Source organism: Pinus tabuliformis, chromosome 3_1 (assembly GCF_031772625.1).
Source record: "Pinus tabuliformis cultivar Carrire ecotype Pingquan chromosome 3_1, CPIR1, whole genome shotgun sequence".
Taxonomy (NCBI): domain Eukaryota; kingdom Viridiplantae; phylum Streptophyta; class Pinopsida; order Pinales; family Pinaceae; genus Pinus; species Pinus tabuliformis.
The window spans coordinates 750731921-750876099 of NC_142301.1; the positions used below are offsets into that span (position 1 = coordinate 750731921).

The following is a 144179-nucleotide window of genomic DNA, read 5'->3' on the forward strand; positions in this document are numbered from 1 at the left end:
ATTAACTAAGAAAGATCTCATGAGCAAGAAGGTAAGCGAAAATTCGATTTCTTTCAATAAATGCAGCGGATGTTTTGATGAGGAAATCTCGGCATTTTTAATGAAACACAAGTTTGACTCCAAGATATAAGCACTTTTACCACTATTTACAATGTGTCATTGTTGTCATTCATTAAGACTTTGTCATCAGTAAAGACATAAGGTTTTCAAATAAAGTTTAACGGTAGAAAACATTATGAAACGCAGGTTGATTGGGCCACGATACAGAGGAAATCACGGCATTCCATCTCAAGCAGGTAAATCGATTCAGATCCTCCATGTTTAAGCATGAATCGACGAGTTGGTTGATAAAACAGAGTGTTAGTTGTAGTTTGATTGCATAAACACATGTTTAGTCAAGAATCGTCGAGTTAGTTGCTAAAATAGAGTGTTGAATACACATTGAATTAATTATAGTTTGATTGCACAAACAATGGGATTGATTGAAGAGACAGTGAACTCGAAAACAACTTCAGTTTGACATATAAATGAATTTGTTAACCATAGGAAAGAGTTATAGAAACGAAAATTGAAAGGAGAGGCTATGGCATGATTTATATATATATATAATATCAAAATCAAAACAGAGTTTCGATTATCAATTTCTTTTCCTATAAACAGTGAATATAATGAATGATATGCATAAGAAGAACATTTCATTTATATGGACAGAGCAGAGTTTCGAGTGAAAGAGAACATAACATAGAGTGTTTGTTTGTTTGTTTGTTTGTTTGTTTTTTTTTTTTTTTTTTTTTTTTTTTTTTTTTTTGCATCAGAGAATAAGCAGGATGTTTGTTTTTGTTTTTCATCAACAAAGAGTAATGTTTGAAAATAACAGTGACTTATTGTTGCAACGAGATAGAGATTAAACAAGCTTGAATTTATTATTTCTAAAGAGTATCAGGAAAAAGGTAAGTCCTACTACTACAATGTATAACTGAATCAAAAAGATCTCTATCCATGAATTATTGTTATTTTAATTTTAAAAAATGAGGTTAATGACAGTAGAGGGATATATCAATTGGTTTTCAGAACACATGACCACAGGAATAGAACCAAAATTTCAAATTGAGCAGTGGAAGAAGGAAACAATAGAGAAATTATATCAAGTTGGGCTTATAGGTTTTCTTCAGAGGTTTAATGGGCACAGTGAGAGTATAACAAAGGAGTTTGTAAACAACTATGCTCAAGATCAAACTATGGTAGGGAACTTAATCATTCCATTGACTCCAGAATACATCTCCCAAGCATTAGATCTTCCATTGACAGGAGAAAATTACCATAAAAGTCTACACTTTAAAGAGAAAGCATGGACTTTCTTCTCATAGAAGAACAAGAAGGGAGCCTTTGATAGAACTAAAGGCACACCTAGGGAATGATTCAACGAGCCATGGGGACAGTTAGTTTTGATCATTCAAAAAAATTTCATATGTGATAGAGGCCATAGTGTGGCACACCTTTACCATGTCAGGTTGCTCCAACAGATTAAAGGAGAAGTAAAAATAAACTTGCCTTATTTCTTCTCCCAAAATATGATCAAGATGATAGAGTCAGTAAAATATGAAACTAAACCAAAATAAGCTCAAGTTTTGTAGAAATTTTGAATAATTTAACACATATTCACAGAGATTATCCTGATCATACAATTATAAGCAGAACATGTATAATACATAATCTCCTCTACGTTGATCATCAATTTACAGAAGCAGAAACATTCACAGTCACACATAGAAGCATCAATCAAACTCATAAACACGGTATGTATCCCGGGGAAAGCATCTCGCTAAAAACCCCAACTATCTGTATATTATATTGATTGAATCATGTAACATTACACAGCATAATACTTCTCACAAGTATCTCCACCTGTTACACACAATACAGCTCAGATCTGATCTCCAAATCTATTCCATTGCTTGCCTGCCTCCACTGCTCAATACCTGCTCAAGAACTGATGAGAATAGCTTCCCAAACTCGTATTTAACCTCAAAATAATCACTCACACTTTGTTGGACGTGAGCAAAGGCTACAATACTGGGCAAATATGTGAGCAAACTCATTGGCATACTCAATCCCTTGATTGTGCAAGATCTGGTGCACAACTATAGTCACAACTGATAGCAATCTGATTCTCTACCACCTGTCCCTGTTGAACTGAACATGCACTGACATGCAACTAAGTTAACTGATGTATTCTATAGTTGCATTATGAGTTAATAACTTGTGAATTAATTAATAACTAATTCACCCAACTCATCTCTAGTCTATTGATCAGTTAGACTAAATACAACTAGTTTAACAAAGCTAAACTAAACACAACTCCATCAACTGCACCTCCAGTCCACTAAACTCAACTCACTTGAGTTCTAACTGAAGTCATGCATGCAACAACTCAACTGACTCATAAGAAAAGCGTATTTCCTTCTGACAGCTGCATGTGCTACCTCTGTAGCTCAAACTGAAGTGCTCCAAGAGAATAAGATCAAGTTTATAGTCCAAATATTATTATGAGATAATAATATTTGACTTTTCTATTTTTGACAGCTAGTCTAAAAATAGACTTTGATCACTCACACTGTGATCACTCACACTTTCATCAAAAATAGAAGTCCATCTATTTTTCCCAACTTGGCCAATCATCCATAAACAGCAACCTGCAATCCATAGACATGATCCATATGTCTAAAAATAGACATAGTCTAAAAATAGACTTGTGCCAAAAATAGCCTGCGGGCCCACTTAGTGAAGGCGACTCTTTTCACTAAGCTCCATCATCTTGTTGCAATCTCAACAAGCATTTCTTGTTGCACACTTTTCAACACTCCCTCTCAACAAGAAAGGCTTCCTCTCAAACCCGATCCTGTAACTCTAGAATGTTCTCCATGCAACACATCTGGCCGGTCCACTTGCTCTGTCATCAAAGTCTCTGACTGCTATTGCCTCTGTCGACTAAAACTCTGCATCTCTGTGCTCTTCAGTATCTGACTGCTCTAGCCTCTGTCACTTTGATCTCTGACTGCATCCGTGCTACTGCTGGTTCTATCTCCCAGCATTGCATCTGCACTGCACCTCCCAACTGACCTCCCTGTTGGGATAGAAACATCCTCTGATGCTGAAGCTCTACCTGCTACTGACAAGTGCTCCCTCTCTGACATCTGCGCTACTGCAACATCTCCATGCATCTCGCACCATTGCACACCTCTCTGTGCCACCTAGCACTGTGCAAAACACTTGTGCCTCTCGCATTACTACAGCCTGCTAGCTATGCGTTGTCCTGGGATTCCCTGCATTGTCGCTCTCTCTGCCGCTCCATCCACATCTGTCTCTACCCAATCAGTCAATTCCTGCTACTACACATCGGGGCTCCCATAGCAAGGTCTCATTCAAGAGGTTGGGTACCTCAAGGATCCTGCCCCTCCTCCTTGGGACAATCAATCCACATCACCCCACCTCCTACCTGGAGGTATGGCTGCATGCGATCCCTCAACCCACCTGGCTCGAAGTTTCCCCCTACTGGAGGTCTCTGGATGAGTAGATGTCTCTACTCTATCTCCTCTCAACTTCCCCTGTTGTGGCTCCTCCACAACCTCCTGAAGCTGCTGCACCAATCGTGGCTCCTCCACAATCATCTGAGACTTCTTCAGGCTCTGCATGTTGAGAGGTAATATACGCTCCCTCTCAACCACCAAGTCTCCATCAGTTGCCTCGCTGCTCAAGGCTTTGCATGCATCTTGAACCTCAAGAGCATACAGGTTCCTGACCCATAAACCAATCTCATGACAACGAAAGCATCTCACCTTCGACTTGTCAACCTTCTTCCCATCACTGGAAGAACAAGATTCGGAAAGAGAAACCTTCTCCTTCCCCTTCTTCACCTTACTCGCTAAGGCACAGTTCTCCTCATCCTGCATGGATGAAGAACTGTCTCTGGTGCTCCGTCTAATCTCCTCCTGCATAAAATCCGACCATAGTCGTTCCCAATTTGGCAGTTTCTTCCTTCCATTCACCAAGTCCTGGTAGCTATGCCAACTCTTAGGAAGGTCAAGGAGTGCTAGACTCACCATCCTCATCCAACAATCACCCCCACACTTCCCAGTTCATCCCGGCATTGGGTGAACTTCGTGAGATACTGGGGCATACTGTCTCCATTCTCACACTGAATGTTTCTGAGTTTCTCTCTTGCTTTGGAATTAAATTCGAATTCCACCAGCACAAAAACTCAACCGCTTCCGATCTAGAATTTGTGAGAACAAAGTATTTCTTGTACAGAGATCGACTGTATGGGCATTCACCGGATATCTCACCTTCCAAAAGAAGGATGAATCCAGAGGCTACCTGGCCCGATTACAGACTCTGCCTAAAGAAATAAAATGTAAACACTTTCTGAATAATAGATCCGATGATCAATCCTCGCTTGATATCCTGTAAAAATCTCTTCTACAAATCAAGCAGCTCCGATACCATGTAGAAACTTTTTCTACAAATCATCTAGCTCTGATACCATGTAGAAATTTTGAATAATTTAACACATATTCACAGAGATTATCCTGATCATACAATTATAAGCGGAACATGTATAATACATACTCTCCTCTACGTTGATCATCAATTTACAGAAGCAGAAACATTCACAGCCACACATAGAAGCATCAATCAAACTCATAAACACAGTATGTATCCCGGGGAAAGCATCTCGCTAAAAACCCCAACTATCTGTATATTATATTGATTGAATCATGTAACATTACACAACATAATACTTCTCACAAGTATCTCCACCTGTTACACACAATACAGCTCAGATCTGATCTCCAAATCTATTCCACTGCTTGCCTGCCTCCACTGCTCAATACCTGCTCAAGAACTGATGAGAATAGCTTCCCAAACTCGTATTTAACCTCAAAATAATCACTCACACTTTGTTGGACGTGAGCAAAGGCTACAATACTAGGCAAATACGTGAGCAAACTCATTGGCATACTCAATCCCTTGATTTTGCAAGATCTGGTGCACAACTATAGTCACAACTGATAGCAACCTGATTCTCTACCACCTGTCCCTGTTGAACTGAACATGCACTGACATGCAACTGAGTTAACTGATGTATTCTATAGTTGCATTATGAGTTAATAACTTGTGAATTAATTAATAACTAATTCACCCAACTCATCTCTAGTCTATTGATCAGTTAGACTAAATACAACTAGTTTAACAAAGCTAAACTGAACACAACTCCATCAACTGCACCTCCAGTCCACTAAACTCAACTCACTTGAGTTCTAACTAAAGTCATGCATGCAACAACTCAACTGACTCATAAGAAAAGTGTATTTCCTTCTGACAGTTGCATGTGCTACCTCTGTAGCTCAAACTGAAGTGCTCCAAGAGAATAAGATCAAGTTTATAGTCCAAATATTATTATGAGATAATAATATTTGACTTTTCTATTTTTGACAGCAAGTCTAAAAATAGACTTTGATCACTCACACTGTGATCACTCACACTTTCATCAAAAATAGAAGTCCATCTATTTTTCCCAACTTGACCAATCATCCATAAACAGCAACCTGCAATCCATAGACATGATCCATATGTCTAAAAATAGACTTGCGCCAAAAATAGCCTATGGGCCCACTTAGTGAAGGCGACTCTTTTCACTAAGCTCCATCATCTTGTTGCAATCTCAACAAGCATTTCTTGTTGCACACTTTTCAACAAGTTTATCATCAGGGACTTAAAAAAAATCTTGTAGAGCATCAAGTAAAATCTCAGGGTATAATCTAGAAAGAGTTTTTAGTCCAAAACCAGCATGAAGAACAGGTCATGGAGGAGCAGTACAAAATATATTAGGAAACCAGAGGCATCATGAATTCACCACTCTATCCAAGAACTAGATCTAAGAAGCAAAACAACATTGTCATGATTGAGAATGAGACATCCTTCATATCCACTCCTAGGAGGCATAGGAGAAAGAGCCCAACAGAAGCAAGTAGCAAGGACCATGAAGTACAGATTGTAGAAACACTTTCTACAGCGAAACAAGTAGAAGAGATAATTTAAAGATTGGATAAAGAAGCTTTAAAAAAAGACTCATACTTTGATAATGTAGATGTAACATCATTTGCAAAAGATACACAAGAATTATAAAAAGAGTTGCACTTGAATAAGATAAAAGAATTGACAGATCAGTTAAAAATAAACAAGATCTTAGAGAAGCACTTAAAGAAAGAAAATAAAGCATAAAAGAAAAATAATGCAAAGTTAGTGAGGGAGAATGAAAAACTAAATGAGGAGGTAGGCAAACTAAAAAGAAATAATAATCTACTTTGCAAACATGCTTTCAAGTGGCTTAAAGATAAAAACATGTGGAAAAAAAAATATGAGAAACAGAAGGTCAAAGCTACTATTTACAAGGAAGAACAATGCAAGGGGATAGATTATCTTTTAGAGGCAACACGATAGGAAGCATCAGGGTCAGGCACGGGGTTCACAACAGAGGTTAGAAGATCCAAGAAGAAGAAACAAGCACGAGGACATGCTTGTGAATCAGCAAGGGGGAGATGTTGACCCTTGTTTTTTGCCCAGTTTTGCTTAAAAAAACATACTTAATTTCTATATTTTTGATCCATTTGCCATCACATCCACCTCATTTTGATGTGTTCATGCATGTTCAGGTATATAAATTTAATTTTGCAATTTTTAGAAGTTTTTATGAAAATTGAATTTCAAGTGCATTTTTTGACAGAATTAGAAATTCCAGGAATGGTTATATGGATGTCATATTTGCAAGACACCTGGGCACGAGCGGGATACATTTATGGAAAGCTTGGGAACTAGGACTAAACTAACTCCTATTGGTTCGATCAAACCAAGCTTAATCATGCCAGGTCAAAGCTGGTCAAACAGGACCAGTGATTCATAAAATCCCTAGGAAATAGGGCAGTTTTATGATTTCATGGGATTTTCCATACTTTTAGTGATAGGTTGGATGAGTTCGACTTAGATAGGTGTATATGGATATATATAGTTGCTATAGATACTTTAGATCAGTTTGTTTCATAGTCTTCTTTTTAATCCAAAACTTTGAAGGCTTATGGTATGTAGAATTTGTATAATTTTATGTTGAGACATATGAATACTTTGAGTTAATTTGAGAAACTTGTTCTACCTTCATTTTGTTGTTCAATGGTTGGATGATTCACTGAATTTTCAGTAGCTGACAATCTCTTCAAGTGTGCAAAGCAAGAGTGGAGAGACCCTACTCCAAGCTAAGTACACTTCATGGTTAATCTAGCTTGATTTTCATAAACTAGTTGCTTCAAATTTATTTACTTGTTTTGCTTCAGATTTATTTACATGATTTAATGTATGATGATTTATGTTTGCTGATGAATCTTGGTTTATTTATCATATTTATATGAAGGGACAACCAAGTGTTCAAGTTGAACCCTCCTTCTATTGGATTAATGAATAAAAACTAAACTTCATCCTTCTTGCTTTCAAGTAATTTTATGAAGTTTCAGTTTTCTAACAATAGTATTATTATGAATGAATTTGTGATGGGGAAAAGCAAGGATCTCCTAACTTAGGAGCCTCTTTCATTATTGATTTGTGCATCTTAAGTTGTTTTCAATTAATGGTTTTTTATTTCTATTCATCAAGTAATATTGTAGAGGAATGACACAACTAGTTCTCCTAAGTTAGGAGTCACTTCATCTCACATATATTGCATAAGTGAATTAGAAATTACTTAATTAGATTTATATTTATAATATTTATTTCCTTAGTTCCTCATATTTTATCTTCTAACCTTGACTACATTTGATATCCATACATTTTGGGCATGCCTCCGAGTTTTACAAACCTGGTTTGATAATGAAATACTTGTGTTAATTTGTGTTAATAAATTAGCCCAACAGTCTTGGTAAGAAGATCAAGGCTCTGCAGTATGGTCCTACTGATGGTGTTGGACCCACCAACATGTCAAGGGGATCTCCTCGGTAAGAAGTCCCAATTAGACCTCAGACCGTTTGGTGTAGGAATCCCAGCAGTGGGTCGTAAGATAATGCCTTGATCGCGGTCTCGCGCAGAGGCAAGTAAAATAACTCTATCAACAGCAAGGGTGTGACTGATGCAGTGAGTCATGGAAGGTGTATGAGAGGTTCCAACACTTTGAAAGGGGAAGGAGGTGAAGCTGAGTTTCAGGTTGAAAGGGATCAATCCCAACTCAGCTAGGAACACACAACATAAAGGACATGCATAGCTTCCGGTGGAGCAGTCCACTCAGATGCGGAAGTCACATCATACAAGGTAAGATAACACATACAACACTCACGGATCAGTCCGAGACGAGTGTGACGGTTATTATAGTAAGGTTCAAGTGAAAGGTTTGTCTGATGTCCGACAGAGCAGTCGACACAGATGGTGACAACATTAACAACATATGCAACACATTAATAACAAGATTCAGATAATTTCATGTGAATCAGTTCATACACAAGTACATATGTTAAAAAACACATATTATTAAAGCAACCAGATCATTCCAACTACAATAACAACATATTCATGGAAATGTGTTGGCTCTTATTACATAAAGAAGTGTAAGTCACAATCATACAATACATCCATGTAAACCCATTAGCCCCAACAGTGGAACGTTATAGCCACATCCACCTGCTCCTCCAAAGAGATGTACTAGCTCCATGCAGTAAGAAGACAAGGTGCGTTACAATACTGTCCAAGCCTTCTTTAAAATAGTCTTAGTATAAGCTTGGATGACCAAAAGCCTATACAATGAGTTATGAGGGACTATTTATAGCAAAGGGTGGGGTGACCCTTGACATTCCCCTTTGTGACAATTCAACTACCCTCATGACTCTTCACCTACTCTATGATTGTTACATCCAATTGTTGACACTTGACTTACACTTGACATGACTCAACATTACAATGCACATGTACTCATGTGAGACAACATGGCTTGAGCAAGCCTTGCAAGACATCACTGATACTCGGTCCGTTGTGGTTAAACAAACTCTTTGACATGCTTGTGATGGTGAAGCTGGTGAGTTGATGCCAAGCTTGGTCATTCGTGATGGTGTGCATGCACCTCATGGTGACATCTTGCTTAAGCGAACTCTTACTTTCGTTGCAACTGGTACATTGGTTCAGTCCCTTCATCCAACTCGTCTGGTAACATGCGCATGGTCTTCTTGGGTGCGGCTGAATCAGCAACACACTAATGCATAGTGTCTGTGCTGGTCTTCAAGTGTGTGCTGGTGGTCATGTGCATCAACTTGCCGAAGTACCCATTTGGCTCCAGTTGGACTTGCTTCTTGTATTCGCCTTGGTGAGTGTGTTGAATGGGTTGGATTGCATGTGTGCGCACAATGACATGCATGATGCTGAATCCATTGCATGCGATCAACCACACTGCTCACCATGTCTGCTTCGTATTAGCTGCTGGGATGGATCTTTAACTTGTATGGGCGCAGTTTCATCCGTGAGAGCATATTGCGCGCACTGTTGTTCGTGATCCTACTGCAACTCATTCATCTGTCTATGCAACTTCATGTTCTTCCTTGAGTTGCTGCTTCGACACATGAAACTCCTTCTTCGTTCCATTATCCATCTTTGCGCAACCTTCATGTCGCGTCATCACCTCATATCCTGAGTCTCCAAATTTTCTTTCATTATCAATGGATCTGCTTGATCTTGCAACTTTGTTTGTCCTTTGTGTTGTCAACAACCTTCCTCTTGCATTCGTTGTATTCATTGCGTTCATTGCATTCGCTACGTTCGCTACATTTGGTATGCTGCCTTCAATCGTTGTTCATGATGTTGCTCGCTGTGATTATGTTGCTTGATGTCCTTGTCAAGGAAAAACTTGATGTCTTCATGAGTAGGCAAGCTCATAAACACTTGATTGACTACATCTCCAAGCGTGCTCTGAACAGTGTCTTCGTCTCTGCTCTCCTGGAAACCATTGTACCTATACTACTGAGAGGCAGATGAACACCTGTGATACCTGGAGATATGACAACACTCATAGCAAGCAATCTGTCAATTGAAAACCAAAATGAACATGAGAACTGACTTGTAACATACCTGGGTGAATGATCATGAAGGTTGCATAATTTCGGTCGGGAGCTCGGGAGACCGACTACCAAGACTACACAAGGCACAGTCTGGGCTATTGGGAGACTGACTAACTGCTAGAACTGCGTAATGCACAGTCCAGTCTGGCTGCTGACTGTCAGCTGGGAAGGACTGCTAGCTTAGGGACAGATCTGCGCAATTTCTTGGGTCAAGTAGTCACTGTCCTCCAGAAATGTGCAAAATAGTCCTAGAGGCCAGTGCTGGGCAGGAATGCACAAATCTGGAGAGGAAGGTGAGCCTTCTTTTCCCAGATTGTGCAATGCAGCCTTGGTGAAGGCAGAACGCAGGCCAAGGTTGGCTCGACTCACCAACAAGCGACTGAAATCAAATAATTCAGTGAATGCATGGTGACAGTAAGTGATAGCAAAAGTGATTAACAGTGCATGAAAAACATGAATGAAAGATTCATCAAACAGATCAACATGCATGTGGATGAGGTAGTTCGCTGGTTGGGCGAACATCCGTGAAAAATAGTTTCATGCATGCGACAACAGTGAGATAGCAACGAAAACTGAAAGAAAGGTAGGACAAGCTAGTATACATGTAAACGATAGCAAGCATTCAAAAAAATCAAGCAAAAAGTGCTCCCACAAGCGAAAACACAAAAAGCGACAGAAATGCAGCACAAGGCATGGGAAGCAGGATGACCCCAAAACAGCTGAGCTGAATGTGCCGACTACTCCTAGATGTAATGTGGGATGTCAGAGCTGCAAGGTTGATGTGAGGAATGAGCTCTGCACCTTCCGTTTGATGATTTTTGATAACATTGAGGTTGTGATGCGCATGTCACGAATCTAGGGGAAGTGACACTTAGTGGGAGGTTTCAGAATTGCTCATGTAACCTCCAACTGCTAAACATAGATCCCTTAAACAAGGGATTCCTTTGCATGTTGTCTTGGGAGAAGTAGCCCATGCATGCAAGTCTGTTTTTCTCAGTCCTGGAGGGAACCGGTCAACTCAACTACACATGCAAGAGACTAATCGACTGCTTGAGTAAAATTTGCATTTCTGGCTGGGAGCTAGGCTGGCTGCCTAGGAGATTTGTGCAATTTCTGGGCAGAGCAACTGACTGCTGCCCAGATTTGTGCAAATCCTAGGTTGAATAGCCCACTGCTGGGGAAATTTGCGCAAATCCTGCTAGGCGGGTTGGCTGACAGGATTGCGCAATCCTGGAGCCCAACAGGTTGTCAGAGAGGATTGTACAATTCCTAGAGGGAAGGCTGGTTTCCCTCCAAAAATGCACAATTTTCAAGGGGAAGTTGATCAGCTTGCAGCTCGACCAAGTCTAGGTAAGCAACCTGTGAGGGGAATGGATAAACGGTGATCGACATGTTGCCTTTGTGTGAGGAAAACACTTGAAGCTTGAGTACTTGAGGTCTCAAGACAAAGTGCTATGTAAGGTTGGTAGGGAGGCTCTAAAACAGGCTAAGGTAAAATTTTGGAGGGTGGTTGTAGCCGCTACAACAAGTCCTTTTGAAGTATTTAAAAAGATGGTTGATAATGCCTATAGACTTAGTCTACCTCCATATATGCATACTTAATGGTGAATGTATAGAATATAAAACTTAATGAGCCTTCCATGTTGGATCAAGAAACTAAGTAGTAGGTCCTACCTACCATAGAGTACTAAAACCAAAAGCTCGAGTAAAGTTGGTGGAAGATACAATTTTGCACGACAAATCCAAAAATACTAGACAAGGGCATCATGAACTCGGTAGGTTGGGTCGAAAAGACAACTTCTAAGCAAGGAAAAATGGTACTCAAAGGAGAAGATAGAGGATAATTTTCCTTACCTCATTTAGTAAAATATTTTAGGGAATAAAAGCCTCCCTAAATGGGGAGGTATGATATGAAATGGACCATTATCTAATATGTCATCTATCTTGGTACATTGTTGGAGGAGTTGGCTTGCAATGCCCATTTTAATGGCAAGTCCCAATTTGGAAATTTAGATTATCAAACCTTCTGAAGCCATTTTAAGGCATCAAACAACACTTTTTGTGGTCAAAACTTTATAAGCATAGCTACTAACCCATCAAAACTATTAGACACGCTAAGACCTTTTGAAAGGTGGGAAAATCACCTCAAACAAAGCTTCTATGTGTGGAAGTTATGCCTCCCACAAATTGACATACCTTCTTGACCAACATGGTACGGGTGGATGTTATGTCAAACACTATTAATCACATGCGGGGATAGCTAGTGTGGAATTTTAGTAATATTATTGAAGGTACAAAACCGTATCGTTAATTAAGGGTTGAGAACACAAAAACCCTAACATTGGATGGCTATAGAGCTACGCTAATTACTTGGTTGATAAAAGGACAAGGGGGTTTCCATTCTCTAGCATTGTACTTATTCCATATTTGAGTAATGTGTTTAGGAGTAGGATTTGAGAGCATAACGTAGGAGGAAAAATATTATGTAGTAGCCATTTAGGCCACAGTGTCAACATAAACTCCATAATGAGTTTCACTTTCTTTGTATTTATATTTATACAAGTGAAGGAAATAAAATAGAGCATAGGATTCACCTTTTAGTCTGGTTTTCTCCCATACTGGATTTCCCAAGATATATCTTGGGTTCATTTATTTGCATGGAGTGTTCTTTTGCTCATTTCTTTCATTTTCAACTTTATTTATTTCATAAAGTCAAGCAATAAGCTAGTAATAATCAATCTAGGATCTAAATAAATAAATTGTATAATCTAATATTTCAAATATTACAAGATTTGTCGTAACAAACTATTCTAGTGGAATATCCATGACAATTTTAAAATAAGGTATATTTGGTTCTTAAGACTCAATTCGTTTCGCATGGGATTGTTTTATGCGGTTTTCCATACCTTTGCAATCAATGGAGAGACAAATCTCGAGGCACCTCCTGCCAAAGCTAAATTTTCTCTAGGAGCCCTCAAAATATAATGTTTCATTCTAAATGAAACTTCGTAAAAATATTTTTCTTTAGCAATACAAATGGTCCAAGTGGCTCCAGGGACACATACATGACAAAAAGGGCTTATGGAAGCTCGAAAATCAAAAATGATCAGAATGCTTTCATACCAAGACCAGAGCGTAGATCTTGTCGTCCTGATCACGACGATATGAACAGTTCGTCAACCTGAGCTCGTATGAGGGAGAACGAGCCAGTCAAAGTTTTGGTCAAAGTTGTACTCTAGGCCAGGTTTAAGTGTCCTACAATTTGATCGACCCTGAGGCATGAAACCTAGCTCCCGAAAGTGGGTGGAATTGTTGCCTCTTTAATTTGTCTAATAACCCTTATGTTAGACAAAATTAAAAAATGGCATATTATTAATAAAATAAAATATAAATATAAATGAGGTGGCGAGCCACCACCCCTGCCACCCAAAACTACATTTAAAAAAAAAAAAAATGATTATTAAAAGGTCGATGAGCCATGACCCCCACTGGCCCAACCTCACCCAACCACATCATATAAAGAACCGATGGGCCGTGACCCCTGCCGGTCCAACCAAACCCACCGCAACATTAAACTATATTAAGGTGGTGGGCGGGCCACCTCCGGTGGACCCAGCCCACACGCCATTACCACAACCATATGCCGTGTATAAAGTGTGAGGCCGGCGGGGATCGAACTCGCCTGACCCACGTGGGTCGAACCCCACCGGACGGCCTCATATAACGCGCAGGCCATGTCACATCCAAACAACACAACGCGCCCAAAAAAAAAAATTAATGCGCCCAACGAAACGCCATTAACACATGCCCTAACAAAATATATGTGCGCCTAATTCGAGAGAGTTAGGATTTGATCCCCCAACCTCTCTCCAACCAAACACCAAATTTACCAACGTGCCACAATGACTTTGTTGATAACTTTGCCAATCATTTATTTAAAAACCCATCTTTTGTCAATGCACCCAGCATGGACGAGGTAAGAGCGCGCACGTGGATTGAGGCATTTTTAAATTAATTTTTAATGCAGGATGGAACCATGAACCTGAGAAAAACACAAGCGAACCATGATTGGGCGAAATTTCCAAGAGGGTGAAATTTTTGCAGTGTCCAAATTGGACAAAGTTTATGTCGATCTTACACCTCTCAGCGGCACAAACCTAATGGCACAGTCAGTTTCTTGATCTGAGCAACCCATTTTTAGAGGACCCAAAGGAGGGAATCTTTGAGGAATCTAGGGAGAATCTAAAATATTCCTTGAGCCCCAAATTTTCATTTTCTTAGAATTCAGAAATTTGACAGTCGATTTTGCACTATTCGACGCCACAAATATGATGGTGCATTCAGATTTTCCATGTGATCATTTCATTTTTCGACCACCTTTTCAAAGTGGAGTGTAGGTGTCAGCATTCAATGTGCGAGCAATCCTTCCGTGAGACTCGACGCCGCAAGATTGATGGTACGACCAGATTCAGCAGTTTGACATCCTCTTCTTCAGATGGCCTTAGCATGTGAGGTGTATGCAGTATGTTCATGTACTTCTTTTTGCTATGAGATGCATTGCACTGCACAGATCCCTGTTTGATGTTTGATGTGGGATCTTGTTTTCTTACTAGTGTCATGATTCCTGCTTGATGCGACGTGGAATAATTTGTGGGATGTACTTGTTGTCATGATTCATCATGTTTTGTTTGAGATCCCTTTGTCATTGTGTTGATGGGATACTCATGTGTCGCCATGTATGATTGCATTGAAATCCCTTTTATGCCATGTTGGCAGGATGCTCATTATCATCATGCATGAGTTTAGGTCATACTGATAGGAGTCCTTTTTTAATGAGATTTCCTGCAATGGAACATCTCTTGAAGCCACTCCTGCGTAAGGGTAGTTTCATTGTATGATAGCGACATCACCTCTTATGTACATCATCACTATTGACAACACTTAATGCAACGACCTACACCATCTTGACACCGGGGCCCGTAGATGTAGTCCCTCCTGGACGAACTCCATTATCAATGTCTTGTTATTTTATGTTGCTGATGATTGTCGCGTTTCTTCTTCTTTACAACATGCATTTATGGTCCTTTATGCTATTTTAATTGCAATTCTAATCACATCACGAGAGTAAAAGATCTTGGTTAAATCCAGTAGTTGAGTCAACTCGGATCAAGTTTGGTATCAGAGCCGTCTTTGCGTGGATGTGAATTGCAAGTGTAAACAATGGAACGTGCAGCAACAAAGGATGAAAAAGCTATGTATGAGACCATGCTCAAAATTTCCCAAAGAGTGGAAATAATGTATGAAGCTCTACAAAAAGAGACAGAGGAAAAGGAGCGATTGCAGCTTCAGTTGCAAACCATGGAAGAGGCCTTGGAAGAACTGAAGCACAACAACCAAAGTCTTCAAACAGATAACATTGAATTGAAGATGCTTCTACATGAAAAGAAAGAGGAGAAACATAGTTTGCTACGACAACTGCAAGCTAAGGACGAGGCCTTGAAAAAGCTGCAACGTAACCCATGTGAGGTAAAAGGTAGTTCTCCATCTTCATGTATGTTTCCTGATGATGATTTCATTATTTTTGAAAATCATACCACAAGAATTGGCTCCAAACTATTGAAGGAAATGGGGTATGAAGGAAAATACTTGGGTGGTAATAACCAAGGCATAACTCAACCTTTGGAGGTTGTGCATAAACATCGATTTGCAGGCTTGGGATACACCAAAGGAGAATGCTCGAAGGTGTCAGAATCTTCTGAGACATCGTCAAAATCGTCAAGGAAAGAGAATGATGGGAACACATCCCCATCATCCCATGGCAGTGCCCATTACAGGGAAAGAGCTGAGGCAAGATCTCATCGCCATAATTACACCAGAGATAGCAAGGAAAGGTATAACCAGTCTCGACATTCGAATTTTCATTTCGATTATAATGGTGTTGTTAATGATGAATGTAAAACATGGCATCAAAAAACATGTACCTTTTGTGGATTGCATAACCATACATTTTCTAAGTGTTGGAAAAGAATAGCAACACACCAAAGGAGGAGGCATGAATGACCCTCTCAACAACAGATGAAGAAACATGTTAAGCAGATCTGGAGGAAGAAGATGTACTACAGTCATTGCGACAGAAATGGCCATCAAAGTGCCACTCATCGGAGGCTCCATCCAGAGCAACGCCTTAAAGACAAAGTGTCGATGCATGAACCAGGTGAAACAATTGTTCAACAAGCAAAACCACCACAGGGGGATGACCCATTCACAGGGATAAGTGAAAAATGGTTTCTAGATATGTTAGCTTGTCATGGTCGTGCTTTCGTAAATCATTTTTTGCATTTTAAAATGTAGAAGTGATGATGTATTTTCCATCACTTGTTAAGCAACAATGACGTCTGGTCTTATTTTGAGTTACATGATAAACTGTGGAGGTGATGTTGTGTTTCCATCACTTGTGTTGGCCTTATTTTTGTAAATCATGTGTTGCAGTGATGATGAGTTTTCCATCACTTGTTGAAGCAACAATGATATGTTGGCCTTGTTTTCATAGCTGGGGTATTGTTTCCATTTTGATGTAAACTTGACCATCGAGTATGTGTTATAAACTCGTGGCAAGTATGGGATGCTTGGGTCATTAGTTGGTCATGAAAGTCAAGCATGTAATTTGCAAAATGGTACTACAGGTTGCATAGGTTGCAGGTGTTGGCTCATCGCTTAAGGCTCCGAAGAACAAAGGTGAAGGAGATGGAAGCGAGACCTTTTAGGACGCTTGTGATGCAAACAAGGTACAGAGAAGTTGCAGATTATTTTTCATGCTTTTGGAGGACCAAAAGCTCCTCAGTGGGAAGGATTGATCTAGGTGGCTCCAGGGACACACACACGACAAAGAGGGCTTATGGAAGCTTGAAAAACAAAATCATCAGAATGCTTTCAAACCAGGACCAGAGTGTAGATCTTGTCGTCCTGATCACGACGATACGAATGGTTCGTCAATCCGAGCTCATATGAGGGAGAAAAAGCCAGTCAATGTTTTGGTCAAAGTTGGGCTTTAGGCCAGGTTTAAGTGTCCTACAATTTGACTGACCCCGAGGCATGAAACCTAGCTCCCGAAAGCGGGGGAAATTGTTGCCTCTTTAATTTGTATAATAACCCTTATGTTAGACAAAATTAAAAAATGGCCATATATATATATATATATATATATATATATATATATATATATATATATATATATATGAGGTGGCGGGCCATCACCCTTGCCACACCAAGCTACATTAAAAAAAAAAATTGATTATTAAAAGGCCGACGGGCCATGACCCCTGCCGGCCCAACCGCACCCAACCACATCATATAAAGAATCAATGAGTCGTGACCCCCACTGATCCAACCAAACCTACCGTAACATTAAACTATATTAAGGGGGTGGATGGGCCACCTATGGTGGACCTGACCCACACCCCATTACCACAACCATATGCCATGTATAAAGTGTGAGGCTGGCAGGGATCGAACGCGCAACCCATGTCACATCCAAACAATACAACGTGCCAAAAAAAAATTAATGCGCCCAATGAACCACCATTAATGCATGCCCTATCAAAATACATGTGCGCCTAATTCGAGAGGGTCGAGATTTGATCCCCCGGCCTCTCTCCAACCAAACACCAAATTTACCAACGTGCCACAACGACTTTGTTGATAACTCCGCTAATCATTTATATAAAAATCTGTCTTTTGTCAGTGCGCCCAGCATGGAGGAGCCAAGAGCGTGCACGCAGATCAAGGCATTTTGTAATTAATTTTTAATGCAGGGTGGAACCATGAACCTGAGAAAAAAACAGGGGAAACCATGATTAGGTGAAATTTTCAGGAGGGTGAAATTTTTGCAGTGTCCAAATTGGACAAAGTTTATGTCGATCTTACACCTCTCAGCGACACGAACCTAATGGCATAGTCAGTTTCCTGATCTAAGAAGCCGATTTTCAGAGGACCCAGAGGAGGGAATCTAAAGGATTCCTTGAGCCCCAGATTTTCATTTTCTCAAAATTCAAAAATTTGACATTTGATTTTGTACTATTCCATGCCACAAATATTATGGTGCATTCAAATCTTCCATGTGATCATTTCATTTTTCGACCACTTTTTCAAAGTGGAGTGCAGGTGTCAGCATTCAACGTGCAAGCAGTCCTTTCTTGAGACTCGACGCCGCGAGATTAATGGTATGACCAGTTTCAATAGTTTGACATCCTCTTCTTCAGATGGCCTCATGATATGAGGTATATGCAATATGTTCATGTACTTCTTTTCTCTATGAGATGCATTGTGATGTACAGATCCCTATTTGATGTTTGATGTGGGGTCTTGTTTTCTTACTAGTGTCATGATTCCTGCTTGATGTAACATGGAATCATTTGTGGGATGTACTTGTTGTCATGATTCGTCATGTTTTGTTTGAGATCCCTTTGTCGTTGTGTTGATGGGATACTCATGTGTCGCCATGTATGATTGCATTGAAATCCCTTTTATGCCATGTTGGCGGGATGCACATTATCATCATGCATGAGTTTAGGTCATACTGATAGGAGTCCTTTTTTAATGAGAGTTCCTGCAGTGGAACATCTCTTGGAGCCACTCCTGCATGAGGGCATTTTCCTTGTATGATAGTGACGTCACCTCTTATGTACATCATCACTATTGACAACACTTAATGCAACGACCTACACCATCTTGACACTGGGGCCCGAAGATGTAGTCCCTCCTGGACGAACTCCATTATCAACGTCTTGTTATTTTATGTTGTTGATGATTATCATATTTCTTCTTCTTTACAACATTCATTTATGGTCCTTTATGCTATTTTAATTGCAATTCTAATCACATCATGAAAGTAAAAGATCTTGGTTAAATCCAGGAGTTGAGTCAACTCGGATCAACAAATATTAGAGCTTTCACCTCTACCCAACTCCTTTTGACCTTTCCCTTCATGATATCCCAATATTCCTTCCAACCCCGACTAGAATCACATGTCATCTCTTTTCAAGGTAATGGATTGTAGATTTCTGTGGTTAGGTTTTTTAGAATCTGAACTCGGATATTCCACAGTATTCATCTTTCCTTGTCGACGTTTCGAGTCTAGACCAAGACTCATCATCAGGACTTGCTTTACAAAGGATAGAGACAGTAGAGATAAATAAGGTTAGGTCGAGATGTCAATTCAGAGAGCCGACCAGCTTAATGATTTGAATAAACTAGATTTTTTGAATAAACTAGATTTTTTTAATTATTTTGATAACAGTCCTAATATATTAAGCTCTTTTTAATTTGTTATGACAGTCTTAATATATTAAAGCTCTTTTTAATTTTATTTTATTTTTTTAGACTTTTTTATTTTATTTATTATACAAGGATATGACTTTTAAAGTTTAAGTGAATTATTTGTGTAAATTTTTATATATGACCTAATGGTTATGATTTAATTAATTTTAACTTATAGTAATTTTGATTAGTTTTTTTGCAAGATTCCAGTTATTAGTGTATTAGGTTTATATGCTTGTTAATGAATGCCTAGAAGTTTTTATGGTTAGGATGATTTTTATATTTTAATATTCATTTAATTTATTAATTAGTTTATTATTATTATTATTATTTAGGATAAATTAAAGTTCTTTTAATATTATATATTATATATGTATATAAATTATTATATAGTAATTGTTTGCTTGATTATGTATTAAGTTTTTTATCCAATTGTAATGAAGTCCTAGACAAAGGGCTCAATTTTGCCTTAGCCCCTAAACAAATCCCTAAGGAAGAAATTATCTGTAGCCTGGAAGATGGAATCAAGACTCTCAAGGAAGAAGACAATTCAGCAGCTCTCCTTCCAAAAGTCTTGACTATCTTGCCTTTATTAACTTAGTAACTCAGCGTTAATAATTCTTCTTTTTCCTATGAAATTAAGAAACATGCTAGAATTAAATAAAATTAAACAAAAATAAACCAAAATAATCAAAATTAAATAAAAATAAACCTAAATAATCAAAATTATCATGAAATTACAATTGGATAAAAAACTTAATACATAATCAAGCAAACAATTACTATATAATATATAATATTAAAAGAACTTTAATTTATCCTAAATAATAATAATAATAAAAAACTAATTAATAAATTAAATGAATATTAAAATATAAAAATCATCCTAACCATAAAAACTTTTAGGCATTCATTAACAAGCATATAAACCTAATACACTAATAACTGGAATCTTGCAAAAAACTAATCAAAATTACTATAAGTTAAAATTAATTAAATCATAACCATTAGGTCATATATAAAAATTTACACAAATAATTCACTTAAACTTTAAAAGTCATATCCTTGTATACTAAATAAAATAAAAAAGTCTAAAAAAAATTAAAAAAATTAAAAAGAGCTTTAATATATTAAGACTGTCATAACAAATTAAAAAGAGCTTAATATATTAGGACTGTCATCAAAATAATTAAAAAAATCTAGTTTATTCAAAAAATCTAGTTTATTCAAATCATTAAGCTGGTCGGCTCTCTGAATTGACATCTCGACCTACCTTATTTATCTCTACTGTCTCTATCCTTTGTAAAGCAAGTCCTGATGATGAGTCTTGGTCTAGACTCGAAACGTCGACAAGCAAAGATGAATACTGTGGAATATCTTTTCAAGGTCTTAGATTAATGTCATCATTATAACCATCTTCACTTGACTCAAAACCAATGGAGCCACTTCCACAAAAGTAAACCCTTGCCGCACACCCCCCCAACACAGTTGAACACGGATCCCCTTTAGCTTGGCAATATTTACCCCCACCAAACCACCTAAAAACAAACACAAACTCTTACAACTACACCCCCCCCCCCCCACCACACACACAATTCATAATCCCACTTCCTCATGACATAAAAGAAGGAAGTTACAAAAATGGGGCTAGATCTTAAAAGACATCAATTTAAACTTGAAGATGATCATTTTCCTGTAGATTCTCTTTTAATGAAGAAACATTCTTAGTAACGACCCATGCATCCATTATAACACTCCAATCCAACACACCAGCCTCCTCACAACCTTTACCTTCCAAAACAATATCCTCAATATGAACCTTCATTCCTTTAGTCCTTTAGATACATTTATAATGAATTCATGCTATTGGAAAAGAGCATGCTTTTTCCCCACCCATCACTTGACCTTTTCTAACCCAAACCTTTTTCATAGAAGGAAACTCATAGTCTAGGGCTACATGATGATATTGATGACATCTAATTCACCTAAAGTGCATGTTGGAGTATCCTAGGGGTTGAGAAAATATGTGGGATCCTTTTTGCAAGGACATTTTAGCTACTAGTCCTTCTCTTAAATCTATTCCCACTAATATACGAGGCATGATCATTTTTCTACTATCCAAAAAGCTCATGTATAGTTATGTAAAGGATACCAATGAATTACCAAACACCTTAAACACCTCCAAAGAACATAAATACAAGGGAAACCCAAGGAACTTCACCCTTATTGGAGTAGTACTAGTGCTTTCAAAACACTAGTCAAATAAAGAACTCCATTGCTTGAGAATTAGCGGGATGAATTCCATTTCCAATGCATATCTATAACACCCCACCCGGCATTTACCCACTTTTACAAGCTCACCGGGGTAAACATGAGCTGAGAGTTACTATTCATGACCCGAAATCCAAGATGCACTTATGGAAATGGGGCCTAAGTTACCAACTTGTACCAAACTTATAGTAACACTCAGGAACACCTTATCACACCATTAAGAGGATGATTCCACTGGTGACCTTCTTCTTGAGCTGGAACCACTTTCAACTAGGCTTTACAACCCAACCACAAAAAAAGGCCAGTCAGTGCGACCAAAAGGCTCCAACTACACGCACATCTCAGGCTCTATGCGACCACATCTCAAATTTGCATATGCCGAGAGTACGACCAAAGACGTTATTCCGAATTTTTAGGCAAGCATACATGGCACTGTGTAGAAGTTTCCAAAACTTCCTCAATAGTCTCTATGAGTCTCTAGGCTCTGTTTCCAAGTCTTATTCTTGCTCAAACTTGCATAACGCACAACAATCATTTATAGAAACAAATGGTAAACATAGCAACTGTAGGTCATGAATGCATATTTGTTCACTATTTCCTTAGTCTCATCAGAGAATCATTAAGACGGCTTACTTCCTTCTCAAGCTAGTTGCAACAAACACTTGTTAGCTCATGCATTCATCAAATCATTCAATAACTTATCAAACCATGAACAAGATCCATAACAAGAGCACATCATATGATAAGAATTTACCATGCATATAACCAACATTTAACCAGAATGAATCCATGACAAACCAATCATAAAATCAACACAATAACCAATACTTGTGCTCATTGATCTCAATAATATAACACATAATAACATATGCATAAAGCCAAACAATTCTGGGACTTCCATGTACCACCCGACCAATGATTGAGCTGAACCAGATATTTCTTCCAGCCAATCACCCACGTGCCATATTCCAAGCATGAATGTGGGATCACATGGGATAAACCAAAACAAAAAATAACCAGGGAATCCAGAGGTTAAACCACTTCCACCCTCAACCACAATGATTTCACCTAAATCAGTCCAGAAATCACCAAAACCAAAACAAGCTTGGATGCCTCAGGATTTCTTCGCCATACCGAGACAAATTTTCTTGTCTCCACCCACCTGTCAAGAGTTTCCTAGATAAAACCATGTACACCCTCAACCCTTGGGATTTTCCTTAGACCACCTTAACCATATCCAAATCTACGAGCAATCCAAAGCTCAACCAAAATGAAAACCCACTATACCATGGCTATACGGGAACATTGTTAATTCAAGCAAATCCCATGCCCATGAAAACAAACATGACCAATAAACCAATGCGTGAACCATGAATTAAAATCCCAACAAGATAAGCATAAATGCAACCTGCAAAATCCTCATGTTGGATACTCTTCCTCTGCTTGATTTATGCCCTTGCTTACTATTGTCCAATCTTCCTCTTGCGCTTCGTTGCTTGTTCCTTGCTTTCTTGCTTATGCCTTCCTTGTGTCCAAGTGTTTGTTTTATCTCTTTCTCTCCTCTTCTCTAAGTGAATGCTAGAATGTCCCCAAGTGTGTGTGAATGTTCTCTCTCCTTTTTCTTTTCTTTTTCCTTTCCTTTTTCTTCATTTTCCCTTGCATGCACATTCTTGTCTCTTCATCTTCCTTTTCTCCTATTTTCATTTATTTCTTGTGTTAATTGACATTCATTGCCTTTTCCCTTTTCCAATTCCAATGCCAATTTCCATAGTCAATAATAAATCACAAGTGGATCCCAATATAATGTTTTCCCCTCCATTCAACTTGGAATACATTGTTGATTTATGGTAACATCATATGTGCTCTAAGTCTCAAATTTTGCAGGGAGTCTTGGGCACATGTATTCCAAAGAACCCAAAAAGCGTTTTGGGAAATTCCACGCGAAAACAGTTTTATTAAAATAATTAATTATTTTTAATGGGTCCCTATGTCTAAACTTAGGAAATTAAATTAATTAATGGTATTAATCTAACTATGGGTGTAACTTGTAGAAGAAGACCAGGATCAAGCAGAAATGATCTTGGCCATTGATTAACTTCTAATTTGGGTGGTTGAATATCAATGAGAAGATTATTTAACGAGGCTTGAGGGTCATTTGGAAGACACACAGAGAGAGCTCAGAAGATCGAATTTCTGAAGTAGAGCACCTGCCGCGAAAAATTCAAAGTGAGCTTTTGCAGTGAGGAGCATAGATAATATCTCGAAGAGAGAAGTTTTCTTGGGACAGAGAGTACAAGGTAGAGAGGGCTATATGACATCCAGAGAGAGGCAGACGTTGGCCCACGCAGAGCTGACGCAGTGGCAGTGCAGGCCTTAGAGGGAGATCAAATTCCTGTCGAGGAAATCGAGTTTCAGAAGCGAGGAGCTGGGGTGTGAGACCGAGAGGCAGAAATTCAGAATTTCCTGCCAACAGAAGGTCAGAAGGAGGAGCAACATGATTCCCAACAGGGGTGACACAGAGACTCCGCGAGGCTTACGCAGCTATGTGTAGAGGCCACACAGAGGCTCTAGTCCAACATGATCAGACTCATATTCTTCCAATGACAGGGTAAGAGCATCTCACTATTTGTTTTGTCCAGTTTATCTCTGTATCGGATTGCTAGTTGAGCATCCAAGGGATTGTACTCATAATTACTACTGCATAATAATAAAACCCTTAGATCTGCTGCACCGATTTTCTCACATTGGGTTTTTCTAGGTACATTTGTCCAAAAATAAACACATCACTTGTGTTTTATCTTTTCCTTGTTTAGTTTCTTGTTTCGACATATTATTTTTAATTAATTGAAGGTTGCAGTAGTATTTACTTCGAAATTTACCGTAGAACATAGTAAATAACTTATATGGATTAACAAGTAGGAGAAGTAACATCAGTTTGCTACAGTAGGGATTCCAGGTTTAAGGAATTTTCTTATGGTATCATAGCAGTGTAGGTGAAACAAGAAGAACAATGCCAAAGAACCCAACGTTGAGCAGAGAAGGAGGTTGAATAGCTGTAGGAGGCAATAGTTCGAATCCCTAGAGGGATTGTGTAGTCCAAGCCAGGAGCGTTGGATTTTCGAGGAAAGTCTCTCTTTGAGTGAATCAACAGAGAGGAAGGGCTTCCATATATAAATTTTGTCATTCCAGATGGAGTAGTGCAGAGCCTTAGCATGAGGAAAGAGATGGTGGGACACAATTTTTCTGCAGGCAATTTGCTGGGCAGAAAACCGTCAGAAGAGAGAGGAGAAGCACAATGAGTGAATTTTTCCTCATTATACTTCCCGCCAAGAAGTTCATTTCTTATTGCCTGAGAAGCAACAATAAGAAACAGAGAGGAGCAGTTCCACATTTTCATGGCAAAGATGATAGCCAGTGGACTGAAAGATCAGGACAGGTTGGATGGGGCATCCAACTATGTGATCTGGAAGGCAAGGATGTCGTGCCTTCTAGATGAGCATTTTCTCTAGGTCTATGTCGACAACATGGTGGTTGAGCCTGCAGATCCATATCAACTGAAGAGGTACAAGGGAGAAATATTGAAGGCCAAGAGGATGATCCTTGATGGAGTAAAGGATCATGTAGTTTGTCACATCACTAATAGAGGGAATGCTAAGGAGATGTGGGATGCCTTGGTGACATTGTATCAAGGATCTTCTGAGCAACAAAAGATGTACTTAGAACAAAAACCAAGATCTGCACAAATGCAGAAGGGGGAGCGCATAGATCCATTCCTCACGAAGCTTCAAGAGACCTAGGATGAGTTAACAGCTGTGGGGTCTACACCTCAAGGTTCTGAGATGGTGACACTGGGACTAAACTCAGTCTCAGAAGAGTGACAAGTCTTTGTCCAGCGCATCCTGGGCAAGGTATCTTTCCAGATTGGGATAGTATGTGGGAAGCTCTCAAGCAGGAAGAGATGAGGAGAGATCTAGTCAAGTGAGATTGACGGAAGCAATAGCAGTGGGTTGAAGCCCAAAGAGGAGGAAGAGAATGCAACCCTTGCATCCAAGGGGCAGCTGGAGTAATGGAGGCAGAAGAAGGATGCCTTGAAGATCAAATGCTTAAGGTGTCGTGCAATGGTCAATACGCAACACAATGTCCTCTCAAGAAGAAGGAAAAAGATGAGAAGCACGATCTGAAGGCTGCACCTGCAAAGATCAAGGAGGAGGAGTTTTCCATGAAAACTGAGATACCTCCAGGAGGGAGGTGGGCTAATTTAGAGTTGTAGTTTGAAAGAGCTACAAATGGGTAAGATCCTTGAGGAGCCCACCTCTCGGATCAATTCCTTGCTACAGGAGCCCAGATCAGAAGTAGCAAGATGGACCATTGTCAGTTGGTGCACAGGAGTGTTGGAACGACAGATGCAGTGGCAAAAACGCTAAGTCTTAGCAACGTAGTGCAAAGTGGCAACAGTGCAGGGAGGCACAATGCAGTAGCAGCAACATCGCAGTGGCTTAAGAGGGATAGCGTGGGACTAGCAACAGTCAAATATTCAGCATGAAGATGCATCTATGCTGAACACTTGTTCAATTTTTTGGGATGTTTTTTAGCTACAGTGCAAATGGAATGTTAGCAGTGACAATGCTAGTAGCAGCATAGATGCAACACTTGAGAAGGAGTTGTTGTACGGATGCAGTGTTGACAGTGGCAGGGTCAACAGCAGTATAGTTGCAATAGTAGCACAATAGTTGGTGAATAGCATGTCAGACATTAGCAGCGCAAAGGACGATGTTATGAAGTTGGGGTGATGCTTCAGTGGGAGGCATTGCTAAAGCACATCCCTCACTAAGAGGTAGTGTTGGTTTTTGGTAGCATCATATGTGCTCTAAGTCTAAAATTTTGCAGGGAGGCTTGGGCACATGTATTCCAAAGAACGTAGAAAGTGTTTTGGAAAATTCCACCCAGAGACAGTTTTATTAAAATAATTAATTATTTTTAATGGGTCCCTAAGTCTAAACTTAGGAAATCAAAATAATTAATGGGTATCAATTTAAATGTGGGTGTAACTTCTATAAGAAGACTAAGATCAAGCATAAATGATCTTAGCCATTGATTAGCTTCTAATCTGGCCTGTTGAATGTCAACAAGAAGATTATTTAAGGAGGCTTGAGGGTAATTTGGAAGAAACACATAGAGAGTTCGAAAGATCGAATTTTTGAAGCAGAGCAGATGCCGGAGAGAAATTCGAAGTGAGCTTTTGCAGTGAGGGGCAGAGATAGTATCCAAAAGAAGGAAATTTTCCTGGGTCGAAGATTACAAGTCAGAGAGGGAAGAACGGAATCGATATAGACGCAGACACTAGCCCACGCAGTGACAGTGCAACCCTTAGAGGGAGATCAAATTCCTATTGAGGAAATCGAGTTTCAGAAGCCAGGAGCCAGGGTGTGAGACCAGGAAGTATAAATTCGGAATTTCCTACTAGGAGAGGGTCAGAAGGAGGAGAAATGTGATTCCTAGTAGGGGTGACACAGAGATTGAGTGAGGCTTACGCAGTTCTGCGCAAAGGCCACACAGAGGGGATGCAGAGGCTCTAGTCCAGCATAATTAGACTCAGATTCTTCTAGTGACAGGGTGAGATCATCTCACTATTTGTTTTGTCCAGTTTCTCTATATATCAAATTACTAGTTGAGCATCTAAGGAATTGTACTCAGAATTACTACTGCATAATAATAAAACTCTCATATATGTTGCACTGGTTTTCCCACATTGCGTTTTTCGGGGACATTTGTCAAAAAATAACTGTGTCACTTACGTTGTATCTTTTCCTTGTTCAGTTTCTTGTTTTGGCATATTATTTTTAATTAAGGGAAGGTTGCAGTAGTATTTACTTTGATATTTACTGTAGAACACAATAAATAACTTCTATGGATTAACAAGTAGAAGAAGTAACATCAGTTTGCTGCAGTAGAGATTCTGTGTTTAAGGAATTTTCACATATGTGTCCCATGACCTTGGTTATATTTTTGTCTTTTATAATGCCCATTTATTACATGGTACTTTAACTTGGGGTTGTTACAATATCCAAAATTGACCTTAAATCCTCTCGGAGCCTAAATAGAAACCCCAACTAACCCTATATAATAGCAGAAATTTAGAGTATATCCAATATGGGGAGCCCAAAAATTCTTCAACCAAGACCTCGAGGATGGTTTTCCAATTTACAACCATGGTAGTGACCCACAAATGCTTGGGAGGCTAAGCCAACAACCTTGCCGATTTATTTTATTTTATTTTGCAAAATTGGTGTGACAGGGGCATTCCCATACTCAATGCATTTATTTCTTTTCCTCCTAGTAACAACCTTGACACTGCTAGCACTACTTACCTTTAACCCTAGTTTAGGCTCACTTATAGCTAAAACAATTCACCTCTATAGAACCTTTTCCTTGCACTTATCATCAATCCTAATATCATCCCCCACAAATTCAACCCTTTTTTCCCTAAGACTTATTCACCTTATTTATTCAAGGCATTGAACCATTCATAGTAATCTCCTCTGCTTACACGGGCAAGTGACTCCAAGGAATATTTGAATATAATGGCCCTAATTCAACTGTATTAACAATTGGACCAATTCTTGCACCACATGGACACCAGAAAAATTCCAAAATGAACTTGACCAAACCCTAAACCAATTTTTGTGAAGATGCAATTTCCACACTAGATCTATGATGAGCTTGCACGATTGGGTTCAAATCCCTAGCTTGGGGACCACTACCATTGATTACTAGGACTTCCTCATGCAAGCTATCTAATTATTCAAGACATTGAAGACCCTTACCTCAACAAAAACTCAGCTTCAAAAAACACTAACTACCTCTTGCAAGCAATGGATGGCCCAAAATTAAGGGAAGAGACTCTAGAAGTAATTTCCGCATATCTTTAATGAATCCAACTATCCTTTCCTCTAACCAGTTCCCATTTAGCCCATACCATATTAACAACAAAAATTCAAATCTCTGTAATGGTTACACTCCATTGGCACTAAAATATTTTCACTCAATGTTGATATCAAGCCTACAATTTTCTCAAATGCAATATTATCCCTCTCCCTAATAACATCACTAATACCAAACTCACAGGTTGAATCCTCAACCTCCTCCTTATACAATGGCCTTGACACTTATCCGTGAAAGCCTACAAAACCTCACACTTACCTTCCAACTACCATTGGAGGTTGATTCTTAATTGTTAACATAAAACTTTGGTTCTCATCCAAAGGATCTTCAAATTAGTTTAGGGTGTCCTCATACTGATCCAGTGAAGAAATTTGAATTGAAAATTGTACCTTGAGAACAAATCCCTAGTTCCAAATTATAAAAACCCTCATATAAATAACTCATATCGTTGGACTACACATATGATGTTGGGGAGTGAGTTAAAAAGTGAACCAAATCAATTAATTCGGCGAATCCTTCAAAACATTACAAATTAAAAATCCAATAAGGTAAAGTTCAACATTACTTTTAAATTTTGCTGATAAGTTGAGTCTTCTTAAAATTGGATAAAAGGGGTGGTAGGATTGAGGGGGGGAAAATGTGGGGTGGGGTGGGGTGGGGGGTGGGGAGGTGATTTATCACCCCAATGATCAATAGGGATACCCCTTCTCATGGGGTCTAGGAATTGCCACAAACAACCAAGTAGACACCTACACACTTTTGCAAGGTCTCCCTCTTGCTACGAAGAGAAACATTTAAGATCTCATTATCATTGGTGACATTGTGATTCTTTTGTGCCACCTCAACAATGACCCTCTTTCATCTTACATCAAACTCCAGGCTATTGTGAAAAAGATCTATCATAAGCTAGGAATCTTTCACTCTAAGTCATTTATTCATGTCCATAGGTACAACAACAAGAAGGTGGACCTCCTCACAAATGAGGGGTCCATCTAGCAAAAGGAAATGTTAAAGTGGATGGGGCTCTAAGCTTAATCCCAATGACTTAAACCCGTTTGCAAACCATGTTTTATAAGTGTCAGTTTATAGTTGGTCTTTTTCAGAGTATCTAGAAGCTAACATTTTTAGAACACTATAATGCCCGTGTGCTTACTCTAGGGCGTAGTTTTGGATCACAATTTAGAATTTTATTGATTACTATAGTGTTGATCGGTATGGGCCAACAATAAATACCTGTAAATGCTATATAATTATGCCCCTTGCACATATTTTATGAAATATAAATGTATTTTCAATTCGAGTTAAAAAAAATGGGTAAAAACGCTAAGAACAAAGTTTTAGTTAACTAAATATAACTTCCAACAATTTTCCTACCAACTGTAAGAATTAAAAAAGAAGAAGAATAAATTTATATATTTATAAATTTATTCATGTTATTATATAATATATAACTCAAAATATTGTCATTTATTTCTATCAACATATTATCCATTAACTCATACTTTAAAAATCACATTAGCTTAATAACCACATTGGAAGATATTTGTTCCTTGCCACATATGTATAAGCATATGATGTTGGGTCCCCCCAAGGGAGCACCTGATTAACAATTATCGTGATTTGAAGTCTTTATGAAGTTTGAGGTTTGAGGTTCAAATCCCTCCTGATTTACTGTGTGGGCCATGGGTGGAGGTGCATATGGGTTCACCTAGAAATTACAATGATAACAGTCATAATTGACCTCGTGTCACGTGAGCATGAATTATGCCCAATTGTTGTTTCGTCTAGATACAAAAAAGGGAAAAAAAAAGGAAAAAAGGAAAAATGAAAAAAAAAGAAAAAAAAAATATTTGGGGAGTGAGTTAAAAAGTGGACCAAATCAACTTTTCATAGAATCCTTCAAAACAATACAAAAAAAAGAAGAAAAAAAATAGTTGAGAGTGAGTTTAAAAGTGGACCAAATCAACTTTTGGTAAATCCTCATAAACAATACAAATAAGAAATCCAATAATATAGAGTTCAACATTTATTTTTCAAAAATTTTGACAAGTTGAATCTTGTAAAAATGGACTAAAAACCGTAAAAACAAAGTACTAATTAATTAATTGTCATCCTAGATCCATCTTAACTCAGGATCTACCAGGGGCAGAGAGGGATCAAATCTCCTTTCGCTCTAAAAGATATTTGCAGCTCAATTTTCAAGACATTTGATCCCTCTTGTCCTGGGGTAGCTTCAGAGTTAAGATGGATTTATGCTAGTTTATTTTTCCTCCTTAAATAGGATATATTCCACATGAGTATCATGAGTTCTCTTAAACCTAGATCTCAAAAACCATCAGTAACTTGACCGAGTCAAGTTTAGCTTAACTACCTAATGAAGATTAATAAAAATTATAATAATAACGAATATTTTTTATTTTTTATTGTTTTAGTTTGAAGTTATTTTTTATTTTAATGTAGGTTTTTATTTTATTTATTTTTGTTTACATAACAAGACAAGACATGGCAAGACATTACAACATATCTTCTGTACTTGGCTGGAGAGCACCTCTTAGTGCAATAATCAAAACTTCCATCAAATTTCCTACCACTTTTTTTTTGTCGATCAAAAATACTTTCATTAGATTTTCAATAAAATACAGCTTACAAAGATCATCATGGCAACCTCCGCTCTCTCATTCTGACCAGACTTTTTGAGAGTGGGGGCTGGGACATACCAAAAAGGACAACTAACATACATTATTTCCGGAGGGTGTTCAAGCCTAGACATAACTGACATAAACAAAAAGAAAACCATAACTGACAGCTGCATATCAGGGTGGCGGGTGAGGAGGAAGTACAGGAGGAGTAGCGAAGAAACTGACACGATCATGGATATGGAAGTCAATATGCTCCACCCTCACTCCCAGATTGTGAAGGTGGTCATTCATATGACGATGCTGATGCCGGAGACTGTCCAACTGCTCCAATATCTCATTCTGGCTATACTGGATGTCCTAGAAATAGGCCATAGTCTCATTCCTGTCTTCATACCTGTGATCTTGGAGGATATCCATATTGATTTGGATTTGACGAAGTTGCGCTGTAAGAGATTCCAGAGTGACCGAAGATACCACTTGGCCATGCGAATGAACTGGAGATACAATCTTTGTTTCCTTAGTGTCCCGGCTACCAGAATTGGGCGAGGATGCACTATGTCTAGACTTAGGACACCTCTCCAGCTGCTGCTACCCACCCCCATGACGGGGCCGACCCTGTTGACGGGGGATTGAGAGAAGAGGTGAATTAACCAGAGAGAAGGGGAAGGCTCCTTGAAAAGAATGACACCTACAATAATAATAAACAATACCTGGTTTGCTGAACCACCCGAGGAGACTGTTGCACCATACCGGTCACCACCCTCTAGCAAGGATGGGATAAACAAGCCGCTAACCACACCGAGTGGCCCGCACCCCCTCCGCCGCAACTACCCCAAGCACACTTCAACTCGTAAAGACACATAGTATGCGCCCCAGTCACACCGAGGCCAACTTTAAACCACACAATTCCAGAGGACAGCTACATGGATCCCACAAATTCACACCCGAGCACCACCATATGGGCGAGGTTCTGAGCAAACCACCCTACAAAACTGGGAGGCTCAAACTCCTTAACCCACACACTGCTCACCACCCTTTGACAGAAACAAGACAAACAAGTTGTGGTCCACACCTGGTGGCCTTCACCTCTTCCACCACAGACACCCTAGGTGCAATGACGCACCAATCACCCTGAGGGAAGCCTTACACCAAGCAATTTCAGAGAGCAACCACTCAAAACCCACTAATTGTCGACCGAGCACCACCAGATGGGCAAAGTAATGGACTAACCATCATACAAAGAGACGAAGACACTCACACTCCTTATCCCACACTTAGGCAAGAAGGCCCGACGAGACAAATTCCTTTTGCTCGAACTAGCGACATGCCAAAGGTTGGTGACGGCTCAACTCTACGCTTGCTCGCGTTCCCGGGTCCCAAGGGCAAAGCAAGCAATGAACCCTAGACCATACCATAGGGCCTTGATCCCCCATAATGACTCTCAACTAAGGTCGAAACCCCGGGGAGCCACCATGGATACAGACCCACACTCCCTGCTTACCAAAACTCATCTCCCAAGCTTCCACACTAAACTTCCTTCGTGACCAACCTGTAATTATAAACATGCTAGGAGCCTCGCATGTACCTGTGTATTGAATGCACTGAGTTTGCATGAGTGTGAAGTTATGAAGCACGTGGAGTCGGAGTAGGTCCCGTGGGCCGCTCTGGTGCCACTTGTACCACCGTCCAATCACCCCCATCGGGGGAAATTTCCTGCCACTTTAAAAGCATGTAGTGTAACTAATAAACACCATTACCTTTTTAAGGACATTTTTTGGTTAACTTTAACCAAAATTCGACAAAGATTTAAAAAAATTTGAGTTGAAGTTATTCAATCTATAGAATTCAAGTGCCTCAGGGTTTTTTAGGGTGTTGAATCCGTTTATGCATTCAAAAATGTATTTTAAACAACAAAAAATCACAATCTTGCTTGAAATTCTATCCTTAGATTTGGGTGAAAAAACCATTTTTTTTTTATAAGTTAGACTACGCCTTTAAAAAATATCATTAAAAAATTAATTAAATTTATACATTTATTGTTTTATTGATAGTACGTTATGACATATAACATGAGATTTGTTATCTATTTCTATAAACATGAGTTTTTTTTGTTAGCCCAAAGGAATCAACATTGGTCAATGTTGTATTCGCGTAACACGAGGTTGATTATGACCACTACCACTATACCTTTATGGTCTATGACTCGCCCTCCTCTCCATAGACCATGTCATGACCAGGGGATTGAACCCTGATTCTTTTAGTTTACATGATTTCACTTTCACTTCAATTGCCAATTGAATTGCCTCTACGATCCATCCTCCTCTTCATAGACCACATCATGATCAGGGGATTGAACCCTTGTTCTCTTAGTTTGCATGATTTCACTTTCACTTCAATCACCAATTGAATTGCCTTTACGACCCGTCCTCCTCTCCGTAGACCACGTCATGACCAGGGGATTGAACTCTAGTTCTCTTAGTTTACATGATTTCACTTTCACTTCAATCACCAATTGAATTGCCTCTACGACCCGTCCTCCTCTCCATAGACCACATCATGACCGGGGGATTGAACCTTGGTTCTCTTAGTTTGCATTATTTCACTTTCACTTCAATCACCAATTGAATTGCCCTCTCAAATATTTCTATAAACATGTTATCTCTTAACTCATATCTTAAAATTAACATTGGAATATATTTATTTCTCACTATATATGTATAAATATCTCAATCATATAAATTAAATGGATGATAAATTCAATTTAAGACTGAAATGTGAGCAAAAATTCAAATAAAAGTGAACAAGGCTAAGAAAAACTTTTTTTTTTTCCAAGGAAAAAAATCGGTAACTTTTTATTAAAAAGATAACGAAAAGTTACACTAGCAGATGCATTGAAGCATTCCGTATGCTGCCGCGAGGGCCCGAGTGCTTTCGCACCCCACGCAACGTTAGAGAACTAACGTGTACAAAGAATAAGAATAGAGAAGAGAGGAGAGAGAAAAGAGGCAAAAACTGAAATCCGGCAGTGAGTAAAACTCACGCATCAAGTTTTTCGCCCCTTTTTCTTTTCGACCTTTCGCCACTCTCCTTGAGATGGCTCGATCGAGGCAATGGCTAACTGTGTCTCTGTATTCTGTGGGCTGGGTTCTTTGTCTGAATCTGACGTATCTGAGTGGTGGTGCCGTTTTATGCCGCCCGTACTCGGTTGCATACTTGTCTCCACTGCCTTGTTGTCTGATGAGGGTTCTTTCTGATTCTCCATTTCTTGAGCTACCTCGGTTTTCTCTGCTGGGATTTCTTCCTCCGCTGCTTCTGATTCTTCGTCATCTGAATCTGGAGGAGGAAAATGCCATCCTTTCCTCTGCTTCCCTTGCTGCTTCTTTTTATTCTTGGCTTCTGGGCATGAGCTTTGTAAGTGTCCTGTCTGCCTACAGATCCTGCATCTGAACGCCGTGTTTTCATAATCTAGTACCTGCAACCAGTTCTGTTGTTTGTATATCAACCTTATACTTTCCGGCAGCCCTTTACTTAGATCTACTTCCACACAGATTCGTGCGAAGGTGTAGATCCTTTCATCGATCCTTTCCAGGTCTGTTTTGATGTATTTCCCTATGCTGTTCCCAATACCTTCCAGCACTCGTTCATCCCAAAAATGCAAAGGGAGATTGTGTAGTCTAACCCAAACTGGCATTTTGGTTACAGTCATTTTATTTGGGTCGAAATCTGGGAACCATGGGGTCACAAACAGCCCCGATGTTCCCCAGAACCATGGTCCGTTACTGATGACTGTATCTCTGACCTCCTTGGATGTAAATCTTACTATGAAGAAACCCTTTGCACATAAATGAATGTCACATTCCATGGTCCAGTTTTTGAAGATCCAATGGAACAGATCCATAGGTTTAGGCCAAAAACTGTTGAAACGGCAGATTAGGGCTTCCGTTTCATAGGACTTGACAAAGTCATCAAGCCCTGAAGAGTCTAGGTTTAATGCTGGGGTTTGCTCTGACTGATCTACTATGTATGGCCTGGGCATGTGTCCACCTTGATCTGGAGAGAAACCTGCATTCCTACTGCCCTGTAAGATGTTTTTGTATGATCCCTTTGGTTGGTGCTGGGCTGCAGCTTTTTTCCCCTTATCTCCCCCTGAGGAACTTGTCTGTCCCTGAGGCAGAGCCCCTCCTCTTAGTCTGAGATTTAAGTTAATGATCGATCCTGGTCCGATCTCGTAGCTTCCCATCGATCTGCGATCCTGGAGAGACCGCCTACCACTGACCAGATGCTGGATCTGAACAGGGTATCCCATTTCTGTCCATATTTGATATTTCAGCTGCCTGGAGGTAATTCCTGCATGAACCCACACTAGACGAGATTTCCCCTGAGGGGGTTTTATCAGAATCTGAAAACAATTTGTTTTTACCTACTCTGGTTGCGCGCTATACTCCAGATCTGGCCAAGTTTTTGTTTGTTCCTCCTTGTGCATGCCCGGATCTGCAGAAACTCTACTTGATCTGTGATTTTTTCCTTCGATCTGTGGCCTGGGGATAAACTGTACTCGGGTAAGGGCTTGATCGAGTAGATCGAAGTCAGTACTGCAGTATCTGGGTCCATGCGGTGAAAGAAAGAGCGGATCTGCTTCGAGCAGTCCCCCCCTGCCGTTTCTCTGAGCATTCTTGATTTGACAGGGCCTTTCCTCTAAACCCCATTCACCGCAAGATCTTCTTTGTTTGTATGCACAGATCAGGGTCTCGTTCTTTCGCAGAAGAAAGCCCTCCTTATATATCCATGCAGAGGCAAGGGCTTCCGATGTTACCCTCGTCTCACAGTCACGCTGAAATCTTTTATCGCGTACCCGATCCGGAATCACTTGATTCCTTGTGACTGCAGCCCCCACAGATACGTAGCCGTGCAGATCTGGATAGATTTGAGGCGGTTGACTGCGCAAGACAGACCATTTCACTGTAGGAGATCGCGATAGAGGCAGTCTTCCAACAGCGTTCTCTGTTATCCCCGTCCCTGAATCGCCTTCGGCTCCTGCGGTTGGCTTTTGGACCGAAACAGCAGCTACCATAACTCTGCAGACGCAAACCCTATTCGTTTCCATCGCTCCCTCAGGGTAAGAAAAACTTTTTAATAACACAAATAATCCATTTATAAAATAGAGATAATTTAATAACAACTTTTCATAATAGTAAAATGAAAAATATTTTTTATTAAATTTTAACCATACAATTAATATTTATAATAAAAAAAGTTAAAATCTATCACTCTTGGAGATCAAAAAGTTAAAATCTATCACTCTCGGAGATCAAGACACATCTATGGACAATAAAATTCTGCACCTTTTTCGATATACACACTGGAATCATAAAATTTGGCACCATTTTCGGATATACACACTACTATTTGCGTAATATATACACACTCCTCCTATTGGATGAAACTGGCGTAATAGATACACACTCCTGTAGGGCGAAATTGGCTTCATATATACACACTCCTATTGGGCGACATTGGCATAATATATGCACGCTCCTGTTGCGCAAAATTGGCGGAATATATACAGACTTCTGTTGTGCGAAATTGGCGTCATATATACACACTTCTGTTGGGCGAAATTGGCGTCATATATACACACTCCTGTTGTTGGCGAAAAATTCAGCCCTCCTAATTGCCACTCCATAAAGACATAAATTTAGATTTTGAAGCGAAGTAGGAAGCAGTGCAGGGGTTCGCCGCATGCCAGAAAGCAAAACGTATGCAACATCTATTTGATAAGCATTTGGTAGTTGCTTAATCTTGATACTGACAACCTAGTTCTCACATTAGCGCTTGTGTTTCGATTCTTATCTTTGTAAATCCTTGCGTATAGTCTCAAGTAAGTCATGCACAGAATTGAAGATAAGCCCTAAAGCAAAACGTGAAGTTTGGGAAATTCATGTATGTGTGATGATCGAACGATTGGTTTTGGTTTTTCCCTTCTAGAGCAAATAGTCAGGGCCTTTATGTCCTTTCCGCCATTTTCGAATTCAGCCGTAAATTAGGGTTTCTGCAGCAAACAACGGGTCAGCTTCCTTACAGGTCAAAATATTAGCATATGTATGCTGCCCATCTTAGCTAAAAGAAGCTAGAAACTTTCCTTGTGGTAATTCCTTAATCAAATAATAGAATTAAATGTACAAATGAATAAAATGCTTGCCATTAACGTTGACTTTTTCCTTCAACCTTAGATTTATTGCCAAATTCACCATATACACATATATTTACTCATGGGTTCATATAATCTTCTGGGAATTGCAATCTGATAAGAGATATAACCTAGGTTTTCATGCTTGGAAATTTACTTCTAATTGAACTTGAGGACCTTGTTCAAACGATTTCTGTATTTGTTGGCAGGAAGTGAGAAGATGGCGGGGATCCCGGAGGATGCAGGTTCAACATTCGACACTTTAAAGGCAGATCGTTCTGTTTGGCTTATGAAGTGTCCACTCATTATTGGTCAAGCATGGAAAGAAATTAGTGATTCAGGGCAACCTCTAGCCAAAATAACCGTGTCAGTTGATCCATGCAAGGCAGCTGATCAACCTATTGAAGCAAAGGTCCATCACTTAATTCTCAGACACTAATTTCTTGATTTTACATGTCATGAGTATGCGTTTTTACATAAATATCTGGGTAAGATGCCTTGGTGCTTTTAATTTTCAGATTCTGCCAGGTAGTTAAGACGTAGTAATTCGTGCTTGCTCATCTAAATTTCTCTAGTATCGGTTTTGATATAGCTGTTCTTGAAAAAATGAAGCATTGCAAAAGACAGATATATAGTAGCAAGTCAAAATTGTAAGATTATTCTCTTAAGTCCATCAGTCCGAACCACATTCAAAATTTTCAAGGTCCCTACAGTGTCTATCCAAACTTGTTACCATGAGAGTGAGTTACAACGTTGAATGAAGCTTATTAAGTTTGGTTACGTCGAGAAGTAAAGGTTCAAAAACAATAACGCAAACTTATTCCTTTCACTGTTCTGCAAGGCATATGTCACCTGGACCTTACAGGACATCCCAACTTCCCAGATGTGTTCATGCCAATAGTCTCAAATTGCACGAGCCATTACATTCAGAGGAGAGAGTTCAAACTTCACGTTCTACACCCAAAGGACTCTATTCCAAAATTCCAGCCTCTACCCTTAGAGGATACGCTATTTTGTATCAAAACAAGAAAGACAGGAAGGAAACAGACTGAACTGTACTTGGCTCCTATATAAAGGGATCTTGTTTTCACATGCCAAATGAATTTCTCAGTCACACTGAAACAACAATTTCCCCTTCTTCAGTATGAATTGGTATATTTTTTTTAAACCGGTGAGGAATTGAGAGTATTTAGTACATATTTTATTCCCTAGATATGGATGTTTATTTTGTACCATGAATAGACATGTGCATATTTACACATTGCCTCTGTAATTAAGGGGAGGAGTAGGGTCAGTGTTGAATCTCAAGATCTAATTGATTGCATGTATGATGTAACATTAGTGTTCACTAGAATAGGCCACATGGAATTTTGAAGCAAAATTATCTTTTTTTATTAAAGGGAGAGCTATTCTCCAATGTATGGTCATCCGAAATTGAAATACAATCTTATACTTTTTCTTGAGCAGTTTAGTGTTTTGTCCTTCATGAAAAGTCTATAGAGTCTTTTTCGAACCTTGCTCCATCTCTGCTCATATTATGAACTTCCCTTGGCCTTAACCTCAGTGACCAACCTTTTGTTGACTCCAATAGTAAAATCCTTGTTTGGTGAAATATTGGTTCGGATAATGAAAGGGACAAATTTTGAAATTGGAAAGTAAGGACTGAAAGTGTGATAGAACATGTTAGAAGATTGAAGCTATCAAGTGAAGAGTGTATTTAATGATTCCTTTTGAAATCAACAATTTGTGTTGTGGATCCAATCCATAGTCTATTGCTTTTAATAGAGGCATTTAATGTTGTTGAGGTTGTTGGGATGGGATAAATTTGTTCAGTTGTTGTCATTGGAGTATTATGCTTATGTTAGTCATTGAAGCTTTGTGTCAAATCATGGTTGGTAGGACAGCGTGACTTTGACACCATGGTTGGTAGGACCAATGTTGTTAAAGAATCGGTTGTTTTGGGACTTGGCAAAGACTTGGGACAAACTTGGCAAAGAGAAAAATATCTTACAGTATAGTAAATTTTGTGCACAAAAAGAATATATCAATTACATTTCCGAGCCATATAAGTTATGAAACCATAGTCTATGCAAACATTCATAATATCTTCACATAAAATATGATAGCACAACTTTTGACACTTGATATTTGTATGCAAAATAGCAAACTAAAAGATAATTTCCTTATCAAATTCACAAATATGACTCAATTCAACTACATGACTCATAGTCTCATAACATAATTAGAAAATCAAAATAGACAGTGTCTTCAAGTCTAATATCAAGTCTCATGCATGACTACGGGAATGACTAGATTAAACCACCAAAGAGCTAGTGCCAACTTTGCTAGAATGAAGCAACAATTGTGATGTCGGTGTATTTGGTGTTTCCACAAGAGAGCTCATGCTCCGATTTGTTGTTCTTTTTCGTGTGGATGTGCTCAAACTCTGATCAATTGCGCTCACAACTTGAAGCTTTAAAAGGTTGACTGAGAATTCTGATGGGGAGTTCTTGTAGTCATCTTAGAGCCACAATCTATTTGTTAATGGGATGTATAAAAAAACCAAAGATTATAAGTTTTGCAATGGCAAACTTGAAAAGGAAAACTAGCAAAATTGCAATTTAACAATTTACAAATTGAATCTTACATAGCATTTTGAATATTAGTCAATGTTTTCTTCTCCTTGAGACATTGGGTTGAGCTAAATCCAAACATGTTAGATGATTCCTTGTACATATCTTGTTGCATATTCATTTGGTCTCGCATGTCTTGATTCGGGTACATCCTCTCAATGCATATCATCACACCTCTCATTACCTTGGGATCTTTTCGAATTTTAGACCCCACACTATACAATATGAGGGCATGGACAGGTTCAAAGAGGGCATGGACATGGGATTGAGATATGCTTCCACTGCATGCAACGATGATTGTCAGTGCTTGCCCCAACTAGAATCAATAGTTTCTCATCTAGGGAGACATTTAGATGGACTCCCCTTATAGAAAAGTCTTGATGGCCTCTTTGAACCTGTCCATGCCCTCATAAATGTATCCCGTTTGAGGTTTGCCTCCATCCATGATCCTCAACACTTTCACAAGGGCACTGTTATGCTGACAACCTTGGTAATTTTCTCCCATAAATTATCTTTAAGGGGAGAAACTTTCACAACCATTGCATCTGGTTTTGTGTTCTTTCCAAAATAGCCATTGTTGTCTATGAAACATTTATCTTAGTGCTTAGTACTCATTTGTAAGGTTTTGGAGGGAGAGAGTTTGTGACAAAGCGTGTGATAGTGGGGTGACTGAGCTCACCCTCTGTAAACTCTCTCATATGGTTCAACACCAAAGTATGGTTATAAAGGTACTTGGTTATTTGTTTGCACTCATGAACAATATCTTTCACCCATGCCAACTTTCTAATAACCTCGAAAACTAGATCTATACAAGAAAAATATAGAATATGCGTTTGTCACCATTGTAGCTCAATGGTGTATTGTCTCTTGCAAAAACTATTTCATAATGGGAATCTGTTAATTTTAGGTATGTTCTTTGCTAGAGCAATTTATTTTTAATTTTCATAGTTAGCTCAATATCTTTTCCGGATTAGCAATCACATCAGCATTAAAGTAAACTGCAGATAGAACATAAATATAGATTGTAGACGTCAAGCCAAGACAAGAAGACACGAGATGTGGCGCTAGCCAGGGACAAACCCCAATGTGGGGAAACCCTTGATCAATTCTTCTTTTATGTTCTTCAATAGTTCAGCAGAGAGAGAGAGATAGTACATTTACAACTAAAGTCGACACTTTGACTTATCTAGATATGAGCATAGATCATCTCCTAGAATGATGATACATGAGATCAGTTGAAGACATTTTGCTTCAAGTGATTCTCCAAGGTGACGGTCTCACCTATCATAGTGTTGCAGCTCGTACTCATTGTTGCACCCGACACTGTGCTGCACCTAGTCACTGAGTTGCTCCTCATCACCATGCTGTCTTATTCATCAACATGCTGTCTCCATCATGTTGTACTTCATTGTCTCGGTGCTGCACCCAAATATCTCTGAGCTGTTCTCATTCGTCATTAATGTCACCTACATCATTTAGGTCCTTGATATAGTCAACAACTCAAGGACTGTAGTGATCCAAGAGAGTTTCCAGCACTGTCAATGATTAGTGCAATACTTAAAGTTCTATGCTGCTGGCTATGGCCTGTGGCCTAGCTCAGCAACAAGATAGGTTTACACACAGCACCCAAATATCTTGACCCTTGAACGGCAGTGTGTCTTCCAATCTTATCCAGTGAGATCATTTTAGACAGACTTGATTGACCTTCTCTTTGAGGCTGCACTCAGCCTTATTAAGCACAGTCAAATCCCACGTTGTCTAGGCTCCTTCTTGCTGTAGATTACGGGTCTTTATTTTGCTGTGGCTAGGTCTCTATAGACTGTGGATCAGAGCTTCTTTCAGACAGCAGATAGGAGCTCCTCTGGGCTATGGATCTGGCCTCTCTTTGCTGCGTTTAGGCCTCCTTTGAATGCAGTCAGATTTCCCCACCATTGCAGCTAGATTTACTGTTGATAGGGCTCTCCTTCAACTGCAGTTATCTTCTTCTTTACAGCGGATTAGTGACCTTTAGATGACTGCGTCTTACTCTCCTCTAGGACTGAGTATAGGAGCCTTCTAGGACAGTGGATTGTAGCTCTCCTTAAACAGCGTATGAGAATCTAATTACTGTGTAATTAAGGACCTTCATGGACTGTGTATTGAGCCTCCCTTAGGGCATCTTATAGCTGCATTTAGAACCTCCTTTCTCTGCGGAATTAAGTCTCTTCTAGACTGCGTATAAGTGCCTCCCCTTGCTGCATCAGATCATCATTGACTGCGGTCAAGGGCACCTTTAAATGCTATGGCTAGGGAACCTTTAAATGCTATGGCTAGGGCACCCTTAATGCTGCGAATAGAAGTTTCCTCTAGTTGCATATAGAACCCTTATTACCGTGGCTAGAGCATCATCCTTACTGCGGCTAGGGCATCATCTTTACTTAGGCCAGCGTATACTCTTAGTGTCTCTCCTCCACCAAAACCCAAAGACGTGGAGAGGAGGAGATCACATGAAGAGTGTGTGTGTGACAAATGACTTCAAGTCCTCTTTTATTTATACTAAAACGTAGAGGTTGAATAGACATGACTGTTGGGCTTCTGAGCCTACATAAGCTGCTGGCCGACTTGACAATTTGTCCATAATCAAAATAAATTCATATCTTCATATATATTTATCAGAATTGATGATCTTTAGATCAATCCTACACCTCTCGATGAGAGGGATCCAAGAAAAATATCAGCTGCCATAAATAAGATGACCCACATGGAGTTTGGCCTTAGTTGCCAATTTTAACAGAATCGAGTTCATGATGGATTGAATTGGGAATATACTTCATTGGATGAATGCTCACAATGATGATACACAATATAACTAAATAGTTCTTGCTTCCACACGAATTGCAAAGATTGACTACTTGATTTCTGAATATTCTGAATGTCAAAACACAAATTCCAAATTGTTGGTTGGAATTTCTAAATTCTTTCTTCTTTTCTAATCTGATGGGCATTGAGTCTAGACTCTAGATATAATTGCAAGGTTTCAATCTATGCGGAGAATGAATGGGTAGTTGCACACCCTTGGATAGTGCCATGCTCCTCTCTTCTCTGCCCTTGAAAAATAAACTCTGCAAAAAATATATCAGATCCACTCTTCAAGCATTAAAAACAAAATGAGCTTTGTGAGGCACCAAGAAGAGAGTTATCTGATCAATTTAATGCAACATCAATGCATCTCACACTTGCTAGGTTGGATCAGCAAACCTCATATAATGTGGATGGAATGCCTCTAGAGATTCATCTTCAGTACTAGCAATAACTGCACCTCTTAATTTCTCAAGTTTTGCAATTACCATTCTCTTGCTTCTTAAATTCTTTTGGACATCCTCTCAATTCAAATCTATAATGAGATGGCAGTGAAATTTGTAAATCAACCTCTATTTCTAGGAGATAAGATGCAAATTGATCTTACATAGGACAAGATTCATCATTCCATCCACAAGAGATGATGTTCAAACACTTCATTGTACCATGAACTTTGAGATCTCGAGTGTCGGGTTTAGATTTAACAGCTTGACATGTTGGCCAGTGTCAAGTTCAACATCCACACCCTCAAACTCTTCTAATTGCTAAACCTCGACTATAAATGAAAATTTTAGAAGAGGCAATATAGTACTCATCAACGGTCTTGCATGTTTTTGTTGGTTCATCTAAAGCATACTTTAATTTCTTAGGACGACACATATATATTCTATCATACCTTTGATACCAAATGTTGGGTTTAATGATCAACAACAAATACAAACAAGATTATATCAAGCAAGGGACATTGAGAATTTACTATCAAGAAACCTCTAAAGGGGAAACTCTATTTGATCATTGATTACCCATGTGTGTTTCTACAGTACAATAGGTCCGTTTATATAGAATAGGTGACCATAACAAATATGCCATATTTGAGAAATTTAGATCAATCCTCTCCATAACTATCTCCATAAATACCTAAACTCATTCCATGAGATCCTCATCTCTAGCTTCTTTCGTTGTTCTCATTCTTAGTTTTGTAGGTAGACATTTAAGCTTTATCTATTACATTACATTTATGCAACCACATATTTTAGACAAATATGCCATATTTAAGATATTTAGTTCAAAAATCTCCATAGCTATCTCCACAAGTATGCCAACCCATTCCATGGGATCTTCATCCCTACCTTCTCTGATTGTCCTCACTCTTAGTTTTCTATGTAGACATTTAAGCTTTGATCTAGTATGTGACATTTATGCAACGACACACTCTAAACATATGAGTTATTCCTTCAATTAGTTATTTAATGTAGTCACAAAAAGTTTAGGTTTTTTCATGCGTAAAAATTGCTATGGTTTTAAAGCTGCAGTTGAAAAGAAGTAGAGGTTGAAAATGGGTGAAAGCTTAATGACTGGTTAATCCAATGATGGTTCAAGGAACTACAACAACGCATAGTATGTATATAAGAAGGGTGTTTGAAATTAAAGAGAGAACTTTTGTGAAGTGAGTCTTTGAAAAGCTACTGTTAGAGAATCTCAACCATTGTTAGTGTCCATGCTTGTGTAGCATCATGGGAGTGCTTTGTCAAGGATTATCAAATCAGTTTGTTTAGTGAACAACATTGATAGCCAGTTCAGAGGAGATTTCCATGTTTGAAGTGGTGGAGTCGATTAGCAAAGGAGTATTATGTCCCAGTGAGTTGTAGAGCAACCACGATAGGGATTCAAAGAAGAGCCATCGTTATATTGAGAACAACCACGATAGGGATTCAAAGAAGAGCCATCGTTATATTGAGAACAATATGTGGAGAGACTTGTCCTACGTGTTGAAGTTAGAGAGAAAGGTGGTCTAGCTAAATTTAGAGGTGCACTAAACTTGGCAGGGGACCCACATTCCACTAAGTTGCAGTTTTTAATATTCTTTCTCTAAAGTTAACTTTGGAAATATTTAAATTTCCTTAAGTTAAATCTGAGTTGATCTCAGCCCTTGGATTATTGGCATCTCAGCGATAGATCTTGTTGGTGGGCCCAAGTCAACTTAGAAGGGGGAAAATGGCGCTGAAGGGAATTATTATGCATCAGATTTGTTTGGAGAAAAAGCTGCAACAAGAGGGGCAGCGCAGAACAGCAAGCTAGGGCTTCAGCAAGGGCGAACGGGATTCAGAAGCAAGAGTACAGTGGCTGCAGGACGCAGCTACAGCACTCAGCCACCCAGAAACACGCAGAACAAGCAAGCATAACGTTGGTAGTATGAGTGCTGATTCATGTACACAAAAACTATGCAAGGTGTGAAGTGTTTTTGTTGTGGAAATCTAGGACATAAGGACATCTTTTGCAGGAAATGCTTTTGGGACAAAAAATACAACCTAGGTCCTTTTGTTGAAAACTAATGTGAGAAGAAACAAGCCAATGTATCTGAACACCAAAAGGAAGAAGAATATTATGTGATTCTGATTAGCAATGAAAGAGTCATTGGGAGCTAAACAGATTGGTACTAGGAATTTTGACTTTGTGGATGATAGATCCAGCTCACATTTTGTTGTCTTGAGTGGTGGAGAAGAATACAAAATTGAAGGCAAGGAAAGTGTGCGACTTTAGATGAGAGCTAAAAAGTCGCTATTTAGGGATGTCTAAAAAGTTGCTATGGCTAATCTCGATTTCCCTTTGACTAGCCACATAGGTTCTATAGCCCTTAGTGTTTTTGCTATAGCTCACGAAGATTCCTTTCTTTCCAGATGCATCCAATTTATTCCTCTACTCCTTTGGCACATGAAAATATACCGGACTTCCAAAAATTCTAAAATGAGATACGTCAGGTTTCTTACCAGTGAACATCTCTTCGGGAATCTTGGAATCCAATGCTTGATGAGGGCATCTGTTTTGCACATATACAACGATATTTGCAGCTTCGGCTGATAGAAACTTCGGAAGTTTTTGATCGTGAAGCATAGCACATACAGCTTTCACAATCGTACGATTCTTCCTTTCTGCCACACCATTCTGCTCAGGAGTATGTGGTGTTGTAGTCTCCCTCTTAATGCCAACCTCTTTGCAAAAGTCATGGAACTCATTGGATTCATACTCAATCCCATTATCAGTCCTAAAGATCTTGATCTTCTTTTCGGTTTGATTCTCGATCAAGGCTTTGAAGTGACGAAACCAAGTGAACACTTCATCCTTCTTTTTCAAGAAGTATATCCAAGTCTTGCGAGAATAATCATTTGTAAAAGTGAGGTAATATAAATATCCTCCCAAAGAGTTCACAGGAATCATACCATATATGTCTGAGTGAACCAACTGCAATATATCGGAGGTCTTGCTTTGGCTTGAGGGGAATGGTCCCCTTTTGAGCTTTCCTTCGACACATCCAGGACATACACCTTCTTGCTCTACTCGGAACTCAGGCATCCCTGTCACCATTTGTCTTGCATTGGGTAGAGCTTTATAATGAAGGTGAGCAAACCTCCGATGCCATAGTTCGGACTGAAGTGATGTGTCACAAGACATGACACCCAGTGGACTTCCTCCGACCTGATATAATGAATCGACTTGAAACCCAAGAGTGAAAGCTTCTTTAAAATTCTTTTTCCATACATGTATCTTGCCATTGATGAAGGTTACCTTGTAGCCTTTGTCTTCCATTGCCGAAACAGACACCAAGTTCTTTTTGAGATTAGGTACATATAGGACTTCTTGCAAATGAATTGTATTACCCTGATTCAATTGAAGAGTGACATTCCCTACGCCTTTCATGGGATATTTTGCGTTGTCTCCTAGAACAATTTCCAAGTTGGTCTCCTTCTCTGTCAGATTAGAGAGAGCTTCTTGAGGCATCACTATCAATAAGCCAATTGCCCAAAGAGTCTAGGGGAGCAGTAGTAGAGAGGGCCGCTGGTAGACAATATTCATCTTGCTTATTGTTAACAAAATTAGATTCATACCTGGAGTTTCTTGCCTTCTTGAAGGGTTGTCCCCTTCCTTGATTTCCGACATTTCTTTTGCCTCTACCATTGGACCTACCATTCCTTTGATTGTCTTGAGAGTGATTTTGATCATCGTCATGGTGTGAGTCCCTTTGATCAGGGCACTCCCTCGCATAGTGGCCCATTTTGTTGCAATTGTAACATTGACCTTTTCTTTCACCCTTTGGTCCAACCTTTCCTTTGGATTTAGCCCTAGAATTGTTTTTTCTTTTAGCATGAGAAGAAAAGGCATAGGGATGGCCTTTAAGTGCGGGCATTTCTTGCTTTTCCATCCTTGTCTCTTTTTGAATACATCTAGCCATCAATTCCTCAAATCTTGGGATGACATTATTGTTGAGAAGAGTAGTCCTGAATATATACCATTCAGGGGGCAGTCCTCCAAGAGTTGTGATAGTCATTTCCCTGTTAGGAACTACTTCCCCAATAGATAGGAGATCATTCTTTATCTCGATGATCCTTAAGAAATATGCTTGCATACTCTCATCTTTGCCCTTCTTAATTTCCTTCAGCTTATTTCTAAGGAACGAAACTTGATTTGCATCATTAACTTTAAATAAAATCACCAGTCCATCGTAGATTTCCTTGGAGGTTGTGAGCTCGGAAACATAAGCCGCCAGGTACTTGTCGATAGAGTCCCGGATGATATTCCTTGCTTTGACTTTTCCCTTGGACCACTTGCTTTTAGCAACAATGGATGCATTTGATGGAGGCGCAACAATATTGCCTCTTACATGGTCCAACACTTCCTGATCTTCTAAAGTCAGATCGAGAGACATCTTCCATCCATGATAGTCAGACTTCTCACGGAGCTCGTCTTCAGCGGGGAAGAGTGTTGAGGACCCCATGAAGTTTTTAGGATAGCCTTGCCAACCTTCTCTTCGGTGATTGCTCTTGCTCTTGCTCTTACTTGGGCTTTGTCTTCACCTTTGCTTTGATACCATGTTAAATTATGGTATGTTCTATGCTTAGAGCAGTTTACTTCTTTTCTTCTTAGTAGCCACAGATTAGCAATCACATATTCATTAAGTAAAGTGCAGATAGAACATTAAACGATCAACAGAAAACAAGCTAAGACAAGAGACACAAGATGTGGCGGCTAGCCAGGTACAAACGTCAATGCGGGGAAACCCTTTGATCAAATCTTTTTTTATCTTCAATAGTTCAGCGGAGAGAAATAGTACAAAATCAGAATTCTGTAATCTTATATCAGCAGCGAAAAACCCTAGATCAGAAAGGAAAAGTGGGTCAAACGAGTTGAAATTGACTTCCAATATGCTTGGTCAATTTCCAGTCAACTAGCCCTCAAACAGTTTGAAGAAACAACCCTTGAATAGCCCCAAAAACACTGTCAAACTGTTGTTGACTGAAGTCAACATGCTGCCCAAAACTAGGGCAGTCAATGTTGGTCAAACCTATGGATGGATTGCCTCGATTTTTGTGCCAAAATCTACGGCTTGCCTAGGAGAGGCAGCCACACCAAAACTGCACCCTTGATGAGTCAACGCTTGGTCAACGCAGGTCAAAGAGACCTTCAGCAGCTTCTGCGTCCTCCTTTCAGCGTCCTCCTTGCCCTAATGCGTCCTCCTTCTTCCCACGTGTGAGCTGCTCCTTGTATAACCCAAAGCTAAGGAGAGAGAGAAGAATGAGTGAGATGAGATGATGAGAAAATGAATCAACCTCTCTTGTATTTATATGATTCACTGGGCATGTGTGCCACACATTTAACTACTGGCTGACCTTGACAATTTGTCAAGTAAATACAAATAAATTCATATCTCCATAAATACTTGTCAGAATCGGATGATCTTTAGATCAATCCTACACCTCTCGACAAGAGGAATCTAGGAAAAATATCAGCTGCCATAAATGAGGTGACCCACATGGAGTTTGGCCCTAGTTGCCAATTTTCACACAGGTGCCAAACTGGCTTACCCAACAGAGAGAAAATTCTTTAGCACTTCTCCCAGTCTCAGTGTTAGCCTGGCTGACCTCTACGTAGCTCCCAGACCCTCTGCGTCAGCCCCTGCCTCTCTGCCTCTGCACTGGGCCTCTCTACGTTACCCACGCAGGCCCTCTAGTGACTAACGCAGTCTGCTGCCTCTGCGTCTGCTTGAAAGGGTCTGTGTCTGCCTCTCCAACCTCTGTGTTGTTCCCCTGGTGCTGTCACTGACTCTTTGTTCTATACTTGCTGCCTCCTGCTGCTCTCTAGACCACTAGTTCGAATTTCTTAGCTAACCCCGCTCTAGAAATCGAACTGACTAGTCTCCCTCAATGTGTCCTCCAACTGACCCTCAAACCTCTTCTTATACTTTTCATGTTGGTCCTTCAACAACCGAGATTAAATCTCTAATCAACAACTAAGATTGGATTTGGCTTGATCCATGACTTTTGGAACCTTCTAACCCAATTTTATATTAATACCCATTAATACTTTATTTTTCCTAAGTTTAGACTTAGGAACTCCATTAAAAATATTAATTATTTTAATATCTCCCAATCTGGTTAGAATCTGCCCAAACCATTTCTGGGCGTTGGAGATCTCATGTGCTTTAGCCTCTCCACCTATTTTCAAGGCTAGAGCACATTTGATGCTACCCCAAATCAACACTCCCTCTTAGCGAGGACTGTGCTCTAGTAATACTCCACACTGAGCATTACTTTGATCATATGGCATCGGTACTTGTGCTGATGCTAAGCCTCCCTGCCCATCATCCTCTGCACTGCTGCATCCTGTACTGCTGCCCATGGCTCTATCACTGCCACTACTACATTTGTACTGCAACTCCCTCTGCATCCGTGCTGCTACTGGTCCATCTTCCCAACACTGCATCTGCACTGCAAACTCCTTCTCATCATGTTGCATCGTGCTACCGCTGATTGCTACTGCACTAATACATCATACCCATTTCTGCTATTGAAATGGATTCTTTATCATCCCCATATTCTCCTTGAAATAATAAAACTTGGTGCTTCCAAGGGCCTTGGTAAGGATGTCTGCCACCTGTTCTCTTGTAGGAGTGTAGCTCAACTGTACAGCTCCTCGTTGGACACAATCTCTGACAAAGTGACACTGGATATCAATATGCTTTGACCGACCATGAAAAACTGGATTCTCAGAGAGCTTGATGGAACTCTGATTATCACACATGATCTTGGGCGCCTCCATATTTCTTCTGAATAGGTTCACAAGCAGTCTTCTAAGCCATATGGCCTCACACGAAGTTGTGCTTGTGACCATATATTCTGCCTCTGCTGAGCTCAGAGCCACGAATTTCTGTTTCCTACTGCACTAGGAGGTCATTCCTGATCCAATGTTGAAACAATACCCAGAGGTACTTTTCCGATCCACTGAACTTCTTGCTCAATCTACATCAGTAAATCCACTCAATCTGATATCCTTACTCCTGGTGTACAAGAGTCCATAATTGACTGTTCCTTGTAAATATCTGAGAACATGTTTGGCTACTGCCCAATGTGCCCTCTTCGGCTCCACTATGAACTGACTGAGGGTGTTGACAGAGTATTAAATGTCTGGCCTGATATTGACCAGATACATCAGGGACCCTATGAGCTGTCTGTATAAGGTGGGATCAACATCCTTGGCTTTTGATGCATCAATCTTCTTCCAGTTGGTGATCATTGCAGTAGCCATGGGTCTATAGTCCTCCATCTTGAATCTCTTCAAGATTTCTGTTACATATCTCCCTTGCCCAAGGAAGATCTCCCCCTTTTGCTGTGAAACTTCCAAACCTAGGAAATAATGCATTCGTCCCAAATCCTTCATGTCGAATTCCGTGGCTAGATTCTTCTTGCAGTCCCCGATGAGCTTGGATGATCCTGTCAGGAAGAGATCATCTACATATAATACTAAGATTAGAGGCTCATTCTCTACAACCAGATAGTAGAGATTTGGATCTACGTCACTCTTGACAAATCCCATTTTCTGCAAGTAGCCATCGATTCGACCATACCATGCTCTAGGTGCTCGTTTAAGCCCATACAAGGCTTTCTTCAATTTGCATACATGAGACTTCTTCTCATGTGTCTCAAAGCCCTCTGGTTGTTCAATGTATACCTCTTCTTCTATCACTCTGTTCAGAAATGCCATTTTGACATCCATCTGATGGATCTCCCACCCCATTTGTGCTGCAAGAGATATCACGGTTCTAATAGATGTATACCTGGCTACTGGGGCGAAGGTCTCTTCTAGTCAATTCCTTCCTTTTGAGCATACCCCTTAGACACAAACCTGGCTTTGTATTTTTCAACACTACTGTCTGCAGTGTATTTGATCTATTAGATCCATCTTGAACCTACCACTGATCTGTGTTGAGGTCTTGGCACTACCTCCCAGACATCGTTTACCATTATGGAGTTGTAATCCTCTACCATCGCATCCAGCCAAACCTGATGTTGAGCTGCCTCTTGAAAGTTGGCAGGCTCCCCATCCTGAGCTACTAATGCCTGATATCTATTTGGTTGTTTTCGCTCCCTCTTATTGTTCCTTGGCGCACTGATGAAGTCCTCTGCATCTCGTAGAATCTGACGAAGTTCCCTGCTCGTTCTTCCTTTGCCAGCAGGTGCTTCTGTTAGCTCCTTCTCGTCTTGTGATTCTTTTTGACTCGAGGAATAATTCTTTCCTTCCATTGGTTGAAGAGGTTTGACCAATGGTTCCTCTTTTGAATGCTTCTCGGAAGGCATTTCTCGAGATTTTCTTAAGGCACTGTCCTCCATGAACTTCACATTTCATCGAACTACTACCTTCCTGCTCCCTGGAAGATAGGTTCTATATGCCTTAGCGTTCTCGCTATATCCCACTAGATATCCTTTCTTTTCAGTTTGATCCAGCTTCTTCCTCTTTTCTTCGGGTATGCGACAATATGTTAAGCTCCCAAATATCCTGAAATGATTGACTTCAGGCGTCTTCCCTGTGAAGACTTTCTTTGGAGTAATCTTGCCCAATGCTTGATGAGGAGTTCTATTATGAACATAAACAGTTGTGTTGCATGCTTCTGCCCACAGGAATTTTGGCATATCCTGATCATACATCATGGCCCTAGCTACTTCTACAATAGTCCTGTTCTTTCTTTCTGCTACTCCATTTTGCTCCAGATTGGACGAAGCTGTCCACTCTCATTTGATGCCCCTCCTCAACGCAAAAATCAGTGAAGTCCTTATCGACATACTCTCCACCATTATCTGAGCGCAAAACTTTAATTTTCTTTCCAATCAGATTCTCCACCAGAGCCTTGAACTCTTTGAATCGATAGAAAACCTCGTCCTTGGTTTTCAGCAAATAAATCCAAGTTTTCCTTGAGTGGTCATCAATGAAGGTAAGGAAGTACTCGTCACCACTAAGAGCTTTAGTGGACATGGGTCCGCATATATCTGTGTCAGGCTAGGAGGTAACTCCTCAAAACAATTCATGATATTTGTTCAGGTTGGTCATTGTTATATACATGAGGGAGAGACTGTTCATTTCATCTCCCGATGACTCTTCATCTTTTCTATTATTTATTTACATTAATTATAGTTGTTCACCCAATCCCTATGATTAGGTGTCAACATTCCCCCCCTTAATCTGAAGGGATGTTGGTGAGTCCAAGCATCGTTCTGAATCTTTCAAGCCTTTCTCTTCCAAGCGCTTTGGTGAAGATGTCTGCAATTTGCTCATTAGTGGAACAATGGCGGAGATGGATTGTTTTGGCCTCAACATGATGTCGAATCAGATGATATTTAGTATTGACGTGTTTCATTTGATCATGGAACTTTGGGTTCTTGGCCAATTTTATTGCCGAGGTATTGTCAATCATGAGTGGAGTCGATTGTACTTGTTTTACCTGCAAATCTTCAAGAATTTTCCTGAGCCACACAATTTCTTTTGTTGCTTCAGCTGCTGCCACATATTCTGCCTCTGTTATGGAATTTGCTGGAATTGATTGTTTGCGTGATCTCCAAGAGACAGCTCCTGATCCAAGACTCATAGCATAACCTGAAATAAATACCCCAATTTCTTTGTCTCCATCAAAGTCTGAATCAGAGTATCCAATCAAGCTGAAGTCGCCCACCTGTGTATATTTGATTCCAAAGTCTTGAGTTCCCTTCAAGTACCTTAGAACTCTTTTTGCAGCAGACCAATGTCCCTCATAAGGCTTTTGCATAAACCTGGAGAGGATTCCAACAACAAATGAAATGTCTGGTTTGGTAGTAGTTAGGTAGTTGAGACTTCCTACAAGCTGTCTATACTTTGTTGCATCCTCAAATTCTTTTCCTTCAATGGATGTGAGCTTTAAGTTTTGTTCCATTGTAGTAGTAAGAGGATTGCATTTTGTCATGCCAAACCTATTCAACAGATCTCCAATGTACTTCTTTTGAGAAAGGAATATTGACTTTGGATGTTGAGTTACTTCAATACCAAGATAGTAATGAACATAGCCCAAATCAGTCATTTCAAAACCTTTCCTCAATTCCTTCTTTATGGATGCAATGTAGCTTTCATTGTTCCATGTCATCAAAAGATCATCTACATATACCACAAGATATACAACTGTTTTGCCAACCTTCTTGACAAACAAAGTTGCATCATCAAGATCATAATGTTTGAAATTGAGTTTCAGAAGATGCTCAATTAGTTTTCATACCAGGCTCGCGGTGCTTGTTTGAGGCCATACAAAGATTTCACAAGCTTGCATACTTTATGTTCATGTCCTTTCACAGCAAATCCTTCAGGCTGGGACATAAAAACATTCTATTTTAGATCTCCATTCAAGAAAGCAATTTTTACATCCATTTGATGGACTTTCCAACCGTTCTGAGCTGCTAGGGAAAAGAGTGTTTGGATGGTAGCCCATTTTGCGGCACAAGTCTCCTCATAATCGACCCCTTCCTTCTATGCAAAACCTTTTTGCCACAAGCCTAGCTTTGTGCTTGTCAAATGAGCCATCAGCTTTATACTTGTTCTTGTAGACCCACTTGCAGCCAATTGGTTTGGTTCCTAATGGAGGATCAACCAACGTCCAAGTGCCATTCTTTATTAGGGCATCATACTCCTTTTGCATCGCTTCTTTCCATTCATCATGAGAAGTAGCTTCTTTGGAGGAAGTTGGTTCAAAATCTGTAGACAAATTCAATTCACAATCATAAGAAACATCCATATCAACAGGTGAATCAAAGTCATCTACATCACCTCCATTTTGCTGGTTTGAATTTCTAGTTCTTGTCTTTCCAACCTCATCACGATGAACACTTTCAAGTGTCTTTGTCAGCCAGTCTGGGGGACCTTTCTTAGTTGGTCCAGGCTACTTCGTTGATTGAGTTGGGTCTGAATCAAGATTGAGTCTCCCAATTCTGTCAATCACATCGCTCAAAGTATCATCTGTTGTTGGAGTTTCATGCGTGGGGGAGAGTGCTTCAGAAGAAGATTCCACAGGTTGATCTAGTATAGGAACCCCCCCTTCAAGATGTGGAATCTGATTATCAAACTCTTGAAATGATTTTGCATTTGCGAATCTATCCAAGCGATCAAGTTGCCGCTCAACAACATTGTCAGTTTTAGATGATTCAAGAAAGATTACATCTCTAGATACAACAAACTTTTTATTGACTTCATCATAGAGACGATATGCTTTGGAGGTGTTTGAATACTCCAGGAAGATACACTTACGACTTCTTGCACCAAGTTTGTTTCTATGTACCTTTGGTATCAAGGCATAACAGGTGGAACCAAAGACCCTGAGATGCTTTACCGAAGGAATGTGCCCATACCACATTTCATAAGGAGTCTTGTTTCTGATAGCATTAGATGGACATCTATTCTTTATATATACAACACATAGAACTGCATCAGCCCAAAACATTATTTTTACATTTTTGAAGAACAGCATGGAGCGTGCCATATTTAAGATTGTCCTATTCATTCGTTCAGCTACACCGTTTTGTTGGGGATTATAAGGCACAATTGTTTGATGTTTGATCCCATGTTGGCGAAGATAGTTTTCAAATTTATTTGAAGTGTATTCTTTTCCATTATTAGTGCGAATAGAGCCAATATGGGATTGTGCATCATTTTCAATCCATGTATGAAAGTTCTTGAATGTTTGAAAAGCATCAGATTTGTTCTTCAATAAATAAACCCAACACATTCTGGTGTAGTCATTAATAAATGTCATCATATATTTATTTCCATTTGCAGAAGGAACAGGCATTGGACCACATAAATCTGAATGAATGAGTTCAATTTTTCTATGTGCTCTAGAGTGTGAATCATGAAAGGACTGTTTGCTATGCTTTCCTAGAATGCAAGCATCACATTGCTTAAGTCTCCTAGGAATTGTAGGCAAACCAGAAACACCATTTTTCTTCAACAAGCGGAGACTGTCATAGTTCAAATGTCCGAAGCTGGCATGCCATAATAAACTTGATGGAAGTGTACCTTCTTCATAATGAGAATTGTATGAGAAATGTTGTGCACGAGCAGAGGTACCCTGCAGCTTGAGAAGCCTTTCTTCTTCTATCCCCCTCATGACAAGTGCGTGGTCAGATGCTTTTCTCACCTCAAGCTTGCCATCAAACATATGAATGGAGTGACCTTGCTGGCGGATGTGGACCAAGGACAACAAGTTTCTCTTTAGCCGTGGGAGATAAGAACATGATGTAGAAGAAAGTTTGGAAGACCAGGGAATTTAAGCCTGATTGTGCCAAGCCCTGATGGCTTGAGTTTTGATTAGTCTGCAAAGTACACTGCTCCATCAACATTGTCAGTAAATTCTTCAAAAAAATCTTTTCTACGAGTCATGTGGCAAGTTGCCCCTGAATCAAGCAACCAATGATTTTTCCAAGAAGCAAGTGAAGCATTAAATAAGTCTTCATTTACTCCAATATTACATTGTGCCACAACATAATGAGTGAATTCAGGTTCTTTACCTTTGTTTGTGTCACTAGTTTTACCTTTGGGTTTGTTTCTTTGCTGCTCAATTTTGTCCCAAGGTAACTTGCATGTGGAGGCATCATGTGATCCATTTCTTTTGCAGCGTATGTAGTGCAAATTTGACTTTTCTCCTTGAGAGTGTCTGCCCCCCTTGCCTCTGAAATTTCTTCCTCTTCCTCTTCGACCACCTCTTCCTCTGGAAGAATCTTGAGCAAGATTCTTTTCTCTTTGAGCAAGACACACAGCCTCTTCAGAAGATTCAGGAGCTGTCTTCTTCCCAAAAGCTTTCTCTCTTTCAGCAAATTTTTTCACAAGGGAGTCAAAGGTAATATCTTTGAGGTTTCCATTTGATTGTAATGACTCAAGATAATTTGAGTAAGTGGGATAAAGTGCCTTGAGAAAAGCTATCAGAAGAATATCCAGTTCAACATTAGTGACTTTGATATCATGCATTATAGATTTTACTTCTGATGCAAGAGCAAGAGGATCATTGTTTTGTAATTCAAGAGTGAAGAGTTTAATCATGAGTTGAACAACTTCAAGTGCAGAGTGTGAGTCATAGAGTTCCTAGAGTTTTTGTAAGGCTTCGAAAGCATTTGAAAATGGCGAAATATGGCGACTCACCTCTTCACTCACTGATGCTGCGATCAATGCATAGGCCTTGTTGTTCTTATTTTCCCAAATGGCGAACTCCTTGTCTGAGGTAGGCTGTTCTGGGTCTTTGTCTCCATCTCCAACACACACTCCTTTCCACAACTCATTGAAAATGAGGGTGTGTTTTATTTTCCGGGACCACTCAGGATAGTTCTCTTTGCCAGTGAGAACTACTCCCACAGTAGATATGATTGAATGCATTGTAAAATTTGTGTACCGTGGAAAAAAAATACTTCTGCTGCAAAATTTTACTCCTAGAAAAAATTTGATTATGATATATGGAGACAGAGGTATCACTGTACAAAATGTAATACCATACACTGCAATATCATTCAGCATAATAGCATTCATCATTCACCATATACAATCTTCTAGAATTATTTGACACAATATAGACACAACATTCAATTTACCAAATGAATCCCTTCAAAAATTCCAATGTAACATAATAGGAGTTTCAGGCAACAATCAACGCTGAGAGTAGAGAAAAATAGAATTTGTAGTCTTCAAATCCATGTTCACAGTACCAAAAGTTGTCAGTCAGCATACACAGGAAGCCAACACACAGTCCACGCTCACCACGCTTCCGCTGCTTCACGTCAGGGCACAGAGTATGTCAGCCAATGGTGTGAGCCTCACGGTATGCAAGCTCAAAGAATTGAGGGCCTGCGAGCCTTGGAAAACTGTGGATCTTATCATAAAGAAATGCAGTCCCTTACTTGGAGAAACGCAAACCATACCATAGCAGAGTGCGGGTTATACTTGTCACTCAGTTATATGCCTATTCTCTAGTCACAAGGATACGAGTTACAGAGATGCCGTACGATCTTCCATATATCAGGTTCACCACGGCCTCAAAATTTATTCAACCGACATAAATCTATTCAAATCCATGCATCAATTTAAACGCAACTGGTCACGACCCCCTTTTTTTTCATAGCTTCTATTTGCATTGACAGAATTCAACATTCACCAATCTGTTCAACGCACCACTCAGTGTGGAACGCAGAGAACTTAGAACGCATAGATAATTCAACACTCTATCCGAACACACAAAGGGATAGTTCAAAAAAATTGTAACGCACTCAGGGTAGATAGAGGATGTAGCGCAAAAATTTGGGACATAGGGACAATATTACAAAGATTTTACAGTGTACAAAAATGTAGATCAGAGGCAGGAAGGAGTTACATGACAGAAGAAAACTAAAAATAGGGTTGGCTCTGATACCATGTCAGGCCAGGAGGTAACTCCTCAAAACAAATCATGATATTCATTCAAGTTGGTCATTGTTGTTGACACCTAATCCGAAACGGATGAGGTGAAGTCGGACAGTCATCTAGAAGATGAACTGATCCGTTTTGCATTTGTATAAATAATAATAGTTGAATGAATAATACTCATCCAGTTGTTTCTTGCGCTCATTAATTTCTGAGCTAACCTGGCCTGGCCTGACATGGTATCAGAGCACAGGTCCCAGAAATAGCTCCTGCCTCTGCCAGGTTTCTACAGCCTCATGAAACCTACCTCTGTCCTGAGACTGAGTGCTACTGGCGGTGATCTGAGCGCCTCTGGCTCTGACATGGAATGCGTGGAATGCGCTGCTGAATACTGCGTTTGAAAACTGAGGTATCATTTTTGTGTGGCATAGACTGCGTTTTTTATCATTTTTTGTGGAAACGCTGCATATAGATTTTGGTATCGGTGGTTATGGTATAGACTGCGTTTTTATCATTTTTGTGGATTGAAGAAACGCTGCAAATAGATTTTGGTTATCGGTCTCTGTCTATATAACCCTGCAAACGCTGCAAACAGATTTTGGATTGAAGAAACGCTGCAAATAGATTTTGGTTATCGGTCTCTGTCTATATAACCCTGCAAACGCTGCAAATAGATTTTTGGATTGAAGAAACACTGCAAATAGATTGTGGTTATCGGTCTCTGTCTATTATAGAGTGCGTTGTATTAATGTATGGAAGACTGCGTTAATACATTTCCTTTTGAAATATGACTAAAGCCTGAAGCGGATTAGTACATGAAGATTGCGTTGATGCATTTCTTTTAATGCATTTCTTTTTGAAGCCTGAAGCTTGCTGCCTGACAGAAACGTTGAAGCGTGAAGCATGAAGATTGCGTTAAAGACTGCGTTGATGTATTTCTTTTAATGCATTTCTTTTGAAACCTGAAGCTTGCTGCCTGACAGAAACGTTGAAGCCTGAAGCCGATTAAACACTGCCTATAGCATCAAAGCTGGCTCACGACCCGGAATGTTGTGATCTGAGAATGAATTTCCAAGCCGACTGAGTTTTTTGTGACTGTGTTTTTTTGAAGACAAACATCTCATGACATCTCATGGTATATACATTTTAATGCTATGTACTGCGTTTTAATGCTATGGACTGCGTTTTAATGCTATTGAAGCTGTGGTGAAAGCTGTTAAAGTCTGCACTATATTGAAGAATGGATGCAAACCTACGGATATATATTGAGTTTAATGCGGATATATATTGAGTTTAACACTGATATATATATTGAGAATATTGAGTTTAATGATAGACATATATATTTTCATATGAGCGCATTTTATTAAAGCAGTGATATAAACCACAGTGATGAGCGCCCTTTTTACAGTGATTTTCATATGAGTGTCTAAGCAGTGACATATATATATGCGCCCTCTTGTGTTCAGCAGTGATATATGTAAGCAGTCATATATATGAGCGCTATTTTTTTTTCTCAGATATTGATATATGGAAAAGCAGTGAGGGCCCTTATTTTTTTTTTTTAAACAGTAATACAGTCATATATGTGAGCAGTCTTTGAGCAGTGAACACTGTATTGAGCACCCTTGTTATATATATACTGTTGCATAAGGCAATCATATAAGGATTTTTTTTTCTCTCAAACAGAAGTGTTTTTTGGCAGAGATTTTTTTTCTTCTTCACAGAATGCATTCAATCATTTCTATGGTCGGAATAGTTCTCACTGGCAAGGAAAACTATTCTGAATGGTCCCGGATGGTAAAACACACCCTTATCTACAATGAGCTGTGGAAAGGTGTGTGTGTCGGAGAAGAAGACAGAGACCCTGTGCAGCGCACATCAGACAAAGAACTCGCCATTTGGGAAAACAAGAACAGCAAAGCCTTTGCATTGATCGCAGCATCTGTCAATGAGGAAGTAAGTCGTCATATTTCCTGCTATTCCACTGCCTTTGAAGCTATACAAAAGCTGAAAGAACTCTATGATACACATTCTGCACTTGAAGTTGTTCAGCTCATGATTAAACTCTTCACTCTTGAACTGAAAAATAATGATCCTCTTGCTCTTGCATCTGAAATAAAGTCTATAATGCATGATATAAAATCCACTAAGGTTGAGCTGGATATCTCTCTTATTGCCTTTCTCAAAGCACTCTATCCTACCTACTCCAATTATCTTGAGTCTTTACAAGCAAATGGAAACCTTAAAGATATAACCTTTGACTCTCTTGTGAAAAAGTTTGCTGAAAGAGAGAAAGCCTTTGGAAAGAAAACAGTCCCTGAATCTTCTGAAGACACTGTTTGCCTTGCTCACAAAGAAAAGCATCCTGCTCAAGATTCTGCAAGAGGAAGAGGTGGACGAAGAGGAAGAGGAAGATACTTCAGAGGCAGGGGGGGCAGACATTCTCAAGCAGAAAAGGCAGATCTGCATTGCATTCGCTGCAAACGAAATGGATCACATGATGCTTCTACATGCAAGCTACCATGGGACAAAGTTGAGCAGAGAAGAAATCAGCAGAAAGGTAAAACTGATGACTCAGACAAAGGTAAAGCACCCGAATCTGCACACTATATTGAGGCACAATGTAATATTGGAGTAAATGAAGATTTGTTTAATGCTTCACTTGCTTCTTCGAAAAATGACTGGTTGCTTGATTCAGGAGCAACCTGTCATATGACTCATAGGAGAGATTTCTTTGAAGATTTCACTAACAATGTTGATGGAGCAGTATACTTTGCAGATCAGTCAAAAATCAAGCCATCAGGGCTTGGCACAATCAGGCTTAAACTGCCTGGTCTTCCAGACTTTCTTCTGGATCATGTTCTATATCTCCCACAGCTGAAGAGAAACTTGCTGTCCCTGGTCCACATCCGCCAGCAAGGTCACTCCATTCACATGTTTGATGGCAAGCTTGAGGTAAGAAAGGCATCTGACCACTCACTTGTCATGAGTGGTATAGAAGAAGAAAGACTCCTTAAACTGCAAGGAACCTCTGCTCATGCACAACATTTCTCATATATTTCTCATCATGAAGAATGTACACTTCCATCAAGTTTATTATGGCATGCTAGATTTGGGCATTTAAACTATGATAGTCTCCGCTTGTTGAAGAAAAATGGTGTTGCTGGTTTGCCAACAATTCCTAGAAAACATAAACAATGTGATGCTTGCATTCTAGGAAAGCATAGCAAACAGTCTTTTCATGATTCACATTCAAGAGCACATAGGAAGCTTGAACTTATTCATTCAGATTTATGTGGTCCAATGCCTGTTCCTTCTGCAAATGGAAATAAATATATCATGACATTTATTGATGATTACACCAGAATGTGTTGGGTTTACTTATTGAAGAACAAATCTGATGCTTTTCAAACATTTAAGAATTTTCATAAGTGGATTGAAAATAATGCACAATCTCATATTGGGTCTATTCGCACTGATAATGGAAAAGAATATACATCAAATGAATTTGAACACTATCTTCGCCAACATGGGATTAAACATCAAACAACTGTGCCTTATAATCCTCAACAGAATGGTGTAGCTGAAAGAATGAACAGAACAATTTTGAATATGGTACGATCTATGCTTTTCTTCAAGAATGTAAAGACAATGTTTTGGGCTGATGCTGTTCTATGTGCTGCATATATAAAGAATAGATGTCCATCTAGTGCTATAAGAAACAAGACTCCTTATGAATTGTGGTATGGACATGTTCCTTCGGTAAAACATCTCAGGATATTTGGTTCCACCTGTTATGCTTTAATACCAAAGGTACATAGAAACAAACTTGGTGCAAGAAGTCGTAAGTGTATCTTCCTGGGGTATTCAAACACATCTAAAGCATACCGCCTTTATGATGAAGTAAATAAAAAGTTTGTTTTATCTAGAGATGTCATTTTTCTTGAATCATCCAAATCTGACAGTGTTGTTGAGCGGCAACTTGATCGCTTGGATAGATTCAAAAAACCAAAATCATTCCAAGAGTTTGATAATCAGATTCCACATCTTGAAGGGGGGATTCCTATACTAGATCAACATGTGGAATCTTCTTCTGAAGAACAATCTCCCCTGCATGACACTCCAACAACGAATGATGCTTTAAGTGATGTAATTGATAGAATTGGGAGACTCAATCTTGATTCAGACCCAACTCAATCAACAGAACAGCCTGGACCATCTCAGAAAGGTCCCCCAAAGTGGCTGACAAAGACACTTGAAAGTGTTCATCCTGATGAAATTGGAAAAACAGGAACCCGAAATTCAAATCGACAAGATGGAGGTGATGTAGATAACTCTAATTCACCTGTTGATATGGATGTTACTTATGATTGTGAATTGAACTTGTCTACAGATTTTGAACCAACTTCCTTCAAAGAAGCTGCTTCTTATGATGAATGGAAAGAAGCGATGCAGAAGGAGTATGATGCCCTCATAAAGAATGGCACTTGGAAGCTGGTTGATCCTCCATTTGGAACCAAACCAATTGGCTGCAAGTGGGTTTACAAGAACAAGTACAAAGCTGATGGCTCACTTGACAAGCACAAAGCTAGGCTTGTGGCAAAAGGTTTTGCACAGAAAGAAGGGGTCGATTACGAGGAAACTTTTGCTCCCACAGCAAAATGGGCCACCATCCGGACACTCTTTGCACTAGCTGCTCAGAACGGTTGGAAAGTCCATCAAATGGATGTAAAAACTGCATTCTTGAATGGAGATCTAAAAGAGAATGTTTTTATGTCCCAGCCTGAAGGATTTGCTGTGAAAGGACATGAACACAAAGTATGCAAACTTGTGAAGTCCTTGTATGGCCTCAAACAAGCACCACGAGCCTGGTATGAAAAACTAACTGAGCATCTTCTGAAACTCAACTTCAAACATTTTGATCTTGATGATGCAACTTTATTTGTCAAGAAAGTTGGCAAAACAGTTGTATATCTTGTGGTATATGTAGATGATCTTTTAATGACAGGGAACAATGAAAGCTATATTGCATCCATAAAGAAAGAATTAGGAAAAATTTTTGAAATGACTGATTTGGGTTATGTTCATTACTATCTTGGCATTGAAGTAACCCAACATCCAAAGTCCATATTTCTTTCTCAAAAGAAATACATTGGAGATTTGTTATACAGATTTGGCATGACAGAGTGCAATCCCCTTTCTACTCCAATGGAACAAAACTTGAAGCTCACATCTACTGAAGGAAAGGAATTTGAGGATGCAACAAGGTATAGACAGCTTGTAGGAAGTCTCATCTACCTCACTACTACCAGACCAGACATTTCATTTGCTGTTGGAATCCTCTCCAGGTTTATGCAAAAGCCTTGTGAGGGACATTGGTCTGCTGCAAAAAGAGTTCTAAGGTACTTGAAGGGAACTCAAGACCTTGGAATCAAGTATACACAGGTGGACGACTTCAACTTGATTGGATACTCTGATTCAGACTTCGATGGAGACAAAGAAACTGGGGTATCTACTTCAGGATATGCTATGAGTCTTGGATCAGGAGCTGTCTCCTGGAGATCACGCAAACAATCAGTACCAGCAGATTCCACAACAGAAGCAGAATACGTGGCAGCAGCTGAAGCAACGAAAGAAATTGTGTGGCTCAGGAAAATTCTTGAAGATTTGCAAGTAAAACAAATACAATCTACTCCACTCATGATTGATAACACATCTGCAATAAAGTTGGCCAAGAATCCAAAATTCCATGATCGTACTAAGCACATCAATACTAAATATCATCTGATCCGACATCATGTTGAGGCCAAAACAATCCATCTCCATCATTGTTCCACAAACGAGCAAATTGCAGACATCTTCACCAAAGCGCTTGGAAGAGAAAAGCTTGAAAGATTCAGAACGATGCTTGGACTCACCAACATCCCTTCAGATTAAGGGGGGGAATGTTGACACCTAATCCGAAACGGATGAGGTGAAGTCGGACAGTCATCTAGAAGATGAACTGATCCGTTTTGCATTTGTATAAATAATAATAGTTGAATGAATAATACTCATCCAGTTGTTTCTTGCGCTCATTAATTTCTGAGCTAACCTGGCCTGGCCTGACAATTGTTATATACATGAGGGAGAGACTGTTCATTTTATCTCCTGGTGACTCTTCATCTTTTCTATTATTTATTTACATTAATTACAGTTGTTCACCCAATCCCTATGATTAGGTGTCAACAATCCGAGTGTATCAATCCTAGTACACTCTTGGCCCTGTTTTTACTTCTAGGAAATGCTGCTTTGACATACTTTCCTAGAGCACATCCTCTGCATACATCATCTCGTTCTGTACTAAGATCCGAAACTCCTGTTACAGTGCTCTTGAGAATTCTCAGAGCCCCATCGTGCAAATGTCCCATTCTTCTGTGCCATAGTTCATTCAAATCCTTGCCTCCATGACTGCCTATTAGTGCCATTGGTGATTCTAGTTGTAGTCTCTACAACCTGTTATTTTTGACCCCAATCTGCATTTTCTTTTTCCAACTCGGGTGTTTGACGTATACTTTCTCCTTGATGAAGAAATTGTCATAGCCTTTGCCTTGAAGTTGTGACACAAAAAGTAAGTTCATCCCCTATCCTGGTACATGCAACACATTGGTACCACGGAACCGCTCTCCCGTTTCTATTTGAAAAACTATGGTACCCCTCCCTACTGGAGTACATTTTGCCTTGTTCCCCATGGTGATTTGAAAGTTCATCTTCTCCTCTCAATAATCTGAGAAACATTCCCAGATTCTTGTCATATGCCAAGAGGCCCCACTGTCTATATACCATACTTCTGATGATGCAGAGCTAGTCACACAAATCACTTCTTCTTCCAACCTGGAAGTCAACATAGAGAAATCGAAATCACTTTCTCTTGTGCAATTTTCTAAAAATCTGTGCGAGTCTCCTGACATAGATGCCTCTGCATCATCGTCTAGACCCATAATTGATTTTCCCTTCCTGTCTCTGATTACTTGCTCTGATACCATGTGAAAATTCTATCACTGCAACAACTGGTTTATTTTACTTACTTATTTCCCAATAAGTTATTTATGAAAATCTTTAGTAAACATTAAAATAAATTTTGCTGTAGATATCACATCATAATACAAAAACACACACATGCACAAGAATTATCACATTGACACAAATATTTTGCATAATCAGTCCCTGGAAAAACCCATTGTGGGAAAACCGGTGCAGCAAGGGAAGATTTTATTATTTAGCAATTCTTCAGTATAACCGGGTAGCAAACTGTCTTACCCAACAAAGAGAAAATTCTTCAACACTTATCTCAGTCTTAGTGTGAGCTTGGCTGACCTCTATGTAGCTCCTAGACCCTCTGCGGCAGCCCTTGCCTCTTTGCGTTACCCACGCAAGCCCTCTAGTGACTGCACAGTCTGCTGCCTCTACGTCTCCCTGAAAGGCTTTGCGTCTGCCTCTCCAACCTCTGCACTGTTCCCCTGGTGCTATTCCCAATTCTCTGTTCTGTACTTGTTGCCTCCTGCTGCTCTCTAGACCACTAGTTCAAATTTCTCAGCTAATCCCGCTCCAGAAATCAAACTGATTGGTCTCCCTCAGTGTGTTCTCCAACTGACCCTCAAGCCTCTTATATTTTTCTTGTTGGTCTTTCAACGACCGAGACTGAATCTCTAATCAACGATTAAGATTAGATTTGGCTTGATCCATGACTTTTGGAACCTTCTAACCCAGTTTTATATTAATACCCATTAATATTTTATTTTTCCTAAGTTTAGACTTAGGAACTCCATTAAAAATATTAATTATTTTAATCTCCTAAACTGATTAGAATCTGCCTAAACCAGTTTTGGGTCTTGGAGATCTCATGTGCTTTAGCTTCTCTACCATTTTTCAAGGCTAGAGCACATTCGATGCTACCCCAAATCAATAAGAAAGACCCTAATGGAGGGTGAAGATGGCAAAGAAGGTGAGTTCGATGAACAAGCATAGTTTTATGTCAATGGTGAAAAGCTTGGGTATTTTGCCAACTTTTGCTCTCATCCAGCTAGTGAGTCAACGGTCAGATAAAAGGTAGGTGACTTGATTTGTACTTCATCGATCTTGTTAGATAGAGTTCACTTCCAATTGCTGATTGAAGATCATATTTTGGAGTGGGTTGCAAACATCTTGCTTGTCCAAAGTTTTGTTTGTGTTTTAGGACAACCAATTTTATGGAATATGATCACTATGATAATGGTCATAATTAAGACTTGGGCATTTAATATAGGCTTTAATTAGAGACCTTATAATAAAGTGATGCAGTTGTTAATTAAATATTGCAGTCATTAAAAGATTTGGTTTTCATGAGTTAGATAACTTCTCCTCTCTCTCCTACTAGGTAATGAGACATTGCATCACTAAATAATGAATCAATCTATTCTCGCTCTTATTCCATATGCATGCTTGTCTACGTTTGTGTGTGTGTGAAAGAATGATGCAAGTGGCTAAATTGATGACACACAGAAATTGCTCAAGGTCTTTTATTTTGTAGGTCAAGCACCCATTGATTGCTTCTAGGGTTTGTCCTAGGTCAAGAAGTCAAAAGAGTCATTGTCATAAGTTGAAGACCAATTGGGCACATTGTAACTTGTAAAGAAAATTATTTTTGTCCTTAAAAGTGTCAAAATACCCTTCAAGACCAAGTTTACCTAATTTGAGGAGCAATGTCCACCTTGAGAAGCCTATATAAAGAAGGAAACTCGACATCCTTGGACTTCATTTCGTCACTCCACTTATTCAAGCGAAGGAGAAAGAAGAAGGTAGCGAAGAAGGAAGAGGACGAAGGAGACTTGTCTTTGTGCGAAGGGAGGCTAAGGTTTTTGCAGTTGATCTAGGGTTTTCTTTTGCAGGTTCGATTTTGAAGATGGAAGGGAAAGAAGGTCAACGAAGGTCACAATAAGCCATCCTCAACCTCGAGATGGAAGAGAAAGCCAAGAGATGGTCTGAGGAAGCCTTGGGACGTGTGGCAACAACAACTACAGGAGGGATGAAAATTTCAGATCTGCAGTAGAGGCTGAAATTCTGCAGCTGGGGGTCGAAGTTGTGCTACTGGAAGAGATTTGATCGGGTTTGATTTGGACAAAGGAAGCACATTATGCAGAAGGGCTGGACTTGGTCTTGGAGGGTATTGGTCTTGGTCTAGAGGTCATGGAATTCGACAATTGAAGAATCTATAAGAAGAGAAGAGATTTGCGGGTTTTCCTCTCAAGTGGAGAGGTTTTGGCCTTGGCTTGCAATCTATATTCTGTGTTGTTGTTGTTCTTGTTTTGGTAGCTATTTGCTAATATACAAACATAATAATAAGTAAAGAAGCTAATAAGTAAGAAAAAGTAAAAAGACATTACCAACAATTATCAAGAAAAGAGAAATCACTCTAATCATTGCCCTATAGATTTCTCAACATGGTATCAGAGCTAAGGTTGGTTGAGGGCATTATGAAGATCTCTACCACACTGAAGAAGTTTCTAAAGAAGCGTTCAAAGGTATCAAGTCATCTCAAGAAGTGTATCAAAGAAGTATGGAATCTCCTATCTACTCCAAAGAAGGAAGTGACCAAGACAAAGGATGAAGGACTCTTCTTAACACTCACTGGCACATTTCAAGATGAGAGCATTTGGGTGAGCGATAGTGGAGCATCAAGACACATGACCAGTCATCTCAAACAACTAAAAACATTGTCAAAAGGAAAGTCTTCTTACTTTGTAGAGCTTGCTGATAATAAGAGCTATCTTGTGAGAGGAATTGGATCAACCTCGATCGAGCTGGAGAATGGAGGCAATGTTCATCTCAACAACATCCTATTTATTCTAGGTTTGCATAAGAACTTACTTTCCATTTCAAGTCTAGAAGATAAAGGTGATAGAGTGGCTTTCAACAATGGAAAATTTGTAGTGTGGGGTAAAAACTCAAGCATAGAAAATGCTAAAGTAATTGGGGTTTGTGAAGGAAGACTTTATAGGTTGCTATCTCCCCTTGCTCAAGCTTTAGTTCACATTGAAATCAGCCCATGTGAACTTTGGCATAGAAGATTTGGTCATCTCCATTTCAAAATCCTTCCAACCCTAAATTCAATAGTAGATGGAATCCCCGAATTGAAAGAAGATCACGAAGGAGTATGCAAGGGATGTGCATTGGGTAAGAACACCAAGAGACCATTTGGAAGCAGTGCTTCAAGGTCAAAAGAAATCTTGGATCTTATTCATTCCGATGTCTGTGGTCCTATGACTCCTAAATCACTTGGAGGTCATCTATATTATGTCACATTTATAGATGACCATTCAAGGAAAACTTGGGTTTACTTAATGAAATCCAAGGATGAAGTATTTACCAAATTTCAAGAATTCAAAGCTGAAGTAGAGAACCTTATAGAAAGAAGAATCAAGATATTAAGATCTGATAATGGAGGAGAATACACATCCAAGGAAATCATAGCCTTCTGTAAGGAGTCTGGGATTAAGAGGGCGCTGATAGTCCCATATAAATGGAGTTGCAGAACGAAAGAATTGATCCATTGAAGAAAGTGTAAAAGCTATGCTACATGATCAAGATTTACTGAAATTTCTATGGGGTGAAGCTACAAAGACAACTGTATACATACAAAATCGAAGTCCCCACAGGTCACTAGATAACAAGACTCTCGAAGAAGTGTTCACTGGGAAGAAACCAACCATAGATCATCTCTGAATTTTTGGTTGTCTTGTCTATATTCATATACCTAAGGACAAGAGAAAGAAGTTGGATCCATTAGGCATGAAGGGAACATTTGTGGGCTATAGTAACTCTTCTAAGGCCTATAGGATCTACATAAAGGAAGGACACCGAATGGAAGTCAGTAGAGATGTTATATTTGACGAAAGTATTGCATTCAAGAAATCAAAGGGATCTCCCTATGGACTCTGATGATGAAGCACTTCCAGTATTCGAAGAAGTTACTAAGGAAGAGGAAGAATCAAACCATGAAGATGAAGGTTCTTGTGAACCAATACAACCTGTGGTAATCCTCGAAACTAGAAAAAGACCTAACTGGTTGAAGTCTACACTACTAGATGCAGAAGGTCATGGAGCAACTCAAGGTACATTCAGGGAAAGCAAGAAGCCCAAACGATATTCTGGGTATGCAACCTACATGACAAAACTAATAGAAGCAGAGCCATCCACTTTTGAAGAAGCTGTCAATCACCAAGAATGGAAGGATGCCATGAATGAAGAATATCAATCTATAATGAAGAATGGAGTTTGGGAGATCGTACCTAGGCCTGAAGACAAATCTGTGGTAACTTCCAAGTGGATCTACAAGATCAAACATGCAATAGATGGAAGTATTGATAAATATAAGGCAAGATTTGTGGCTAGGGGCTTCTCTCAACAAGAAGGCATCGACTATGAAGAGACATTTGCTCTAATAGCAAGGTATACAACTATTCGTTCGCTGGGCTCTTTGGCAACATTGATAGGATGGAACATCCACCAAATGGATGTCAAGATTGCATTCCTGAATGGCACAATTGATGAGGAAGTCTATATAGAGCAACCCTTGGGATTTGATGTTAAATATAGAAAGACATACGTTTGCAGATTGAAGAAGGCATTATATGGCCTCAAGCAAGCACCAAGGGCATGGTATGCTAGGATGGATGCATACCTACAAAGGTTAGGCTTCATAAAGAGTTATGCTTATCCAAACCTTTATATTAAGGTTGTGAAGGGAGAGTTGGTAATCATTCTTTTGTATGTGGATGATCTTCTCTTGACAGGTGTGGAAGGTCGAATTGAAGAATGTAAGAAGCAACTAGCAGCAGAATTTGCAATGAAGGATCTAGGGTTGATGCACTACTATTGGAACTGGAAGTCTGGCAAAGACTCGATGACATCTATCCAGGTCAAGGAAAGTATGTGATCAAGATGTTGAAGAGGTTTGACATGATGGATTGCAAACCAATGATAACCCCAATAATCACAAACTTGAAAAGACTAAGGAGTTCTGAATCGAGCCATGTGGATCTTTCCAGGTATAGACAATTGATTGGCTCACTATTGTACTTGGTGAATACTCAACCAGATATATGTTTTGCAGTAAATGTTCTCAGTCAATTCCAAGTGGAGTCGAAGCATGTTCATTAGATAGCAACAAAACACATATTGAGATATCTGCAAGGAACACTCCACTTCTGCCTAAAATATGATAGGAGGAATGATGTCCACTTGATTGGATATATAGATTCCGACTGGGGAGGCAGTGAGCAGGATGGAAAGAGCACTACAGGAGGATGTTTTAGTTTGGGATCCTACATGATCTCATGGATGAGCAGAAAGTAAGATACAGTTCTTTGAGTAGTGTTGAGGCTAAATACATTGCAGCCTGTGAAGTAAGCAGAGAAGCTGTCTGGTTAAGGTAGCTGCTATCTGACCTATTTGAAGGACCAATGGACCCTACAGTGATACATTGTGATAACACCCGTTGTATACAATTATCTGAAGGCCTAGTGTTTCACGGAAAGACAAAGCATGTCAACAACAAGTATCACTACATTCAGAATCTAATATAAGATGGTGTGTTGCAACTACAATATATCTCCACCGATGAGCAGGTCGCTGACATATTGACAAAATCTCTTCCTGATAAGAAGCTTGTGTATCTGAGGGACAAGCTTGGTTTGGTTGATATATCCTCCCTAGTTGAGAGGGAGAGATAGGCACATCATTCTTGTCCTCACTTGGGAAGACAAAATGGAGGATTGGGTAAGCATCTGACATCTGATACTCTTTGAGGATGAGGTAGGGCATCCACGATAAGAGTAGTCGAGGACCGATATTCTTTGAGGACTAGCTATCCAAGATAAGAATAGTCTTGGAAGGACATACTTTGTGAACACTTGGGTGGGGTATGTACCTTGAGAGACAATGATGATGGTGTCTATAATTCATTGGTTTTACCAACATTGTGCTCTGATCTTGTGGACAGATAGAGCTGTTAGTCAAGGCCTTGCTATATGACAATGTTGGTTGATATGATGCTAAACAGATGGGTTACGAATCTGACTCTTATGAGATCTCTTCATATTGAGAATGTCCATGTACCATTTATGAATAGTAATACCTCCCTAGTTAAGTGGAAGTGTTGAAAAATGTGTAACTAGGTTCAGTCTTCATAAATATGAAATGGACTTTTGATTCTTGTAAATTGTAAAATGAAAGGAAATTATTATTATTATTTTGGAGCGTGGGTTTCATGCTCAATGTCTTTTATTTTATAGGTCAAGCACCCATTGAGTGCTTTTAGGGTTTTTCATAGGTCAAGAAGTCAAAAGAGTCATTGTCATAAGTTAAAGACCCCATCGTGCACATTGTAACTTGTAAAGAAAATTATTTTTGTTCTTAAAAGTGTTAAAATACCCTTCAAGACCAAGTCGGCCTGGTAGTTGGCAAGTCAGCCTAATTTGAGGAGAAACGTCTACCTTGAGAAGCCTATATAAAGAAGGAAACTCAACCTCCTTGGACCTCATTTCATCTCTCACTCATTCAAGCGAAAGAGGAAGAAGAAGAAGAGAAGGAAGAGGATGAAGGAGACTTGTCTTTGTGTGAAAGAAGGCTAGGGTTTTTGTAGCTGATCTAGGGTTTTCTTCTGTAGGTTTGATCTTGAAGATAGAAGGGAAAGAAGGTCACAATAAACCATCCTCAAGCTCCAGAAGGAAGAGAAAGCCAAGAGAAGGTTAGGAAACTTTGGGAGGCCTGAAGAAGCTCACACGTGTGGCAACAACAATTGTAGGAGGGCTGAGAATTTCAGATCTGCAGTAGAGGCTGAAATTCTGTCGCTGGGGGTCGAAGTTGTGCTACTGGAAGAGATTTCACTGGGTTTGACTTGGACAAAGGAAGCACATCATCCGCAAGGGTTGGACTTGGTCTTGGTCTAGAGGTCTTGGAATTCGTCAATTGAAGAATCTATAAGAAAAGGAGATTTGCGGGTTTTCCTCTCAAGTGGAGAGGTTTTGGCTCTGGCTTGCAGCCTATATTTTGTGTTCTTTTTCTTCTTGTTTTGGTAGCTGTTTGATGATATGCAAACATAATAATAAGTAAAGAAGCTAATAAGTAAGAAAAAGTAAAAAGATATCACAATCAGTTATCAAGAAAAGAGAAATGACTCTAACCGTTGCCCTATAGATTTCACAACAACCTGAGACTTGCGCCTGGCCATAGTTGCATGTCTTGGCATGCATTCACAAGCACAAGCACAAGCACTAGCATTTCACGTGGTAGGAGTCAAGCTTTGGTGGGGCCTATATTAGCTACCTGCTTTCACCAAACCAATGAGCCACTGTGACAAATATAACAACTATAAAGTGGGAGGTGAAGAAATGTTCCTCTTGCAATCATTTCTCCCGTCACTGCTTGACCTTTTCCAATATAGTACAATTGTCAAGACTCAATCCCACTAACAAAACCACTGTCAGTGTCAATTCTTACAATTATTGAGTTGATAGTGACCACTGTGTTTGATGTGCCTATCTCTATTACTGTGGATGTTCTGACTTCTATTCCCTCTTCATGAATTGCTGATTTTCCCTTGCCATTGTAACAGAGTGGGATGCTTAGTCTTTAAGAAGGGAGGGTTAGATGTCTTTTATTCAGATGTTGTATCTCACGGAGACATAGAATTGATAATTTAGAGCTAAACCACTTTAGAAATGGGCCATAACAGACTCTAGGTCTGCTACAAACAGGTACTAGGTCTGCTACAGTGTCCTCGTGGAAATTCTTTAAATTTTAAATGATTTATTAAGTTTTTTTCTATGCTATGATGGAGTTGCTCATCACATGTGGTGTTTTCTCTTTTTCTGCAGGTTGAAGATCCAACAGCACCATCTGCAGTGAGGAGAAAGGTAATAATTTTTAACATGACCCATATCAAATCAACACCCATGGTCCATCTGAAGAAGGATAACGCTATTTGGAATTGAGGATATTTTTTTTAGCATTGACTCTCAGTAACAGATATTGCCCTTAGCAGAGTATTTTTATTTTTTCACATTATATGTACACTTATCTCATTTTATGTTGTGTTTGAAGGTGGAAAGGCATCAGATATCTTCTGCCAGGAGCCAAAATCAATCAAATCACAGAATTAAATCAGAGGTAATTATCTTATTGGAGAGATGGATGATTTCTTCTGGTAAAAATGATTTTTAAGTGGCTGTAAAAGACCCCTTTAATTTCTTTTGAATAGATGAATTGGCAGTTTGGCATCCAGTAAGTCCAACATATGCAAAAACCCTAACAGAATCATTAGATTACAAGACCTAGCATATTATCAAATTCTTTCATGCTACTGTCCTTTTCATGACCATCATCATAACCTTGACATATACCATGAAATGTACGTAAAGATTATACATACCTCTGCCACTATACCTCTTCTTCAAGTCCAATCATCTTTGCTGTTCCCATAGCACTGTTCAATGTCATGTCAAGGTTTGTCATTTTTGTTGTAATTTGGGTCAATGTTATACCCGGGACAGACTTTTGTCACTTGCATTTCTTCAAGAGATTTGGTTTGTAGATGGGTTCTCAAATTTGCAAGGCAGAGAGAATAATACGATCTTGGTCTAGTAGCTCAAAAACGAACTTGTATTGTCTGTAGCAACTTGTTGCAATTTGCACCATAACAATCAATATTGTGTGCCATTATATCACTGTTGTGACTTGTTTGACATACTGTACTCGCATCATATGTATACACTGTAGCAGCTCAGATATCGTATTGCTGTCAGTTCTTAGAAGAGGTGCAATCCATCACTTTCTGTCAACGTAACATATTAAGAGTCATCACAGTATTACAGATCTCAGATAGGTGCCTCAGAATTTTGGATGAGGATCCTTTAAACTCGCTTTACAGTGCCTTGCACTAAAATTCGCATATGTGTCAATTGGCTTGGATTAGTTATACCACTGTTACTTTTATTAATCTTCATAATCTTGGATCACATGCTTGGATCTCGGGTCTTCAAGAAAAAAGTATTTTGTATCCATTATCATACCTTTTCTGGAACTCATGTTACAGTGGCATCAATTTATCAAAAGAGAATTCATATAGCAATTATCCAAAGCAACTCGTCCATCAGACTTGGATTCTCAGATCTTTGTCATGCTCAGAACTTAAGAACAGATACTTTTATATGATTTCAAAGGAAACTTATAGTCAGATTTATATCACTTTGGATCCTTCTTGTAGTAGATTTTCTTTCCCTTTCATAATGCCAACAACCTGTGATCATCAGGCCTCCTTCTACCAACCTTTGCTCTGATACCATGTTGAAAAATCAGTGCTTTTGTAAATTAGAGTTGACTTTCCTTGATAATTACTTGTGATATTAGTTGACATTTTATTTATTTTATTATTTATTCTTTATCATGCAATTATCAAACATGAAGATCACAAGAACACAAAGAACACAATATATAGGCTCCAAGCTTGGGCAAAACCCCTCCAAGGTGAATCTGTGCTGTCGCTGACTCGCTGTTGATTTGGGGTAGCATCATATGTGCTCTAGCCACGAAAATTCGTGTAGAGGCTAAAGCACATGAGATCTCCAAGACCCAAAAATAGTTTGGGCAGATTCTAACCGGTTTGGGAGATATTAAAATAATTAATATTTTTAATAGAGTTCCTAAGTCTAAACTTAGGAAAAATAAAATATTAATGGGTTAGAAGGGTCCAAAAGTCATGGATCAAGACAAATCTAATCTTAGTCGTTGATTAGAGATTTAATCTCGGTCGTTGATGGACCAACGAGAAAAGTATAAGAGGAGGCTTGAGGGTCAGTGGGAGAATACACCAAGAGAGATCAAGAACTTGGTTTTCTGGGGCAGGGTTTGCTGAGGAAATTGAGTGAGTGATCTGAGTTGCAGCTGAGGGGCAATGAATACATAGCAGAGAGGCAGAGTTAGTACCAGGAGGATCAGCGCAAAGCCAGAAGAGGGACGCAGAGCCAGATAGAGGCCACGCAGAGACAACTAGGAGTTGCGCACAGCTAGAGAGGGCCAGCGTGTGAGACGAAGAGGGTCCAGGGGCTGACGTAGAGGCTCCAGAAGTTGACGCAGAGCCTAGAGAGGCTAACGTTGGGCTAGAGAGGCTGATGCAGGGCCTAGAGGCAACACTGGGAGCATTTCGTGGGACAAGCTGAGAGCTGGAGAGCTGGATAGGGTGATGTAGTCCCTATCAGAGTGACGCAGAACAACAGAAGCTGCATTGTTGCTTTGGGATTGTTCATTTGGTGTTTTAGCTGGAATATCTGTCTCCGACCGAGAGGTATTATTGCTGAGGGCATTCTCTGTTGGGTGAGCCATTTCTGGCACCCAGGTTGTATTCTAAAACTGCATAATAATAAAACCCTTTGAATAGCTGCACTGGTTTTCCCGCATTGGGTTTTTCCGGGGACATTAGTCCAAAAACATCAGTGTCACTTGTGTGATTGTTTACTTTCAGTTGATGATCTGTATGTGTTGATACTGTACTTGTATTTATTTTCAGTATTTACATGGTAAATAACTTGTTAAGTAATTGAACAAGTGGGAAGAAATAAATTAGATAGTACAGGAAGAATTTCTAACGGGTTAAACTTTGAAATTCTGACATCTACTACTGAGCCCCCTGCTCTACTGTCAACACTGCTCTGCGCTCCTCAACAACTGACTACAACTAGTGTGCAACTATCACTCGGGAATTTGACTGCATCACTGACACTGATTTATTTTGCTACTGAATAGTGTGGGCCCCTATAGCAAGGTAATGATTCTCGAGGAAGACAGCTCAGTGGACGCTGCACATCCTCTGAAACTCTGGCACTATAACTCCATATCACCCCACCTCACTCTTGGAGGTATAGTTGCAAACATAGCAAAGTTTTCCTCCAACGTGGAAGAAAACTTGTTTGTCTTTGTGGATGCTACTACTTGGTCTTGCTTCAGAGGATTGTCCTCCTTCCTGAGAGGACACTGAGCACTGTAGTGGCGAAACTTGCCACACCTGAAGCATTGACCTTAGATAGGTCCTTTTTCTTCTTCTTCTCCTTCTGTCCTTGACTAGGACCCTTTGCTGCAAGGGCCACATTCTCCTCTTTCGTTGATGGAGCTCTTAACTAGAGCTCGCCTCATCTCCTGCTGCTGCAGGTCTAACCACATCCTGTCCCACCCTGGTAATGTGTCTCGTCCCAAGATACTTTGGACAAAGACTTGCCATTCCTCTGAGACACTATTTAGGGCCAAACACACAAGCTCTGTAGGTTGAGGCGCCTCCCCAACGACTGCAAGCTGATCCTAGATTTTCAGAATTCTTGCAGGAACATCTTCTGCTACTCAGAAGGATTTTGATATCCCTGAGCGGGAGCATCCCACATCTGCTTGGCATTGTTCTTACTAGATATATGCGAGACTATATGGTTCAAACTTCTCCAGGATCATCCGCTTTGCCTTTGCCATCTCTTTCTTGTACTCTCAGAGTTGATTTGCATCTATTGGTATTGCCACAACGTTCTCTACATATGTCTTCAAGCCAAATTCATCTAGTAGGAAGGACATCAGGGCTTTTCTAGATGACATAGTTGGAGGATCTCTGTAACCTATCTTGATCTCTAAGCCCAACTGTGACCATCTATGAATCTGGAGCGAAAATCTCCCTCTTCCCCTTGCTCGGCTGTTGAATCTGCTATTCGCACTTCCTTCTGTAGTGAGAAAATTTGCGTGCAGCTACTATCGATTGCAACTGGAAAATTGGATTTCTAAGCTAGAACTTTGAGAGAAATTTCCTTATGTGTGTGCACCTTCTCTTCCACTCGACGCTGATTTTAGTGTTACAAACTACTGCAAAACCCTTCTGCGCCCAAACAACGAATCTTCTCAGTGAGCTATTGATGCTCCCTCTGCCTGCTGGAATCACTGAATCTAGCAAGTCTATTTTTTTTTCCAATCTGCATTGAAAAGTCGATCTGCCCAGCAATTCGCATTCCCTGACATGGCACTATTAGAAAATCAGAAAGGCATAAAGATTTTTTTATACAGATAATTACTTGTGATTCTTTTATCTTTTAGTTCATCAAGCAATTACCAAAACAATCGCACAAGGACAACAAATGTAGGCAGAAAACCAGGGAAAAACCCCTATCTAAGGGAAAACCGAATTAACAATTCTTCCTTCAATAGGTTCTCGAGATAATCCAAGACTCTTGACCTTGACAAAGACTTCCTCCACACCAAGTCAACCCTCAATCCTTCTTGCAGATGATAACCCTTCAAAAGCAACTTCGACCTAGCAGCAGCAACTTGTAGCAGCATCTTTGAACCAGTGGCAGCAATAACAACAAAAACTTTGACTAGACAAAGAAAACTTCGATCTCTCTTGATACTCCTTAGAAGTGTGAGAGAGATGGCCCAAAATTTCGATCTTCGTGTCTTCTATCTTCCTCCAAAAACTCGCACTCTTTTCCAGCCTCCTTCCTACTCTTTTCCAACTCCGCATTTCCAAGTTTCTAGCTTCAGGATATCAAACTATGTGAGAGAGAATGAATTTCTCCAAATGAATTCGAATTGCCTTTGTATATATAGCTTTCCAGTGAGGTCGAATTTCCCTTCTTGAGGCCAACTTGGTGTGGAGGAGACTAAATTCATTTTTGACTCAAAAATAATTCTTTCTACCTGATTCGAAAGCCCAAGAAGGGTCCCTTTTAATGGACAATGACTCTAATGACTCAGAATAAATCCTAGAAGTCCTCAATGGGGACATTGACCTAAAACAAGATGGCCTAAGCATGAAACCCATGCTCCAATAAGTCATAATAATAACAACAAAAATATTTTTCTTCATTCTTTTGATAAGTACATTTCATTGTGACTCAAATACATTGATGAAGATCGAACCTACTTACGTATTTCAACACACCCTCTTAACTAGGGATGTATTCATAAGTACAAGTACAACATAGATCTTAGAACACATGAACCATGAAGAATTTAGGTGCCGCAATGCCGTGGACTAGATTCCTGACCACAACAATCTATCCAAGCCCCTCCAATAGTTTAGGCACCATAATGCCATGGACTAGATTCTTGATCAGGGCAATCTATGCCATGGACTAAGATGGACTAAAGCTTTCAGCTTCTCTAGGTACTATCAGGCTTACTTGCTAACCATCAAAACAGGGATCTAGGTGCATATTTGAGGTCAGAGCTCCATGACCAACGCCAACCTCCCTACTTCAAGAACTAGACATCAACACAAAGTGTCGGCCAAATGTCCTCCTAGGCAATGTGTTTCACACACAAAGCCTCAACTCTCTCGATTATTCCAATCAGTATCAAATCCTCCCCGATCAAACAGATCGATAAAAAATCTCTCTTGTGTAACCTGCATGCTATCAAACCTCAGAGAGATTTACTTGTACAAAACACAACCTCAATCAGTAACAATCTTTCATAAGTAAACACAAACTTCCGGGGTCTTTCGGACAACTGATGTTGCTTCTTAGTTTATCATAGTAGGACTTCCAAATGAATCTTGACAAAAGATTCCTTAATCATACATCTTCCAATCCTACTTCACATGCGACAACATATTCTTCATAGATTCAGCTTTTCTTATTTCAACAACCCCTCAAAATACATTCTCCAATTTTCAAGGTGTTCAATATGACTATTATATGCCCTCCCTCTCAACTTAGGGGGATTCCTTTCATCCAAGCTCCCTCCTAACTTAGGGATATTTCTTTCATCCAAGCTCCCTCTTAACTTAGAAGATTTCTTTCATTCAAGCTCCCTTTTAACTTAGGGAGCTCCACTTCTTTTCTACGACATTGGATAATCTTTTATGACTTCCATCCTTCTTATTAAAGTTATCATGACCATTATAACTTTCTTCATCATGCTTACAATATCAAATTTACTTTACGAGCATCTTCACCATCTTGAAGATTATGTACCTGCACAACTTAGATAGCAAGTACAACCAAATCTATAGAAGCATGAAGTTAACCATATATAATCGAAGCATTCAACTTTAGACATCAAATACCCAAACTTCAACTTCTTGCTAGGGTTTTTGTCATAAACCCTAGACTATATCAAGACTTTGAGCATTTCATAACATCCTTCATTACATCTAGGGTTTCAATGTTTCTTCCAGAGGTCTGACATACCATACTACAACATATTGCAAACCCTAGAAGCAATTCAAACAAATATAGATCTATAATGTATCGAACAACTATATAATTCATATGTTAGACTTACTACTAGGATTTAGTGCGAAACCCTAATTTCATACATGAGCTTTTAATAATCAAAACCAATCACAACTCAATTCAAAGTAACAACATGGCTAGCTTCAACTAGGGTTTCTTGTAAACCCTAGATTTTACTAATTCTCAACACCCACAATGCAATTTTAGATTTTACCAACTTTTCAGAAGTCCCAGATTATCACATTGTCATCATATCAGAGATTTTAGCTTCTACTATGGTTTAGTTACAAAACCTTGGAATTCACAAATACTATCATCTTAGAGAATCAAACTTTGACTAGGGCTTGGTTTCAAACCCTAGGACTCATGACCATCAACAATCAGGTCAACACATATATCTAGGACTTCATCATCATGCACAAGCATATCATAACATGTGACAATCAAACCCAAAGACACAAATATCAATAAAAGTTAGACCTAACAAACTTGATCAGACTAGGGTTTGATCGTACAAACACACATATGCCAAGGATTTCATTTCTAGGGTTTCAATACAAAGACATAACAAACCCTAAATTACCAATACTTCAGAGGTTCGAGGTTACATACATTACCATTCAACCCTAACAAGTTAGGGTTTCCATACCCATACGAAAACCCCAAACATGACATCATTAAAGCATCAAACATTTTATTTTGACTTCAACAATAACCCAAATTCCCGTGGCCTGGGACCTTTAAAAATTAATTTTTTTAAGATCTACGAATTTTGCTTTTGGAGAAAATAAATTTACTTAGGATATAAAATTAATTAAATTTCTGGCTTAGGGTTTTCAATTTAATTTGGCCAGAAATTTAATTAATTGACTTATGAGAGGATTAATTATTTTTCCTTATGAGAGGATTAATTATTTTTCCAACCCTCTAATACTTAGCCATGGTGTCTAATTATGAGGGACCATGCACTAAATATTTTTTACATCAAGATTTTACATTTTAATACATGAAGGGGGAAAACCCGTTCGTTATAGACCCTCAAAAAATACCCATTTCTGTGACACAAAATATAATCCAGTAGACCAAGTGACTTGTAATAAAATAATCTAGCCAATTAGCTAGGATTATTCCCAAATCACTTTTACATAGACTCGATCTAAAACACTAGGACTCGCCTAAGATCTTAGCGACAAAATCCACTCTAGCTTTGGGGTAAGAGTGGAGGGAAAAACTCTGCCGATCATTTGTGTCTAGAGACAGATGAATTAGTGAGACAAAAAACCTCCTAGAATGGAGATCGTCACCAAACCATAGGTTTACCTAGGTTGTTACATACAAACACGGTCATACTGAGATTATTTACATTTTACATATGTAGAATGGGTCGACATATTCATAAAACTGTCGGTTGATGATGAATTCTAAATGGAACGGATACTCGAATATGATGGATCCCTTTTGCCAAAAATGGGGTGTATTACTATGGGGTCGTTTACACAGAGTGGTCAACAGGACCCACCACCACTGTCACCTTAGCAGTTTGTTGTTTTGTGGGTAGATGTTATCCCTACAAGGGAGGCCTCCCTGGCAAGACTTAGAGGTTAGATGACTAAAGGGATCTTAGTCAAATGGCTCTCTAAGGAGCTTGTAAATTTTACACCCCAGAATAGTCTTCAATAAAGTATGGCTTTGGGTGAAATGAAGTGGTTAGGTCAAAAGACCGATGGCTCAAGGAAGGCTTTGGAGATGCTCAAACCAACTCCCTAACACATGCCACTTTGAGTTTGATGATTTTCAAAAGAATATGAAGTGATGAAGAATAGAGGACTAATGCCTTGGCTCATTACTGGATTTCCAAGCGTATAGAGTCAAATAAGGAGTGGGTCAATAGCTAAAGACCTTGGATGGCATGGGAAGGAGAGAGGAATAACCTCTCAATCCAACCCTAGCGAATTTTTAAATTAGGAGACCTAAGGTCAAGGAATGCAATATAGATTCCTTGATGGATACTTGGTGACAAATTTGCTTATGAAGAAAATAGAGTTCATAAGAGATGTTCCAATTTTTAATATGACACTTGACAAACTCAAGATCAACCACTGTAGCAAAAATGGAAGATAATACTCACAATAAAATACCACTATTCATCCAAGCATCACTTCGTCAATCCAAAGAAAGTTCCACCATTCAAAACATATCCACCCAAGAAAATTTGCCTCACTTGAACTATCCAAAACCAAACTTTACAAGGAAAATTGCAGAAATTTCAGATTACTATGGGATTTATCCCCCGAAACTCCATGAAAAAATGAGAAGCAACACCACTCTATTTATAGAGGAGGTGCCAAACTTCCCTCATAATAAAATAATAATTTCCTAAGCAAGAATCCCCTAAATTAGCCTAAGGAGGGGCCAAAAGCCCTCTCTACACATAAATTAATCTAAAATAATACGAATTGGAGCTTCTAAAGCCACATGTACAAAATCTAGGGCTCAAGCCCCCAAAAGATGACCCTTTCCTAGAGTGAAGGGCAAGTAAAGGGTGTTGGTGCAACGTCTAGCCTCCAAAGGCCCTTCAATCACGTTCCTTCAAGGAGTCTTTAGTTTTTCCGCCTATCAGCCCCTAAGCATCCCTAAATATGGGTACATATGCCCCAAAGTTGCCTCCAATGATTCTCCAAGGGGCAAAGGCTTCTCAATTTAACCCTATGAAGCCCCAAAATGGTGGGTACTCCATGAAAATCACGTAATGGTCCTCTAGAAGCGTCCTCCAAAGTGGTTGCAAGGACTACATGTAAAATTAAACCAACGTTCCAAATCGGCATAAGTTGGCCCTCCATTTTATTCAGATCTTTCTTTGTGCGGAGATTACCCTTACGCATACACTGACTCTAGGTCATCAAATATACATATGTTTTAAAGTCATCATAAGTCGGCTGTAGGCCAAACCTAGGCTGTAGGTCAAACCTAGGCTGTAGGTCGGCGCTAACACTCATCACACACACACACACACACACACACACACACACACATGATGACGCACTCACACAATTTCATTATCTGAGCTTTGAAATTGGACCCTGAGGCAAATTGCACGCAGATATTACAGATTTGAGGTATTTTGCCACCCTATCTGCCATAATGAACCACTGTGCTTCAGTCTAGGCCCCCAACTCTGCACTTGGGGAAAGCTTGTAGTGCATTCTTGACATGGGGAATTACGACCTGGTACCACGTACCCTCCTGAAACAGTGCACCTACACCATACTATGCAGAACTACGCTTTTACAGGATTTGATCATGGTTGGATTTGCTGGCATTCTTGAAGTGCTTTTTGGCAACCATGGCACCCACAATTATCAACCCTTTTCACCTTTGTCCTATAATTTCTTGAAGAAATTTGTGTTCTAGAGAATACCTTCAGGTAGCAACCATAGAGAAGCTTTAACTATGGGTATATTTGTGTCCTTGTCAGTTGAAACTGCCTCATAGAACCTCACCAAAGTTTTCGTCAATAACCAACTACATTACCACCTAACACTAAAGTTCTAGGTCCCTACCTTTACAGGAATACCCCTCGTGATGCATTCAACCAACTGGGGAAGCTATATCCTAGACATACCTTTTATTGCTTGCTATCAATTTGCAATGGCTGGGATGACCTCCTATTACATTATCACATTCAAGTCCATCGACAAGGTTTCTCGACCTAGCTCAACCATTAAGCAATGGCCTTTTTACAGGAATGTGATTGAAGGTATCTTTAACAAGGGGTAGCAAGCTTGTAGCAGAGCCTCTTCATTCTATGCAATGCACCTCATAAGTCTCCAGTTCTTACCCAAATATTGTCTGATATAATCCCGTGGGTAACAGTAACTAAGTTGGTTTTGGAGTAAAATTCACTGAAATCCCTAAAAATGATTCTTGAAGTGCTTACAAGTTAAGTTGGTTACAAGGTGACCTAAAAGATGGCTATCTCAATGAATAAACATAACAAAAAGCCTCCTTTTGGCCTACACTTGTGAGCAAAAGGTTCTCTAAGGGTGACATCATCCTCCAATGGCGAAGTTCTCCATTAAAAAGCTACTAAGGATGGGTCACATGAGTTCTTCTCACTAAAAGCCATCTCCTTATAAACAAGTGTACATCATCAAGCAAAGCTCTCATCATCAAGATATCACAATCAACCAAGCCCACGTCATCACTCTAGGCCTCATGAGGGCGATGTTATAAGGATATGTCATGGTGTCATCATCCAAAAAGGTGTACCATCATTCTATGCAATGCACCTCATAAGTATCCAGTTCTTACCCAAATATTGTCTTATACAATCTCGTGGGTAACAGTAACTAAGTTGGTTTTGGAGTAAAATTCACTGAAATCCCTAAAAATGATTCTTGAAGTGTTTACAAGTTAAGTTGGTTACAAGTTGACCTAAAAGATGGCTATCTCAATGAATAAACATAACAAAAAGCCTCCTTTTGGCCTACACTTGTGAGCAAAAGGTTCTCCAAGGGTGACATCATCCTCCAATGGCAAAGTTCTCCATCAAAGCTACTAAGGATGGGTCACATGAGTTCTTCTCACTAAAAGCCATCTCCTCATAAACAAGTGTACATCATCAAGCAAAGCTCTCATCATCAAGATATCACAATCAACCAAGACCACGTCATCACTCTAGGCCTCATGAGGGCGATGTTACAAGGATATGTCATGGTGTCATCATCCAAAAAGGTGTACCATCATTCTATGCAATGCACCTCATAAGTCTCCAGTTCTTACCCAAATATTGTCTTATACAATCCCATGGGTAATAATAACTAAGTTGGTTTTGGAGTAAAATTCACCGAAATCCCTAAAAATGATTCTTGAAGTGTTTACAAGTTAAGTTGGTTACAAGGTGACCTAAAAGATGGCTATCTCAATGAATAAACATAACAAAAAGCCTCCTTTTGGCCTACACTTGTGAGCAAAAGGTTCTCCAAGGGTGACATCATCCTCCAATGCGAAGTTCTCCATTAAAAAGCTACTAAGGATGGGTCACATGAGTTCTTCTCACTAAGAGCCATCTCCTCATAAATAAGCGTACATCATCAAGCAAAGCTCTCATCATCAAGATATCACAATCAACCAAGCCCACGTCATCACTCTAGGCCTCATGAGGGCGATGTTATAAGGATATGTCATGGTGTCATCATCCAAAAAGGTGTACCATCCCTTCCTGAGAGATCTCAGGTCATTGTCATCATCAAACTAGTCCAAGAACAAGGCAACGCCCATAAAAAGGGTGTAATGCCAACTTGGGGGTGTTGTGTGGTCTTTGGGGTACATCTTCTTTCTAGGAAACATCTTGGCTTTATTGAGCAGAGTTTTAGGCTTAAGAGGGAGAGGAGGAGGTCAACATCAATGCTGGATCCATCCCGAGGTCAACATCAATGCTGGATCCATCCCAAGGTCAATGCTCTCCTCAAAGTGGTCAACATCTTGGTTGTAGTGCCCTGAAGGGTCATCAGGTGAGGCTGGATGTCTTCTTTGAAGTGCTAGAGAAGCCTCAATCAATCCCTCAAGGGATAGTAGCTATACCTGGGAGAAACGCCTGAAACATACCCTCAAAATCAAGTGAGATCATCATCATAGGTAAAGTCATAAGTGTGGAGAAATCCAAGGAGGTGGCAGTTAATTGATTTATCTTATTATGGCATTACCTTGTGATGTTCTCGTTATTATTATTAGATCTTTCGATTTATCTTTTCTTATCATCAAGACTAATGCCAAACAACAAATAGAAGAGGACATAAGATGTAGGCACGCTGGTAGGGCAAAACCCCACTCTTTGGGGAAAACCTGGTCAAAATTCTTCCTTCAGTGGATTCAAGATGAGACGACCAAGACCCTTGCAATCTAGACTCGAGACTCCTTCCATCAAGTCATCCTTGTTTATTCTTCCTTTCACTGTGTTTGTATACCAAGATCCATGTCATTGTGTTAGCATCGAGACATTATCACCATCGAGATCTCATCACTGTCATGACACCAGGATCTCCTCATTGTATCATCACCGAGACCTCATCGCTGTCATATCTTCGAGACCTCATTTCTGTGGTGGCATCGAGTCCTTACTGTGATGACAATAAAACCTTACCATGGAGAAAACGATCTCTTCTTACTGTAGTGGCACTGTTAGCACCGACACTGTGGTATGTTTGCACCGAAACTGTGGTAGCATGTTAGTACTGAACCTGTGGTGGCACTGAACTTCAATACGCAATTACCAAACTGATCTGAATTCATCTTCCTGTGATTGCACCGAGAGCACACCTGTGATATTCGAATTTCAGAGATGATCCGAACTGCTTGACTGTAATTTATGTGAAGTCCTCACACTTGTATTTATAGTAGTTTCCCACAATAAATAAGCCGACATGACTTTGTGATGAGGTGTGTCTCTCTTTTAGGCCGACATGAGTATATTGAGGAAACAGACTTGAAGATAATTTATTTGAGGTCGACTTGATGAAGAGGCCTAGTTGATGACTTTGCTGAAGAGGATGACTTAATGGAGGAGTCTTTGACCAATAAATGACTTTGACAACAACCAAAATCCTACAATGGAGGCTTGACCTATAATTGACCCAAGCATGAAACCATGCTTTAACAAGTTAATTTAATAATAATAAAATTTCTTTTTTTTTTACAAATATATCATATTTGACTCAAGTACAATAATGAAGACTGAACCTAGTTACATTCTTCAACAATAAGAGTATCACAATGGACAATATCTAATGCAGAAGGAACAAGAGTATTTTGTAGGAATTTACAGGGTAAGTTCCTTAGATAGACCACCAAAGGACACCGCTCTCAAACAAATCACAGATCAATACACCAATATTCTTGACGTGGTTAAAACCCTCAAAGATGGAAACAATCCACGACTTGAGCCAACGCGGCCACTTCAGGAAATTTATTAATGTAAAAGAAAAAAATTTACGTAAGCTTCTCTCATGAACGGTCACATCACAAATGACCCTCCATGCTCTTTAAATAGAGATCATGGACCAATCGGGTGTTAAGCCACGGATCAAGTGTCGGTAATACCGAGGAGAGAATGAACTGTCAAATCACTTCATGTCGAGAACATATTGTGACCGTCGGATTGTAAGTTACAAAAAGTACATACTAAAGAAACACACTTTACCTAACCATACACTAGACCAAGTTATACTTAATTATTTCCTGTGTGTCAGAATATCCCAACATTCCCCCTTAAGAACAACTTGGGATAGGATTGAAGGATGTACAAAGATGACACAATAGGAGAAGGAAGGAGGCATTAGAGCCTATCCCCCCTTAGTGACAACTTTCTGAACTCCAACCGTAAATCAAGGTTTAGTGAACTTCGCCTCTGTGAGAGCCTTTGTAAAGATGTCTGCAACTTGATCATCGGTTGAACAATAGTGCACTTCAAGAACATGGTCATGAATGAGCTTTCTGATGAAGTGTGTGTAGTTCAATGTGTTTGCTTCGTTGATGTTGGATTGAATCTTTGCATAGTTGAATGGCACTTTGGTTATCACACCAAAGTGTAATCGGATGTTGCTGCTGAAAACCAAACTCTAACAGGATGTGACAAAGCCACAGGGATTCCTTACTAGCTTCAACGACGCCACGATACTCGGCTTATGCTGAAGAAAGAGAAATGGCACTTTGTTTCTTGCGAGCCCATGTAATAGGTCCAGAATCAAGAGTGAAGATATAACCTGCAGTAGACTTTCGATCATTAGGGTCACCAGCCCAATCAGAATCAGTGAAACCAACCAATAGAGGAGATGCTTCTGCACTGTAATGAATCCCAAACTGAACTGTACCTCGAACATAACGAAGTATTCTTTTAGCTGCTTTCCAATGAATTTCATGTGGGTTTAGCATAAACCGAGCAACAAGGCCAACAACAAAGGAAAGGTCAGGACGAGTATGTCTTAGATATAAAAATTTTCCAACAAGTTGACGGTATAAGGTTGCATCAACTTCAGGGCAAGTACAAGTGACTGAAAGTTTGGCTCCAGACTGAAAGGGAGAAGGGGCTGTCTTACAATATTCCATCTAAAAGTGGCGTAAAAGATCACAGGCATATTTGGACTGGGAAAGGGAAATACGTTCTTTGGATTGCAAGACTTGAAGACCAAGAAAATAATGCAAGTGTCCTAAGTTTGTCATTTCAAACTTCTTTTTAAGGCTGGGCTTTACATGGTTTATAAGGTTGGGATCACTACCAGTAAGGATAAGATCATCAACATAAAGAACAAGAATGATAAGAGACTTACCCACTTTCTTGGTGTAGACAGTATTGTCAGAATGACACCTAGAAAAGCCAGTATCTAAAAGAAAGCTATTCATTTTGGCATACCAAGCCCGAGGGGCTTGCTTGAGACTATAAAGGGATTTCTTAAGTGGACAAACAAGGCTGGAGTCTGTTTGTATAAAGCCAGGAGGTTGTTCCATATAGATTTCTTCATGCAAGTCCCCATGCAAGAAGGCGGATTTAACATCCATCTGATGGACTTCCCATTTGAAAGAGGCAACAAGGGAAAGAACAAGGCAGATAGAGTTCATTTTGGCAACAAGGGAGAAGGTTTCAATATAGTCAATGCCTTCAACTTGTGTAAAACCTTTAGCAACAAGATGAGGTTTATGTTTATAAACTTTTCCATCTGGTCCAAACTTGGTTCTGTAAACCCATTTGCATCTAACAAGTTTTCGTCCCTTTGGAAGAGGAACAAGGTCCCATGTATCATTTACCAATAATGAATGATATTTTTCATTCATAGCTGCGTAGCAATCTAGATGGCCTGAAGCTTCTGCAAAGGTGTCAGGATCATAATTCGTTGAAGCTTGAGCCAGTAAAGAAGAGGCTCTATCAAACTGAGAATGTGTACGACGTTGATATGTAGGATCACCTGCAAGAGCACCTGTTGCATCTCGAGTAGCGCGGACCCATTTTGGAAGTTGAGGAGCTGAAGGAGGATCCCGAGAAGGTGGGGGAGGATTGTCATCCTTGCTTTCATCATCTGAAGAAAAAATATTTTTAGAAGGAGAAGGGATAGAGAGAGGTGGCACATCCGTCGAACTAAGCTTGTAGGCCGATATATTTTCAACAAACTTTACATCTCTTCTAATGATAATTTTTTTGGATTTAGGTTCAAGAAGTCTATATCCTTTCACATCTTCCGAATATCCAACAAAAATACATTTTTCACTCTTAGGTTCTAAGGTTTTATGTTTGTCATCTAGAATATGGGCCCATGTTTTACTTCTAAAAACACGAAAGTGACTTACATTTGGTTTAATTGAGCTCCATGCTTCTTCTGGAGTGATATTCTTTAAAACCTTAGTAGGAGTGCAATTTACTATGTAATTTTCACAGTTAATTGCCTCTGCCCAAAAATTAAGTTTAAGTCCTTTAGATTGAAGCATACAATTAACCATTTCCTTTAAGGTGCAATTCTTTTAGCTACACCATTTTGTTGTGGAGTATATGGAACAATATGTTGTAATTGAATTCCATGTTCAGTGCAAAAGTTGATGAATTTGTTGTTAACATATTCTCCGCCATTATCAGATCTTAGCTTAAGAATTTGATGTCCAAATTGTTTCTCAACAAAGGCCTCAAAGGCCAAGAACATGTTAAAGACTTCACTCTTGAGTTTTAAGAAGTATACCCAAGTGCGTTTGGAGAAATCATCAATGAAAGTTAAGAAATAATTTTAGCCAAAGAATGAAACAATTGGAAGTGGACCACATAAATCACTATGCACAAACTGTAAAGGGGTTGAGGCATGCCAAGAGGCACGTTTTTCAAAAATATCCCAATGATGTTTTCCTAGTACACATTCGGAACAAACACCATCTCTGCAAGATACCATAGGAAGACCTGTCACCATATTTTCTTTACATAGATTTTGAAGGGAGCGATAGTTTAAGTGACCAAATCGCTCATCCAAAGTTTGCGCACTTCATCATTATGAGCAACAAATACCGAGGGAAGAGTTGATGACCCAAATTTGGTAAACTTATACAACCTTGTAGAATCATCAGCAATGCCAGTAGCTAAAGTCTATCTAGGATCTCTTAGTTCCTTAATTACAACATCATGAGGTGAAAATTCAACAGTTTTACCTTCACCTGAATGAGTTATCTGATATACAGATAGAAGGTTGTAGGATAAAGTAGGAACACATAATACATCATTAAATTGACCGTCGTCTAGATGAATAGTTCCAGTCCCTACAGCACTAACAGATCTGTCATCACCAACATAAATATTTTTGGTGTTACAATCATTTAAAGAAGAAAACATGGCTTTGTTTTTGGCCATGTGATAAGAAGCTCCAGAATCAATGAGCCACTGATGAGAATGAGAAGAAGAAGATACATTTAGTGCATAACCAGACCGAGATGCTTGACAACCACATGCAGAAAGTGCTATTCCTAAAGATGAAGTTGAAGAGTGCTCCAAATGGATGTTATGCTTCTTCATTGCTGCTTCCAAGGCTTCCATCTTCTTAAAGCATTTGGATTCTAAGTGGCCATGACGATTACAAAAGTTGCAATGTCTATTAGTCTTCTTCCCTTTGTTTTTATTTTCCTTATCATTTTGTTGAGTTGATTTTTGTTAAATTGGCAACTAGGGCCAAACTCCATGTGGATCAGCTTATTTATGACAGCTGATATTTTTATTGGATCCCTCTCGTCGAGAGGTGTAGGATTGATCCAAAGATCATCCGATTCCGATAAGTATTTATGGAGATATGAATTTATTTTGTTTATATAATTATTACCAAGCCGACCAGCAACTTGAGTAGGCTCAGAAGCCCAATAGACGTGTCTATTCATCATCTACGTTCTAGTATAAATTGGTGAGGATTTGAAGTCATTTTAACACACATTCTTGGTGTGTTCTCCTCCTCTCCACGTCTTGGGTTTTTGGAGAAGGAGGGACACCTAAAATATACATTTGCTGATGCCCTAGCCGCAGTAGCTGATGCCCTAGCCACAGTGCAGATGATGCCCTAGCCGCAGGCTTATAAGAAGATCTAAATGCAGATAAGAGGAGACTTATGTGCAGCATGAATAAGCCCCTATACGCTGTCTCAAGAGGCTCAATCCGCAGATGAGAGGAGGGCTAATATAGGCCCTAAATGAAGGTCTGAATCCATTGTCTATTGACCCTATATGCAGCAAGAAAGAGACTCCTTATCCACAGTCATAATCTGCCTTAGCCGCAGTCAAAGAAGGAGGTTCCAGCCACAGCAAATGGAGGTCTTAAGCAGCTGTATAGTAGTGCCCTTAGCCGCAGTAAGGGGAGCCCTTATACGCAGCCCAAAGAGACCCAGTTGCTGTCACCTAAGCCGCTGACATAATGCTACATTGCTGTAGGTAACAGCGTGGCCTATTTCAGGATTGTTTGGGCATAATCAAGCTGTTCTTGATCTCGGTGTGCTGAGCAAAAGAATCCGCAAAAAGGAGGAGCTAGGGACAGTAGTTTAAGGAGCTGTTTGGATCACTGTTTGAAGGGACTAAAGTTACAGTCCACTGATGGGCTAGGCCGCAGGCCATAGCCAGCAGTTGGAGGCCTTTATTTAGTAGCTGCGTTCAGAAGGTAAGCAGCCCTATAAGGCAACGTATCATTGGAGGATTGTATGAAAGCTAGCTGCAGTAATCAGGTGAACTGTGGGGCATGGTTAAGGTGTTGTGGCTTTCAGAGGGTGCCCTAACAAATGACCAGGTCTGCCATGCACCAGTCCTTATGAAAGGTACCAGATTAGCAGCCTTGACATGATCAGTGAATCGGCAAAGGAAGGAGAGTCTTATGGAAGGAAAACTTCAGTAATATGGGTAACTGACTGAGCTGTTCATCTGCTACATATCTTCAGTCCTTGGGATCAGATCTGCAACCTCATTGTGTCATCGTCAAGGTGAAGATCTCTGATGTCTGATCTCCTATTTGGCAAGTCAAGTATTGACTTAAAATCATTGTACTCTATCTCTCTCTCTCTGCTGAACTTTGAAGATAAAAGAAGATTTGATCAAAGGGTTTCCCCACACATTGTGGGGTTTGTCCCTGGCTTGCGACATATCTTGTGTCCTCTTGTCTTGGCTTGTCTTCTGCGTTTTATATTTATGTTCTATCTGCAGTTTATCATAATGCTGATGTGATTGCCAATTGTGAAAATTTAAATAAATTGCTCTAGCATAGAACATACCAAAAATTAACATGGTATCAGAGCTGAGGTGAAGACAATGCCCAAGCAAGAGTGAAAGAGCAATCACCAAAGGCAGTTGGGACAAGACAGAAGGATCAATGGGTTCCCCATAATTCACCTAGGGTGAAGTCAAAGCAGAGAATGTTATCAGAATGGCGCAGCAGAAGTTTCTGATGGCCCATCTAATGAACCCTTCATTGGGAAGTTCGGTTCTAAGGGTGAAAGGAAAGGCAGATGCCTTGTTGAAATAAGTTCGGCCGTTATGCGAAGGAGTGTCCGATTGGCAGGGACACATCTCTTGATGAAGATAACAATCATTCCTGGGACATCTTCAATAATCAAAGGAATGACTGGTAATGCAGGTCATCAAGGAAGTGGTCGACTCCTCCACGAAAGCAAGAAACCCCTGAATCTCTTTTATGTACCTGATCGAAAGAAGAACCCGATGACCATCTCGGAAATGGAAATCAAAGGTTACAAGATGGCACTTATCAATGGAAAGGTACGTGTTTGAAAATATATCTTGTTAAGATGTTTTGAGTTCTGGGTTGTATCAAGTTGCTGGAAGTCCACTGGGGACCATGTCCGTTGACTCAGCACTGGAGGTCTGTGAGTCAGATGGTGACTCGGATGCTTGAATTCAAAGAGGAGCATGTAGGTACATGTCTGAAATGTACCGAAGGAAAATATTATAAGGGGACCATTCCCTTCATGCAGCAGGTCCACAGGCTTGGAACAACCCGAGGAGTTTAAGACTCATGATCGGGAATCTCATGTATACAGGTGGAAGAAAGCTCTCTATGGCTTGAAGCAAAACACCTCGAGCATAGTATGAGAGGATTGATAGCTGTCTAATGCAGCTGAGACTCACCAGGAGTGAAACTGATCCAAACCATTACTCGAAGGTTGTGGATGATAAACCTCTCATACCGGCACCTATGTCTGACAGGTGCAGACCCTCTCATTTATAGGAGATAGAGGGAGTTGGATTCTGAATGTGAAAAGATAAGCTGCAAGCCTGTGACTACCTCAAGGGTCTTAACTTTCAGAAGTTATATGGTAGTGATGTCGGACCTGATTTGGGAAATGCCTCTGAGTTTTATAAACTCATTCGCGTTGATGTTCTTGGAGAACCTCTGTCCGGACATCTGTGTTGCAGTTAGCATGGTGAGCTCATATTTGGTTGAGCCTCACTGGATTGGTGCCAAGAATCTTCTGAGGTATCTTCAGGGCACAATCTCTCATGGATTGAGATACACTGCCGAAAAGATGAAATTGCATTATTATTCGAATGCTGAATGGGCAGGCAGTGTGGAGGATCACTAAAGCACTTTTAAGTGCTCTTTCTCTTTGGAATCTGCCTCGATACCCTGGATGAGCAGGAAGCAGACGTCGGTGACTCTGAGCACCACCAAGGCAGAATACATTGCTGCTAGTATGGCCTTCTGTGAGGCAGTCTGGTTGCTGAAGCTCTTCAGTGAGCTGTTTGTTCACATGATGAGTACCACTGTGATTCTCTGTGACAACCAGAGGTGGGATTCGATTATTGAGGAATCCCGTATTCGTCGATTGCTCCAGCAGATAGACATCATGGTAAGACGATGAGCAAGGAGGCTCCATCGCATTAGGATGATGCACAGGACAGAGCCCCTAGGAAAGATCAAATTTGTGATTTTCCTGAACGACTTGGAGTCGTCGAGAGACCTTTGAAGAAGGGTCCTACATGTTGTATACATTGAGCTCTGGGAGCTCTGGGGGGCTTGCAGTTCTACTGGAGCAACATATGACCACAGGGTGACTCACCCTCCCCTGGTGGTGTGCACTGGAACAAGATGATTCGCTCTCTTGTGGGACAAGATGATTCGCTCTCTTGTGGAACAGGATGATTCGCTCTCCTGTGTAGCAGGATTGATTAGTTCTCCTGTGAGGCCTGGATTGATGTGTTCTCCATGGCGATTGTGGCAGGATGATTAGTTCTCCTGTGAGGCCTGGATTGATGTGTTCTCCATGGCGATTGTAGCAGGATTGATGTGTTCTCCTGTGAGGACAGGATTGATTAAGTTCTCCTGTCGAGGCATCCTACCCATGCAGTCTGGGACTCATGGGAAGTACCTCTCATCTGATCAATGAGCAGGGAAATGAAGTTAGGGACCATAGTAGTACCGATGGACGCATCGTTGTATCTACCGTACTCCCTATGCTAGGATGACCTCCATTGATCTGGGATCAATGATACTGGTCTGGGACCAGTGGTAGGAGTTGTACATACTATGACGCTGACTTCGGGTCAGCTGTGACTGGTCTGGGACCAGTGGTACATACTCCGAGACTGACTTTGTGTCAGTGCAGGACTGGTCTGGGACCAGTGGGAGTTGTACATACCATGACGCTGACTTCGGGTCAGCTGTGACTGGTCTGGGACCAGTGGTACATACTCCGAGACTGACTTTGTGTCAGTGCAGTACTGGTCTGGGACCAGTGAGAGTGGTACATACTATGACACTGACTTCGGGTCGGTTGAAACTGGTCTGGGACCAGTGGTACACTCTCTGAGACTGCGATACTGGTCTGGGACCAGTGGTAGGAGTGGTACTTACTATGAAGCTGACTTCGGGTCGGCTGAGACTAGTCTGGGACTAGTGGTACGCACTCTGAGACTGACTTCGGGTCAGTGGAGAATGGTATGAGACATTCTCGATCAATTCTTCTTCTTCATAGTTCAGCAGAGCTGAGCAGAGCAGAGCTAGCAGAGCCAGCAGAGCTGAGCAGAGCAGAGCTAGCAGAGCCGAGCAGAGCAGAGCTAGCAGAGCCAGCAGAGCTGAGCAGAGCAGAGCTGAGCAAAGCAGAGTTAGCAGAGCCAGCAGAGCTGAGCAGAGTTGGGCAGAGCAGTGCAGGGCACTGATGGCCGAGATTGTACAGTCGGACTTATGGATCACTGGATGGAGTTCTCCCTAGTTGAGAGGGAGTGTTAAATTGGCAACTAGGGCCAAACTCCATGTGGATCAGCTTATTTATGACAGCTGATATTTTTATTGGATCCCTCTCGTCGAGAGGTGTAGGATTGATCCAAAGATCATCCGATTCCGATAAGTATTTATGGAGATATGAATTTATTTTGTTTATATAATTATTACCAAGCCGACCAGCAACTTGAGTAGGCTCAGAAGCCCAATAGACGTGTCTATTCATCATCTACGTTCTAGTATAAATTGGTGAGGATTTGAAGTCATTTTAACACACATTCTTGGTGTGTTCTCCTCCTCTCCACGTCTTGGGTTTTTGGAGAAGGAGGGACACCTAAAATATACATTTGCTGATGCCCTAGCCGCAGTAGCTGATGCCCTAGCCACAGTTCAGTTGTGCCCTAGCCGCAGTGCAGATGATGCCCTAGCCGCAGGCTTATAAGAAGATCTAAATGCAGATAAGAGGAGACTTATGTGCAGCATGAATAAGCCCCTATACGCTGTCTCAAGAGGCTCAATCCGCAGATGAGAGGAGGGCTAATATAGGCCCTAAATGAAGGTCTGAATCCATTGTCTATTGACCCTATATGCAGCAAGAAAGAGACTCCTTATCCACAGTCATAATCTGCCTTAGCCGCAGTCAAAGAAGGAGGTTCCAGCCACAGCAAATGGAGGTCTTAAGCAGCTGTATAGTAGTGCCCTTAGCCGCAGTAAGGGGAGCCCTTATACGCAGCCCAAAGAGACCCAGTTGCTGTCACCTAAGCCGCTGACATAATGCTACATTGCTGTAGGTAACAGCGTGGCCTATTTCAGGATTGTTTGGGCATAATCAAGCTGTTCTTGATCTCGGTGTGCTGAGCAAAAGAATCCGCAAAAAGGAGGAGCTAGGGACAGTAGTTTAAGGAGCTGTTTGGATCACTGTTTGAAGGGACTAAAGTTACAGTCCACTGATGGGCTAGGCCGCAGGCCATAGCCAGCAGTTGGAGGCCTTTATTTAGTAGCTGCGTTCAGAAGGTAAGCAGCCCTATAAGGCAGCGTATCATTGGAGGATTGTATGAAAGCTAGCTGCAGTAATCAGGTGAACTGTGGGGCATGGTTAAGGTGTTGTGGCTTTCAGAGGGTGCCCTAACAAATGACCAGGTCTGCCATGCACCAGTCCTTATGAAAGGTACCAGATTAGCAGCCTTGACATGATCAGTGAATCGGCAAAGGAAGGAGAGTCTTATGGAAGGAAAACTTCAGTAATATGGGTAACTGACTGAGCTGTTCATCTGCTACATATCTTCAGTCCTTGGGATCAGATCTGCAACCTCATTGTGTCATCGTCAAGGTGAAGATCTCTGATGTCTGATCTCCTATTTGGCAAGTCAAGTATTGACTTAAAATCATTGTACTCTATCTCTCTCTCTCTGCTGAACTTTGAAGATAAAAGAAGATTTGATCAAAGGGTTTCCCCACACATTGTGGGGTTTGTCCCTGGCTTGCGCCATATCTTGTGTCCTCTTGTCTTGGCTTGTCTTCTGCGTTTTATATTTATGTTCTATCTGCAATTTATCATAATGCTGATGTGATTGCCAATTGTGAAAATTTAAATAAATTGCTCTAGCATAGAACATACCAAAAATTAACAATTTTTCATTTTGAGACTGAAATTGCTTAGGACCCTTGTTTGGTTTAGGATCATTCTTTTTAGGATGTTGCTTCTTAGGATTCTTTGAACTTGGTTGCTGCTGGGCTGCTAAGGCTTTCTTAGAAGAGTTTCTAGTATTAAGAAGACCAAAGTGTAAGAGTTTTTCTTGTTTTCTTATTAAAGACTCACAAAAGGCATCAAAAGAGGGGGACTTGTTGTCTTGTCCTTGAGAAATAAAGGCTTCTCTAGTAGAATGGAAGGTGGAAACAAACACAGAGTAGGCTGGTCCTAACTTAATAAGAATGGAATAGATAAGGCTACCATATTTTTTCTTAACCTTAACAGCTTCCAAGAGAAGTCTAAGGGTCTTGAACATGGACAAAAAACTTCAATGGAAGAAAAATTATTGAGGTCCAACGTAAGCAACTCATTTTCAAGTTGATGGGCTCTAATTTCATTTTTAATTCCAAAAACAGTAGTGAGTTTTCTCATTGCTTCATCACAGGTATCAATTTCTGTGATATTGAATCTAAGGTCTGGAGAAATAGACATCCCTATCAATTGACGTGCTTGATCTTGCTTATTTTCCCATTTGGCTAGCTTATCTTCATTTTTAGGTTTAGACTCTTGGCCTGAGGTTATTCTATAAAGACCTTTACTTCTAAGTAAATCCACCATGTAAAATAGCCATTGGAAGTAGTTGGTGCTGTCAAGAATAACTAGGTATGTACTTTCCATTTTAAAAGAAACTGAAGCTGTAGACACTGAAAATAAGTGTTCCAATGGAAATAACTTGAAAAATTAGGCTGATTAAGAAAAAAGGGCTCTGAAAACTGTTTCTGAAAGAAGAAGTTATGGCTTTTTGAAGAAAAGTTATTGAAGATGCTGACAAACTACGTGAATGCTGGGAAGTGAATTATAATGTTATATTTAAAAAAAAATCCCCCCCCTTTCCAAACTTAATCTAATTAGCTCACTTTAAAAAATATTACTTTATGTGACCCACTTTTATAAATAAGTGAAAGTCACTTTTACAATGGTACTTTATGAACTATCTATTAAATTGTAACTTGAATAAAAGATAAAGATACTTTAGAATTATAATTGACTCACTTTTTATTATGGGTGAGAACACTTTTACATAAAGTAACTTTAAAACATAAGTTACATGTGCTTTTTGAAAAAGTAACTCAACAAAAAGAAAGACTTGAACCCAAGATTTCTATTCTCATAAAGTAACTTTGGACCAAGTGAGCTAGTTTAAAAGGTTAGTAATTTTTGGAAAGAACAAAGGGTTTTTTTCTAAGTTGCAGGAAACATTGGAGAAGGGTCCATTTTCGGCCGGAAACGAAACGGAAACGAGGAAACTCGTACCGTACGGCTTGGAAATTCATTTCCGGCCATATTGGCCCATTTCTCGAGGAGAAAATGTGGCCAGTACGTTTCCAGGCTGCGCGACGGAGTTTCATTTTCTAACTGGACTTTCTCTTGTATTTTTATCTTTTATTTTTTCGCTTCTAATTTTTTATTGGGCGACTAAAATATCTTTTGGATGCTTTTAGATGCCTCTCAAGTTATAAAAAAGAGGATTTGTTTGAGTGGGGCAGCCTAATGTTCAAGCCTATGGCCCTAGTGTTGATATGCAGTTCATGGTAATGTTAAATTCTTAAAGTAAAAGTGACATTCTCCTTTATTTTTCATTTTCATCATTTTACTTAAATTTTTAACATTACCATGAAATGACTTAGGATGTTTGAGAGTGGTTTCGCCCTTATTGGATTTCATATAGAGAAAGTAGAATTTTAGATCTCACTCAAAATCCAACAGACTTATCTGTTTTTCAGGATTTCAAGATTGGGGGGTTTGCAATGTTTCTATTGGATTTTGTCATGTACTAGGGTATGGAACTTGTATTTAATCAAGAGAACCAAGCCCTTAATGCAGGGGAGACTCCCAATAATCAAGAACACGTAGGGTACTAGGGTATGGAACTCGTTTTTAACCAAGAGCACTAAGGTCGTTCGACTATGTAGGAGGATACTCCCAATCAAGCACGAGACAAAAAACTAGAATTTCTCGTCGCTTATTTTGGATATTGCTATTTTCATTATGTGATCATTCATGAGTAAATGTGATGTAAATTTAGAGACTTATAGTTTATGCATTGACAATTGACAATTTAATCATAATGTAATAAATTAGAATGTATCATATATGCTTTATGATTGCACATAGCTTTTAAATGTCCTAATATATATATATATATATATATTGTGTTTTCCTGTTTCCAAAATTTTGGGGGGGGGGTTTAAGTTTCGTACCTCGTGCCCGTTTCAGAAACTCGTACTCGTTTCCCCGTTTCATGCAACTTAGGTTTTTTTTTCTCACTGAAGTTTTGGAGTGCGTGCTTACTTGAAAAACATCTTTTTGCCTACAAAACAAAAAAAAAACAACCACACAACCCAAAAACAAACAAGCAAAAGTAATCATAGCCTTACGACTTAAAGTTAGTTTTGACTGGAAATTAAATATTTTCCTCAATGTTTCTGATTTTCCGAGATCACACTAAGGCGCAATGGAAAAGAGCACATGCATGAGAAAAATCCTTTCTTTCTGTTTTTGGTTTGCCCAGATCGCACGGAGTCGCGGGGCAAAAAGCATACACAGAAATGAAAGGTATAGATCCGTTAATAAAAATTTATAAATGACTATAAACTGAAATAAATAGAGATAAATAACTGTAACTGCAAATAAAGATTGTATACCTCCAGATCTTAAAAATGACGTAGCTAGGGCTACTGGAAACCTTTTCGTGTGAAATGAAAGGGGTTCCCCACTGAAACAAATGCTTCTAACACAATAGAGCAGTGTTCTCAGCTCGAAAGCGGTCAGAAACAATAGATCTAGGAAACGACAGTCGGATGCAGTTTTAATGGCTTCAGATTTGGATCACCAACGGATGTGGCTCTCGAATAGCTCTGATACCATGTAGGAATTTATAGGGTAAGTTCCTCAGATAGAACACCAAAGGACACCGCTTACAAATAGATCACAGATCAATACACCAATATTCTTGACGTGGTTAAAACCCTCAAAGGGGGAAACAGTTCACGGCCTGAGCCAACGTGGCCACTTTAGGCAATTTATTAATGTAAAAGAAAGAAAATTTACATAAGCTTCTCTCATGAACGGTCACATCACAAATGATCTTCCATGCTTTTTAAATAGATATCATGGACGAATCGGGTGTTAAGCCACAGATCAAGTGTTGGTAATACCGATGAGAGAATGAACCGTCGGATCACTTCATGTCTTGAACATATCGTGACAGTTGGATTGTAAGTTACAAAAAGTACATACTAAAGAAACACACTTTACCTAACTATACACTAGACCAAGTTATACTTAATTATTTCCTATGTGTCGGAATATCCTAACATATTTCACACAAGCATCATCTTCAAATGTCTTGCTAGCATAAGGTTTGTAAACAAGTTACGAAGCATAGATATGGGAGGGTTATCCAAAAGTTCTATTAGGTGCTTCCAATCGTAAGGGGAGGAACAATTCCTCAATCGGCACATCAATCAACAAGTGCAAGTGGTTAGTGGCAAGGTGGGGCTTTACTTCATGGACGATGCTACCATTTGTGTACTAGCTATAAAATACCATCATTCTTGAGCATTATAATTTGAAGGGGGAGCAATTGTGGGACCTGAGTTACCCCTTTCCTTGGTTTATTTTTACCACCCCTCACGTGCACCTTTTTATTTAATGATTTTTTTTTCTTGCATAGCTTGGGTCACAAACTTTTATTTATGTATCAATTACCCCTTAAATATGAAGCAGTTTATTGTTCATCGTGGTTGGGATATCAAAGTTCCTTTCATTTTAATTTTCTCACCCATTAGTGAGGAATTGTGTAAGGGCTAATGAAGGGGGTAGAGCTTAGGCTAGGCTTTTTTCCATGTACTTTATTATATCCCAACCATTTTTTTGCATTTTATAATCATGGTTCATGCTCTTTCTTTTCATTCGATTGCGTCAACCTCTTCGGGAAAATTTTTCAGGCTCCTACAAGAAATTGGAAAACAGGGAGCCAATATTGGAGATAGATAGCGATCAACCCGAAGATTGGGATGTGGGTATACGAGAGAGATGGAAAGTGTTAAGTATGGATTACCATGGACACACAATATCAATTAGTGCCTCCTATTTGTACCCCTCCTAGATAGTGGAACGAAAAGGCCTCAAACAAGGTTACACTAGACAAGGAGTTAGGGATAACTGCCTAGGTGAAGCATGGGAACAAGAATATGACCAAAATCAGTCATCCATCTAGTTCAACCTGTGATCCATACCAATATGCTCTTAAACATTAAATAAAAGCACTTGATTCAAAATGGTTAATGTATCTTACAATGTATGACTCACCTTCATGTGATAAGTAAGCTATATGTCATAAAGAGTTGACCAAAGCAAAAGATGGAGGGCCTTTGAGGCTAGCTATTTGTAGATCTCATAGTGTTGCTAATTGGTAAGCTGGATAGAATGTGAGAAATAATTTTCTCCTAGGGATCACCCACTTTTCTGGGTAACATTGCCCATAGGCAAATCACTTTTATTAAGAATCAATATCAATTGATATGAATTACAAATGAGAGTGGATGTATAGATGCTCAACTCATTATATACTGTAAAGTTGGTTGTGGCCAAAATGAAGATTACACCACTATTCTCAACATTATCACTTAATCTGAATAGGAGGCCATGAGAAAAAGACAATACATCACAAGATTCACGACCCCCCTTTAATGTTGAATTCAAACTACACATAGAGGATATTACATATCATTACCCTTGAATACAATATTTCCCGCAATAGTATGATTCCACAAGCTGGTGAAGACGATATTTAGTAGAGGAATAGTTCCTTGTCATCGACATATGTCTGCGTAATAATTGTAGGAGTGTTCGAGGAAGCACTTGTAGGATTAAGGGGATGATCAAAATTGTAATGTGGAGGAGAGAGATTCATTGAAATATGTTGAGAATAATCTATAAATGAATCATTTGTAAGAAGTGGAAAAGATCCTAGTGGACCACTTTAAAACTATCATCTATGTCCTTTACAACCTATCGATTTGGTCAAATTCCTATGAAGTGGAGGAGCATCGATATGCAGAGTGAATAATGAGACATGGAATGTAAGATGAGTCCATTAGGTTCAACATCAATGCAAAGAAGTCTTTAGAAGTTCACTTTGATAGGTCCAATAAAAAGAGAGGTAATAGCATCTTTCAGGAAGAATTCTGCAGTATGCCACCTTTTGTTATGCAACGAAGAAAGGAAGAGAGTGTTGGCTTTAAAGGAGGGTTTAACCCTAGGAAACCCCAAAAAATAATTGATTAGGTTTTAACCTTAAGAAACCTTAAAAATAGATGATTGGGCTTAAACCTTGGGGAAACCCCAAGAAAATCTTAACAAACGAGATGATTGAAAAAACCCTAGTTCTGCATTTGCAAAGAAGTCTTAGGTGATGCCACTAGCCAAGAATATTTATATCAACTACTAAATTGAGTAAGTGATGTTGAATTTTTGTAGCTATGGTCGACCTTCATAAATTGTTTTAGCCCTCAAAATATGAAAGAAATGACAAATATAAATGTATACTTCAAGTCGGCTTCAAAAGAGGGAAATTGAATTTTTGAAATTCAAATTAATTGTCTCCACAAGTTCAAGTCGGCCAACCTACATGACACACCAATTCAGGCTCATGAGATGACTATATAAGGGTGCTTATCTTCCTCCTCAAGGCACCAATTCGGATCACATATACTCATCTTCTGTTCATGTGTGGAAGTTTAGAAGAACGAATTCTGAGGCAACAAACCAAGAATATTATGAGGCAGCATATCAGGATTCTTTTGAGGCAACAGAAATCTTTTGAAGCACAACTGATCGAAATTCTGACGCTGTCTCAACAGGCCGAATTTGTCTCTGGTGGACCAGGTTTGACCTTGTTTCTAATTGGAAATTAGATTGCATCTCTTGTTGAATTGGACAATTTCTCTAAATAAAGTGTGCTAGGTTTTTCCCTAGTTAGGGTTTTCCCAGGGTAAAATTTCGTGTTTCTTGTGTTTCTCTGTCTCTTCATGGTCCTACTGTCATTATTGTTTCACTGTTGAGATTTTCTATGTGTAATTGCTTAATGATAACTATGACACAAAAAGAATTGGCTAAAGAATCATTAGAAGTAATTATCAGATTAGAAGATTCTAAAATCCAACAAGTGAGATTCACACATGCTTTGAAACCATGTTAGAAAACTAATGCAAACCCCTATTTTGCAACAAAGATTAAAAATAACACTAGTGCAACTCAAAAGTTGAAGAGAAATCAACCAAGAGGAGTGCAACCTAGAGAGTGTAAACCCTAGAATAAGTGCCCTAGAGAGAGACTTAAACTTGAACAAGTGTGTTAAAGAGAGAAAAAAAATCTAATTAGAAGAGAGCACAACACTTGATGATGTCCTTAGGAAAATCACATTTATAAGAATGAATGAATCACTTGATATGAGTTACAAATAAGAGTTGGTTATATATAAACAACTCAAAATGTGGGTTCTTTTCCTAAGAGGGGTTATAATCCCACATGTGCAAGGTTGGCCTTAGACAAATTGGAAGTATAATAACAATTGTAGTAGAAGAGTGGTTGTAGCTGAAAGTGAAGCTTACACCATTTTCAACAAGCTAATCATCGTCGACTCTGGATAGAGATAGATTACCATATACCATAATTTGATAGGAGTTGCTAGGTGTGCCACCTTTAGGAGCCAAAGATGGTGATGCACCTTATTTTTTGGTGCCCCCTATCCTATGAGCTATGTCACACGGTTCGGGTTCGAATTCGAGTTCGACAACAATTAAGTTCGATTCGAATTCCAATTTTCCGAAGAGGTTCGACATTAAGTTTGAATATACATATTTTTCAATATATATATATATATATATATATGACATAAAATAATAAAAAATCAAAATCAATCAATAAAGCTATATGAGTAGCAGTGAGCACCCACAAGCCACAAATCACGACCACTATTCACTTCACACTCCAGGCGGCGGGGACAAGCAACATCTAGAAATTGAATTCAGGAAATTGCAGAGAATACAACAGGCAGCGGCAACACTGAGCACAATAGAGCGAGTACACTCAGATTGAAGTTGGCTTGTGAAAATCTATCGACAACCATGGTAAATAAAGCCAAACTAGTGGCCACCGTGGGAAATTAATTGGCGAGAAGCGAAACGAGAGAAACCATGTGCTACCCATTGTTTTTCTCATAAACCTTAAAATAACTGACAAAAACAACCTGAACTCTAACCTCGAACGCCAATTTTTAAAAAAAATTTATGCAATTCGCCTTCAGGTTCGAATTCGTTGAGGTTCAAATTTGAGGTTCGACTATTAGGTTCGCCGAACTTGAACGAATTTTTTTTTTTTTTTTTTGGGTTTGACGAATTCTGAACCTCAAGCTTCAAATCCAGTGACCCTTGTGACATAGCCTATGAGATCAGAGGATGCTCATAGCCTATGAGATCAGAGGATGCTATTATTTCCTTTATAGGGAGTCCTTGGGCTCCCTCTTTACTTTCTTTCAATGTCAGGACCATAGATGCTTAACCCTATTCATTAGGGAGATAGTTTCCATATATATTAGCTCTTGCACACCATACACCGCCTTGGGATGACCAAACTGATTACCTCATACTTCCCTGTTCATTCATGGGATCGAAGCAACAAACAACATGTAGAGTTCTAGAGTGCACTAGATAGCAGAATGGTGCAACCTCTAGTTCATCCTCAGGCTTTCCCTTTGGGAGGTCAACTGATAGTATCAAGATAGGCTTGGTGGTATTGGTCTGTACATTAGGGCACATTCTCAAGTACTAGAGAGATCAGCTCTAGATGGACTCAAACTAGTTACTAGAGTACATCCCACCCGTCATACTACCCCTAGTCCCAAAGGAGCAGCTAGAGATCTATCAGAGTTTCCTTCTTCCGACTTTGGATGCTAGAAGTATCCCTCGTTTGTACATTTCCCCTTGGATCATACAGCCAGATCCCTTGATGGTTCCAAAGGATTCTGATTGCAAGCTAGTGCCTTGTTTTCCCACTTCGTCCTTGGCCATCAAAGTCAGGAGACCTTGACATTATTGGCCTCATTGTCTGATCTCTGTCTTTCTCCACCTCTTGACGGGTTCTTGAGTTGTACCTTTTTCACGGTTTCATATATTTATACATATGTTTTGATGTTACACGGTACACCTTTGTAGGTTTCTTTCTTTATATTATTTTCAACATTTCCAGGAGTTGCGTTTGCACTCCCACATTGTAGTCATACTGGTTGTAGTCTTCCTTCTCATTGACTTCTCTTATCTTACCTAATCACACCAAATTATCTCCAAATCGACCATATGATATATTATAAGAGTTAGAAACCCTAGATAGGGTTACATCAAAGAGCACATGTGACAGTACACAATAATGTTCGAGTGGTCTTATTTGTCCAAATTGCTAAAAACTAATAATGATGGAAACCCTAACTTTTATAGCCTCTTCTTTGGAAAATAATTCTTGGACTAGGTAGAGTTCCATTAAATTACTTTGTCACATTGCTTCATCTAGCTATCTCATAACCTTCATAAGGGTATAATTTCCAAGATCCACAAACTCTTAAACTAACTGGTCAGCCACAGATATTGAGCTCTATTTACATTAGATCCCTTCCTGTAATCAAATTGTGGGCTTCTTAAAATGCAAAAATTTATTCGTATTTAGTGAAGATATTGCCACTACCAATATTTGGTGGATCGCCAGTGATGACACAATGGCATGTGCTATGTCACCCATCATCATAGATCTCTTACTAAAGTCCTTTTTAGAATTAGAACTTGTATTGGTACTAATTGCAGTATCAGAGTTCCACCTTTTTTCATTTATTAATTATTGGATTATTAGCATTTGTACCCTTAAAATCCAACCCATATTTGATGGGCTTTTTCTCCATCATTAGTGATGACACAATGGCATGTACTATGTCACCCATCATCATAGATCTCTTACTAAAGCCCTTTTTAGAATTGGAACTTGTATTGGTACTCATTGCAGTATCAGAGTTCCACCTTTTTTCATTTATTGGATTATTAGCATTTTACCCTTAAAATCCAACCCATATTTGATGGGCTTTTTCTCCATCATTATATTTTCACAAACTTCATAATCTCCTTTTCAACTTGAGTACAAAATAGGCTATATCTATCATTGTTTCAAACCTGCCCCCCTTTGAAATTGGAAACTGGATTCTCTCTGCTGGAAAAATAAGTAAATGAAACAACTAAAAATTTCACAATATTACTTGCTTATGCTCTGTCTCTTTGGATTCAAATCTATGTGTTATATATAAACTTTTCTGAGAGTGTTAGGCCAATGCAATATTACTCCCAAAATTGATCTGCAAATACCTCTATAAATACTTTTCTGATGGTTTTTCTGACAAGCTGTTTGGATAGAAATTGTACTTCTACTTGTACCATGAATGGTGGGTTGTATGGTTGACGGTTGTTGTTCCTTTAATAAGATAAAAAAAATCCTTGGTGGTTGGTCATATGACTTCAAACTCTAGCTGCTCTCTTCCAAATCCATGTGATCAAAAACCATGGGTGCTACGGAGGCTCTCTACATTATTGACTTATTTATATTTTATTTGATATGTAGTTGTCTTTGAATGGTTGCTTACTGCAAACTTTGGTGATTGATTTCCTGATAAATGTGGATCAACTTATTTGTTGGTGGATTGATGGTGTTTTTCCCAGATACAGCTTAGATATGGTGGCTAGAATATTTGGAATTTTGGATTGACAGCTTCTTTAATAACTTGAGACAATGCATCTCAACTAATTTGCTTGTAAATTAATCATGTTTCTCTGAGATATGACCCGGACACAGTAGCTATAACAATGGCACCTGGAATATTTGCATTGGTGGCTAGACATTTAATGAGTTCTTTAAAAACTTGAGACAAGGGAATTTTCTTTTGATTGACATGGTGGTTATATAATGGATTTGGTGGTGTGATTTTATAATTGACGGGTTAACTTGGCTCATCCTTTGGCAGCTACCCTCATCATCGATGCACATGGCTATTAGGATCTCCCAGCTCAGATACCATTTTACAAAAGAAACCCTAGATAGGGTTACATCATAGAGAACAGAGAGCAGTTAAGCAATAAGAATGCTGATTGATATTATGAAGAACTAGTGCATTTGTTACAATAAGATTCACCTCTATTATAAAGAGTTCAAGAGGTCTTCTTAGTCCAAAATCCTAAAAGCTAATAATAACAGAAACCCTAACTTTTATAGCCTGTCACTAAGGTGACTTTATTACATTTGTAAGCCTTATATTCTAACAAGATATCTCCCTCTCCTCTGTGACAGCCAGCACAAATATTCTCCAAAGAAGGTACCTTTGATGAACCTGTTATATAATGGCCCTCATGCTGGGATGAGACTTCTAATCAGTACCTGAATCAGGCCCAGGAAAAGTACGGATAGCCCTTCAGCTGAGTGCCAGACAGAAATCAAATTTAGTTAACACAGATCAGCCTTAAGAATTAAAATTTATGGTTGTTTCATATTTCATAGGTCTGCTTCAGATTTTTGGCTCCAAACTGTCATTGCACACATCCTGGCACAAATCTGCTATCCATCCATGCAAACTCAATCTGCTACAAGCTGAGAATTTCCATGGGAAATGCTTGCCTGCATGACAAAGCATGCTGGTATGGCACCAGACTTATTCTAAGTCAGTGATTAAACATACATTAACATCCTATGCATCATAAACACTGAAACCAGCATGCAAACCTACGTTTCTTTCTGATCAAACAACCTTGAAATCAGCACTCATACAAGGTTAAAAATGACCAAAACACTTGTCTCCTTGTTTATGCACCAAGGCAATTCTTTCTGATATTTCGGGTGTGCTAATTCCTGAACATTGAGATTCACAGAAGTAGCAAAACTCGGTGTTAATGCCAACCTCTTTATCATATTCTAGTAGACTTTTTTGTAAGACAGACATATCACTTATGTGTGGATTGCATATTTGAAGCCATACTTGAAACAATACCAGCAACAAACTACATATATGACAAGCTTTGCTGATTATTGAGGTTTTGCAGAACAATTTTTAATGTTATTTCTTTGTGCATGCATCTCAATTCACTGCAGAGAACAGGTCATTTAAAAAAATGAAATTAGAGATTAAACAAATACAAGGCTTGGCAACTTTCTAAGCAACCCTGGTGATGCATTTTTAAAGAGAATAATTTTGTAGACAATAGTTTGTGTGTTTATGAATAATAGGACCAAAAAATGGATAGATGTTGCAATAAGTAGGGTCCAAAATGGTGCTTCTTGTTGCATTGCTACAGCACAAAGAAGTAAATCAAGTAAATTTAAGATTCTAAATTCTCTATAGTTAAGGCGTTTTATGGTCTATATAAAGGGTTCACTGCTCATTTAGGGTAAAGTACATCCTCAATTACTGGTCAATCGATTCAGGTGGTATGTTTGGTGTATTGGCATTTGGACTCATGATGTTCTTGCAAGAACCGTGTAAAACACTTTTACAGGATGGGTATTGAAAATCTAACCTCTGGAAGGATTGGTGTCTTGTAGATTGAAGGGTGGGACCATTGCAGTAATATCATATTTTTTTGGACTATTTTGGTTGTACATAATTTTAACATCACAGTTTATATGGATGCAGTTTATGATGGAAGTGGCTCCAAATGGATCTGTTACTGCACCTAAGAGCTATTCTTTGAACATGTCTACCGAGATTATCCCCATGTATATTTTTTCAGAGACAAGTGATGGTGAGTTTCATGACTGACTTTGAAAAATTTGAATTATAGCTCAATCAAAACTTTCTAAATGTGCATGCTAATTTGTATCATGAAGTGTCTCTACATTTAATATAACTTTTGAAATGTGTAAAGGAGTGGTGACTAAAGTTCTTGGGAAGTCTTACCGCTCCTTTTAGCAGGGGCACCCATAGTAATTTTTTTACATTATTACTTGTTTTTTGATGAGGGGGAAGGATTGGTGACATAGAGTAGCCTTCCTTGATAGGATTGTGGCATTTCTGATTTTTGCGGTATTTACATGTTTCCCAAGGCAGTCCACATTGCTCGAGGCATCGGGTGATAGAAGCTTAACAGAAGGTATCGTTAATCAGGCCCTAGCCTGCTTTCGGTTAGCCTCATTCCCGCAACCTACCTTGGAGCCCAACTTCAAAATAGTTAAAGTAAAGTTACACTTAGACTAGACATTTAACTAAAATTTTCCAAGATCACTGCATCTCACATAGGTCCTGGGATTTGCATATCATATAGGTTAGTCAATCATTCAAGCAGCGGGTGTCCATCCGGTCATTTGGTTTTCCAATTCATAAGAAGCAAGAATTTGTGACCCCATCAAGGCACTGGTCTCATAATAGAAAATCTAATTTAATCAATAATCTTTCTCAATTTCATCCAAGTGGCCTAGCCACTCATCCATGTCTCCCAAGTAAGTTGATTCTCAGCTTGCTTTCCTTCACTACAGTCCATAGGGACTACCCCCCATAGTCTATTGTTGGGAGATAGCTAGAACGGAGTGGATAGGGATCAAAGTGACAGCCCTCGTCCTGAGCGTTGTCGCTGTGTCTGTACAATCTGGGCGACAACATGTCCCACTGGACTAGGATCGAAGACTAATCACCCAAGTGAAGTGAAGGAACAAGACTGCAGTCACGATTGGTCAATCATCCAGATCACCCCTTAATTCATAATACACATCAGTATGCCCCAAACAACAACCAAAAGCACATGATTGCAAAATGGCAAAAGTACTTGTTTATGGATGACCCAACTTCCTTCAACGAGGAATGGGAGAAAGAAATTTGCTTGGAGCATATGTGGAGGGTCCATGGCATCATGTCAAGTGCTGATCAATAGGGCTCCTGGCTGGTTGGCTATCCAAGAAAGATGAAAATTTCTTCAATGTGTTACTGATTTTTTTGGTGGGTAATAGGTCCTGTTACATATCTCATGAGTATTAGACCTGATATATGTTTTGCACTGAATACTTGAGCCAGTTCATGGTTAAACCCAGACAAATTCATTGGATTGCATTGGATTGCTGCAAAGCATGTGCTTCAATACTTAATCTAGTTACCTCCCAGTGCATTATGATTTGAGGTATAAGGGAGATGGTGAGTTGTTGCATGGTTTTGCTGATCCTGATTGGTCAAGAGATGCAAGTGCTAGAAATAACACTTCATAGTTTTGTTTCAGCTTGGAATCAGGGTTGATATCCTAGTTCAGCAAAAAAGCATGTAGCAATTGTACTTCAACAAAGGTAGAGTATGTGGCAACCAACTCTACTAGTTGTGTAGCCATATGGCTTCGCAAGTTGATAGTGGACATGTAGATTCAATGTTGGAGCCCATTGTGGTTTACTGTGATAATGAGACTAGTATCAGAGTCTAAGAATCCAGTGTTTCATGATGGCTCCAATCACATAGATATCCAATACCATTTCCACAAAGATAGGGTTCAAAGGGGAGCAGTTGTTCTTGGGTGTGTTCCTTCAGATTCACAGGTTTTAGACATTTTGATGAAGCCCTTGGCTAGGGGAAGTTTGAGAGGTTGAGGGAAGGACTTAGCTTGCTGTAGAACACTTTCCTTGCAAAGAGGGAGTGTTAAAGTTTACCTGTGTTGTAGCTTGCTTCAGCAGAGGTGCACCTACAACAGATCCTTATTCCTCTTGATTCCTGTGCACAATGGTGTGGGTGTGGGTGCAGTAGGAGCAACAATAAAGAGGCATCTGTTGGCCAACTAAGATGACCTCAGAAATCGATCTTAATGCTACATTAATGTATCAACCTGGGATTCGTTTTTCTATTTCAAGGTTGTTGGCACTGTCTGTGTGATAAAATATCAGAGGTTGAAATGTAAGTAACTAATCCTAAATCTTAACCAATCATTGCAGAAAATAGCTTAATCACTCAGCAATCATTGACTTGTAAATTCGAATGCAGAAAGGAAATTAATCTATGGTTCACACTTGGAGAAATAGATTAATCTAAAACCGAATTCAGACAAGAATATTAATCTAGGATTCAAATGCGGAAAGGGAATTAAGCTAAGTTCAATAATCGAATTCACACAGCTTTTGCTAGATCACACATATCAAAGGAAACTGCTTAAACCATGCCAATAACTGAAAGCATTCCAAACTAAAAATAATTAAATATGCAAAACCTGTAATCGTAGGAAGTAAATTCAGAAAGGGAACAGTAATTGAAATATAAGACTTAATCTACCTCAGATTATAAAGAAAACAGCAAAGCAAATATCAACAGAGAAAGTAAATAAAATGATACAGTCAAGCAGTGAATCTTCCAGCGACTGGGCCCAGAGTCTCCAGAAGGGACTGCTGTAAAAACTCAATGCACGGGTTTAATGTAAAAGCTTCACTTCTTCATTAACTGTCAAAATAGATTACAGAGTTGTTTGCAACCTTTAAGGCTGAATTATGGCTCACAGTCTTACTGTAGGAAAAATAATGAAAAGTAAAAGTCTCCTTTTTTTTTTTTCTATTTATTAGTATTATATATTGCCTAAGGAATGCTTAGTAAATTAGAGCTTATCTTGAGGATTGGAAGATCCTCAGGATTGCTCGGCCTAATTATCGGATCTTTAGCAGCAATTCTGCATCTCGCTGCCTGTTCTTAGCTTGGCCTGCGCAGCTGAAATAATGGCTTTTCCTTTTCTTGGTGCTGTTGTCTTATCCGAAGGAACAACATTTGTCCAATTCAGTCATCCTGCACATAAATTAGCGAAATTTAAGACTTATAGCGCTAAAAGTATGTAAATCATTTGACAATGCTTTTTTTAATTATTTTTCATTATTCTTTCCTCCAAAACATCCTTAAGATAAAAGAAAATTTATTGAAATCATGTTATTAACCAAGTAAATAAGGAGGAAAATCATACATTTTCTTCGACCCAACAGCATCATGCCTACAATGTGCATGTGCGAGCCTTGGATGATTTCCAGTTTTAGCTTTTTCCTTTTATTACACTGTTCTACTTCCACCTTTTGCTTTACTAGAAGGTTGCTTTACTTGTTTTAACCTTTTCAGAATAAGGAAAATGTGCCAACGTTGGGGAGTTTTCTGTAGTTAACTGAAGCACATGAATTGAAGGATTTTCCAGGATTAGAACAGGTTACTCTATTCCAGGAAATCTGCTCATGCATGGAGGGTGCACTTGTTTAGGCTAAATTTTGGGTTTTGCTTCTAAACTTAGGAACTCTGTTTTGTAAAATCCTTGCCTTCATCAATAAGAGAATGCAGAATGGGCGAGTGTCATTCAGTTTTGTTTTGATTCAGTGATTAGCAAGCTGTGTAATCATTTCTTCTTTTTAATTAATAATAAGTGATGTGATTGATTACTGCAATTTTGTAGCTTTTGTTCATATTTCAGAGTTCTGTTTTCAGATTTAGCACTCCTGTACTTGAAGTTTTGATAAGTTAAAGTTGTTTTAGTCACTTAGGCTTTTGATTAGGAGTGCAGGTCAGTTTACTTTGGTCTGAAAATTTAACATTCATATCCATTCAAGTTAGCTAGCAGCAAAAGCAGAATCCATTGTGATGGAGTTTTAACAATGCAGAAGCCTGAAATACGTTAGTATTTAAAGCGCATTGTGTTGTGTTTGCATTCCATTTAGTTTGATTCTGTCTAGGGGCTTTGTGTCCCAAAACATAGGAAAAGCTACAAGGAATGAATTTCCTTTTGAAGACGGTAGTATTTGTTTAAAAACTGGTTGCATGTGCAAGAATTCCTTCTAATTTCTGGGTTGAGCTATTTTGTAAAACTGAATCATTGTAAGGTCTATGTCAGACCCATGGTTTCCAGTTTGCTTTTAGTGGATAAATTTTCCATATTGTGCATTCAGAATAACTTTAGTCCTACTCGTAAATATTCAACAGTATAAAGTCTGATTGTTCTATCGATTTGCAGGCAAGGTAGCTGTTGATGGGAAGGTTGAGCATAAATTTGATATGAAGCCTCACACCCAAAATATTGATGATTACCGAAGGCTATGCCGAGAAAGGACAAACAAGTCTAACTTTAAAGCAAGACAAGTGCAGGTGCATATATTTTGTTTTCTTTTCCACTGTTTATCGTGATAAGTGTACAATTTGCCTAAATTATTAGAACAATTTAATTTATTACAAAACAGGAGTCCCTTAATGTAACTGGATGATCAAAATCCTCATTTTTGTGCTTTCTACTTCAGGTTATAGATAATGATCGCGGAGGCTACAATCCCATGCAAGGAATGATGGATTTTTCGTCAATATTATCCAAGGCATGAACTACAGAATTTTCTCTTGTCTGTCATTATTTAGCAATGTTGCTTTAATTACGCACATTAAATACCAGCTGCTTTTGCTTTCTCTGCAAATGTTATCACCTTGTCCAATGGATGAAAGTGTCATTTGCATTTGTTTACCTTACCCCAAGGGCTGAAACTATTCAACAGTATATATGGAAAACTAATCAATCTTCAGGGTGGTTTATATGTAAAGAGTAAACTTACTGGTTATGCTTTTGCATTTCTGCGTGTCCAGGATAAAAAGGGGTCTGCTGCACCGGTTAAGGCCCAAGAAATGAAGAGAACCAGAATGGACCGTGGTGAATTAGAGAACATTCTTTTCAAGCTATTTGAACGGCAGCCAAACTGGACATTAAAACAACTTGTGACGGAAACTGATCAGCCTCAAGTAATTAGTAAAATTGTGGCTGCAAATTAGAGCCAGATGGTGTCTTTTTTTCTCCCAGTAAACATAGTTAATTTTCAAATTTGTGATGTAAAGAGTATCAGATTATTATAAGAGGGCCTTTAATTTCCTTGTAGGTGAATTGTGTATGGAAAAATATTGTGGGGGTTCAAGTTTGCATCAAAAAGATTGTCCCATTCTCCCTTCATATTTCTGTTTAAGTAATTAGTGATTATGATCATAGATAATTGTAAAATCTGTAGTTACATCTTATAAGTTGACAAAAGTAGAGTTTGCTTTTCCTTTGCATGATTTTGTTCCTTTTATGTTTTTTTCTGAAATTCCCTTGAATTGCAGTTACACCATGTTGTGCTAAAAAGATTTGTGGTAACTCCCTATTGACTTCTCTTGTGATCGTTGGTGCAGCAATTCATAAAGGAAATATTGAATGATCTTGGCCTTTACAACAAAAGGGGTACAAATCAAGGAACATATGAACTTAAACCTGAATATAAGAAATCTACAGAAGACATGGAGGGTGAATAGATCGCTGAAGATGTTTGGTGAGTTGTCTTTTCAGGGTGTGCTATTACAAAAGTGTTGCATCTTGTCAGCTCTAAGGTCAAGCTCCCAAGCAGAGAGTACACGAAATTTATGCTATAAATTGTATGGATTTTTTTTTTCGTGTTAATAAAGATTCCTACTCGGTGATTACAATAAGCCTTCTATGTTTCTGACCTCACACATTATATTCTTACGAAGTTTGAAAATCATGTTGGAGCATATTTTTTCTAGTTTGTGGTTCAAGTTTTGTCATCAAGGCAAAGAATAATTTTTTTCTTGATATGATGGATTTTGTCAGTATATTCTCAGAGAATCAAGGTGCAGGTTATGTGGTTCAATTTTTCTGGTGATCGTTTACATTCCGACAATAACCATTGCTTTTTGTCTGCCACTGTCTTTTGAATGGTCATTGAAAACCAAGTTAGAGCTAAACCTTCTGAAGGGGGTTCCTTAAACGTCCACTTGGTTTGTGCTGATAAATACCAAAATACCTAAGGTGATCAAATTGATTCTCATTTTCTAGAACTTTTATCTGTCTTGCGAGATGCCAAGATAAATTTAAGATTGAACAGTTCAATATTATTCCAGTATGTGAGTTGAATGGTGATATTGCCGTCTTTATTGTGATGTTGCCATTTTTTTTACTTTGACGACTAAGAAGTGCTTAAATTTCTCATTGCACTGTGGTCCATTATAAGGATCCATAGTCTCAATAAGCATTGTTTTAGATATTGCAATCCAGATTTTATGGGAAATAACAAGGGCAAATGAGCACTTTTAAGTGGATACCAGTTGCTTCAGCTTAATGGGCATCAGTGCATCTTTGCCTACTTCTACAGTAGGGAATACATCAGAACATCTTGCAGTCCCGATGTGTGGTGGCTTAGCAGGGGTTTTTTCGTGGGGAGGTGGTGTATGTGGCCCAACGCCATCCCTAAAAAAGGAAAAAGGTAAAGAAAATAAAACTTGAGGGCGCTTCTCGAATCTCCTCATGTAGAGGATATTTGGGGGATGTCCTCGACATCCTTTGCAATGCCTGTAGAATGTCCTCCACTGTCGTAGGGGTGCTGGGCACTCATCCAAATCGACATGCTATTAACTGGAAAGATCACTAGAAGAAAAGCCACCTCTAACTCACTAACCCTTTAGTAACTAACTGTGATTTAGGGTTTCCCCTTCCCATTGGTTGCCCATGCTGTTGAACTTACAAGATTAGAAGAATGTTATGGGCATCAGTAAATATTTTGTTACTTTTGAAAGCTTGAAGACCAATAATATTCAGCAAGATATAAGTTTCAAGCGGGTAGCTATGAATATTGAAGGAATATTGAGGTGGAGCTTGAACACAGTTAGAACAGAACAAGAGATTGGGAAGCTTGAAACCAGAAAACGTAGCTGCTTTAAGTCTAGGAAACTTCAAATAGTCATGTGTAATGAGGCTCTTCTTTTTTCCCTTAGCATTTTAAAATGACTTTATATTTATAATTTTCTCTTTGTGAATGTGACGTTCTTTTCCTTCTACACACTTCCTGAAGGAGAGTGAATGTATCCATTCTGAAGCAAGACCACCAAAGGAATTCCTAGAGTCATTTGATCCTTGAAAAGCTCACATGCCAAGTTAAGAAAATAAGAGAAATAGTGGTGCGATTCTAGTGATTGGATAAGCCATATTTTTACCAATCATCTATGAGAGAGACAGCAGAGAGAGGATATGTTCTCTAGTAGAAAGAGCTTAAGATTGCTAGGTTTCACATAGGTGTTGAAATGCTACATTCTTTTAATGTGATTGAACTTTTGAGATCTTCCTTGTTCTATTGAACATGAATCTTTTAACATAGAGAAAAAGTCCCTAGAAGAGGAAAATGAACAACTTTTCAGTGTGTGATGGTCAGTTAAGTATTTTAAGAGGAAATGGTAAGGAAAATCATAATAGTGTGCTTAAGTATGTGGAAAATGAACAATTGTTAAGGAAAATCATAATAGTGCGCTTAAGTATGTGGCAAATGAACAATTGTTAAGTGTATGATGGTCAGGTAAGTATTTTAAGAAGAAATGGTAAGGAAAATCATAATAATGGGCTTAAGTATGTACTATCTGGCCCAATAATTTAATCACAACAATATTGGATGGAGGTCCAAAGGTACAAGGGTTGATAGAATATCTTAAATAAATCTGGGTAAGGACATGGCGAAGTGAATATTTCGTAATTAACATTATTTCAAGTGTTTTACATAAGCCTTATGTTTATCAATAATTGATTATAAGAGAATTCTGTGTTAGATGAGGTTATGTAGACTATAAACTTAGACATTAATAAAGTTACTTTTGAGTTGGCCTAAATCATGCTTTACTGTTATATTAATGAACTAAATAGAATTTAAGTCATTTAAGTTTCATGCATCTAAAGATTATGCACTTAGGGCTTGTTATTCCTTTACTCTAAAAGGACATTAGCTCTCTTTAGTTTCCAATCTATGAATTATTTCTCTCTTCCAAGTTCTTGGGTTTTTTTGTGTGTTCGATTTATATTTGTAATATGGTATTGGTGGCTTGAGGGGAAGTTGAAGTGGGTGAAGTCCTAGGATTTCATATATTAATGGTGGCCAAGTAACTAATGTTCGATATATATAATATATATTAAGAAACCAAAGGGTTATCAAGAGAAGCAAGCTAATTATATATATATATATATATATATATATATTTTCGCATTTTCTAGGCTAGATCAACTTTTAATGAAAATGAGAAATACCAAGGTCATTTATTTGGTTTTGAAGATAAGTTAGGCCATTTTCTCTGATTTAAAGTCATGTTTGGTTTTTGTTGAAAACCCAAAAAGAAAAAGGGACGAAGAACAAAATCAAATTTTTTATGAAAAAAGGTAAATTGCTTTTTGAGGGTCCACTATATGTATTGATCATACAATCGTCATACACTCCATTGTTGTGAGGGCCAACTTGTCAACAACAATCATACAAATTCATTGTACAACATCTGGGTTGTACAGCAATCATCATGTAGAATATGAGTCATATGGATGACTGTACAATTGTGTACATGTAATTTTGAGTGTCACATATGCCCAACACAGAAATTGGTAGGTTGTACAGTGTGTATGGATGCGTAGGAGCAAAAATTCTAATTTTTTTCATTCAATATGATCAAATAACATTATAGTTTGGTCAATTTCATTGTAATTTTGTTGATCCAACAAGTAATTGTTGAAATTTTGCAGAGCTAGTGAGCAAGTAATTGAAATTTTGTGGATCTAGCAAGTATTTGGTTGGAATTTGAAAAATTGGAAAGACGATTCTTTGTTTTTCTTAGTAATTTGTTGGTTGGGAGAGGAAAACCAGAAATTTGTCCAATTTAGCAAGGATTTGGTAGATCTACAATAGGGTTAATGAGTTAGAATAATTCAAGGATTTGGTTGAAAGCCAATTTGGAAAGAGAATTAAAGATACCAGATCAAAGAATGGTGGTGAATCAAGGTTTTTCTTGTTTTTTTGTACTCAAGAAGGCATTCAGAGATAGTGCATCACACCCTACACCCTCCATGATAGAATGAAATGGTAGAGAGGAGAAATTCTACCATTATGGAGATGGCCAGGTGATCTTAGAGAGCAAGTTTATTCCTTTATTCCTTGTATTGGATGGAACTAGTGCATAGATCAATGTCTTTTCTCAATCGATCTCAAACAGAAGTGGTACATGAGAAGACTCCATAAGAGACATGGTTTGGATGAAAGCCTTAGCCAGTCATCTCAAAGTATTTGCTTTGGTAGTATATGCATGGGTTCTTAAAGAAAAATGAAGCAAAATAAATACAAAATACCAAAAAATGATGCTGATAGGGTACTATGAGAACTATGAAGATTATAGGTTTGTTGATGTTACAACTAGTGTAATATGCTTCAATTATGATGTGATGGTTGATCAAAGCAAGAGGCTGTTCCAGAATATATCAGATCTAAAATCAATTTTGTAAGTGAAAATGAAGAAAGATAGATCGTAAATATGAGTACAATGGATGGGACAAGTCAACAAGAGTTAGGGGTCACCTTTTAGCATGATTCATATGAACCTTTTGGCGAAGGCATCCTAGAAATAGCTCAAATTAGTAGGCAACTAGATTTGTTTTGCAACAACACGAGGGAAAGAAAAAAACCAAAGCGGTGGTACAACACCTATAAGGAAGCTCACTTGGATGAGTTGCTTAATATGAGCCAGATAGTAAAACCTAACAAATCCTCTAGTTCAATGAATTAAAATGATGATGCTCATTTGGATGAGCTCGCTAGTGTGAGGGGGGAAGGTAGACTAAACAAAGGAAGACATTTGGTACAATGAATTATGCTTTGATGGTTAGCTTTCAAAATTATTTTGACCCTTGATATTTTGAAGAAGCTAAAGGTGCCCCAAAATGGGAAAAGACTATGCAAGTTTAAAATGAGACTTAGATGGAGATTTAAACATGAGCTCTCACAAAGTTATCTTCAGAAAATAAATATATTTGCTGTAAATGGGTCTATAAAGTTGAGCATAAGGTAGATGGAAAACATGACAAGCATAAAGAAACATTGATTCGAAAGGGATTTCCTCTATAGAAAGGGACCAACTATGACGACACTTTCACTCGTTGCAAAAATGGGTACAATCCATTTGGTCCTCACCATGGTAGCACAAATTTGTTGGAAACTACATTCGATAGATTTGAACAGTGCTTTCCTCAATGGTTACTTCGAGGTAGAGTATACATTGTTAGCTTGAAACTCCCTATACAATCATGAAGTCCCAGACCACCTTATTGTATTTTAGATTATAAGATATAGTTTTTATTTTAAGTGTGTATTAGGTATTATTTTGCCTCTTCCTAGCCTTATCTCTTGATGAGGTGTCGGTGTAAGGGTAAATCTAGTTTATGAGGTGGTCTCATCCATGCACTATAAAGTTGTATCATTGGAACAAGTATTGTGAATTGAGGGGAATATAGGTTAAGATCTTTTTTGCCAAGTTTGTGTGTCATGTCTTCTGTTATATTTCTTAACATGGTATTAGAGTTCTTGTAGTCTTAAGGGGCCTGGTAGCTCTTACATGGTATTGATCCATGGAATGCCTAACACAACAAAACTATATCTACATTCATTTGGAGGTGCAATAGCAATGACAAGGTCATAATTATTTCAATTCATTGTTGGTTTAAATGCGATTGTTTTTAATGTATTTTGGAGAATTTGTCATTACATGTTGAACATGGGTATGGGTTTCTTTATTAAGTTTTACACAATTGGTTTGAAAGTGTTCGTGTTTTTAAAGCAAATTTCTATATATCTTAAATTTCACCACCAATCTATTTGTTTCATAATCTAGCCTTGTTTTAGATCACTGATATTTTGTAATCAAAATTTATAGCATTTAGATTTAATAAGGTTTATTGAGAGAAATACACGATGATTTGGCAATCTGCATAAAACTTGTCTTACACAGATTGTAAAACATTCTCGGCCTGTCATTCATCCCAAGTTTGACCATGGTGATGATGAATGAATGATAAATATATCATCTAATGTCTCTTGTAAATGTTGATTTTTATGGTGTCTTGTATATAAATAAATACTTTTGATGATTTTGACTTTTCCACATTCTTATTTGTCACTGATTATTCCATCATTAAGCAATTATATAAAAGACGTCAACAATATATGATATTATGTTAAAATTGGTAACTAGGGCCAAATTCCACCTTGGGACAACTCATTTGATGGAGATCGAACAATCATAGAAACCACTCGTGCCATGCTTCATGACCAAGGCCTACCGGAGGTCTTATGGGGATAAGCTGCCAATACTACCGTATATGTTCAAAATAGAAGCCCACATCAAGATTGGATTTCAAGACACCCGAAGAAGTTTTCACTGGTAAGAAACCTGATGTTTCTCACTTTAGAATATTTGGATGTCTCGTATATTTTCATGTGCCTAAATAGAAGAGAAACAAGTTAGAAACATCTAGGAAGAAAGGAACATTTTTAGGGCTATAGTGAAACTTTGAAGGCATATAGAATTTATGTGCTTGGTCAAAGAGAAGTGGAAATAAGCCATGATGTCACTTTCGATGAAGATTCTGCCCTTAGGAAAGCCCGGGATCTCCCTGTCCCAAGGAAGGACAATGATGATGTTGCAGGAAAGTAGGGTGAATCTCCGATAGATGAATCAATGCTCGATGTTGAAGGCATGATGGATCCCATTGATCCACCTCTTTGTGATCCCTCTACTTCAAGGAAAAGACCTTTGTGGCTCAAAGATACTCTCGCAGATGCTAAAAGACATATTGCTCCAAGGGGAACATTTCATGAATGTAAGAAGTCGAACAGATACCAAGGGTACTTAGTTGCTATGAGTACTATTGTTCAATCTGAGCCATATACATTCGAAGAAGCCGTGAAACACCAAGTATGGAAGGATGTGATGAATGAGGAGTATGAATCAATTATGAAGAATGTTGTTTGGGATTGTGGTTCCTATACCCAAGGACAAGTATGTGGTCACCTCAAAATGGCTTTACAAAATCAAACATGGAGTTGATGGGAGTGCTAAAAAACACAAGGCTAGGTTCGTTTCTCAAGGCTTCTCTTAGAAGGAAGGAGTGGACTATGACGAGATATTTACATCGGTTGCTCGATACACCACTATCCGATCTATTATTTCTCTTGTTGCCTCTCAAGGATGGAGTCTACACCAAATGGATGTTACGATTGCTTTCTTGCATGACTTGCTTAAAGAGGAAGTCTACGTAGAACAACTTGAGGGGTTCGAAGTACAAGGTCGAAGGACACATGTGTGCAAGTTGAAGAATTCCCTCTATGGGTTGAAGCAAGCTCCTAGGGCTTGGTATGAGAGGATTGATAGCTATCTTATGAAGTTAGGACTTACAAGGAGTGAAGCTGACCCTAACCTATATTTCAAGGTTGAAAAGGGCATGCCTCTCATTTTGATCCTTTATGTGGATGATCTCTTTATGATAGGTGCAGACCCTCTCATTTATCAATGCAAGAGGGAGTTGGCTTTTGAGTTCGAGATGAAGGACCTAGGTTTGATGCACTACTTCCTAGATTTGGAGGTTTGGCAAAATCCAGGTGAGATTTTCTTTTCTCAAGGAAAATACATTGTGAAGCTACTCGAGAGATCTCGGATGTTGGATTGCAAATATGTGTCAACTCCGATGGAACTCAACTTCAAGAAGCTATGTGTAAGTGTTGTTGGGCTCGAATTGACAAATCCTTCTGACTATAGACAACTTGTGAGGGCCCTGATGTTCTTGGTAAACTCTCATCTGAACATATGCTTCACTGTGAATACGTTGAGTCAATTTATGGTCGGTCCTCATCACATACATTGGATAGCTGCTAAGAATCTCTTGAGATATCTCCGTGGCATACTCAACTATGGGCTGAGATACATTGTCGGGAATTTGAGGCTACATGGATATACTAATGCTCACTGAGTTGGCATTGTGGTGGATTGTAAGAGCACGTTTAGATGTTGCTTCTCATTGGGGTTTGCTTCAATTTCTTGGATGAGCAGGAAGCATAAATCGGTTGCTCTAAGCATCGTCGAGGCCGAATACATTGCAACTAGTATGGCCTATTGTGAAGTTGTTTGGTTGAGGAATCTCTTCAATGAGCTATTTGAGCACGTCTTGGATACCACTGTGATCTTCAACGACAACCAGAGTGGGATTCACCTTTCAAAGAATCTTGTGTTCCACGATCACTCCAAGCACATTGATATCATGTACCACTTTATCCAGGATATGGTACAGTAGGGAGCAATAAGGATCCAACACATCAGGACTAATGAGCAGGTCACAGATATCCTCACGAAGCCCTTGGGGAACATCAAATTCTTAACCTTCCGAGAGAGACTTGGAGTCATGGAAAGACCCTCCTATGAGGGTTTGTGACATAGTGAAGTTCCCTCTGCGGACAAAGGCAACCCCTCTAGCCCTAGAGTGGGTCTAGTCACCGCAAAGACAATACCAAAGCAAATTTCTTTAAAAAGATGGTGTTATGAAGGCCTACCTTCAGATCGACGTTGGATGAAGTTCTTGTCGTGTTGCTCCTGCTCTTGTTATTCTAATTACTTCTACCTGAAAACAACATGTAGAGAAACACCATAAACGCAATAGAAAATGACCAAACAGTCTACTTGAAGAGTCAAGGAATCTCAAGTTATCAACATACAATTCAACATATGATATAGGAAACAAGCTATTAATTTGTATTAATATAAATCAGAGTAAAACTTACAACCAGGCCTTGATGTCGTAAGTCTCCTCAAAGGGTCCTGTCAGCATTTCTTCGTAAGCATTTACTTATGAATCGTCTCCCAAGGGAACAAATGATTCTCTCTTTCGTTTAAAAGATTGATGCTAGAAAGTTCTCAAACCAACTCTACTCAAACATCTCTCAAGCCAAAATACATGCGAGGCTACTTCCACACTCCAATAACACTCTCTACCTCTACTCCTCTCTTAAAAACTTGAAGCTACCAAATTACATCTAGCTATCATCAAGTTACATCCAAGCTATCCGATCTCATTCATGGAGGAGACATTTATAGGAGGGAGAGGTTCCATAAGAGATGGGAGGAAGAACTTATCTCTTAGGGAGGTTGCACAAAAGGTGGAACAACTATCCCAAAGGAGAGAAGCGAGCTCATCTGACCCAACAACCAGCCCTAGGACCGCCCATGAAGCAGTTTCATCTCGAAGCTTCGACGAGTTGTTAAAAATCTTGCCAAAAGTAGATCGTCGCGGGTGAAACACAAGGACAGAGCGACGACTTCACTAGGGCTAGTGCAAACTTGACCATCTTCGTGGGTGGGACAATTGATGACCCGCGACGACCCAAAAACTTAGGTAAAAAGGGGTTTGCTTTAGGGATAATGAACTAAAACATTCTTCCTGAGATTACGAGGAAGATATTGACACATAATTGGCAACATGACACATAATAGATGTCAGTAATATGGACCCGCAGTATTCGGGATCATGGAATGTGGGGTCAGTGAAAAATTATTGTGTAACAGATGCCCCCTAAAGCATGAAGGTTGAGAGAGTGGGAGGGGTGAAATGCTTTACGAATCCATAACTGAAAGAGAACATCCTCGCAGAGAACCTGCAAACGCAAGTACAACTGATATCTCTGATACATGAGTACATAATGAAGAGAAATAGATGTTTATAAGGCATGGGCGCAACCATCTAATCAGAAGAGTCATGTATGAATCAATCCACACAACTTGGACTTGTGTGATCTGAGCCCAGGGTCTTGAGTCCCAACCTGATCATGGTACAAATTCTAATATGCGAATAGAGGTGCTGAAGTCGAGCATACTAGAAAATCACTTGATTACCGGCCAATGATGTAAACTGTTAACAAGCGCGAGAGAGACCACTAGTAATGTCAATGGTTCTCAAGGTACTGCTAGTACAATCCACAAAGTGTGAAGAATGATATGAAGTCGAACACTTGTGAAATCACTCGATCGAAGACCAATGAAGCAAGTCTGTCGTCGAATGCGAAGAACTTTCTATTGAGGCATGCAAGCTCCAAGGTACCGGAAAGGAGTCTCTAGATCAACTTCCTGGATAATGAGCTGAAGTCGACAGGAAGTGACCGGTCGAAGGAGGGCCATAATGTTTCCCACATCATTGATGCGAGACAAAGGAATAAGATGAGGTGGATGATACAAAGAATCAGATGAAGGTGTGTAAGGAGACAAACCGCAGAAGGATTAAGCTCTTGAACATATCGGCGACATGACTCCGGAATTTGGCAACATTTTGGTACCAAGGGATCAAAGGTCATGGTGATGCAGTAAGGATTAGATGGAATCAGGTAAAATGAATAACCCAAAATCTGGAAGGCCAACGATAGAATGAGGATATCCCAACCCGACACGAAGCAGAAAGAGTGTCGATGTCCAAGAGCGACAAGCTGCCGTAATAACTAACATAACCAACAAAATGTTTCCAAATTTCCCCCCACCATTTTTGGCGAGTACCCCAATTATTTTTGAAACACAAGCTTGAAGGGGATAACATATGCTTGTAATGTAAGTTCATCCTTTGGACAAATCCAACCTAGTGATTTTTAACGAGCCCTAGGAAGGAGAAGCTCGGTCTCGTCATGGTGACGAGTCCAATGTCGTCAAGGTTTAACGAGTCCAACATAGGTAAAACTCAGAGTCTTTTTATGTTTAGAGAGTTTGAAAAAGACATGGACTCGTATCCGAAAAGGTAGAAAACAATATCCAAGGGAACCTATTGACCATGATAGATCAACGTATACCTTTTTCGTATGTAATCTATCCCAGCCCGTAAAAGGGGTAAAGTTATACTGGGTAGATGACGCTTCGCAGCCTTTTATGAGTTCAAAGTGACAAGAGCTCGACAATCTTTTCGGTCTTAAAGGGTCGGAAAAGAGCTGAAAGTAGACCTCCCATTCTTATTCTCTTTAACGAGTCAAAAAGGGAAAAATACTCGGCAAGCTTCTCATTTTTTACGAGTCATAAAATAGCTTAAAGGCGACTCATCCTGGAGGAACGAGTGGTTAAAGGGTAGCAATTGGTTTTGGCAATGGAGGAACTGCTCAAAAAACATAGTGGTCAAGAGGCTGGGTAATAAAACCACTCATCGCTGCGGTCCCTCAGGAAAGGAAAAACAACCAAGTGAAAGCATATGATCGGCCAAAGAGATGGTGACGATGGAATGAAACAACCAAGGCTCATCTAGTAGAAATTAGCTGATAAAAATGGCAATCACGAGATGTAAATTGGGTGTGGGTTCATTTTTACACAAGCTTGAACCATAGAGAACTCTGCTTGGATTTGGTTTCATATTTACACAAGTGTGAAACGAAAAAACTGAGCTTGCTATAAGTTCGCATGCCCCTGACATAATGACTTAATCGAGGTACATGCCCCCCAAGCTTCATTTCAGTCAACTAGGTGAATGGAATGAAGGTTCACTTGCGAGATCTTGGAAAGACTCGACTGGGATTTTATGAGATCTTAATCAAAGACTCGATTTGGAAAAGGGAGTTGTTTCATTTTTTAATGAGGTTGACACAGTAAAAGAACTATCCTCATGACCCTTGTTTCATTTTTTAACGAGCTCAACACAAGGCAAGGAACTATGCTAAGACATCTTGATTCATTGTTTAACGAGGTTGACACAAGACAAGGAACCATCCTCATACTCTGCTCATGGACCATATGAGAACATGGCTCCAAAGAGGTCTTCACTAGATGAAAGGACCATGCCCTGAGAGGAATGCATGTCATTTGGTACTAATGACAGATTAGGTACCAATGCCCCTAGTACATAATGTACAAGACCATCTGCGTGATCATCAATAGATGTGGAGATAGAACGGGTAGCCACATAATTGACCTGTGGCGGGGAAGGTACTGCTTGTAAACACGAGCCGATAGGGAATGATGGTTGCAAAGGAGGTGCCTGGTGACCAATGAACGACAATTGATCAATAGTCACAATTCCTCCTTCATGCGGAAAACGAACCACACGGAAAAGTGAAGAAACAAGAGCTCCCATGACATAAACATAGTCGCGTCCAAGGAAAAGATTGAAATCTAATGGGCCTTGGACTACCATCACGTCTATATAGATGGTCTTTTCTCCCAAAGTAATAGGGAACTTCGGAAGGATCCCTAAGGGTTGATTAGTTCCTCCGTTGAAAGCCATCAGATTCTGGGTGACAGGCACAAGCTGTGGGGAGCCCAAAGCTTCCCAAGTAGTGGAAGACATGATGCTAACAGACACACCTTCATCCAAGAGAGTGCTAGGTACTACCATATTATAGGCTTGTACTGTGATCTGGAAAGGCACAATATATGGGAGGCGGAAAGCAATCAAATGACCCAATCGAAAGAAACGACAAAACTACTTGGTGGGGGTATCATATGATTGCCCCCATGCTCGACAGGAATAGAAGAAAGAATCTCCTGAATAGTTGGGATGGGAGGGTCACTCTTTGATTCATGAGAACCTGAGGAGATGAGAAGAACATGAGCAATATGATCACCACGCTCTTCCGGGCTAGAGTGAGCAACTGGTGGTGAAATCAAGTTGACACTATTTCCAACCAATGGTTGGGCGGGAACATACACAAAAGATTTAGGGTCAGGAAGAGCAGTATGGGTAAGAGATGAATCCAAGTCAATCTCTTTACCAACTGGGGAGGGTTAGAAGAAAGCCTCTGATAACCAACAGGGATTTGGGGTTGAGGAGATGTAAGGTTTTCCAAAACTTTGGAAGCTTTATCCATAAGGGGACAAAGGTGAAGAAGATGCTGTTCTTTACATAACCTACAGGGAAATCTAATCTTCCCTTTCTTCTTACCATCGCTAGCCAAGATTGCAGCATTGAGATGATCTCCAGAAGTCAATGGGGACGGTCGATCCAGATTTTGAGACCATACCTCCAAGACTTTGTGAATGCTAGGGAGTCTCGGAGGAGATGGTCACCCTTACACAACCTACAAGGGACCTTGAACTTCCGTGAATGATCAGAGGGTTTGCCGATAGGAGGTGCATTTGATGTAATAGCCGCACGATCAGCCCCTTGCTTAGTTGACTTCTTCTTTGTCGTCTTCTTCTTCTTCTTAGCCTCCTGGTTACTAGATTTGAAACTTTCACCAAGCGAAGTAGAAGAGGAAGGTGAAGAAACAGGGGAAGAAGGCAAGGGATCAACCTTAGAATCATCATGCAGTGATTCGAATGAAGGGGACGACAGGGCAGGATTTGAGACACTCGGGATCACTGAGGTCGAAAATAACCAGACAAGTAAACCAATGGTTAACCTAGGGAGGGACAACATTGCCATATAAGGAGCACCAGTGTTTCCAAAGGAAGGAAAAGGACCAAGATTCCCTTTCGAGGGGAACCCTTGACTAGTGGACTCCGGAAATGATGCCATTGGAATTGACTCTAAAGAATTACTAAGTAAGTCAACTTTTACCAGGAATATTTCGTTGGAAGTTAATTTTAGAACAATGAAACAAAACTTTGCCTTTTCATGTTTTAAGAGTCGAGAAAAGGACGAAAGGTGACTTTATCGCTTTCGATTGGAAACGAGCTTGAAAGGACAAGCGCTTGGATGATCCTTTTACTTTTAAAGAGTTGAAAAGGAACGAAAGTGACTGCTCTGGAACTCTAGGCAAAAGGTTTACCAGACAACCGTGAACTGCAGAATACCTCCTGGCGAACCAAGAAGTACGAGTAGGCAATCTCCCCAAATGTTGTGTTTAGTGTATCACGTTTGCAAGGCGGCCGACTCGGTTTCCTATGGATAACAAGATTGCAACCTAGTGGGGTCTCCCATCATATACACGACGGTACAGGGAGCACAAGTCCATACTAGTACTTATCGAATCACAAAAGGAGGAATCACCCAACCTTAGTGAAAACAACAACCACTAGGTCTAACGACGCCAGAACACGTCTCTAGCTTAGACCTCTAGACATAAGCGTTAAGTTTCAATGCTTCCTTAGGTTAATTCAATAAATTTTAACGGATTATCTTGAATTAAGTCTTGGTTTTAAGGCCCTAATTAAGTCTTGGTTTTAAGGCCCTATCAAATGTATCTTCAAAAACTCCTAGAATGAAACGAAATGAAAAAAAGACCATTCTCGTTGAATGAACAACTAGCTAAGGAAGAGTGAGAGGTTCAATGCACAACAACTGAATGGCAAGAAAGCAAACCAATCAAGGAAAAAAGGGAATACTTCTACCATTTACTCAAACTTGCAAGCAATCTAAACAAGAAAATGGAAAACACACTTTTTGCTTTTCAATGTCTTAATCTCAAGAATCTACTAATGCAAAAATCGTCTTTCAAATCTTAATACAAGATGAATGCAATTTTTGATTTTTTCAAATAAATGATAAGCAACTAAATGCAAAATGAATCAAAGACTCAAAACTAAGGAGATATTTCTTTTTGCAAAATTGGAAAGCTGTCTCACTGACCGGGAAGCAATGTGATCTATGCTAAGTGAAGGAAGGAAACCGCATGAACAAGACATGAAAGCTTGGTAACCAAACGTCACATACCAATCAGGAAGATGACAAATAGTGAATAGGAAGAAGCCTCAAACAAAGTCAGAGATTATGCCAAGCAGAGTCTAAAGATCCCAATGAATGAGCGACCCAAGCAAACCAATCATTCAAGAAACCCTAAGGTATTTAGGTCACACAGTTCAAGAGGAAGGATTTCAAAATATTTGAAACTCAGAATCGAAAATCCTAACAACCAACACTTTTGATACAATAAAGAGGTAAAAAACAAGCTCAGAGGATAGAACACACTGGCCAATCAACTAACAAACTTCAATATTTGAAACTTACAGGAACCGCCACAAGTATAAAACTAACAATACGCGTTGACAATAAATTGTTGCACCCTCTAACTAAGCACTTTGCGACGTCATCGCGAAAGTACACCAGTTAGCTGCCCCGAGCCAATTCAGGACTTGCCGTGACCGTTAGGCAATTTAATCGCGCCAGACAGTAAAAGACGCAACCCAGAAGATAGCGAAGGCGCGATTACTTCACGACTGTTAAAAAATAAATAGTGATGACCTCAGATCAAAGGAAAAAAACGAAAGTTTGGCTAAGGCAAGGCCAGATCTATCACTCATGAGAGTGGGATGACTACAAGAGTAGTCTAACAATTTCTAGAATAGAGCATGCTACCCAAACAATACAGGAGACAATAAAAAAACAAAACCAATCAACACAAAAGACAAAAGACAAGACTCCCTAGCGGAGTCACCAACTGGTGACACAGGCAAGTTCCCTTTGCAGACAGAGGCAACCCCTCTAGCCCTAGAGTGGGTCTAGTCACCACAAAGACAATACCAAAGCAAATTTCCTTAGAAAGATGGTGTTATGAAGACCTACCTTCAGATCGACGTTCGATGAAGTCCTCATCGTGTCGCTCTAGCGCTTGTTCTTCTAATTACTAGTACCTGAAAACATGTAGAGAAACACCACAAACGCAATAGAAAATGACCAACAGTCTACTTGAAGAGTCAAGGAACCTCAAGCTATCGACATACAATTCAACATACGATATAGGAAAAAAGCTATTGATTTGTATTAATATAAATCAGAGTAAAACTTACAACCGAGCCTTGACATCGTAAGTCTCCTCGAAGGGTTCCGTCGACATGTCTTCGTAAGCATTTACTTGTGAACCATCTCCCAAGGGAACAAATGACTCTCTCTTTCGTTCAAAATATTGATGCTAGAAAGTTCTCAAACCAACTCTACTCAAACATCTCTCAAGCCAAAATACATGCAAGGCTACTTCCACACTCTAATAACACTCTCTACCTCTACTCCTCTCTTAGAAACCTGAAGCTACCAAATTACATCTAACTATCATCAAGTTACATGCAAGCTAGTTGATCTCATTCATGGAGGATACATTTATAGGAGGGAGAGGTTCCATAAGAGATGGGAGGAAGAGCTTATCTCTTAGGGAGGTTGCACAAAAAGTGGAACAATTATCCCAAAGGAGAGAAGCGAGCTCATCTGACCCAACAACCAGCCCTAGGACCGCCCATGAAGCAGTTTCATCTCGAAGCTTCGACAAGTTGTTAAAAATCTTGCCAAAAGTAGATCGTCGCGGGTGAAACACAGGGACAGAGCGACGACTTCGCTAGGGCTAGTGCAAACTTGACCATCTTTGCGGGTGGGACAATTGATGACCGATGATGACCCAGAAACTTAGGTAAAAAGGGGTCTGCTTCAGGGATAATGAACTGAAACATTCTTCCTGAGATTATGAGGAAGGTATTGACACATAATTGATAACATGACACAAAATAGATGTCAGTAATATGGACCGACAGTATCCGGGATCAGGGAATGCGGGGTTGGTGACAAATTATTGTGTAACAGGGTCTCGCTTGAGTTGAGCATTGAGCTCTAGGAGCTCTTTGGGGGTTAGGGTACTTCTTAGAGCTATGTGCAACCTTAGGGTGAGTGGTTCACCTTCCCCTATTGGTGCGTTGTGTATAGGGTAAGTGGTTCACCTTCCCTTGTGATACCCCATGATGGTAGACGTGTGTAGGGTAAGTGGTTCACCTTCCCTTACGATTGTGGACACATGTATGTAGGGTGAGTGCTTCACCTTCCCCTATGATTGACATATGCATAGGATGAGTGGTTCACCTTCTCCTGTTGATGCCCCAACATGCATCCTACCCATGTAGTCTGAGACTCATGGGAAGTACCTCTCATTTGGCCAATGAGTTGGGAAAAGTGGATAGGGACCGTAACACTATCGATGGAGACATCGCGTACTGTCGCACTCCCTATGTCTAGGATGCATGGTGTTCAACAACTTGATCTGGGATCAATTGAGTTTTTACCTCTGGATTGACTTTTGTCAGTGGAGAGTGGTAAGGTCTTGTCACTCACTCTTGATCTATTCTTCTTCATTATTACATCATGGTTCAGTGGAGCAGAGATGAGATGACAGAGATGTTTCATGAGATGGCATGATGATCGATGACGACAAATGGATTGACAGGTAGAATACTCCCTAATTGAGAGGGAGTGTTCAAATTGGAAACTAGGGCCAAATTCCACCTCGGGACAACTCATTTGATGGAGATGATGAATGCATTAAATTCCTCTTTTCAAGAGGACGAAAATTGATATAAAGATCAACTCATTTGGAGAAGGGGAAGTGTGATTTTGAATTTATGCTCACACATGTGCAAATTGTTTAGGCGGCCACATCAACATGTAGGTTCAAGAAGCCCAATGGACGTGTCTCTTCACCCACAACGAATTGGATAAATACAAGTGACCTCACACCTCATTTGGCACCATCATCACTCACACATTCTTCTCTCTCCTTCTTTCCTTGGTTCGTACAACTATTGGGTTGCTTCTCTCTCTCACACGTGTGGACAAAAGGACGAGTTTTCTGGGCTGAATTGCAGGGCCGAAATTTCAGGCAACAAAGCAAGTTTGACCAACGTTGACCAAGGGGTTGTTGATTGCGATTTTTGGAGGAAATTTTTTTGTCTCTTTAGGCCGCATTTCTAAGCACAAACACTGAGGGAATATGGGCAGTTTGACCAGTGCTAACTTCAAGGTTGACTGCAGTTTGACCACATAAAATTACATCAATTTTTCTCTCTCCTTTGACCTAGTTTGAACAGGTTTTTTTGGGCTGACTTTGACCTCCTGATTAGGCCGAGATTAGCTGTGGAAGATCGAATTGCTTTGAGGATGATTTATTGTTGATTTGACCAACGTTGACTTTCTAGTTAGGGCTGAAGTTTGACTACAGAAATTGACAGGATTGTTTTGATTGGGCAAGTCAATTTGATTTTTTGTACTCTCTCTCTCTTTGCTGAACTCTTGATATAATAATAAGAAGAATTGATCAAAGGGTTTTCCCCAAATTGGGGTTTTTCCCTGACATCTGCCAAATTTGGTGTCCTCTTGTCTTGGCTTGTCTTCTGCATATTGTTTTATGTTCTATCTACTTTTACTATCAATGTGATTAATGGTTAATGTGATTGCTACTGGAAATCTAAATTGAAATTGCTATTGGGTTGCTTAAGGAACATTGAAGTAATTGTGCTAAGCATAGAACATACCATTGTTAACTAAAATTTACATATTAGGATCATGAAGATACAACCACATAAAGAACACAAATGTTTACCCTTTGAAAACTCACATGGGGGAAAACGAACAATCCTTCCTTATATAATCAATTCAACAAGAGACATTAAAGTCATAGATAAACTACTAACATAGAAGCAAGATGACCGTCCACCAAGAGCCAAACCAACCCTCCATGAATTACAAGACAAGTGTCCTCAAATATGTCTACAAGATCTCTGCAACAAGGTTTGCTTCAAGTCTACAAGAGGGCTGAAATTTGGCCTGCAACTCGGTCTCAGACTTCGCACTATACCATTGAAAGTATGCCACAAAAACTTGACCAAAACTCGACCTCTTTTGTCTACTCTAGCGAGGGAAAATAAAGTGTATTTCTTCCTTCTGCTTTTGGCCTTTATAGTCTTTGTCTTCTTTTTCTTAGAACAAAGATATGATCATGATTTGAAGTTCTCTTGGAAGGAGATCGAATGGGCTACTTATAGCATCCAAGTGATGTGAATGGGTGTCTCTTTGGGCAGGCTGACATGATCGGTTGGAGGGCCAACTTGGTCACTTATGGAGGCAAAAATACAAATTGAAAATTGAAAATTTTCTTTTGCAAAGGTCATGAAGAACATGCCTTTCATAATTTTTCTTTTGACAAATTTATGAATAATACATTTTTCTTTTGAGCATGAGGAACATGCTTACAATACATAATGATGAAAATGCATTATGAAGACCGACCATAGTTACAAAATTCAACACTCCCTCTTAACTAGGGAGGTATTCATAATGACTATCAAGATGTTCTCAAGTTGACAATTCTATAAGGATGAATCATTAAGATTAAGATAAGCATCATCATCAATATTATAATCACCGACATCAACCACATTTCCATAACCCAGTTAGTATCCTTGGCGTATGGCACATATGCATCATTTGGTATCCACCAAGAGCCCTCAACAAACAAGCTCACTCTAGAAAGAGATCAAAGCACGATACCAAAACAAGCTTACTCTAGAAAGAGATCAAAACACGATGCCAAAACAAGCTCACTCTAGAAAGAGATCAAAGCACGGTGCTTGGAGGCTACAACCTCTAGGACCATACTCTATCCTGTGGTCAACTGGCACACAGAGTATGTCCTATCTGGACCATTCTCCCTAATCAGGTTAGAGTACTTGACATAGGGATAAACTCCCTAATCAGGGCAAAGTACTTGACATAGGGAGAATGGTCAGTCCACCAAACCATTCTTCCTAATCAGGCCTATTTACTTGACACAGAAAGAATGCTTGTTAGTGATGCTATCTAATTTGTCAAACCATTCTCCAAACAAGGTCATAATGACACATGGAGAATATCATACCATTCTCCAACCAAGGTCGTGAAGACACAGGGAGAATGTCCATTCATAATGATGTCTCATCAACTCTCCCTCTTAATGAGAGAGGTGTTCTTCACAAGCTAAAGCTTGTCCCAGCTGAAAGAGGCCTTGAAGCATATCAACAATTTTCTCATCAATGGAGATGCATTGGAACTTCACAACTCCCTTCAACGCCATGTCTCAAATGAAGTGGTACTAGATCCTAATGTGATTTGACTATGATGTCATCATGGTCATCACCTGCAAGTAACCTTTGAAGTCATATTGCTTCTTAACTTGTCGATTCAACTGCAATATACTTGATCTCAACCATACTGAATGTGACAAATTACCGCTTCATGCTTATCCAAGAAATTATGATGAAGTCCATACTGAAGTAACAAATTCTTTCTGTCTTCAACACTCTCTGCCCAAACTAAATCTGCAATTGTACTTCTCAAATCCCCCGTGACCAATTATACCATGTTGGTACTTCTACACAAGTTGAGCAACATATCTTAGCTTAACCATAAACTGTTATGCTCCCTTCACTAGATCATAGATACTTTCCGGTCACCCAATTGGGTGCTCCCTCTCAAACTGAGACATATCTCGCTGTGGTAATTCATGTTGCCTTTGCTGCCTCTGTGGTCCTTTAGTATATCAATTATCAATGCTAATCCATTATCTTGGACATAGGGGTCAACTCCCTCTAACAGAGATCTTTTGTTTCTCACAAGCTTGAGGTAGCTCTTATGTACACTTCTTCCTTCTCAATTATTAAGGAAAGCATTCTCTGCATCAACTAGGTGCAATCTTCAAAAATAGTGAGAATAAAAGTGTACCTTATAACAAATGTCTTGCCACAATCCTCTCTCTCTTACTGGGAGAATTCTTTGTATTTGTCTAAGCTTCTATTTGTTGCACGCATACTTCAAACTTGTTGATCTACAAGCTCCCTATAAGCTCAAATTTCATGATTTAAGAAGAGTTTTCTTGTCACACAATTTACTTTGTTCTTCCACTTTTTCCAACTATTGTCAAAGCCTTGGCAACCTTCACTATGTACTTGCAGTCCTCACTAGGAGGCCATGGAAGAACAAATACAACCAAGGATTAAGAGACTAACTAATAGTAAAATAAAAACAATAGTAATAATTCAAAAAGAGAGATACAAAATACTTATCTTTTTTATGAATAAAGTCATCTCCCTCTTGATCGTTAGTCTTCTTGAATCCATCTGCAACTTTGTCAACTTCATCCATATTGTTACCATGATGGCATTCCTTCCTTGTTGGGGATAAGATTTCTTCTTTCAATAGAGATGACCAATCCTTTCTTGTTTTCTAGGATTTACAAACACTAGATACCCAAATGTCCAAAACTCTAGAATTGATATGAGATGAAATTCATCATCCTTAGTTCCATCAAACCAAGTAGCTCAACTTCTTCAAAACATGGTACCATTAGCAATATCTTGCTCTTGGAGACTTGATCTTCACTTCAATAACAATAAACCTTCATTTTTTCGGGCATAAATACCCATAGGAGTATGACATCATTACCTTTTAGAAGCTTATGACATATTTACCAAGAATATCATTCTTCCAAATTCTAGACTTTTGCAAATCCATTGCAATGTGAAATATCTCCTTTCATATTCCATTGTCCAAGCATACTTTGTAATTCAACCAACATTGGTTTTGAAACCTTTCAACCCAAGAAGCCCATATATTGAGTTTTGCATGTTATTGGACTTTCAACTTTGAAAGAGTATTTGATATCAAGATGTACAATGCATCTTCAAAATGCAAGATGATAAATATTCAAAACAATTGTCATGCTCTTGAATCACAATCCTACAAAACCTTGTATACACCTCAACTTTTTAAACATTTTGGTAATCTTTGCTCCTAATAATGGTGACAATGCTTGAGTAGATATCCACACTCTCACTCTACTTCATGTAAGTTATGATTGATTATTTATTACTTCAACTGTAGCATCATATTCAAAAGGACTATGAGAAATCACTTCAAACCAAGATATCAGTCTAACATAAACATCAAGCCAAACTCTTCCTTTTCATATATTCACAAAGCATGTTTAAAAAATATTTTAACTCCATTTCAACCTTTTCTGAGATATTAAACTTGTACTTCTACAACCAAATTTGAGGCTTGATGGGGAACTGAATAGAACTCACTCCTTGAGATAAGACTTCGGTGGGTCCTCTTTTTTAGTAGAGTACAAATTACCATATGAATTCAACCTACAATTTTATGACAAATCAAACCATAGACTTTGAGATTTTTGAGGTTTGAATGTAAGTGAACATTGAATCAAGCTTCCTTTTGAATGAACATGAAATGCTTTAATATTCCAAGTCAAAAATAAATTTAGATTGACTTATTTTTCCATGATAGAGATAGTCTCGAATCTTTTGATGTCCTTTGATTCATTAACACATATGTAGATAAATTTTTAGCAGATAATGACATCTTCTAGACTTACTGAGATTCGACCTTTTGAAACCTAATAGAAATATTCTTTATTGCTTTTGAGATTTTCGGTCTTTGAGGCTCCATCCTGAAGTTTCTTTCTATAATTGATTTTGGCCTTTCTAAGGTCTAGGGATTTAGGCCTATTGTGACGAATAGCTCAAAATTCTTTTCAAACAAGGACAAAGTTCATTATGAAATATATTCGATGAACTAGGGGTTGCTAGAAACAAGGATGACATCCTTTCTAGGGTTGTTATTTCACCATTAGCTTTGAAATCATGTTGATTTTGTTGAAATTTGGTACCAGAGGACAGGTGGTTCCCTTAGGATTTTGATCTTTGGCCTAGGGAAAAGTGTACAAAAGAATTTAATTTTTCTCCTAAAGTAACTTTATAATTTTTATAAAGTTAAATCTAATTTAAAAGTGACTTTAAGTGATAAAGTTACTAAGTCTAATTTTAAAGTGACTTTTGTAAAGTCAATGAAAAATTAGAAAGGAAAAGTGACTTTGGAAATAAATGACTAAGTGGGTCTTTATTAAAGTGGGGTGAATTAAAAAATAAAAAGTGAGATTTAAATGAGCATTTAATCTTAGCTTTAGATTTCAATCTATTTCAGCCATTGGATTTAGGGATCACCCACAAGTCACTTGGGGTTAGATTAAAGGAGGAAAATGAGGAAAATGTCATTCATTCTTTCATGAGCAGATTGGGAGAATGAGAGCAAGAAAGCAAGAGAGATTTCTGAGTAGGGAGGAGAAGGAGACCGCAACTTGGCGCACATTCCAAGGCAGCAGTTGAGCAGATTTGTACAGCTGGTTCAACACACAGTGAAAGGTAGATTTTGGCACGATTTTCGAGGAGTGGTTTGCACAAAAATCGAGGAGCAGTTTGCTGATTTTTCTGCATGCAAAACGAGGGCCGTACAACACATTTATTGTAGGACGTACAGTGCATTTATTGCAGTCCGTACAATGCATTTAATGCTGGCCGTACAACAACATTTAATGCTGAAAGTGGGCACGAAAATCGAGGAGGCCGTACAACATTTATTGCTGTCATGTTTGCTGTAATTTCTAGTTTGCTATGAGGCATGGGAAAAGAGATAAGTTGTAAATTTGCTTGCTGATTTTTTGCTGAATATTTCTCACTGTAAAAAGACAATTTTCAGAAATAAAGAAGAGCTCTCAAACTGGTTTTCCCCAAGAGTTGTAGGGGGTTTTTCCAGGGTCACATTGACCAAAAATCTCAGTGTTTAAATGTGTTTTAATGGCTGTTTATTACTGCTGATTTTTATTTTTGCAATTTCGAGCATTCTGTAAAATTTCCAGAATTTGTGTTTTCAACAATTTTTTTTTTTTCCAGCTTGTTAAATGTATGGTTATGGGAAAGGGCATTTAACTATATGGGAGAAATAAGGAGAAATTGAAAACCGGGGTGGGAAATGAGAAATTTCTACATGGTATCAGAGCTTGAGTGCTGAAGCGCAGTTTGGGACAGCAAAAGGAAAAATTACAGCTGCTGATTTTTCACTCAGAAAATTCCAGCAAGCTGATTTTTTCATAAACAACAGTTTTATCTTCACTACAACAGTGCTATTTTTCAGTTTTAGGACAACAGGATGTCATTGGGATTGAGGGTGGAGGATAGGCTGGATAGGCATACAAATTACAGCGTTTGGAAGGAGAGAATGCAGAGTATCTTTGAGGAGGCAGAAGTCTGAGATATCATGGTGCATACCACACAGAACCCTGTTGTTGTGCCTACTGATGCTACTCAGTTGACAGCTTATAAAAAGAACAACAAGGGTAATAGGCTGATTCTAGACGGAATCAAATACCATTGCATTCCTCATGTGAGAGGAAAGAGCAATGCCCATGAGATGTGGACAACATTGTCCAATCTCTACCAGAGTACCAATGAGAACCGGAAGATGGTCCTGAAGGAGAAACTGAAGAACATTAAGATGGGTAATGATAGTGCAGCTAGATATCTCACAAAGATTACTAATGTGAGAGATGAGTTGGCAACGATTGGAGAGGCCATTCCACCCACTGAGTTGGTGCGAATTGCAGTGAATGGCCTCCCCCGTTCATTGTTGAACTTTACTGATGGGGTTTGTGCACGTGAGACCCTTCCCACATGGGAGAGGTTTTGGGATGATTGCATTCAGACAGAGATCAGGAAAGCTCAGCTTGGGGCAGCCAAGCTAGTTGAGCAGGATGAGGATGTAGCACTGGTGGCAGGAGGCAAGAAAGGCAAAGGGAAGAAGCAGGCTTCCACAAGCAGTGGTGGGGGAAAAGGCAAAGGTAAAGGTAAACAGGGGAACACACAGAAGGACTATTCCAAGGTGAAGTGTTGGAATTGTCAAAAGATGGGACACTATGCAGTTGTGTGTTCGGAGAAGAAGAAGAAGAAGGGGAAGAACCAGGACGTGGCAGCTTCAACAGAGAATGAGGACTTTGCAGGTCATTTTGACTGGGAGTTTGTGTTCACTACGTGTGAGTCCTCTAGTGCAGGATCACCTGCCACACAGGTTCAGAGGGAGCATGCTTTTCCCTCGATTAGCGGAGCATCTTCAGGTATCTGGTATGTGGACAGTGGGGCTTCATGTCATATGACAGGAGTCTGTGAGTACTTCTCAGAGCTTTCGGAGAGTGGCACTGATATTGAGGTAGTACTCAGTGATGACAGAGTTGTTAGAGCAGTCGGGGTGGGGACACTGACATTTCAGAGGGAGTCCAAACCTCCCTTGAAAGTGTCAGATGTTCTTTATGTGCCAGGGATGAGGAAGAACCACATATCCGTCTCAGCTTTGGAGGACAGAGGATATGAGGTACTGTTCAGGGGAGGACAGGTGTTGATGTATCCCAGGGGCATTCCAGCTGATTCAACTAGAGTGATAGGTGTACGCCATGCAAAGGTGTACAAGTTTGCATTCCAACCCCTTTTGGCATTGAGCAGTAGTACCGACAGCAGAGCTAGCAGTTCTGAGCTGTGTGAGATTTGGCACCGCAAGATGGGACATATGTATCATGGAGCCTTGAGGACATTGCGGGAGATCACTACAGGTGTGCCAGATTTCAGTACTGATCACTTTGATACTTGCAGAGGTTGTGCGATGGGCAAGTTTGCCAAATCCCCTTTTCCCAGCAGTGACAGCAGAGTGACTGGGATACTTGATTTGATTCATTCCGATGTGAGCGGTCGGATGTCTCATGTTTCCTTGAGTGGATATGAGTACTATGTTTTATTCATTGATGATCACTCCACGAGGACTTGGATTTATTTTTTGAAGACCAAGAGTGAGGTCTTCAAGCGGTTTCAGGAGTTCAGAGCTCTTGTGGAGACACAGACAGGTCGAAAGATCAAGTCCCTGAGGTCGGACAATGGAGGAGAGTACACCCTTGGAGAGTTTGTTGAATATTGTTTGGAGGCAGGCATTAGGAGGGAGTTCACTGTTCCTTACAACCCCCAGCAGAACGGGGTTGCAGAGAGGAAGAATAGATCCATCATAGGGGCTGCCAAAGCCATGTTACATGATCAGGGGTTGCCATTGTTCTTGTGGGCAGAGGCCTGCAACACAACAGTTTACTTGCATAACAGGAGTCCGCATCGTGCCTTGGGGCACATGACTCCGGAGGAGGCTTTCTCTGGGAAGAAGCCTGATATTGGTCATCTTCATATCTTTGGATGCATTACATACTCCTATATACCCAAGGACAAGAGGACCAAACTAGAGCCCACCGCAGAGAAGGGTATCTTTGTGGGCTATAGTGAGACCTCAAAGGCCTTTCGGATTTACATTCCTGCACAGAGGAGAGTTGTTGTCAGTCGAGATGTGAAGTTCGAGGAGGACAGGGCCTTTAGGAGGTCACGGGAGTTAGAGTATCTGGATCAACCAGACCCTCAACAGCAGTTGAGTCAGTCGCAGTGATCCAGTGGGCAGGGATCAGGAGGATCAGGAGGTACATCTATGAGGATGTCAGGTCCGTCAGTGAGCAGTGGCTCACCGAGCCAGAGGGGTGGTGCTCCGGGTAGCATGCAAAGCAATTCACAGAGCAGTTCACTAGGGAGTCCACTAATGGACAGTTCACACGGTACCTCAGCTTCTACAGGTTCAGGTGCAGGCAGGAGGACAACAGACAGATAGTCAGGAGTTCAAGCTCTTGATGATGATGATGAGGAGGAGTTTCATTCTCCGGTGGGAGAAGTGCGCTCAGGGAAGAGGAAGCCCAAGTGGCTTCAGGACACCTTGAGAGATGCCACATCTGTTGCTGAGCCGAAGAGGCCGGTCAGAGAGAGTAGACCACCTGAGAGGTTTTGTAGCTATATGGCGATAGTTACTAGCATCCTTGACTCTGAGCCTTCTAGCTATGAGGAGGCAGCTAGCCAGCAGGTCTGGAGAGAGGCCATGCAGGAGGAGTATTCTTCTATCACGAAGAATGATGTTTGGGAGGTGGTGCCGAGGCCTGAGGGCAAATCCGTGGTTACTTCCAGATGGCTTTACAAGGTAAAGCATACTGCAGATGGTAGCATTGAGAAATTCAAAGCAAGGTTTGTGGCTAGAGGGTTCTCCCAGGTAGAGGGAGTTGATTATGAGGAGAACTTCGCTCCCGTGGCTTGATATACTTCGATCCGCTCCATTATATCGATAGCAGCAGAGATGGGTTGGAAGATCCACCGGATGGATGTGAAGACCGCATTTCTCAATGGCTTCATACAGGAGGAGGTGTACATTGAGCAGCCACAGGGCTTTGAGGTGCATGGGAAGGAGTCCCATGTGTGCAGACTGAAGAAGGCCCTTTATGGCCTAAAGCAAGCTCCCAGAGCTTGGTACTCCAGGAGAGATACATATTTGTAGGGGATGGGTTTCACAAAGAGTGAGGCAGATCCGAACCTTTACTTTATTGTGATTGGTGAGGAGCCTCTCATTCTGGTGTTGTATGTGGATGACTTGGTCATTATAGGTGTAGAGAGACTCATAGAGCACTGCAAGAGAGATCTTGCGACGGAGTTTGAGATGAAGGACATCGGCTTGATGCATTACTTTTTGGGCTTGGAGGTGTGGCAGGAGGAGGGGCATTTCTTCCTGGGGCAGGGGAAGTATATTGTGGACATCCTTAGCAGATTCCACATGGAGGATTGTAGACCCATGTCGACACCGATGATCACCAACTGGAAGAAGCTTCATGCTTCGGATTCCGAGTTGGTGGATCCCACATTGTACAGGCAGCTGATTGGTTCCTTGATGTATTTAGTCAACACTAGACCAGATATCTGTTTTGCAGTCAACACGATGAGTCAGTTTATGTGTGAGCCTAGGAAGGTTCACTGGGTGGCTGCAAAACACATTTTGCGGTACTTGCAGGGGACAGTGGATTATGGTCTGGGCTACAGGCAGGGAGATGGAGTGAGATTGACAGGATACACTAATTCTGATTGGGCAGGTTGTGCTTTTGATAGGAAGAGCACTTCAGGGTGCTGTTTTGGGTTGGGTTCAGCAGTAGTGTTATGGTTCAGCCGGAAGCAGCATTCAGTAACACTAAGTTCAGCGGAAGCAGAGTATATGGCAGCCAGTCTAGCTAGTTGTGAGGCCATCTGGCTTTGCAAGATGTTGTTTGGCTTATTTGGTCAGCCGTTGAGACCTTCAGTGATTTACTGTGATAATCAGAGTTGCATTAAACTCACGGAGAATCTAGTTTTTCATGACAGGTCAAAGCATATCGGGATCAAATATCATTTCATCAGAGGCTATGTTCAGAAGGGAGCTGTGAAGCTTGAGTATATTTCCACTGATGAGCAGGTTGTAGATATTCTTACAAAGCCTTACCACGGGGCAAGCATGTCTACTTCAGAGACAAGATGGGTGTGGTGAGGAACACCTTCCTCGGTAAGAGGGAGTGTTGAAATTTGGTATCGGAGGACAGGTGGTTCCCTTAGGCTTTGATCTTTGGCCTAGGGAAAAGTGTCCAAAATAATTTAATTTTTCTCCTAAAGTAACTTTATAATTTTTATAAAGTTAAATCTAATTTAAAAGTGACTTTAAGTGATAAAGTTACTAAGTCTATTTATAAAGTGACTTTTATAAAGTCAATGAAAAATTAGAAAGGAAAAGTGACTTTGGAAATAAATGACTAAGTGGGTCTTTATTAAAGTGGGGTGAATTAAAAAATAAAAAGTGAGATTTAAATGAGCATTTAATCTCAGCCTTAGATCTCAATCTATTTCAGCCATTGGATTTAGGGATCACCCAAAAGTCACTTGGATCACCCAAAAGTCACTTGGGGTTAGATTAAAGGAGGAAAAGGAGGAAAAGGTCATTCATTCTTTCATGAGCAGATTGGGAGGAGAGCAAGAGAGATTTCTGAGCAGGGAGGAGAAGGAGACAACAGCTTGGCACACATTTCAAGGCAGCAGTTGAGCAGATTTGTAGAGTTGGTTCAGCAGACAGTGAAAGGCAGATTTTGGCACGATTTTCGAGGAGTGGTTTGCACAAAAATCGAGGAGAAGTTCGCTGATTTTTCTGCATGCAAAACGAGGGCCGTACAATGCATTTATTGCAGGCCGTACAACACATTTATTGCATCCCGTACAACGTATTTAATGCAGGCCGTACAACAACATTTAATGCTAAAAGTGGGCACGAAAATCGAGGAGGCCTTACAACATTTATTGCTGTCCTGTTCGCTGTAATTTCTAGTTTGCTATGAGGCATAGGAAAAGAGATAAGTTGTAAATTTGCTCGCTGATTTTTTGCTGAATATTTCTCACTGTAAAAAGACAATTTTCAGAAATAAAGAAGAGCTCTCAAACTGGTTTTCCCCAAGAGTTGTAGGGGGTTTTTCTAGGGTCACATTGACCAAAAATCTCAGTGTTTAAATGTGTTTTAATGGCTGTTTATTACTGCTGATTTTTATTTCTGCAATTTCCAGCATTCTGTAAAATTTTCAGAATTTGTGTTTTCAGCAAATTTATTTTTTTCCAGCTTGTTAAATGTATGGTTATGGGAAAGGGCATTTAACTATATGGGAGAAATAAGGAGAAACTGAAAATCGAGGTGGGAAATGAGAAATTTCTACAGATTTTTATGGTGTCTTTTATACATATAATTACTTCTAATGATTTTGGCTTTTCCTCATTCTTATTTATTACTCATTATTCCATCATTAAAAAATTATACAAAAGACATAAAAAATATATGATATTAGGATCATGAAGAGATATCCACATAAAGAACACAAGAGTTTACCCTGGGAAAACCCACATGGGGGAAATACCCAACAATCCTTCCTTATAGAATCAATTCAACAAGAGACATCAAAGTCGTAGACAAACTAACCAACATAAAAGCAAGATGACCATCGACCAAGAGCCAAGCCAACCCTCCATAAATTCCAAGACAAGTGTCCTCAATACCACTTATAAGATCTTTGCAACAAGGTCTGCTTTAGGTCTACGAGAGGGCTGAAATTTGGCTTGCAAATCAGTCAGACTTCACACTATACCACAAAAAGTATGCCACAAAAACTCAGCTAGAACTCAACATCCTTTGTCTACTAGAGCAAGGGAAGATAAAGTGTATTTCTTCCTTCTGCTTTCAGCCTTTATACTCCTTGTCTTCTTCGATTAGAATAAAGATATGATCATGATTTGAAGTGCTCTTGGAAGGAGATCGAATGGACTACTTATAGCCTTCAAGTGATGTGAATGGGTGTCTCTTTGGGCAGGCCGACATGATGGCTTGGAGGGCCAACTTGGTCACTTGTGGAGGCAAAAATACAAATTGAAAATTCAAATTTTTCTTTTGCAAAGGTCATGAAGAACATGCTTTTCATAATTTTTCTTTTTGACAAATTTATGAATAATATTTTGTTCTTTTCAGCATGAAGAACATGCTTACAATACATAATGATGAAAACATACATTATGAAGACTGACCATAATTACAAAATTCAACAAATGTAATGTTCCATTTGAAAATCATAATTGTTAATATCGAGGTGAGCATTTATTGCAAGCATCATTTAATTCTTTGTTTCTGTTTGTGATAAGGCTCACTTGGAACCTTTTTTTCTTTGCAATAGAAAATTCGACTTTTGTAGCGAATCTACTAATGTAATTTTTTTTTTTTTTTTTTTTTTTTTTTTTTTTATGCATGATACTCCACCACCATTGTAACTAGGGTTGCATGTGACCTTTTTCTAATACACGCCTATCTGTTTGAACATATATGTTTTGTTAAAAGGAAGAACCCATGTGCCATCTCCCTTTCTCTCTTATTATTTGATCGCCAATTCATGTGATTGATATTTAGTAATTGTGATTTTCACCACAATGATTTTCTAGTATGATTTGTTGTGTTTTGCAAAAATAATTCGTCAAATTGTTATTTGTTCTAGTATCTAAAGACACATATCAAGTTGAATGGCCAAGCTTTATATGCCTTCAACTTAGATCACACCAAAAGAACATGATAGAGAAAGCTAGACAATTTAGAGGCCTTTCTTCCAAGTTCGTATTGCTTTGTTAGTGGTCTCCCAAGTATTAAAGAAATTTGTGCAACAAAATGCCACGCTCATAAATCTGTGATGCAACGATCAATCATCCACGACCATGGATTTGATATTTCAGAATCAAGAATGAGAGGCACAAGTTGCTCACTGAGAAGAGTGCAATTTGAATATGGATATGAGGGTAGATCTGTTCATATGTATAACCATATGATTGTATGATCCGGATTTAAACAGGAACGAAACAAATTATAGATATAACCATAAATACAAAGATGCAGTAGAAATAACACTTCATTTCATTAATATCAAATACTGAAATATGCTTACAAACAGAATGGAAATAAGACTAGCTCGGACGATGGTAGCTTATTTTTGAGAAGATATGTGGCGGCTACATGCCTCTGAACTACGTTACAATGAGGCTCAATGGCCTTTTTATTATTGAACAATAAGAGCAAACCCTAAAAACCAAAACCCTAACCCGAGGAGATGTAACACCAAGAGTTTATGGGCCCCGTTGGGCTGAGTTGGACAACCAACTTCCCGGGGTCA

At 39.4% G+C, this 144179-nt stretch overlaps 1 protein-coding gene across 6 annotated transcripts; it reads left to right on the forward strand.

Moving 5' to 3' along the window:
* The first annotated feature begins 36751 nt into the window (after window positions 1-36751).
* On the forward strand, window positions 36752-113855 carry LOC149189541 (transcription initiation factor IIF subunit beta-like). Of its 6 annotated transcripts, none has more exons than XM_089411838.1 (9): window positions 36752-37062; window positions 37707-37905; window positions 72805-72843; window positions 73031-73096; window positions 107887-107995; window positions 112190-112320; window positions 112470-112541; window positions 112804-112995; window positions 113380-113855. In XM_089411838.1, exons 1-8 carry the CDS (start codon window positions 37046-37048, stop codon window positions 112984-112986), a joined length of 816 nt encoding a protein of 271 aa, XP_089267964.1. In that variant the 5' UTR covers window positions 36752-37045; the 3' UTR covers window positions 112987-112995; window positions 113380-113855. The 6 variants fall into 6 exon arrangements, with proteins under 6 accessions (XP_089267964.1, XP_089267961.1, XP_089267959.1 ...); XM_089411835.1 differs by having other exon boundaries at window positions 36756-37091; window positions 37703-37905; window positions 112804-112956; XM_089411833.1 differs by having other exon boundaries at window positions 36756-37062; window positions 112804-112956.
* Window positions 113856-144179: the final 30324 nt, after the last annotated feature.

Excerpts from the sequence above, each read along its gene's own strand:
- LOC149189541 (XM_089411833.1), top strand. Across the intron at positions 72,844-73,030 it reads CATCTGCAGTGAGGAGAAAG|GTGGAAAGGCATCAGATATC; the intron begins GTAATAATTTTT and ends TTGTGTTTGAAG. Across the intron at positions 112,957-113,379 it reads CGGAAACTGATCAGCCTCAA|CAATTCATAAAGGAAATATT; the intron begins GTAATTAGTAAA and ends TCGTTGGTGCAG.